This window comes from Chiloscyllium plagiosum, unplaced genomic scaffold, assembly GCF_037043375.1.
Source record: "Chiloscyllium plagiosum isolate Xiang-an unplaced genomic scaffold, Cpla_swu_hap1 HiC_scaffold_11, whole genome shotgun sequence".
In the NCBI taxonomy this organism is placed as follows: domain Eukaryota; kingdom Metazoa; phylum Chordata; class Chondrichthyes; order Orectolobiformes; family Hemiscylliidae; genus Chiloscyllium; species Chiloscyllium plagiosum.
The window spans coordinates 24632971-24765302 of NW_028270149.1; the positions used below are offsets into that span (position 1 = coordinate 24632971).

The following is a 132332-nucleotide window of genomic DNA, read 5'->3' on the forward strand; positions in this document are numbered from 1 at the left end:
GAATTGCAATTGACCTTTACTCATAACACAAAACATATTTTGTGATAAAATAGTCTTTGAAACTAATGTTATCTCCTTGTCTCTTTTAGATTTTTGTTTTACGTGTGGGAATCCATATTTCCAAAAATGACGATCAAATTTTTAAAATTAGTTTGCAAAAGCTGTCAGGCAGCGGAACTTCAAAAAACGAGTTCAACTTTTGTTGATTTTCGCACAGTCAGTTTGTGGCGATTGTGTTCTGCCTCCTATTTGCGTATGCATGCACAATTTCTGGTTCCTGGTTCCTCGCTCTCTCATTGCTCAGGCGCTCACATCACACCACCTTGTTGCTGGGCAGGAAAAAAAAGCAACAACACAGAGCCAAAAATAACTGCAGAAGAAACATTTCCTTTTTTCAAAAAAAAACGCATTTTTCACACTTCCACAAAGACAATATACAAATGTGTCTTGTCACCAACTCCAGTTACTATGATTTCTTCAATTCATCTTTTGAGCCTTCAATCATTCTGCATTCGGTAGCAGTAATTAGATCAGATCGGAAAAGACCTGACCTCGAAACCCCACCCCTGCAGTGCTCTGATTGGTCCTAAGGTGTCTTTGTGTTTTTACCTCTGCTGTTTCAGCTCTTTGGAGTCACACACAAACTGAACAGATTCACAATAGCTACCCTTCTACCTTGCATGATAAAAGCAAAAGTGAGAAAAGGTTCTTTCAGCAGGGGGCTGAACTGAAAACCAATGGTGTTAATCTGTCAAGGCACACAATGTACCAATTTAGCATCGAGGTGAACTTGCACCATATCTTCAAGACTTCATCCAACTGCTAAATTCGTCGGACCACTTTTTCTTAGGCATACCGGGGCAGATCCCTAAAATAGGCACTATATGCTCAGTGGCTCAGTGGTTAACACAGCTGCCTCACAGTACCAGGGACTGGGGTGTGATTCCACCTTCCAGCGACTGACTAACTGGAGTTTGCACATTCGCCCTGTGTCTGTATGGCTTTCCTCCCACAGTCCAAAGATGTGCAGATTAGGTGTCCATAGTGTCCAAGCATGTGTAGGCTGGGTGGATTAGCTGTGGGGAATACAGGGGTTACAGAGATTGTGTGTGGGTGGGGGGTGGAGCTGTCTAGGTGGTAGCTCTTCAATGGGTCACATAGCCTGCTTCCACAAGGTAGGGATTCTATAGTATTTTGCTATATGAATTAGAGGCACGGGTTGATGGTTCCCTTCTTTGTTGACAGTGGGGTCAGTCCCACTTAGAATTCTTCAGCACCCTTAAAGTCCTCACCTGCAGGGAGTTACTTTACTTCTGAAAAGTAAGTTCCTCGAAAGTCGGAAGGCTTAGCCACCTTCACAGGAATCACAATCACTTCCTGGCCTCTGTCTTCACCCTGACCTCCATTGTAACTCCCTTCCCTGCCAATCCCTTCCTTACCTGAGAGCTGCAGGAGTTGGAAGGGTAACCAACACAGGTACCCTCTGCAAGTTACTGATCAGGACCAAAGATCAATTTCTATCCAAAGTGCACTGGTTAGTGCAGCATCAAATCTGGGGTCAAAATAGGAGAAAGTGAGGTCTGCAGATGCTGGAGATCAAAGTTGAAACTTTATTGCTGGAACAGCACAGCAGGTCAGGCAGCATCCAGGGAACAGGAGATTCGACGTTTCGGGCACAGGCCCTTCTTCAGGAAGGGGTCAAAATAGGCCCATTCTAAAAGCTAACCCCAGAAGTTTGTTATATTTCATTTTTGTTTCATTAGTCACCATCACACAAAAAAGAAAATCCGAGGTAGTAATGACGTTAAGAAACCAATTGTATACCACCTTCTCAAGAACAGTTAAGTATTGACATTAAACACAGGCTACCCCCAGCAAAGCTCACATCCCAAGAAAGAATTAAAAAATCATTTGTCCGTATTGCATTTACATTGATTTTATGCAAACCTGCACTATGCCTGTGTATTGGTGATTAATGGATAGGATCCGATTGTAATCAAACTTCCATGCTAGGTTAGGACATGCTGTGAACTAGTTTATTCATAATGAGAAACTGAAAGACACTAAATAAATCCCATGTTTTAGAAAGACCTAATGCTTAAATTTGGAGAAAAACTGACCCCAAACCTCAGCAGTGTCTTGATGTAGTTGACACCATCCATCACCAACAAGTGGTTGCTTGATGCAGTGGATACTGCAAATACTAAGAATTTGCAAGAGCTGTCCAGAGGTCATACGATAATTTTGGGGATCATTCATTTTATGCTGTGAATCTCCCTGCAGTGAACTGATGACCAACTCAATCATGATATTCATGGTGACAGTCTTCCATTGTGTGACACTATGGTTTGTGTCATGGGTGTTTAACTCTGTGTAGCTAATTGGCCCCCACTCAGGTGCCCTACTCTGCCGTGGCAGTCTGCCATATTTGCTGCTGAGTCAGTCAGTAGGCTGAGAAGGTATACAGTGTACTGGTCTCTATTTTCTCTGACCCCTTTTCTTAGCCAGATGAGCTTTTTGCCTCATTTTTCCTCATCAGATGCCCTTCCATACAGTCAGATTCAACAGGTGATGGCCGATAGCATCAGTCTCCCAATTGGTAGTCTGCCAAGGTGTACCAGTTTATATCTTGCTTACAGTTATCTTTTCCCAGGAGGCCATGATCCAGTGGCCAAGTCATGTACAAAAGTCATGCGGCCATAAACAATGTGGATGAGTCAGTGCAGACACTATTAGCTTAGTCTCAATATTATGCTGATGGAATTAGCACTCCCCAGGACTCCTATTGTAGTGACCCTGTCCCACCAAGAGATACCAAGGCTCCAGAGAAAGTGGAAACTGCTCAGCTTTTACTCTCTCTGACATAGGTTGGCCAGATCTCACTACTGTGGAGGATTGCACTGAGGATACAAGTTTGATAGACTTGGAGTATTGTGTTCTCACTCAGCTTGTTGTTGTTCTACATTCACTCAGCTTGGACATAGCAGCTGCAACTGTGGTGATGCATGTGTTAATTTAAGCAGCAAGTTACAGATTGCTTGTGACCATGGTGCTTAGATATGTGAAGCTATCAATAACTTCCAGCATCACATTGTAAACCATGGCAACATTGTATCTTCCTGATGCTGATGATCAAACTAAACTGGTGAGAGATGACTAGCTTGTGGATCAGTTTAATACCAACAGCATGAGGTTTGATCTCCATCCTGGCTAAGGCAGACTTGAACCCTGCTTTCACATTAAGTGATTAATAACTGTCAAATGTACCACAATATGAGATCAGTAGCTTGCTGGTACGATAACTGTTATTCCTTGATGAGCAAATACAAATCCCCAAAGTCAAGTGATCACCTTCTCATTTCTTGAGCTAAAGGTGATTAGTCCACCACTTAATCTGTAGAAGGGGCACTTCTTGGGAATGTGCAGTGTTGTTTGTGCCTCTTTACAAGTCCATAAGTGTTTTGTATTGGGCACGAATGGTGGAAATTGGCTGCACAGGGGCCATGGCTGGTCCTGAACCCATTGAGCAAGGACCACCCTTAATGTGGTAATGGTACGCCTGCCATTCAATAGATGGGATTTATTACAAGGCACTGACTGTGTATCACATTCATTGATCCACAGGATACATGCTGGTGAATCATGTTCCAGACTATTGCTCCATGTGGAATACTGAGATGGGCCGTGGATAAGTCAATCAGGTCATCGTAGAGTATTAAATGTAATGCAGTTTGGAGTGGTTTAGGCCAGATGTGGGCTTTCATCAGTCTGCGAATGTGTGGGAGTGATGTTTGTGAGGACAGGAAGCCAGGGCAGTTGTGTTGAGCAGGGCCTCCCGTTATGATGCACAGTTTTGTATTCGATTGAAGATGTAAACAAGATGTGCACCTGCTGTCCTGTGTTGGATAGGTGCTTGGTACTCTGGTGCAGAATAGGTTAGTGCAAGTGATTACTGAATAATTCACAGATTCATTCTATTTAGTAAGTTGCCAATTAATTAATAGGAAAAGTATTTTAACGGTGCAGAGTAATAAATGTAGTGGAAAATAAAATGCTTTCACTTTTGAACAAGCAGCGGCAATGTCAAGTGGTCCCAATGGGTATTTGTGTGATGGCGAGTGGCATTGCTTCTAATGTCCAACAGGAGATTTGAGCCTAACCTCTATATATGCATCCCCAATGCCATGAGTGTGTAAGTGGTGGTAGGGAGGAGGGGGTGGGGGTGGGAGGGGTGGGGGGGTAGGGGATGTGGGTGGTTACTATCTTGTTAATCAGCCACTCCTCAAAAGAGTCTCCGAGTCAGATAACAAGTTTAATGCTGCTTTAGATGGCGATGATTAATATTTTGCAATGAACTCATCTCGATTGGGAGCTAGCTTTGGAATGCTCAATTTTATTTCATTTTATACTTTTAAAACTAATAGAGAGGAGGTTTGTCAGCCCATCAGTCAATGATATACATGAATGCAAGTCTTAAAAATCTAGTCTATTCTTCTGGTCTTTGCCTACTACTCAATTAATGCTCATCATCCTCATCTTCAGCAGCACCCAGGAAGGGAGAGGCAGAGAAAGCCATTAACAAACCTTACAACAGCTGTCAATGATCTGGTCTCTCACACTTCGATAATGCCCTAGGATCGAGTTCCTTGGCAGTTCTGTCAATCTCCCACCATAAATCCAGCTGGAAAGCAAGGACTGATTAGGGATAGTCAACATGGCTTTGTGCATGGGAAGTCATGTCTCACAAACTTGATTGAGTTTTTTGAAGGATTGATGAGGGCAGAACAGTAGATATGATCTATATGGACTTCAGTAAGGCATTTGACAAGGATGCCCATGGGAGACTGGTTAGCAAGGTTAGATCTCATGGAATACAGGGAGAACTAGCCATTTGGATACAAAACTGGCTCAAAGGTAGAAGACAGAGGGTGGTGGTGGAGGGTTGTTTTTCAGACTGGAGGCCTGTGCCACAAGGATTAGTGTTGGGTCCATTACTTTTCATCATTTATATAAATTATTTGGATGTGAGCATAAGCGGTATAGTTAGTAAGTTTGCAGAAGACACCAAAATTGGAGGTGTTGTGGCATCGAAGAAGGTTACCTCAGATTACAGCGGGATCTTGATCAGATGGGCCAATGGGCTGAGAAGTGGCAGATGGAGTTTAATTCAAATAAATGCGAGGTGCTGCATTTTGGGAAAGCAAATCTTAGCAGGACTTATACACTTAATGGTAAGGTCCTGGGGAGTGTTGCTGATCAAAGAGACCTTGGAGTGCAGGTTCTTAGCTCCTTGAAAGTGGAGTTGCTGGTAGATAGGATAGTGAACATAGAACATAGAACAATACAGCACAGAACAGGCCCTTCGGCCCACGATGTTGTGCCGAACATTTGTCCTAGCTTAAGCACCCATCCATGTACCTATCCAATTGCCGCTTAAAGGTCACCAATGATTCTGACTCTGCCACACCCACAGGCAGTGCATTCCATGCCCCCACCACTCTCTGGGTAAAGAACCTACCCCTGACATCCCCCCTATACCTTCCACCCTTCACCTTAAATTTATGTCCCCTTGTAACACTCTGTTGTACCCGGGGAAAAAGTTTCTGACTGTCTACTCTATCTATTCCTCTGATCATCTTATAAACCTCTATCAAGTCACCCCTCATCCTTCGCCGTTCCAATGAGAAAAGGCCTAGCAACCTCAACCTATCCTCGTATGACCTATTCTCCATTCCAGGCAACATCCTGGTAAATCTTCTCTGCACCCTCTCCAAAGCTTCCACACCTTTCCTAAAGTGAGGCGACCAGAACTGCACACAGTACTCCAAATGTGGTCGAACCAAGGTCCTGTGCAGCTGCAATATCACCTCACGACTCTTGAATTCAATCCCTCTGCTAATGAACGCTAATACACCATAGGCTTTCTTACAAGCTCTATCCACCTGAGTGGCAACTTTCAAAGAGCTATGCACATAGACCCCAAGAACCCTCTGTTCCTCCACCTTACTAAGAACCCTACCGTAAACCCTGTATTCCGCATTCTTATTTGTCCTTCCAAAATGGACAACCTCACACTTGACAGGGTTGAACTCCATCTGCCACTCCTCAGCCCAGCTCTGCATCATATCTAAGTCCCTTTGCAGCCGACAACAGCCCTCCTCACTATCCACAACTCTACCAATCTTCATATCATCTGCAAATTTACTGACCCACCCTTCGACTCCCTCTTCCAAGTCATTAATAAAAATTACAAACAGCAGAGGACCCAGAACTGATCCCTGCGGAACTCCACCTGTAACTGGGCTCCAGGCTGAATATTTACCATCTACCACCACTCTCTGACTTCGACCGGTTAGCCAGTTTTCTATCCAACTGGCCAAATCTCCCTCTATCCCATGCCTCCTGACTTTCCGCATAAGCCTACCATAGGGAACCTTATCAAATGCCTTACTAAAATCCATGTACACTACATCCACTGCTCTACCCTCATCCACATACTTGGTCACCTCCTCAAAGAATTCAATAAGACTTGTAAGGCAAGACCTACCCCTCACAAATCCGTGCTAGCTGTCCCTAATCAAGCAGCATCTTTCCAGATACTCATAAATCCTACCCCTCAGTACCCTTTCCATTACTTTGCCTACCACCGAAGTAAGACTAACTGGCCTGTAATTCCCGGGGTTATCCCTATTCCCTTTTTTGAACAGGGGCACAACATTCGCCACTCTCCAGTCCCCTGGTACCACCCCCGTTGACAGTGAAGATGAAAAGATCATTGCCAACGGCTCTGCAATTTACTCTCTTGCTTCCCACATAATCCTAGGATATATCCCGTCAGGCCTGGGGGACTTGTCTATCCTCAAGTTGTTCAAAATGCCCAACACATCTTCCTTCCTAACAAGTATCTCCTCTAGCTTACCAGTCCGTTTCATACTCTCCTCTTCAACAATACGGTCCCTCTCGTTTGTAAATACTCAAGAAAAGTACTCATTCAAGACCTCTCCTATCTCTTCCAACTCAATACACAGTCTCCCACTACTGTCCTTGATCGGACCTACCCTCGTTCTCGTCATTCTCATATTTCTCACATAAAATGCCTTTGGGTTATCCTTGATCCTATCCGCCAAAGATTTTTCATGCCCTCTCTTAGCTCTCCTAATTGCTCTCCTTTGTTCAGCTCCCTCCTGGCTATCCTGCATCCCTCCAACGCTGTGTCTGAATCTTGTTTCCTCAACCTTATGTAAGCCTCCTTCTTCCTCTTTACAAGACATTCAACCTCCCTCGTCAACCAAGGTTCCCTCACACGACCATTTCTTTCCTGCCTGACAGGTACAAACATATCAAGGACACGTCGTATCTGTTCCTTGAAAAAGTTCCACATTTCAACGACATCCTTCCCTGACAGCCTATGCTCCCAACTTATGCTCCTCAAATCCTGTCTTACAGCATCGTATTTACCCTTCCCCCAATTGTAAAACCTACCCTGTTGCACGCACCTATATCTCTCCATAACCAAGGTGAAAGTCACAGAATTGTGGTCGCCATCACCAAAATGTTCACCCACTAACAAGCCCATCACTTGTCCTGGTCCGTTACCAAGTACCAAATCCAATATGGCCTCCCCTCTGGTCGGACAATCTACATACTAAGTTAGAAAAGCTTCCTGGACACACTGCACAAACACCGCCCCATCCAATCTACTTGATCTAAAGAGCTTCCAATCAATATTTGGGAAGTTGAAATCGCCCATGACTACTACCCTGTGGCTTCTCCACCTTTCCAAAATCTGTTTCCCAATCTGTTTCTCCACATCTCTGCTGCTATTGGGGGGCCTATAGTAAACACCCAACAAGGTGACTGCTCCTTTCCTATTTCTGACTTCAGCCCATACTACCTCCAAAGGCAGATCCTCCTCGAACTGCCTTTCTGCAGCCATTATACCATTTCTAATTAGCAACGCCATCCCCCTCCTTTTTTACCACCCTCCCTAATCTTACTGAAACATCTGCAACCAGGATCCTCCAACAACCCTTCCTGTCCCTCTTCTATCCATGTTTCTGTGATGGCCACAACATCGTAGTCCCAAGTACCGATCCATGCCTTAAGTTCACCCACCTTATTTCTGATACTCCTTGCGTTGAAGTATACACACTTGAACCCATCTCTGTGTCCGCAAGAATTCCCTGTCAGTGCTACCTTCTCCACTGCCTCCTTACATTCTTGGACATCCTGAAAAACAGCTAACCTACTTGCTGGACTACAAGTCCAGATCCCATCCCCCTGCCAAATTAGTTTAAACCCCCCCGAAGAGTGCTAGCAAACCTACCTCCCAGGATATTGGTGCCCTTCTGGTTCAGGTGCAACCCGTCCTGCTTGTACAGGTCCCAACTTCCCCAGAATGCAGTCCAATTGTCCAAATACCTGAAGCCCTCCCTCCTACACCATCCTTGCAGCCATGTGTTCAACTGCACTCTCTCCCTATTCCTTGCCTCACTGTCATGTGGCACCGGCAACAACCCAGAGATGACGACTCTGTCTGTCCTAGCTTTTAGCTTCCAGCCTAACTCCCTGAGCTCCTGAATGACCTCCCCACCCCTCTTCCTAACTATGTCGGTGGTGCCAACATGCACCACGACTTCTGGCTGCACACCCTCCCCCTTAAGGATTCTGAAGACACGGTCCGAGACGTCTCGGACCCTGGAACCCGGGAGGCAACAAACCATCCGAGAGTCTCGCCCATGTCCACAGAAATGCCTGTCTGTCCCTCTAACTATAGAGTCTCCTATAACTAGCGCTCTCCTCCTCTCCCCCTTTCCCTTCTGAGCCTCAGAGCCAGACCTCGTGCCAGAGACCCGGTCACTGCAGCTTACCCCTGCTAGGCCGTCCCCCCCAACAGTATCCAAAATGGTATACTTATTGTTGAGGAGAATGACCACAGGGGATCCCTGCACTGCCTGCTTCCTCCCCTTCCCACCTCTAACTGTTACCCAGCTACCTCTGTTCTCTGGCGTAACTATGTCCCTGTCGCTTCTATCTATCACCCTCTCAGCCTCTCGAATAATCCTCAGTTCATCCAACTCCAGCTCCAGTTCCCTAACTCGTTCTGTGAGGAGCAGGATCTGACTGCATTTCCTGCAGATGAAGTCAGCAGGAGCATCGGTGGTCACCCCTACCTCAAACATCCTGCAGGAGGAACATTCCACTGCCTGCGCTGCCATTACTCTACACTTAGTCCCCAAAACAAGAATACTGAGTAGCTTACTTGTGGACTTTAAAGTTAGGTTAGAGGAGGAGGATGGGAGGGAGGCCCTACTTTGTAGACCCTGGGGTCTAGATCACACCCACTCAAATATCAATCACTTACCTTCCCGACCAGCTCTGCGCTCCAACTTCACTCCCGCCCAGCTCACGCCGCTCTCTGCTGTGAAGAAGGCGTTTGGCATGATTTCCTTTATTGGTCAGAGTATTGAGTACAGGAGTTGGGAGGTCATGTTGTGGCTGTACAGGACATTGGTTAGGCCATTGTTGGAATATTGCATGTAATTCTAGTCTCTTTCCTATTGAAAAGATGTTGTGAAACTTGAAAGGGTTCAGAAAAGATTTACAAGGATGTTGCCAGGTTTGGAGGATTTGAGCTATAGGGAGAGGTTGAATAGGCTAGGGCTGTTTTCTCTGGAGCGTCAGAGGCTGAGGGGTGACCTTATAGAGGTTTATAAAATCATGAGGTGCATTGATAGGATAAATAGACAAAGTCTTTTACCTGGGGTGGAGGTGTCCAGAACTAGAGGGCATAGGTTTAGGGTGAGGGTGAGAGGTGAAAGAGTTCAGGGAATGGTCAAGTACCAGCAATGTTGTCTATAGTAGTGTTTGCATCCACTGCTCCATCCAAAATAGGTGCTCACCCACTGACCCTGGAAACTGGTTGGACTATCACTGGAGTACAGCAGTGGATGCCATCCCCTGTAAGTAAGAAAGTAGGGATAATAGGTAGTTATTTAAGTTGACTGGACGTGACCATTGGTGTCTCACAATGATCTGTTGGTGCCTCAATTATGCACATTATTTTTTCTTATTCATTCATGGGATGTGGGCATCTCTAGCTAATCTGGTATTTATTGTCCAGGGGACAGTTGAGAATCAACCACATTGCTGTAGATCTGGAGTCATATGTAGGCCAGATCAGGTAAGGTTGTCAGATTTCCTACCCTCAAGGACATTAGAGAACCAGACAGATCTTTTTCCTGACAATCAGCAATGTTTCATAATCATCATTAGATGACTTATTTCCCAGATTATTATTGAATTCAAATTCTGCCATCTGCCATGGCAGGATTTAAACCTGGATCCCCAGGACATTACCTGGGTCTCTGAATTAATAGTCTACTGATAATATCACTAAGCCATTCACTATCCTGATTGATGACTTGAAAAATGGCATAAAGTCATATAGGAGAAAGTGAGGACTGCAGATGCTCGAGATCAGAGCTGAAAATGTGTTGCTGGAAAAGTGCAGTAGGTCAGGCAGCATCCAAGGAGCAGGAGAATCGATGTTTCGGGCATGAGCCCTTCTTCAGGAATGAGGAAAGTGTGTCCAGCAGGCTAAGATAAAAGGTAGGGAGGAGGGACTTGGGGGAGGGGTGTTGGAAGTGCGATAGGTGGAAGGAGGTTAAGGTGAGGGTGATAGGCCGGAGTGGGGGTGGGGGCGAAGAGGTCAGGAGGAAGATTGCAGGTAAGGAAGGTGGTGCTGAGTTCAAGGGTTGGGACTGAGACAAGGTGGGGGGAGGGGAAATGAGGAAACTGGAGAAGTCTGAGTTCATCCCTTGTGGTTGGAGGGTTCTTAGGCGGAAGATGAGGTGCTCTTCCTCCAGCCGTCATGTTGCTATGGTCTGGCGATGGAGGAGTCCAAGGACAGTGTAGATGATAGCTTAAAATGACAAAGAGATATTGATAAACTAAGTGAATGGACAAAACTGTGGCAGCTGGTGTCTAACATGAGCAAGTGTGAGGTTATCCATTCTGGACAGGAAAAGAACAGATCAGGTTTCTTTCTAACTAAATGAAGATAATTACAATGGATGTCCAAAGAGACTTGGGGTTCAGGTGCATAGATCTTCTAAATGTCACAAACAGGTGCAGAAAATAATCAAGAAAGCTAATGGGATGCTGGCCTTTATATCTAGAGGACCAGAATACAAGGTTGCAGAAGTTACGCTGCAGGTATACTCCACTCCTGTTTTCCAGAAATGGCATTGTCTGTAAAACCAGAGTCTTATTGTCACCAATGTTTATGCATGTTGATCTAGACATTGGATTGTGGCAGCACAAAAACAGTAGTGAGGTATCCAATATGGCATGTGACAAACACATTAGGGAAAACAGCACATGCTAAATTTGATGGGGTCCCTCACAGCTGTCTGTAACACATGCCTGAAACCAGGGCTTGTTCAATTTCCTGAGTAAATCTCGTACATAACCTCCTTTCTGGGACTGGGATTGCAGCTAACAACAGCATGCAAGCTGTGAAGAATTTCTTCAACGTAAAGCAACCCAACCTGCAACAGGAAGAATTTGCATTTATATAGCAACAACAAAATTCTGGTTAGATGCCACTTGGAGTACTGTGTGCAGATCTGGGCACCACCCCTTAGAAATGATGTAATGTAAAACATAGGTTTACAAGAATGATATCTGGACTTCAGGGATTAAGTTATGAGGAGAGATTATACAAGTTAGACTTATTATCTGTAGAATTTAGAAAGTTAAGCAGTGATTTTATCAAAGTCTTCAATATAGTAACAGGAAAAAACAGGATAGATAAACTATTTCCACCGGTTGGTAATTCTAGAACTTGGGGGCATTGTGTGAGAATTAGGGACAAACTGATCAGGAGAGAGGTTAGAAGGCACTTCTACACACAAAGAAAAAGTCATTTGGAATTCCCTTCCACAAATGGCAGTAGATAATGGATCAGTTGTTAACTTTAAATCTAAGATATCTAAGATATATATTTGTATTAAGAAAAGTATGAGTCAAAGACAGATGTATGGAATTAGGCCACAGGTCAGCCATGTTCTCATTGAATAGTAGAACAAGCTCAAGGGACTGAATGGCCTACACCTTTCCAATGTGATCATGGCTCAAGAAATATTAGTTCTCTTTAACCGTTATCATGGCTTAAGCGAAGAGCACACATCTTCTGGCAGAGAAGCTGGTCAAACTGACCCTGATCCAGACCTCTACTGTGGATTGTGCCCTTAATGTACTCAGGCGAGAAGTTCAGATCTGTCTCTTCTTCCAAATGTGTTCACTACACAGAGCAATCTCTTGCCAGGTAGCAACATAACCAAATCAAAAACTCACCATCAGAACTATTCGATATTGCATCCCTTACTGCGCATGTTACCTTTATGAACTAACGAATGGTCAATTTAATAAATCTGTCAAAGGATGATATCTAAGACTGGTGGTGAGATTTGATTACAATCTCTAATTGTTCAACTCGGCGAAGTTCTGCACAATAAAACTTGACTGATTCATGAAACTGTTGCTTATTTGATAAATTAACCCAGTGTTTCTGGAATTTTGTTTTCATTACTGCCAAAATTTAACGTAACAGTCTAATTAAAAAGGAATGGTCCTTCAGATTTCATGAAAAATTCTCCACAGAATATTCAAAATTTTCAACAGGCTTCTTTTCACCCTTTTCACCTTTCTGTCTGTCTGTCCGTCCGTCCGTCTGTCTGTTTTTGTCTCTCTCAAAGCATTTGAAAAAAACTCTACCAACTATTTAGTGACATATAGCTCTTTCCACACCTGGCTTCAGACTTGATGATGTTTCTTACCATAAGAGTGATTTGTTGCATTTAAAGGAACAGAAACACCTAACAGAAATAGCGCAGAGTAAAACTGCTATTTTCATTTTCTTTTCTTGTAACTTTCCATTTTAGCAGCATAGCAACATCTGAGGGGAAAAGGCAAAGAAAGTAAAGTCTGAGGAAATTTCATTTCATTGAGTGAGTCACCCACTTTGTGACCGAACCTCCACAAACAAAATGAAAATAAATGCCTTATTGAATCTTATTCGTGTTAATTGTGTCCTCACTAAGGCAATTTTCTTTTAATCAAAAACAGAGAAGTACTTAGTTCTAATGAAGGGTCTACAGTGTAAACATCATCTTTTTTTTTTCTTTTTAAGGTATTGATTGTCCCATTGTTCCTGTGTTTACTGTCTCTATTCCAGGTTTCCAACTATTTAATTGTTTTCTTCCCCTAGAGGAAAGCACCAATTTTTCTTCAAACAAAATTGCAGTCTTAAGAATCTCACATATAGGCTTGTCATTTATTATTATTTTAATTATAGAAAAATGTTCTTCCAGTTTCTGATAACAGGATAATTCTATCTGATTCTCCATCTCTATGAGATGCCAATTTCATTCCTCATATCTTTCTAGCTTAGAAGGCATTGATTTGTGTAAAGTTAAAATTCACACAACACCAGGTTATAGTCCAACACCGGCATCTCCAAATCTTGATTTGTGTAGGCTCTGTAGTCATTGACATCCTCACGGTTCTGCATGCTATACACCATGCTTATTTTCCAGAAGTACTAATATCTGCAAAAATAGTCCCTAATGTTTATGCATGTTGATCTAGACATTGGATTGTGGCAGTGCAAAAACAGCAGTGAGTTATCCAATATGACATGTGACAAACATGTCAGGGAAAGTAGCACATGATAAGTTTGTAGGATCCCTCATAGCTGTCTAGAACACATGCCTGAAACCAGTGCTAGTTCAATTTCCTGAGCAAATCTCATATCTAAGTTCCTTTCTGGTATCGGATCACAACTGACAACAGTGTGCAAGCTGTGAAGAATTTCTTCAATATAAAGCAACTGAATCTGCAACAAAGATAATTTGCACTTAGATAATAACAACAAAATTTCATAGGACCAATCATCAAACACAACCTGATAACAAGTGACTTTATATTGAATCAAGTGATCAATAATTTGGATAAAAAGTTAAGTTTCAGGGAACATTGTTAAAAAGGAGATAGAGAGGTAATGATTTAGAAAGGGAATTCCAGGATTTAAGAACGAAGTAGTAGACTGTTTAGGCGGAATTGGTGGAGTGAGGAAAATTGGGATGCGCCAGGTGGCCTGGACTGGAGAATTTCAAAAGGTTGTGGGGCTGGAAGTGATGACAGGAAAAGGGTCTGACCCATGAAGGGATTTGAACACCAGAATAAGAATTTTTAAATTGAGATGTTGCCAGACCAAGGGTGAGCGCAGAGGTCATGAGTGTGCAAGGTTTGCTGCAGTTTGGGCTGTGAAGAGTCTGTAAAATGTGAGATTGCAATATCAAGTCTAGAGGTAAGAAAGTTACGGATGAGGGTTTCAGCAACAGATGTACAGAGGCAAAAGAAGTATGGCAATGTAATGCAGATTGAAGTAGGCATTCCTTGTACTGTACCAAATATGCAGCATTGTGTGATTATGTGTCAGTGAATGACCACTACACAAAATAAAAGACATGGTCTATCAAATCTGACTTCAGTCTGGGATCTGACTGGTTTTGTAGTAGCATAAGCTCAGATCACAGCAGTTGTTGGAGTTGAAGGTGAAGGTGACAGGGTTAGACAAAGAAAATTTGTGGTGGAGAAGAGAAGCAGTCCTTAAAGGGACAACAAGAAGCTTTCGTAAGAAAGATATTAATTAATGAATACAAGGACCTAACGGAAATAGAATACATTGATAGGTTGAGGCTGAAAATTGGCTAGTGGAGGATACAATGTTTATATTCTCAGGCACCAGAGTCCAACATACCTACAGAGGCCAGCATCTGACATTCAATCTTCTGATTCAGGTGGTGGTGGGCCTGGAGGTGAAGTAGCAACTTAAGGCCTCCTTCTTGTCTTTGCCTGGATTAAACTGTAGCAGCAAGGCCTAAGCTGAACACTCCTGCCCTGCCTTCATGTGCTGTATTAATGACCATTGAAGCACCAACTATAGGCCTATTTCTAGCTGGATCTCAGATCCTAGATCCAGGCTATCTGAAAAAGAATGCAATGTGTACAACCAAGGGACTGCACATAGGTCGAGGAGGGAGAGTGGCAGGAGTCCCAACTGAGGGCCACCCATCTGCCTTTGCTTCTGACTCCAGAGTGTGAATGTCTTCCCAACAACAGTCATGGCCTTTATCAAGGCGAGCTGAGTTTGAAAGCTGCTGGCCATTGATTTCTCAGTCAGGATACTAGTCCTAGCCATAAGGCCAACAGAGACCAATTCGATGTCTGATTGCAGGAGGTTTGGGCAGGCCTTCAGAACCTAACAGACCATGATTGCTCCCAGCTAATCTCTCCCACTTTTGGATCTAGCCCATAATGCAAAAGAGAGGAGTGGCATAATGGAAGTCGGAAGATTTTGTAATTTACATAGGTGGTTGAATGAAAGGGGAAATGAAAAGATGTGGGAACAGATAAGGCTACTGAGATTCAGACAATTGCTTATCAGAAGAACAAAAATAAATATGGGCTGCAAAATTTTGTCTTTGTGTTGCAATTTCTATGCCTTGTACCAATGGTCCACTTTGTCACTACAAATTTTTAAATCACATCCACATTAAAGAAATCAAAGATTACAGACTCAGGTTGCAGTGACTATAGTAGAAAGATTAAAGTTTACTATTTGATATAATAATTTTCAGACCTGTACCACATACTTTGATTAAAAATATGATGCCACTAACTCAGCTTACTGAACAGATGAGTCCAAATGGCCAAAGAACATAATGGTACGGTCCTGGGAAGTCTGTTGAACAAAGATACCTTAGAGTGCAGGTTCATAGTTCCTTGAAAGTAGAGTCACAGGTAGATAGGATAGAGAAGAACGTGTCTGGTTATGATCAGTGCATTAAGTGTAGGAGTTGAGAGGACATGTTGTGACTGTACCGGACATTGGTTAGACTGGTCTCCCTGCTATAGGAAGGATGTTGTGAAACTTGAAAGTGTTCAGAAAAGATTTATAAGGGTGTTGCCAGGTTTGGAAGGTTTGAGCTATAGGGAGAGGCTGAATAGACTGGGGCTATTTTCCCTGGAACGTCAGAGGCTGAGGGGTGACTTTATAGAGGTTTATAAAATCATGAGGGGCATGGATAGGATAAATAGACAAGATCTTTTCCCTGGTGTTGGGGAGTCCAAAACTAGAGGGTATAGGTTTAAAGTGAGAGAGGAAAGATTTAAAAGGGACCTAAGGGACAACTGTTTCACAGTGAGGGTGGTGCATGCATGTAATGAACTGCCAGAGAAAGTGATAGAGGCTGGTATAATTACAACATTTAAAAGGCATCTGGATGGGTATATGAATAGGAGGGGTTTGGAGGGATATGGTCCAAGTACTGGCAAATGGGACTAGGTTCATGTGGCATATGTGGTCAGCATGGACGAGTTGGACCGAAGGGTCTGACTCTTTTACTCTAATGTGTGAACTTGAAGCCATTCTTCATTAAGAAAAAGAATATGTTATCTGCAGGAGTTCAGCATTATAAGTTAATGAGCAAGAATTGTAAAAAAAAATGCCTCTAGCATTTTTATCATTTAGGTCAATTGAACCATGTATCAGTTGCAATTTAAATGGAGGATAAGTATGGATACATGGATTTTAAATCCCATAAATTTAATAATTCCGAGCTTAATACAGACAAACAAATCTTACATTAAAAATTCAGCTTGTTAACAAAAGGTCACAGGACTTAGCTAGTGAGGGCAACCAGCTGTTATTTTGCAACCTAGTCTCAATGCAGAAACTCAATCCCTCAATCAGATACATGGCAACTTTATGCCAATCAACATGGATGAAGATATTAATGAAGACAGTTTGTTCTTGTACAACAGATATCTCCTACACAATTAAAACAAAATACTGAGGATGCTAGAAGTCTAAAGCAAACAAGAAACTGTTGGTGAAACTCAACAGGTCTTTGGAGAGCGAAGCACTGTTCATGTTGACTCTGTTCCACACTGGACATGAAATGTTAACTCTGTGGCCTCATTTGCATGAGGCTAATCATCTTATGTGATTCTATGATACCGACCATCAGAATACCTCTGCACAGTGCTGCTATATAAAATGCACATTGACCACAAGCCTGCAACACATTTAATAGTTATCCTACACTCCTTAATTATAATGTGGCAAAATTGTGGCTATTTTCAGTCAAATCAAAAAGAACTTTATAAATGTTTGCCCATTGGGAGGTTGGTTTGTTTCAGTATTTTCTTTCAGTATAGAATGACCTGATGCTATTCCAGTTGAATAAGAGAGCCGCATAGAGTCTACATTCCTACTAGCCACTAGATAGTGGGCAAAACTGGTCAAGGCGATTATTTTTTCTCCTCACTTTCATGAGAACTATCTAACATCCTCTTACACCTGCTCCAGAACAATACCATGAAGGCCACAAATTCACAGAACAAACTGGGTGTGCTATGTGCAATTTGCCGTCTGCAAATGCAGACTGAGGTGGGGACCATGCAGATTTTGCATATGCACCTTGTGTGTAACCTTGGCCTGAACAGTTCCAGTGTTACTCACTGTCCTCCAAGCTTCTGAAATGAGGGGCAGTATTATTTACTAATGTGTCAGTCTGCACTTCTTAAAGACAGGTTGTATCTGAAAGGGAAGTTGGACAAAAACTTTGCTATGAGGTAATTTACTATAAAAGGAACACCATGGTAGACAACTCATATACGATCAAATACAGCTTGACTAAAAACAGGTCATAGGACTTTGTTGGTAAAGATATCGTGCAGTTATTTTGCAACCAGGCCTCAAGACAGAAGACTAGACTCAGTCACATACATGGCAAGTAGACGCTCATCAAAACTGGATCAAACTTCACCAAAAGATTTGGTTTAATTGATGTCAGTTTTATTTTTTGACTCAGCAATTCATTTTGTTCTTGTCAATGTTTGTCAACCACTTAAGACAACTTGCTCTTGCTAGTTATTGAACCGCAAGCCAGTTTCAAAATGGACTTCTTTATAGCTGCCATCAAGAGATCTCTGTTCGATGAGATGCTCTCAAGAGAAGGGTAGGCAAATGGTTCCAAAGTGCACCGTTGATGCAGTCTTTGATAGTCTTGCAAGTGAGCATGGGGGTCAACACCTCACACCTCATCCAGAGAACCTGACAGCAGATCCACAAGAAATCTAATGATCTCACGTAGTTGATCAAGGTCATTAAATGTATCTTCAACCTAGTGCTTCATCCAAGTCCATATTCTGCTCAATGTTCAACACTCCCATCACTCAATATACAGCACTGTCTAGCTGCAGGTGTTATGACTCATCACATTCTGTTTACAATTCTATTCTAGACTCCAAGAGATGGTGTTGTACCCACATTTCAGATTGTGCCTGCAAATGTCAGGTCAAGTGATGCTGCACTATGCAACCCGTGTCAGTTAGGAGGAATGGCTGTATGTTCAGTAGAATTTTGTGGCTTTTGAACTGTGAGCTTGAGGGGAGGAACCAAAGCCACTTGTGAGCAAACACATAATTTGCTGTAATCTATATGATAATGAATTATCTTTGAATCTGAAGGATAGGAATGGGTTTGGGTGAGTTACTCTTCAGAGGGTCGGTGTGGACTTGTTGGGCTGAAGAGCCTGTTTCCACATTGTAGGGAATCTAATCTAATCTAATCATAATAAAAATCCACTGGAGACATAACTAGTGAAAGAGCTGTACATGTGTAGTTATATCTATCCAATAAGCCATTGTGGTAGTAGGTGGAAAAACCAACAAAAATCTTTGCTAAAGTAAACCAGCTGATTTTTGCAATTATAAGAAAAGATAAATTGATTATGTATAAAACGTTATCTGAAAAACACCAAAGTATTCAAAACAATTGTTTGGATACTAAACCTTCTACAGTAAATATATGATTGTATGATATTAGCATTAGATTGTGCACTTGTAAATTTTTTTTGACAAAATTGCTCAGCATCTTTAATTTAAATCAAGGTGTGATATGAAGTGTTAACTATTGCCAAGAGCTAGAGGGAGAACTTAAAGAAACAAAGAATAATTTCCAATCGCTAAAAAATAATAGCCTGACAAGGCTTGTTGCTGGTTACCCCAATCATTACTGAAAGTTTACATGTGTTTCAAAGTTATGACAGAAATGAGAATTTAGGATTCATTCAGGAAAATGATCCAAGATATAAATTGCAATGTTACAAATGAGAGATGAGGATGATGCCAGGGTTGGAGTGTTTGAGCTATAGGGAGGGGCTGAATAGGCTGTGACTGTTTTCCCAGGAGCATCAGAGGCTGAGGAGTGACTTTATAGAGGTCTATAAAATCGTGAGGGGCATGAATAGGGTAATGACAAGGTCTTTTCCCTGGGGTGAGGGAGTCCAGAACGAGAGGTCATAGGTTTAGAGTGAGGGGGAAAGATTTAAAAGGGACCTGAGGGACAACCTTTTCACATAGAGGGTGGTACATGAATGGAATGAGCTGCCAGAGGAAGTAGTGGAGGCTGGTACAATTGTAACATTTAAAAGGCATCTGGAAGGGTACATGAATAGAAAGGGTTTAGAGAGATATGGGCCAAGTGCTGGCAAATTGAACTAGATTAGGTTAGGATATCTGAGCGCGTTGACGAGTTGGACTGAAGTGTCTGTTTCCGTGCTATGCATCTCCATGACTCTATGACCCCATGAGTGTCTCTTGTAACTTAAACTAAGTCAGAATGTTAAAAATCACACAACACCAGGTTATAGTCCAACAGGTTTAATTGGAAGCACGCTAGCTTTCAGAGCGACACTCCTTCATCAGGTGATTGTGGAGGGCTCGATCGTAACACAGAATTTATAGCAAAAATTTGCAGTGTGATGTAACTGAAATACAGCTAACCCGAGAATGCAACTTTAAAAGAAAGGGTTTTGTGATTTACACATGAAAGAAGTGAAACTATCACTGTATTCTAACAGATGATAGGCTTAACAGACAATCAATTTTTCAATGTATAATTTCAGTTACATCACACTGCAAATTTTTGCTATAAATTCTGTGTTACGATCGAGCCCTCCACAATCACCTGATGAATGAGTGTTGCTCCGAAAGCTAGTGTGCTTCCAATTAAACCTGTTGGATTATAACCTGGTGTTGTGTGATTTTTAACTTTGTACACCCCAGTCCAACACCGGCATCTCCAAATCATAAGTCAGAATGGTTACAGACTTCCTCAAACAATTTCAAGAAAGTAGCCCATAGCCTAAGTTTTCAAGGTGTTTTAAGCAGGTGTAAAGTGAATATTCCAGAAGAGATACAGCTGGCCCAACCACTTAGTGTCAAACAAAACAGAGTTTATTTGCAAGATTACTGAATGAAACAAAAATAAAAGAAAACAGAATACAGAATAACTTAATTTATCCGAAAAACCACCAGATTATCCCAACTTAATGATGCTGATCCAAATACTTGCAACAATCCCCATAAATACCTCTTGGCAAAAAAAGATAAAATCAAAAACAGGGAGAGGGGGGAATCAGTATGGACCTGCTTCTTTGGTTTCAGCAGCTTCTCAACTCTGCTTGCTAAAACCAAATCAAACCAGAGAAAAGATGAGCTGGGAGAACTGGCCACTCCCCTTTCATTGTTTTTCAGTGTTTTCTTTTAAACTTAAAAGCTTCTTCATGTAGATCAAGTAGATCAAGTAGATCGAAACCTGTGTCTTTGCGACCTCGTGAAAAAAACAAGGACAACATAGACTTGTTAAAGGAGCAACACCATCACAATGAAAATAGGAGTTGGGGTAGGCCATTTGTCGAATTGGCTCTGGTCTGCCATTCAACATGTAGAGGCTGGTACAATTGCAACATTTAAAAGGCATCTGAATAGGAAGAGTTTGGAGGGATATGGGCCAGATATTGGCAGGTGGAACTAGATTGGGTTGGGATATCTTGTTGGCATGGACGAGTTGGACCGAAGAGTCTGTTTCCATGCTGTACATTTCTATGATACTATGACTCTGTGATCATGGCTGATCCACTACCTCAATGCCATACTCCTACTCTCTCCCCTTACTCTTAACATCTTTAGCCTCTCAAAATCCATTCTTTCCTTAAACATATCGAGGGGTTTCACCTCCACAGCATTCTCTGGTATAGGTTCACCATCCTCTAACTGAATATATTCCTCTTCATCTCAGTTCAAAACAGCCTATCACATTTTCCTGAGACCATGAACTCTTGTTCTAGATGTCCCTCCCACATCCAGGACAGGTGAAACATCATCTCTGCATTCAGTCTGCCCAGCCTTGTCAGAATGTCAATTTTTTCATTGAGATCTTTTCTTTTTTCTAGATTGCAGTTAATATAGGCCACATTGACCCAATCTCTCTTCATACGAGAAGCCTGGGAATTCAGTCTGGTCATACTTTGCTGCACTTCCTTTGAAATGTCGATTTTCTTGAATGAAGGCACAAAAAGTCAGACAATACACCAAATATGGTTTTACAAAGGCCCTGTACAATTTCTTATTCCTATACTCAAACCCTTCTTGCAATAAAGGCCAACATATCATTTGCCTTCCTTACTGCTTGATGCACCTACAAGCTTGCTTTCAGTGACTGGTGTAAAGCACCTCTTTGTATATCAACATTTTGCAGCCTATTACCATTTAAATAATATGAGAAGGACATGCTGTTTCCCTACTGAAATGGAAAACTTCAAATTATCCGCAATGTATTACACCTGCCATGCATTGCCCTTTCAGGGTAATATGTCAAACTCATCTTGAAGCCTCATCACCACTCACAATCCCAAATTTGTCATCAACAAACTTGAAAATATTACATTTGATTGCCTCGTGCAAATCATTGCTTTTTATAGTGAATACTGGGGCACAGGCACTGATCCTGGTCGCTCCCACTTTGTCACTACCTTCCACTCGAAAAAAGATCCATTTATTCTCAATTTGCTTCCTATCTGCTAACCACTTCTCAATCCATATCAGTATATAATCCACAATCACATGTATATTAACTTTGTGTACTAACATCTTATCTGGGAATCTATAAAACTCATGGGGAGGCAATGGCTTTGTGGTATTATCACTAGATTTATTAATCCAGAAACTCAGCTAATGCTCAAAAATTCCCAGTGGGAGTCCGAAACACAATTTCTCTTTAATAAATCCATGTCGACTTTATGTAACTTTTTTTTATTCACTTGTGGATTTGCGCATCACTGGCTGGGCCAACATTTATTGCCCATCTCTAGTTGCCCTTGAGAATGTGGTAAGTGCATTGCTGTCTTAAACTGCTGCAGTCCACATACAGTCGGTAGACTCACAATAATGCGAGGGAAGGAGTTCCAGGATTTTGACCCTGAAACAATGAAGGAACAGTGATATATTTCCAAGGCACGATGCTGAGTGGCTGGAGATTTCCCCTCAATCCTGATTGATTCTAATTTTGCTAGGGCACCCTGATATTTACACTCTCTCACATGAAGCCTGATGTCACTCTCACCTCATCTCTGGATTTCAGCTGTTTTGACCATGTTTGAATCAAGGTTGTAATGAGGTCAGGAACCAAGTGGCCCTGGTGGAACCCAAACTGGGCATCACTGAGTAGGTTATTGCTGAGCAGGTGTCGCTTGATAGCACTGATGATGACACCTTCCATCGCTTCACTGATGATTGAGAGTAAATTGATGGTGTGGTAATTTGCCAAGTTGGATTTGTTCTGCTTTTTGTCTTCAGGACATTCCTGGATAATTTTCCACATTTTCAGGGAGATGCCAGTGTTGTAGCTGCACTGGAACAGCTTGGCTAGAGGAGCGGCAAGGTCTGGAGCACAAAGCTTTAGCACTATTGCCATTGATATTTAAGTGTCCTGTTTTCACATCCTTTATAAAGGACTCCAGCATTTTCCTTACTACTGTTTAGGCTGACAGGTCAATAATTCCTAGTTTTCTCCCTCCCTCCCTCCCTCCCTCCTTTTTTAAATAGTGGGTCTACATTTGTTAGTCTATAATCTGCTGGACTTTTCCAGAATCTCAAAATATGAAAACCAATGCATCCACTGTTTCCATGGCCACCTCCTTTAGTACCCAAGGATATAAGTTGGAGATAATAAATGCTTTCTCCTGGATGGATGCAGGGAGAGTCAAATGACAACACCAGGAGTAAATCTGACATACAGGGGTGAGGGAATTACATGGGGGTGCAATAGTGATGGGTAATTCTGTCATAAGAAGAACAGTGCCCACAAACATGACACCAGGAAAGTACCTGCCAGGGTCAAGGAATTCATGGGATTGGCTGCTGAAGATGGATGGAGAGTCAGCTAAAGGTTGTGGTCCATGTAAGTCCAATGGCAAGGCTAAGAAAGGGAGATGATGTCCTACAAACAGGACATAGGAAACTAAGTAAACACGTGTTATTTATTTATACATTAAAATTCCACATTCAGAAAGGCAAACCCACAAACAGATCACCATATAAACTATCGAGGGTAGCATTGTTTGTGAGATGAATATCAGTAGGACACCTGGTGAAATCCGTGGTCTTCAGATAACAGAATATAATTAAACCATAAATGCAGGAGGCTTAATGTTTCATCTGAAAGATAACACCTAAGTGGAGGTAACACTTCCTCTGCTCTGAAGTATCAGCCCTCATTTGGTCCATAGGGACTGTGATGTCTTCCCTTTGAGGGCACTATCTGTTGAATCACATCGATACACAAGGACATATGAGTTGCCATCCAGGTAACTGACCAACATTTACTATTTTACACAGCCACACTCCACACCTCACTCCCTTCAAGGTCACACACTTCCCTTGCATCCCTCTCACATGACTCAGACTGAAAACTGAGAGGAGGTGGGAATCTTCACCATGAGCAGTAGTGGTTGGGTACTGAGCTACATTGTTTTTTAATGCCCTGATTACGTAATTGGAGTAGTTTCATGCTGCATTTATCGGATCATGTCCCAATTCCACTGGCAATCCCACTTAGACAATTGCTCACATCTGGTTGCTCAGAAGTCACAAAATACAACTTCCTAACCATGAACCTCTTTTGTTTAATGGACTGTTCACACAGACTGTTAATGTTGAAACCACAGACAGTTTGAAAACACAGCCTACCCATGCCAAGTGCAATTTGGAGATATCAAAGAGTGAGCTAATGATGTTTTTCCTTCCTTAGTTCACCAGGCTTGCACGAAGTATAAATCACCAGCAATGACCTGGTTGGAATAAATTTGATGTTATGACCCAGTTTAAGAGGTGGGAAAGAGTAGCAGCACTGACTTGTTTTTATTACTGTGCTCACACCAGAATTGGTAGCTAAACATAAATGCAGTCAAATTTGTTCCAACTTTTTCAGCTTGGGACCCTTTTCGATTCTCCTTTGTTAGAACTAATGCAATCAAATCAAAAGATTCTGAAACAGCGTAAGAAAGCTTTGAAATATTATATGCAAAAAAATTGGACACAAGCGTAATGTAACAACAGGAATGAATGAGTAAAGTACTTGTCTGGGTTCTGGCACAGCAGGTGGCCTTTTTAGTTCCAACCTTCATCTTATCCCAAAACAACCCATGCTGTGCTAAAAGCTTTCTCTTTCATTACTGTTGCATTACAAACCAGTGCAGTGTAATAAAAAGTTTCTGTCTTGCAAGACTAATATTCCTGCTCACAACAGACTGTTCTCAACTGTTATCATGGACACTCATCTCTCACTTGTAGGCAGAAGGATGGTGTTGCAACATCATACAATTTCACCTCCTAACTATATTAATGAGAGTCCACAAATATTTTAAAGAAAAGATTCAAATGTTTATAAGTTTTAGATGATTCTCAGGAGTTGAGGAATTTTATCACCACAGAAATAATATAAACTCACAAATAAAGCATTTACTTCTTCTTCTGAGACCTTTGTTTGTTCTGATACCTCAGTTCTGCGAAATTCATATTTGATTTTTACTTTAAGAGTAAGTACTTCTCTGATGTTGTCATTCTTTAACAGGTCAATGTCTAAATGGTCACACATCTCTTTCATTTTGGTATTTTCAATTTCAACTTAATTTTGGATTAAAAAAAAGACAATGATCTGAATGTATACATTTGCCAAGATCCATATAAATAACCTGCATTTTGTAAACTTTTGTTTCACAATCATAAAACATCTGTTTGATTTCTATATACCTTGCTTGGATTTTTCCAAGTGAGCAGTCTTCTTTTTCATCACTTGAGGAAGATGCTTGACACTATTGTGTTATTTTTGAGACAAACTTGTATTTCTCCTCTTTCATTTCTCAATCCAAGGCCATTTTGACCAACATGAGGTTCTGGCGTTCCTTCACCAATTTTAGAACTTATGTACCCATTACAATTATGACATCAGGTGATTTGAGTAGATTGCGACATGACAGCAAGTTAACTTCCATTCTGTACTCATTTTGTTATTGTGCTTGGGCAACTTGTACAACAACCAAATCAAAATGTTTGAAGAAGTAACAAAGAGGATTGATGAGGGCAGGGTGGTGGACGTGATCTATGTGATTTCAGTAAGGTGTTCGACAAGATTGCTCATGACAGATTGGTTAGCAAGGTTAAATCACATGGAATACAAGGAGAATTAGCCATTTGGATACAGAACTGGCTCAAAGGCAGAAGATAGAAGGTGGTGGAGAGTTGCTTTTCAGACTGGAGGTCTGTGACCAATGGTGTGCCACAAGAATCAATGCTTTTCGTCATTTATATAAAAGATTTGGATGAGAACAAAGGAGGTACAATGAGTAAGTTTGCATATGACACCAAAATTGGAGGTGTAGTGGACAGTGAGGAAGGTTACCTCACAGTACAATAGGATCTTGATCAGATGGGCCAATGGGCTGAGGAGTGGCAGATGGAGTTTAATTTAGATAAATCGGAGGTGCTGCATTTTGGAAAAGGAAATCAGAGCAGAACTTACACACTTAATGGTAAGATCCTGGGGAGTGTTGCTGAACAAAGAGACCTTGGAGTGCAGGTTCATAGCTCCTTGAAAATGGAGTCTCTTAGAATAGTGAAGAAGGCATTTGGTATGCTTCCTTTATTGATCAGAGCATTGAGTACAGGCGTCGGGAGGTCATGTTGCAGCTGTACAGGACATTGGTTAGGTCAATTTTGGAATATTGTGTGCAATTCTGGTCTCCCTCCTATGGGAAGGATTTTGTGAAACTTGAAAGGATTCAGAAAATATTTACAAAGATGCTGCCAAGATTGGAGGCTTTGGGTTATAGGGAGAGGCTGGATAAGATGGTGCTGTTTTCCCTGGAGTGTTGGATGGTGAGGGGTGACCTTATAGAGGTTGTAAAATTATGAGGGGCATAGATAGGATAAATAGAAAAGGTCTTTTTCCAGTGGTGGGGGAGCCCAGAATTAGAGAGCATAGGTTTAGGGTGAGAGGGGAAAGATTGAAAAGGGATCTAAGGGGCAATCTTTTCACACAGAAGATGGTACGTGTATGGAATGAGCTACCAGGGGAAGTGATGGAGGCTGGTACAATTACAACATTAAAAGGTGTCTGGATGGGTATATGAATAGGAAGGGTTTATGGGCTGGTTGTTGGCGGGTGGGACTAGATTAATTTAGGATATCTAGAACAAATTGAACTGAAGGGCTTATTTCCATGCTATACATCTGAATGACTCTCTGACTCTGTAAAAGACTTTTCCTTTAATCTTAAACATGCTAACTCTTCCTGATAGAACAAAGAACAAAGAATGTTACAACACAGGAACAGGCCCTTTGGCCCTCCAAGCCTGCACTGACCCAGATTCTCTATCTAAACCTGCTGCCTATTTTCTAAGGGTCTGTCTCCCTTTGCTCCCTGCCCATTCATGTGTCTTTCCAGATACAAATGAAATGATGCTATCGTGCCCGCTTCTACACCTTCGCTGGCAACGTGTTCCAGGTACCCACCACTCTCTGCGTAAAGAACTTTCCACACATATCTCCCCGAGACCTTTGCCCTCTCACCTTGAATTTGTGGCCCCCAGTAATTGGGTTCCGCACTCTGGGAAAAAGCTTCTTGCTATTTACCCTATCCATACCTCTCATGATTTTGTATGACCTCAACCTCTGTCTTTCTAATGAAAATAATCCTAATCTATTCAACCTCTCTTCATAGCTAGCACTCTCCATACCATGTAACATTCTGGTGAACCTCCTCTGCACCCTCTCCAAAGCAACCACATCCTTTTGATAATATGGTGACCAGAACTGTACACGGTATTCCAAATGCAGCCAAACCAAAGTCCTATATGACTGTAACATGACCTGCCAACTCTTTTACTCAATACCCCATCCAATGAAGGAAAACATGTTGTAAGCCTTCTTGACCACTTTACTGACCTGCGTTGCCACCTTTAGGGAACAAAGGACCTGAACACTCAGATCTCTCTGTACATGAATCTTCCCCAGGACTTTTCTATTTACTGTACAGTTCACTCTTGAATTGGATCTTCCAAAATGCATCACCTCACATTTGTCCAGGTTGAACTCCATCTGCCATTTTTCTGCCCAACTCTACAATTTATCTATATTCTGCTGTATTCTCTGACAGTCCCCATCACTATCTGCTACTCCACCAGTCTAGTTGTCATCTGCAAACTTGCTAATTCAGCAACCAATGCCTTCCTCCAAATCATTTACATATATCACAAACAACAGTGATCCCAGCACAGATCCCTGTGGAACACCACTGGTCACAGGGCTCCATTTTGAGAAACTCCCTTCCACTACTACTCTCTGTCTCCTGTTGCCAGCCAGTTCCCTATCCATCTAGCTAGAACACCCTAGACCCCGTGTGACTTCGCCTTCTCCATCAGCCTACTGTGGGGAACCTTATCAAATGCCTTACTAAAGTCATGTATATGAGATCTACAGCCCTTCCCTCATCAATCAACTTTGCCACCTCCTCAAATAATTCTATAAGGTTTGTAAGACATGACCTTCCCTGCACAAAACCATACTGCCCATTACTGATAAGCCCATTTTCTTCCAAATGGGAATAGATCCTATCCCTCAGAATCTTCTCTAGCAGCTTCCCTACCACTGACATCAGGCTCACCAGTCTATAATTATCTGGAATATCCCTGCTATCCTCCTTAAACAAGGGGCCAACATTAGCATTTCTCCAGGAACCTTGCATATCATTCTTGTATCTTGTATTTACTAGATTCCTACTCCATTCCTGTTTTTCCTACTTCCTGAGAAATAAAACACATAATTCTTCTTTTCGGTCTCACCTAAACCATTTTATTTCTGTATGTCTGAGCAAGTCAATGCAGTCTCAAGAAGCTCCTGTTCCCATTGAGTGCATTTAAGTCAACTTTTATCATAAATTTGTTAGTTATTTTGTTGTTCAAAGGATCCTCCATTCTTCCAGTTATTTACAACATCTTCTGCTCATCCTGTTCTTTGACCATAACTATGAGGCTTATCCCATATTCCTCAAGGGTGACTGGTCATATTGCCTTACTAAGTCTCACAACTGTGGCCTTAGATGCATCACTCACACATCTTGTTGATCTCCATCAGCTAAGCCATTGTCTTGTGAATCTGTTAGGATCTTTGTGTCTTCCAGCATTACCAGACCTTGTGCACTTTAGAAAGGGTAACCACACCAGCTGAAGATCAAAAAGTCCAAAGCAAGTGGAATAACATGAAAGAGAGTGTATAATATACTGTAAAAGATATTACTTGTTAACATCACAGTTGATGGCAATGCTGGACAAATCAGTTCTCATGATGATACCTGGCTTAATTGACCACGTTTTTTTCACGGTTTGATTACTGTGGAGATCAGTCACTGAACATATTCACATAAAACAACAACAATTCTTTAAACAAAGAACAAAATTTATTACACAAAAGAAAATATACATATGATAACTTAGAAAGATCTTAACATAATCAGCGACATAAAAAAACCTTTTTCCCAGCAATATCTTTTACAGTCGCTCAATTATAGTGAAACTTCAATCCTATCTTAACTGTAGATTTCTTACCCAACTGGTTGTTTCTAGTTCTGTTTTCCTGGAGATTTCTTTCTAGCTTTGGGTGGCCTCGATCTGTTCTCATTTCCTACAATGTCCAAAAACTATCCAACCAGGAGATTTCTGCATATCAAAAACTGCCCTGCTTCTAGGTGACTTCTCTTGTTCTTCCAGACAAAACGAACAAGTGGCTCCTGACCATTTATTTCCATGTGGGTCAAAAAAGCTCAACTCTGTAAACATTCAGCAATTAACTTTGGGTCGCTAATTAAGTCATTTAGCTTAAGTCAAATCCTTTCATGGAAAATCTCTTTTAGTTCGCTGTTCAAAAATGACTTCCTGTCCCTTTTATAAAAGAAAAAGGCTTTTTTCGCGAAACTAAAAACACAACCCATTTTCTTGTACTTTTAAATCAATTCCCAAATGATAATAATATGATATAAACCTTTATCACGTACATAAATGGTAAAGAATATGATAGATGAGATACTAGCAATGACGATAGAAAGAGGGAAACGGAAATGTGTGGATGTGATGAAATTGAAAAGAAACTAAAAGATACATGCAGACAAGCGTGGGATATGCAATGAAGAACTGGAATTGGAAGGTAAAAAAAAATCACAAAGTGAGAGTTATGCATCCAGGAGTGAAATCTTGGACAGACAGAAAGTAAGCAATAACAATAGATAATGGATATGTAAAAGAAAACAAAGATAGTAAAATATTATTTGCAAGGGATTCAAGAGCAAATGAATGGATAGAATATAGAAACGAGATGTACAGTCATCAAAATCGAGGGTGTCCTCAAGCTATCAAAGCAAACAATGGAAGAAACATTATGATATCAGAAGTATAGAATGTTTTTAAATGAGTGAGTGCAGGAAAAGCTCCAGGCATAGATAAGTAACAGGAGAATCCAAAACCCTTGAAGACACAGAATTAGAAAAGATAGCAGGAATTTGTGATCAAATACATAAAAACTATATAAAGGATACATTCCAAGTGACTTGCAACATTCATTATTCATTAACTTGTCTAAGAAATCTATTCTAATTGAGTACAATCATTTTAGATTTATGTGCTTCTTGAGTCATCTCATTAAAGTGATCTTGAAAGTCGTTATAGAAAGAAATAAAGGAAGAAACTGAATTGGTGAAACCAATTCTGGATTTAGACATGAAGCAGTAACCAGAAAGGGAGTATTTAACCTCAGCACAATGTTCAATAAATATCTAGAATAAGCAAGAATATTTGTATATGCTTCATAAACCAAGCAAAAAGCATTGATCAAGTTTATTATCAAAAGTTAATGGATGGGTGTTGAAATGCAGCATTGACAGTAAATGTGTGAAATTGATCCAGAACTGGTCTTGGGACCTGAGACTAGCATTAAGCAATAATTCGATGTTTCAAGAAAGTAGTAAAAAAAGAACTGTGCCAATATTATTCAATCTGTACACACAGCAAATACTCAGACAATTAGATTTACTTCTGTGGATAAAAATTTGAGGCAAGGGCATGGCAAACACATGCAACTTGCAGAATCAGAAGAGGCCCAGCAAAATATCATAGGTATCCAGTAACAATCACCAGGTTTAGAATACGCATTAGGTATGAATACAGGACAGTGGTGGTTGGAAGGAATACATTATCAGAATCTCAACAGTGAAGGTTGAAATGGATGATGTCACACTGGACCTGCTGTGCTTTTCAAGCTCCACATTCTCAACTCTGATCTGCAGTCCTCATGTTCTCCTCGCTAGGTTAATAGTCTAGTGATAATACCATATACCATCCTCTCCACTCTACACAATTTACTGTTTTTACACTTAATTGGCCTCAGAAATGGCCTAGCTAATCAGTTCAACTAGGGTCTGACAACAAATTCTGGCAGTGGCTCCCAAAGTGAACATCAGCAACTCTCCAGCAGCAGCCATGACGCAGCCACTAGAACAGTACTGCATAGGAGGACCAGTACTGCCAGAACAGTACTGCCAAGCAAAGACAATCCACAAGACAGGCACTATGGGAAAGGGTGAGGATGAATGGTTCACTTTAATATGTATTGTTGGAAGGTTATTGGACAAAGTTTTCATAGAATTATTTTTGTGGGATTTTGTTTTATTTCAGGAACTTGACCAAGAGGAATCTGTCAGGTCATACAGTCATAGAGCCATACAGATGTACAGCATAGAAGCAGACCCTTCGATCCAACTCGTCCATGCTGACCAGATATCCCAACCCAATCTAGTCCCACTTGCCAGCACCTGGCCCATATCCCTCCAAATCTTCCTAGTCATATACCCATTCAGATGCCTAATTTGGATGGAGCAGTGGATGTAAACACTACTATAGACAACATTGCTGGTACTTGACCATTCCCTGAACTCAGTGCCTCCCTACAATTAGAAAGCCGGCTATGTGGGCTTCACCAACCCTGAACATATGCTCATTTCCTCCCATGTGTAACAAGTTCAGTGCAGATGAACTTGTTTGGAGCATTGGCCTCTACAGATATGTTGAGTCCCTACTGAACCAATGGAATGGAAGTTTCACTCCTGGCCCCACAAAACAAATCAGACATATGAGGGAGCAAGAGTCTCAGTTTATAGAGTCATAGAGTTATAGTGATGTACAGCACGAAAACAGACCCTTCGGTCCAACTCATCCATGCCGACCAGATATCCCAACCCAATCTAGTCCCACCTGCCAGCACCCGGCCCACATCCCTCCAAACCCTTGCTATTCAGATGCCTTTTAAATGTTGCAATTGTACTAGCCTCCACCACATCCTCTGGCAGCTCATTCCATACACGTACCATCCTCTGTGTGAAAACGTTGCCCCTTAGGTCTCTTTTATATCTTTCCCCTCTCACCCTAAACCTATGCCCTGAGGTTCTGGACTCCCCAACCCCAGGGAAAAGACTTTGTCTATTAATCATATCCATGCCCCTCATAATTTTGTAAACCTCTATAAGGTCACCCCTCAGCCTCTGATGCTCCAGGGAAAACAGCCCCAGCCTGTTCAGCCTCTCCCTATAGCTCAAATCCTCCAACCCTGGCAACATCCTTGTAAATCTTTTCTGAACCCTTTCAAGTTTCACAACATCTTTCCGATAGGAAGGAGACCAGAATTGCACACAATATTCCAACTGTGGCCTCACTAATGTCCTGTACAGCCACAACATGACCTCCCAACTCCTGTACTCAATACTCTGACCAATAAAGGAAATCGTACCAAACACCTTCTTCATTATCCTACCTACCTGCGACTCCACTTTCAAGGAGCTATGAATCTGCACTCCAAGATCTCTTTGTTCAGCAACACTCCCTAGGACCTTACCATTAAGTGTATAAGTCCTGCTAAGATTTGCTTTCCCAAAATGCAGCATTGCATTTATCTGAATTAAACTCTATCTGCCACTTCTCAGCCCATTGGCCCATCTGGTCCAGATCCTGTTGTAATCTGAGGTAACCCTCTTCGCTGTCCACTACACCTCCAATTTTGGTGTCATCTAACTGTACCTCTTATGTTCGCATCCAAATCATTTATGTAAATGACAAAAAGTAGAGGATCCAGCACCGATCCTTGTGGCACTCCACTGGTCACAGGCCTCCAGTCTGAAAAACAACCCTCCACCACCACCCTCTGTCTTCTACCTTTGAGTCAGTTCTGTATCCAAATGGCTAGTTCTCCCTGTATTCCATGAGATCTAACCTTGCTAATCAGTCTCCCATGGGGAACCTTGTTGAACACCTTACTGAAGTCCACATAGATCACATCTACTGCTCTGCCCTCATCAATCTTCTTTGTTACTTCATCAAAAAACTCAATCAAGTTTGTGAGACATGATTTCCCACACACAAAGCTATGTTGACTATCCCTAATCAGTCCCTCAGCAAAAGATTGAAAGGTAAGAATTACTGGAACAACAATGGTCTGAGAATGTTTGCAAGGGAACCAACGTCTGATGAGCTGAATACAGACAGCTTATCCGAAGTAATGATGTAACCAATGTCTGTTTCTTTCTTCCTTCTCTTGTCCTCCTCCTCTTGCTGAAGGCCTGCTGCTTACGAATAGACCATCATAAACTGGGAATACCCTTTGACAATTATTTGGAGGTTTTTCCTTGCATGGTCCAGGCAGCAGAAACCTTTGCTTGAGAAGGCTAATGGTTTTCTTCATGAGATTCCAGCTGGCAGCTTGGGTTATGGTGTATAAGCGCTGCTCTTGTGTGGTCAATTATCGAAGGGATCTGCCATGTATGTTGTGGATAAACCTTATCACCAAGCAACAATTCTCTGGTTCATCGTCATGGCTCAAAGCCATGGGAACTACTGGCTGGCAAATGATAAAACCACTATGACAGTTGATTTTTGCCAAAGTAATAGTCTATAATGGTACCCCCCACACCACCACCACTTTAAACTCTGAGGCTGCATGGCAACAAGATGAGGTTTTACGTCTTCAGTCTGATCTTCCAATACAGACAGGGTTTGTTTTAGCCCCAGCTTTCATGGAAGTTGTGATATTGGCCCCTAGATGCAATATTGCAACTGATGCACAAGTATTGCCATGGAGTTGGCCACCATTTCCAAACTGGAATGCATGGACTCCAAGCTCTTAGGAAGCCCTACATTCAGCTGAAACTGTTTGATGTCTTATTAGGTGATAGTGACAGAAAGCTTCAGAGAAATATGCAAATACAGTAGGCGTTTGTCTATGCATACCCATCAGCCCTTTTGTGTATTTTATTGAAGTTTTCATCTGACTCCTCTGCAGGAGAATGTGTCTGCAAATGCACCCTGCAGCGAGTTGGCACAAATGCAATCTTTTGCCTGGCTGCAGTCAACGTAAACCCGGTGTATTGCCAAATGCTGATCACATTCTTATGCTACCTTCTAAAATGTCTGCAGTACCGGTGTCGAAACGAGTGTATATGAATGTCAGTCCAAATGTAGTTCTTTTTAATCAGATATCTGCTGTTGCTCCCATCCTTCAGAGGAAGGCTGCACTGCCTGGTCAGAAGGCAGGTCTTGTATCTCTGTTAGTAAACATACACAAATGTAGAACTGGGGGTGGGAAGGGTGTGGTTGGAAATTAGGAGGTACACATTACACTGTCTGCAGCTTGTACATCCAATTTGTCCAGCATGAGGGTTTAAGAAGATATATCAGGCAGGAACATACTGTCATCATGTGGATGTTTTCATTTATGCTTCCTACAGAGTTTGAGTCACTGCTTTTTGGATAATTTGGACCATGTCTTTGTCAACCGGTCTTAGAAAATGCATTACTGCCTGTTCCCCAGATAGTTCTCTGTGGGTTTTTTTCCATTATGTACTCGCTTGTCCTTCGACAGCCAGGGAAGAGTGTCAGTGAGTTTTTGGATGATGTGCCTGCTGTATTGAATATTTGGAGTTATGGGAATGTGAGGCTCACAGCCAAGCTAAACATGTGAGGCTGAGGTGCTTCACCTGAATGTTAGGCACAAGTCTGGACTCCTACAGCTTGCTATTGATTGGTGTGGATTAAACAAAATCAATAAAAATTACAATACATACAATATGTAGGAACAATAACAAAAACTGGTGGTTGCACAGTTTGCCAAATGGCAATAGAAAGTGCATTCACAGACCTTAACCACCCATGTGAGGTCATTACATTTCTGACAGCACTGCAAAAAGATCATCAGGAACAGACTACTTGCATTGGCCACCATTGGGCTACCTGTTCTTATTCCCTTGGCAATGGGTGCTTTAAATGTCTCCTGGTATTCTGCAGAAACATGACGTCTGTCCTCCAGCCCTGCAGTGAAGAACGTGGGAACCCCCTCTCTGGCCTGTTGTGCTATTTATCATCTTCTTTGTGACCAAAACTTTCTGATACAGTTGGAACATTAGTTACCCAAATGTACTTCCCCTTCAAGATATGCAAGCTGCTTTTAAGAATTGTAAGCTTGCTTTAATTCGGGCTAGCCATGAATGAACCTGGAAGAAAGTGCGGACTGCAGATGCTGGAGATCAGAGTCAGAAAGCGTGGTGCTGGAAATGCACAGCAGGTCAGGCAGCATCCGAGGAACAAGAGAGTCAACGTTTTGGGCAAAAGCCTTATATTAGGAATGATGAAGGCATTCCTGATGAAGAGATTATGCTCAAAACACCGACTCTCCAGCTTCTCGGAAGCTGCCTGACCTGTTGTGGTTTTCCAGCACCACATCTTTTGACTCTGAATGAACCTGGTCATTTGCATATTGTTAGGCAAATAACCAATCAGCAGTGTGTTTAAATTGGGTTGCACTCTGCAGTCATGGAGTTGAGGAGGTTACATGAAGTTTGCATGCTATCTGCATCATCTCTACCAGCTGCAGAGCTATCTTATAGTGTCAGTCTAGTGCACACAAACATGCATGTTGAAATTTTTTTAGCCCCAAGATTTTAAAGAAAATCAAATTGAAATGGTAACTGTGAATGGTACTCATGCTAACAGGAAAGAAAGAAATTTGTCCAACCCATTATATTTCTGTACAATTTTATTCTGATTTTTCAAGCCGCTAGGCATCAATAGACAGTGAAAATCTTTTTGTATCTAACATCAAGTGCACAAATCTATGCTGAATTGGACCGGAAAAATAGACCCAGTGACAATCAATAGAATCTTTTAAAAAATATACTGTCCCAGCTATTTGAGAGCAGCCTACAACCTTGGAGTGGATAAGAAAGGAGTAAAATTTCATTTTTCTCTAAGCGGTTATTATCAAGGGCTGGTTGTCCACAGAGGACCAACCCTGCACAACTTAAATTCTATTGAAATCGGTGAAATATAAACTGAGTAGGTCGTGTATAGAGCAAGAAGATATAGGCCCAAAAACTTGAGAAAGTTCCAGAAGAAGGGCTAACTCTTGCAAAACAGCATCAAAATATGACAGAAATGCCAGCTGGTCTCTTTATGCAAATGAACAATATATATGGTTTATGAATATTGGTATAAGTTAAATATGTCCATGATAAATTATATTAATTAGTTATAGTTATGGTAGACAATTTTATGAATTCATACCAGACAAATTAGTCCTCAAGCGGAAGCAAAGGCATATATTTCTGAAGTTGAAAGTGGAAATTGTTCTACGTTTATGCAATAAGCATTTTTCTAATAGAGAAATATTCAGGCAGATAGTATAATTTCAATTAATAGCTCAATGCAAATCACATCATATTTGCAGGAAAAGAGAAGTAATGGATTGATGGGAGTATTTTAAATCATAATATAAAGGTAATTGCTTAGGTTAAAGGTCAAACTCATATAGGAAACCATGGAGCAGTCCACCTTAACAGGAGAAGCTTCTAATTGTCCAATACCTGTGCACTGTAGGGAAGAGGAATTCTGGAAAGTTACAGTCTTTTAAAGATTGAAAGGATGAATGACTGCCTGGCTGATACATCACATTAATCCTCCATTTTACATCTTTACTGTTAACATAAGAAACAGAAGGAAGGGGAGGCCATTCAATCTTTCACATGTGCGCTGGATTTAATCTGACCATGGGGTGATCGACTTCAGATTCACCTTTCCACATAATCCCCATAATTCCCTTCATATCTGTAGCTCTCAAGGGTAGAGAATACCAAATAATTTATGAAGTAAGAATACAGTTATGTAGAATTTACAGAACACAAAAAGACCATTTGGAATCCCCAGATTTTAACCTGCTGATTGGCCATTTGTCAGTTCTCAGAATTCAGAGCTCAGTGAGTGTGTTTTTACAAGTCATGAACAGGTTTTCAGCCCCACATGCACGCCTGTACAGAGAAAGGATGACCTTTTTAGGATTGCAGTTTAATGTTGAGTGTGAAACAAGGCATGTTGAAATAGATCGGTCATGACCTGGAATGGGTACAGCAGATTGGTGAAGTTGTATGGTCTACTCCTGCTCCTATGTTCCTAAATTTGAATGTTCCAACAGTACACAGCAAAATATTACACAATGTAGTCACTGCATTCCACGACTGCTTCAGAGAATTGAAAGATCCAACATTTAAGAATCAATCAGGGTTTGACAAATAGTAATAGTACTTTTGACAAATAGTAATTCAGAAAACCATTGGAGATTCTTGAGGACCTCATGCAGGTTCCAGTGCTGAGATAAATTAGTGGCCATGTTAGGGTGATGTTCTCAGCAGTAGAAGACAAGAAAATGCTGAAGAACAGCTAAGTGGTAAATGTGTCACTTACAGCTTTTGGGCACCACTAGTCCTGTACAAGTGGCTTCAGACATTAGCTAATGATTGCATAGCAAGCTAAGAAATGTGCAGTAACAGCCTTAAAGTAAATGCATTACAATTAAATGAAGGTGCAAGTAGTGTACTGAATCACAGGCAACTTACTGCTTGCTCGGCAGTAATCAGTTTCAACAGGGGAAGCACTTAGGAGCAAGGCCCACACACAAGCAATTTGCACAGAACTACATGATTCACAGGGGCATAGCACAGTAAAGAAACACTTGGAAGAGTTAAACTACCAACATTTTTTGTTTTATAAAATAATTTTACTTTTGATGTACATTATAGTCTGATATTCTTCTTTAATGTAAAAACAAATGCTCTTCTTTGAAAACAAAGTGGCCCAAACATAGGCAAGCTGTAACTAAAGGAGCCAGCAGTTCCCTATCTGTAAATGTGTCCAAGGTAAAGTTATAATGACTTACTGTGGCTGCTGGTTGCAACAGGAAATGTATGCATGTGGGTGCATAATGAAATACGACGTGCGTTGTTACTGTTATGGTGCTGTGAACAGCAAATCAACTGGCTCCTTGAATGACCCTATGTGTACCAGAAAGGTGTTAGTGGTTTAAAATCCGAAGGTAGATGTGCCTTTTTTGCCACAGGAGTGTATCGGAGGTCATCATCAATCAAGTACCTTACTGAGTCACATCTTGCCTGCTGAACCTGAGCACTATGCCCTGTCGTCCTATGATGTTGATGTAAACAAAACTGACTTGGGTAGTTATGTTTCCTATAGTAATTTATGTAGTGTGTACCTCCTTTACTCTATCTGCTCCCAGATCATCCTTGATGCTCCTATGCTGAGATGTTTGGTAATGGTTGTCACAGCCCTGAGTTGGAAAGAAAACTTCACAGTTTCATTCTGCACTGCCAGCCCTTCAAACTTAACAGCCTTTCCTTTACTTGATAATCTGACATCTGAATTTGAGTTCAGAATTTCAACTTTGTCATATTCACCACACATCCCCTTGGGTGGAATAGAATAGAAAATAAAGCTAAATTAGCCAGGAAGCAGCTGTAGAGTGAAACACATTTAAAGAATCGCGTTGATCATCATTCAGCTATATATCCAGCATTTTCTGGTTTTATTTCAGATTTCCAGCATCTGGAGTATTTTGGTTTCATTACAACAAATGCCTCCACTGAAAAGGTTCAGATTGCTATAACCTTTTAAGTAGTTAAGTGGAGTTGAAAACGTGAAGATTATTCAAAGTGCAATTGAATGACAGAGTAGGTGAAATACTAGAAATATAAAATGCATTGTCATTTTTGACCTTGACATTTTTTTTATGCTTCTCAGGCATTAGCAATCTTTTCCAAGTATATTTGCTAATGTTTTCTTTAACACTGAAGCAAGATTTGATGCATTGATAAAGAAATTACTTAGACTATTTTCAAAAGTCTTCCAATAAATTTAACATACACATGCAAGCATAGACTTAAAGCAAAAATCCTAGTAAATTGAGTTTGTATGGCTAAAAGCAATTTTTGTCCTGTTATTAATGAAGCAAACCTAACACTGTTTTATAAATCCTAAGGAAAGATCTTACAGTACATCTTTCCCAGTCAGTTTATGCACTGTCTTGAAGCAATCTGTAAGAGATTTATAACAAAAACAGAAGCTGCTGGAAAAGCTCAGCAGGTCTGGCAGCATCTGTGAAGAGAAATCAGAATTAATGTTTCGGTTCCAGTGACCCTTCCTGAGAACAGTTCTGAGGAAGGGTCACCGGACCCAAAACGTTAATTCTGATTTCTCTTCACAGATGCTGCCAGACCTGCTGAGCTTTTCCAGCAGCTTCTGTTTTTATTGATAGAGACGGCATGGTGGCTCAGTGGTTAGCAATTACACAATTGTCTGTGTGGAGTTTACACATTCTCCCCGTGTCTGCGTGGGTTTCCTCCTGGTGCTCCGGTTTCCTCCCACAGTCCAAAGATGTGCAGGTTAGGTGAATTGGCCATGTGGAATTGCCCATTGTGTTAGGTGCATTAGTCAGGGGTAAATGTAGGGGAATGGGTCTGGGTGGGTTACTCTTTGGAGGGCCAGTGTGGACTTGTTGGGCCGAAGAGCCTGTTTCCACACTGTAAGGAATCTAATCTAATCTATTTCTGATTTACAGCATCCACAGTTCTTTCATTGGTTTCCGAAGAGGTTTGCATCGACTGGGGAGGTCTCCCGAGTCCTCCTTCAACAAAAGGAGCCAAACAGTCATGAAGGCTTTGTTCTTGAACTACACACCACAGTTCAGGCCCTCATTTCTGTGGAGAAAGTCTCCTGTCTACCAGCAGTTAAAGTGATATATGATCTGTCACAATTTGGAAGAAGCTAAATTATTTTGATATTGTTGAAAAAAAGACATATTTTGGCAAAGCATCTCATCTTTACATTCATCGGGACAATCTCAAGAATATCAATTTGAAGGGAAGAAAAAACAACATTTGTACTGCATGAGAGCAGCGTGCTGATTGATGGACAAGTGGATCCTGACTGCTAGAGACATTGCCATGGAGAATCCACGGTTAAAGGTGATTAATAATTAACTGCCAGAATTTTCTACCATTTTAAACCAGGCGGTTTGATTCTGATTGGTAACGGTATTGCCCTGAGAAATAATCCAGGAAATTACTGTCACCTATTTTGTTGAGTTGAAACAGACAATTTCCATCCACAAAGGAAAAGGGCCCATGTATTAACATATATAGCTTCCACAAGTGTGCCAGCCCTAAGGCCTAGATTGGGTTTCATAATCATAGAACCACAAAATAATTGTTTGCTCACTCAGGATTTGCCAGCAAATGTTCACCAATTACAGAATATTAGAACTAGGAGCAGAAGTAGGCAATTCAGCCCTTTGAGCCTACTTTGCCATTCAGTACGATCATGGCTAGCATCATCTCGGCCTCAACTCCACTTTCCTGCCCACTCTCCTAACCCTTCAACCTATTACTAATTAAAAATCTATCTATCTCCTCCTTGAATTTACTCAATGTCCCAGCATCCACCACACTCAGGAATAATGAATTCCACAGATTCTTGTCAAAAGTAATTTCTCCTCATTTCTGTTTCAAACCTGATGCTCCTTATCCTGAAATGATGACCTGAGAGTCAATGTTAGTCAGTGGGCGACTTTGCAATCCAGGCTCTATATTTCCAAATGCACAGACGCTGCCATTACATCATAGACATTAGAGGGATTCAGCCAATAGCCTGCATGACATGGTCAGGAGTCTCTGGGTCAAGGAGTTGGACTACACACAGTGGGCTAATGCCAAAGGGTCACAGCGGATGTTGTGCTTGCAAGTAAGTTTCACTTTCTCAGTCTGAGTATGGGTCCTGCTCTTCGAAGGGCCCCATATAGCTATACGTTGCACTCCCCCACTTCCCCTCACAGATGGCAGCACTGAATCTCCACACACCAGGCATGATCGCAGGTAGTTTCATTTCCATTGTGCACTTGTGACTTCCGGGACAACAGAAGGTAATGGCTACCATTCCTCATGCTATAAGTTCCAGACTCTGCCTCATTGTTGCCCCACAGTTATCAACATCTTCTTCCTAGTGGTCCACCCCATCATCCCACTGGCAACACACTTCCTCAAGTCCACAACAAATTAACCTATCTGAGTTTGCACCTACCAACCTTTCCATCCCAGCCCCAGGCACGTTAGGTCGATGTGTCAGGTCTGTTAGCTCATTGTTCAAGGCAAGGTGCTGCTAATTGTCCACAACCCTACTCCTGCATGATCCCTTACCCATGCACTGTCTTCTACCCTATTAGATATTGACTTGACTCCCTTTCACTATTCCCAGCATCCCAGCAATCTGCTTTACTCCCCAACATTAGATTCCCTGTCTTCCTTATCATAGCATCAGGCTCCTTGTTGCCCTTTCCCTTGAGGGTGGCACGGTGGCTCAAAGCTCGTACTGCTGCCTCACAGAACCAGGGTCCCAGGTTCAATTCCAGCCTCGGATGACTGTCTATGTGGAATTTGCACATTCTCCCTGTCCTTGTGATGGTTTCTTCCAGGTGCTCTGGTTTCCTCCCACAGTCCAAAGATGTGCAAGGCAGGTGAATTGGCCATGATAAATTGCCCATAGTGTTAGGTGCATTAGTCAGAAGGAAATGGGTCTGGGTGGGTTACTCTTCGGAGGGTCGGGTGTGGACTTGTTGGGCCAAAGGGCCTGTTTGCATACTGTAGGGAATCTAATCTAAAGTTTAGTGGATGGAACCCCTAAATGACTGTGGTTCACCTCCATGAACAATTTAGCAGGGCAACCAGGCAACTATCTTGCAGCTCTCAACTCTGTTCCTTTGAGATCCCCTAGGACTGGCAATTCTGGACCTACAAAACTGACCATGACCCATTCCCTGAACTGAAGAGATGGGGACCCCTTGACCACAACTGTCCTGAATGTATGGCCAAATGTTCAGCCCAAGGCCCAGGGCAGATATTAGAAGCTACTCTTGATTCAGAGAGCCAGGAGCTGCTGACTGATGAGTGTTTCTCTGGACATCAGTGTGGAGCACTCCACGAAGACTCTGTGACATGGCCATTTGCTTGAAGTACATGCAGTGTGGTTAAATGCATATGCAGCTGTGACAACGTAGCAATGTGCTATTCAGCAGCATATTCACCTTCTTAGGTTGTAGACTGATAACAACTAAGCTTCATGTTGGCACTAAACAGCAAGGCAATGTAGTAAAACTATGACCTTAAAACCACAAGATAGAGGAACAGAATTAGGCCATTTGGCCCATTTTGTGTCTGCTCTGCCTTTCAATCATGACTAATATATTTCTCAATCCCATTATCCTGCCTTCTCCCTGTGCCACTTAAACCCCTTCCTAATCAAGACCCGATCTATCTCAGTGTTAAAGACATTCAATGACTTGGCCTCCACAGATATGGCAAGGAGTTCCACAGAGTCACACCCTCTGGCTAAAGACATTCCTCCTCATCTCAGTTCTAAAGGGTCATCCCTTCACTCTGAGGCTTTGCCCTCAGGTTCTAGTCTCTCCTATTAGTGGAAACAGCTACTCCAAAAACAGTCTATCCAGGTCTCTCAGTATTCTGTAAATTTCAATCAAATCCCCCCCTCACCCTTCTAAATTCAAGGGTACAGACTCAAAGTCCTCAATCACTCCTCATAATTTAAGCCCATCATCACTTATTTGTATGAAGGGATCATTTTTGTAAACCTCCTCTGGATTCCCTCCAAAACCAGCACAATCTCCCTTAAATGTGGCCCAAAACTGCTCACAACATTCCAAATGCAGTCTGACCAGAGCCTCATACAGCTTCAGCAGTGCATCCCTGCTGTTGTATTCTAGCCATTCTTGACATGAATGCTAACATTGCATTTGCCTTCCTAAGTGCCAACTGAACCTGCATGTTAACCTTAAAAGAGTTCTGAACTAGGACTCCCTTTATGCTTCAGATTTCTGAAGCCTATTCCATTTACAAAATATCTCTATTCTACCTGCCAAAAAGCATAACCTCACACTTTCCCACATTTTAGTTTACCTGCCACATCCTTCCCCACACTACAAGCCTTCTGCAGCCTCCCCACTTCCTCAACACAACCTTTCCCTCCAGCTACCTTTGTGTCTTCTGAAAACTTAGCAATAATGCCCTTCGTTCCTTTGTCCAGATCGTTAATGTATGATGTCAATAGTTGTGGTCCCAATACGACCCCTGCGAAAATCCACTAGTTACTGGCTGGCATCCTGAAAAAGACTCCTTCATCGCTACTCTCAGCCTTCTGCCAATTGGCCAATCTTTCATTCATGCCAGTACCTAGACCCTAACACCATGGTCTCTTGTCTTATTTAGCAGCCTCCTGCGTAGTACCTTGCCAAAGGCATTGTGAAGATCCAAAGAGATCACATCTATTGGCTCTCTGTTATCTCTCTTGCCCATTATTTGGGTACTGTTTTGTAAATGCAGGCCATTTTGATGTGCCCTATATTATCATTGAGCTTGCATGGTGAACAAATATCTCAGGCCCTATTGACAATATTACTGATAAGGCTAATGTTAGAGCACATAGGACTGTAGGAATCCCAACCTGTATACTGACCAGTAAAGGTAAGTGTGTAGCAGGCAATAGTAGAGAAATCCTGGCCAATTTCACAAATGATTTGCCAACCAATAAGCATTCTCCTTTCATACACTATAAATGATGGCTTTTCCCTTAAATTGGCACTCTTGTGAATTGTCCTGATGATTGAAAGATGAAAAGCTTTGACAAAATGTGTGTTTTTCTACCAAATGACTATACTGATATTGTTAGACCAAGGATAATTGAAACAAGCGTGTTTTTCTAACACTGTATCCCTTCCAATGATTAAAACATTTGAAGAAGGAGTGGCAGACAGAGTTTAGTTTGGATAAATGTGAGGTATTGCATTTTGGTAAAACAAACAAGGACAGGACTTATAAAATTAATGTTTGGGCCCTGGAGAATATTGTGGAACTGAGAGAACTAGGGGTTCAAGTACATAATTCTTTGCAATTTGTATCACAGGTAGACAGGGTGGTTAGGAAGGTGTTTAGTATGCTTGTCTTCATTGCTCAGACCTTTGTGTATAGGAATTAGAGCATCATGTTGAGGTTATGCAGGACATTGATAAGGCCTCTTCAGGAGTACTGTCAGCAGTTCTGGTCATCCTGTTATAGGAAAGATATTAAGGATTATTAAACTGGAGAGGGTTCAGACGCGATTTACCAGGATGTTGCCGGGAATGGAGGGGTTGTGACATAAAAACAAACTGGAAAGATTGGGACTGTGTTGGAGCATAAAAGGTTGAGCAGTGACCTTATTGAGGTTTAAAAAATCATGAGGGGCATAGATAAGGTGAATGACAAGGGTCATTCCTTAGAGTGAGGGAGTTCAAAGCCAGGGACTATATTTTTAAGGGGAAAGGAAAAAGGTTTAAAAAGGACATGAGGGGCAACGTTTTTACACAGAGATTGGTTCATGTGCAAAATGAACTGCCAGAGAAAGTGCTGGATACAGGTACAGTTACAACATTTAAAAGACATTTGGATAAGTACATGAATAGGAAAGGTTTGGAGGCAGGTGGGACAAGTTTAGTTTGGGAACATGGTCAACATGGACTAGTTGGACCACGCTATACAGCTCTATGACTCTCTCAGTGATGGCTGTAAATGTATCATGGCAGATTCATATTAAGAGAAAACTATACAAAATTGTGAGAAGCGTACTTGCACATACACATACTTTCAATCTGACTCAGTGAGTGTTAACTGTGGAATTAAAGATAGGATGTTAGTCCGGTAAAAAGACGGATTGAGTGGTCATTAAATCAGACTAGTGAAGGTAATTCCTATCAGTAGCAACTTAGCACAATCAGACTTGATGACATAGTTCGTGTTTAGAACTGATCACACAATATTAATTATAATATCTGAATCAACATTTTAAAAAGGCACAATGATGCACCATACTATCATCAAGTGATTACCATTGTGTTAAAATTTATTGTCTATTATATCTTTTGAAAAAAAAAACAAGATCAGTGACAATGGTTTTGCTTCAGGAATAGTCGAGGGAAATATAGCAGCAGTGAGCACAATCGGGGAGGATTTATATCCCTCCATTTTGTTCAGCAATATTTGAAATTGAGTTTTACAAATTGGCATTTGCTTGATGAGATACTGTAGCTTTGATTTTAAGGAATGTAAAAGGACATTTCTTCCTCACGTGCTGACCAAAGTGAATGGAGAGTTGGGCAGATGTGCGACTGTTCCTGGCGAATGTGTCTTCATGTAAGATTGAATTGGTTTGCTGCCGGCTGGCAGAAAGCACAAGTACTGATATTAGCTGACTAATGCCCAACAGGCACACTACCGTGACTCATCGCTAAAGCTTTCATTGTGGTCATACTGTACTTCAGTGGTTGAAGAAGCACTTTCTACCCCCTCGTCGTTTTTATAGGTCACACAGAGTAATGCTTTTTTCCCCAGAATCATACCTCAGCTCCTATTCAGATGAGCCAGCATTTCAACAACAGTAAAATCCACTTTTTTTTTCTCTCCACACCGAGGATCTATATGACATATTTGAATATATTAACCAATTGTACAATAGAGCATTGTTTAGTGTTGAGACCCAAGCACAACAGGAACTATTACTCCTGCAACGAGGATGGCTACATCTAACAAAGAAAACAGACATATCCATTTTATAATGTTTAAGTTAAATCAAGTGTTTTTTTGAACAAGCATTTGCTGCTTTTCAAATTTTTCTGCCATTACTCCTGACATAATATCAGAAATTGGACAGCCTCAAATTAAATTTGTGACTTGTGCTGTAGAAACTTTTTCTCTTTTTTTTGTTTATTCTGGTCCCCAGTTTTCATCTCCTCTCCTCTCACCAATGTTCTCATCTTTTCTCTTTCACTTCCCTTTTTTTTCTCTCATTTTGTTTCATGTCCTCTTTCATTCTCTCCTTTCATCTCTCCACTCATTTCTCATGTCAGTGTTTCAATATTGCTGATATTGTATGGCTTCTAATAAAATTATGGTTATGAAAGCCTTTGATAATAGAGCCTGAATTTTAACTCAAGGTGAATGGTTGGAAACTTCTATGAGAGGGTTCAGTGTGAGGCCCAGGTCACTCTATCCTCTGGGATTTGATTGGAATATGAAGCAGTGTTTCTCTCACAAAATCTACTGGTTTACAGTTACAACTGATGGATTGGAATGTGAAAGTAGGTATGAGGCCAGTGACGTCACTGGGAACCTAATAGTGTTTCGAAGCCTAAGGAAGGCCTGAGCTGGAAAGGCCCAGCATCTCTTGTGAGACCCTGAGGAATTCACAACTAAATCTTTTAAAGGAAACTCATTTGGAACTATACTTACCACTGTTGTAAATGTGTCTGAAAGGTTTAATACTGAGGAGTGCCAAAACCACTAACTCCCAAAATGGCAAACAAAAAGAGAAATTGCTGGAAAAGCTCAGCAGATCCTACAGCGCCTGTGGAGGAAAATCAGAGTTAACATTTTGGGTCAAGTGACCCTTCTTCAGAATGGGTCACTGGATCTGAAATGTTAACTCTGATTTCTCTCCACATTGCAGCTGGATTTGCTGAGCTTTCCCAGCAATTTTTCTTTTTGTTTCTGATTTACAGCACCCACAGTTCTTTTGGTTCTTATCCCACTATGACAATGTGGACATAATAGCTTATCATCTCAAAAGTTTGTTTAGAGATGTTATTCCAAACCTCTGGAGCAGGTAGGACTTGAATATGGGCCTCATAGTCATGGGACACTATCACTGTGCCAATAGAGCCTTTCAAACACTCTAACACTGTGTATCATATCAATTTAACCTGTGACTATTTGCTAGAGTAGAATAAATTAAATTTCACTAACTACAAGAGAGTTTTTATGCAAGACCAGGAAGTAGTTTTCCTTTACCACAGTAAATCAAGCAGGTCCTGTAGTAGTGATAACAATGTTCAACATAAGCAGCAGCTCATACAGTGTTGTGAGCTAGCCTGCCCACACTACAGCTACAACCTCTGCAGTCACACACAGCTCTCTCCCAAGAGGCAACCTGGTTTCAGCAAGAAAATTTGCTTTATGGTACCTATCACATCACTGGGCTATAGTTTCTGAATCTAAAATAAACACATGCCTGGTTGGGACAGATTGCTGCCAAATAAATAAGGTGTTGGATATCAATGCATTGTTAACAGGATGTCAAATCCCTGTCAGCAATTTAAACTGCCTACACACCTCATCTGTCTGTTTATAACAGTGTGGCGAGCTTTCCCCATCACCTTCACCGTGATCTTCGGGAGCAACCTCTAATGTAGATTGTTTCTGAAGAAGAGTCAGATCAGTCTCAAAGTGTTGGAGGTACTGAGGACTGAAGGTGCTGGAAAGTCAGAGTCGTTAAAATGTGGAGCTGGAAAAAGCCCAGCAGGTCAAGCAACATCAGAAGAGCAAAAGAGTCGGTGTTTCAGTCAGGACCCTTCATTAGGACTGATGAAGGATCCTGCCCGAAACATCTACTTTTCTGGTCCTGCTTGACCTGCTCTGCTTTCTCCAGCTCCACGTTTTATCAACTCTATCTCAAAGCGTTAACTCTGTTTTTTTCTCCACAAATGATGGTGAGTTTCTCTTTATTTTCAGATTTCCAGCACCTGCAGATTTTGTTGCGATATATCTTATGATGATTGGTATATTTTAAAATTCTCATGTACTTTTTCCTGGGAAAACTCCAATACATAAATGAGACACAGAGAGTTTGGAGTTAATCTAAAGGTGCTCATACTTTTTTTTAATAGATGAAGAACTGGTCTTGCGAGAATAATAGTTGTCGAGAGTGGGGTGCTGGTAAAGTACAGTAAGTCAGGCAGCATCCAAGGAGCAGGAGAATTGACGTTTCAGGCAAAAGCCCTTAATCTGGAATCATGCCTGAAATGTCAATTCTCATGCTCCTCAGATGCTGCCTAACCTGCTGTGCTTTTCCAGCACCACACTCTCGACTCTGATCTCCAGCATCTGCAGTCCTTGCTTTCTCCTGAATAACAGTTGTTTCAATGCAAGTTCTTAAAAAGGAGATTGAGCCAGCAAATTTTACTGGACTGAGACAAATGGATGTCAAGAGCATTTAAATGATTACAGCACACACTCATACCTTGTGTGTTGAAATAATTACCTTGCTTGTGATCTTAGCAGGAGTTAATGTAATGTAGTAGCTGGCTTAATTGGCAACACTATTAAAACATTCAAATGAAGATTGAGTTCTAATTTTTTATTTCCTACCAACAATGGAATGACATTGGAAACAAGTGGATCAGGAGCCATTGGCAAATCTACTGTGAGATGTATATCATAGCCAATGAACTTCAAGAAGAGAGGAAGTCTAGCCCAGATTGAGACTTGTTCTGATCTAGAGAAAGCATTAACCAAAATAATATATTAATTGTCTTACCAATAATGACTGCGTGGCATGTTTTAATATTTTTGTTATATTAAGGAGAAAGTCAAATTAGGTTTAAAATGTTTGATTTGTTTGACTGGTAGTAAACTAAAACAGTTTAATAATCTAATCTCATCTTGTTTTATGATTAGTGTTAATCAATCTGTTTTTGGAAGATGAGTGAATTGCACATCTGGGATGTTTGTGAATTAGAATAGAAGAGAATCCCTATAGTGTGGAAGCAGTCCTCCGAACCCTCGGAAGAGCATCCCATCCAGACCCATCCCCTATACTATGCGAGTAACCCTGAACTTCCCATGGCTAATCCACCTAGCTTGCAGATCCCTGGACAGAATTGGGCAATGTAGCATGGCCAATCCATCTAACCTGCACATCTTTGACTGTGGGAGGAAACCAGAGCACCCCAAGGACTCCCATGCAAATGTGGGGAGAATGCGCAAACTTCACACAGACAGCAGCCCAAGGATGGAATTGAACCCAGGTCCCTCGCACTATGAGGCAGCCGTGCTAACCACTGAGTCCATCATGCCATCCAAAGAGAAATAGAGTCAGCATCTCATAGAATTCCCACAGAGTGAAAAGAGTACCACCTAGGAACCAATGTTGCAGACCCAAAAAGACTCAAAGCAACAATGAGGCGCGATACTCAGGGCACCAATTAGAGAGCGAAGAGTGATTCTTGACTTGGATCAGAGGTAAATACATGTAAAAAGTTTCCTCTGAGTAGGATCAGAAAAACTACTCAGATACTTCAAGGTAAACACTACAAGTAGAGGACAACCCAGAAAATCTAGTAGCATAAACTTGCAGCACCAACAACAAAACAGACCATTACCATCAGTTGGAAAAGAATGGAGCAGAACTAATCTCCATTGGAGAGGACTACTTTGCTACACACTGGAGAGTTCCAGGTCACACAAAAAAATTCAACATCTTACTAATCATCTCTCCCATTAACTCACCCAGGTTGTGGTACATTCACTGTGCATTTCAATCTTAGCTGAGTTGATCCAACCAGTCTTTCAAAAACTCCAATCTAGCAAGGTTCCACGGCTGACTTTTTATTTGGTTCAATTTCTAATGTCTCTCCAACTGCAATTCTTTTGTGACATTTTCAAGGTTCAGCACAATAATTTACAAGATTACTTTTTAGCGATTAAAACTCCATTGTTGATCAAGAAGGCATTTTTTTCAAGACTTCAATCTTTTAAAAAATAATTTATGGGATTTGGTTGTTGCCCATCCTGGTTGTCCTGAGATGGTGGTGTTGAGCTTCTTTCACCACTGCTGTCCATGTGCTGTAGGTAGACAATACTATTAGGGAGGAAGTTGCAAGAATTTAACGTGACACTGAAGGAAAAGTAATACTTTTTCCAGTCAGGATGGTGAGTGGCTTGGAAGGGAATGTGAAGGCTGTTGTGTTGCCATATATCTGCTATCCATATCTATCCATATCTAGCCATATATCTAGATGCTAGTGGTCGTGAGTTTGGAAGGTGCTGTCTAAGAAGCCTGAGATCTTTTCTGCAGTCTGTGTTGTAGATGTTACACACTACTGTTCCTAAGTGTCAATGATGAAGGGATGTTTGTGGATGTGGAGTCAATCAAGTGGGTTGCTTTGTCCTGATCCATGTCAAACTTCTTGAGTATTGTTGGAAAGGCACTCAACCAGACAAGTGGAGAGTATTCCATCACAGTCCTGACTTATACCTTGTAGTTGGTGGACAGGCATAGGAGAAACAGGAGGTGAGTTACTTGCTGTAGGATTTCTGGCCTCTCACCTGCTTGTGACTACAGTATTTGTATGGCTGGTCCAGTTTAGTTTCTGGTCAATGGTAACCCCCAAGATGTTGATAATGGAGATTTCAGTAGTGTTAATGCAATTCAATGCCACGGGGCAATGGTCATATTCTCTCTTGTTGTTGATGGTCATTATCTGACACTTGTGTGGCATGAATGTTGCTTGCCACTTTCCAGCCAAGCCTGTATTATTGTCTAGTTCCTGTTGTATTTGGACATAGACTGCATCAGTATCTGAGGAGTTGTGAATGGTGCTATACATTGTGCAATCATTGGTGGACATCCCTACTTCTCACCTCAGGATGGATGGAAGGTCATTGATGAAGCAGCGGAAGCTGATTTTACCTAGGACACCACCCTGAGGAATTCCTGCAAAAATGTCCTAGAGCTGAGATGACTACCTCAACCCTCTTCCTATCTGCCAAGTCTGACTCCAAACAGCGGAGAGATTTTCCTAATACACGTTGACTTCAATTTTGCTAGGGTTCTTTGATGCCTTAATGTCAATGACAATCACTCTTATGTCACCTTTGAAATCCAGGTCTCTGTCCAAGCTTGAACTAGGCTTGTAATGAGGTCAGAAGCCAAATGGGCAGGGCAGAACCCAAACTGTGCATCACTGTGCAAGTTATTGCTAAGCAAATGCTGTTTGAATTCACTATTGATGATTCCTTCCATCATTTTACTGATCATTGAGAGTAGACTGATGGGGCAGTAATTGGCTGGATTGTATTTGTCCTGCTTTCTGTGTACAAGGCATACTTGGGCAATTCTCTACATTGTCAGGTAAATGTCAGCATTGTAAATGTACTGCAGCAGCTTGGCTAGGGACATGGCAAGTTCTGGAGCACAATTCTTCAGTACTATTGCTAGCATGTTGTCAGGTCCCCATAGCCTTTGCAGTATCCAGTGCCTCCAATTGTTTCTTGATATCACATGTGTGTACGAAATTGGCTGAAGACTGGTATCTGTAATGTTGGGAACCATTGGAGGAGGCAGAAATAAATCATCCACCCAAAACTCTTAACTGATGATTGCTGCAAATGCTTCAGCCTTATCTTTTGTACTGATGTGGTTGCCTCCTCCAACATTAAGGATGGGGATATTTCTGGAGCCTCCTCATCCAGTGAGTTGATTAATTGTCTACCACCATTTATGACTGGATATGGCAGGACTGCAGAGCTTAACTCTGATCCATTGCCTTAGCTCTGTCTATCACATGCTGCTTATGGCATGCAAGTAGTTCTGCTTTATAGCTTCAACAGATTGACACCTCATTTTTAAGTATGCCTAGTGCTGCGGTTGGCATGCTCTCCTGCACTCTCCATTGAACCAGGGTTGATCTCCTGGGTTGATGGCAATAGTTGAATGGGAAATATGCTGGGTAATAAAGTTGCAGATTGTGCTGATGTACAATTCTGCTGCTGTCCATGGCCCACAGTGCCTCATAAATGCCTAATCTTGAGTTGCCAAATCTGTTCAAAGTCTGTCCCATTTAGCTTGGTGATGGAGGATATTCTCAATGTGAAGACACAATGGAGAATATTCTCAATGTAAAGACAGGACTCTTCTCCCAAGGACTGAGCAGTGGTGACTACCAATACTGCCATGGACAGACACACTTTGAGCAGGCAGATTAGTAAGGATGAGGTTAAGTATGTTTTTCCCTCTTGTTTGTTCCCTCATCACTTGTCTCAGACCTTGCCTTGCAGTTATATTCTTAGGACCAACCTGCACAATCACTAATGGTGAGGCCAGGCCATTCTTGATAGGGAACATAGAAGTCTCCCACTTTTAATTCCAGAATTTTATTGGATTCATATTGCACAATATGCAATAGTGGGATTTCTAGGTTATCTGTGTTTCAGGATTACTAACGCAGAGACAAGACCACCAGATTGTCACCTTTCCCATGTGCAACCCTGAAAAGGCAGCATATCATGGTAAATCAAGTTTTTAAGGGGACTATTTAGTGTAAATATTACTGGATTAATGAACTTTCTAGTATGTATGTTAATGATTTCTTCACTGTTTAAGAGACATTAAATGTTCACTGTGGTAGAAGTTTGGGGTACTTATGTTCACAGGAAGCATACATACCTACAATTTCATTAACATAGTGACAATAACAAAGTCCAATGAGTTTTACTATTCTTTTTCCAGTGAAATTATTCAAATGAATGGACATAGTCAGAAATCTGTAGCCCAAAAGTAGAAGATCATGTAGAAGGACAAATTGACTTGCGTATCTCCAAGTCCTGATATGGTGATGCCTCATCCCCAATACATCTGACACATTACAGTGAACACACAGTGAGCACAGGGCTTTATATTATAAGTTAACAAAATAAGAGTGAAGAATAATACCTTGAAACTCTTGTTCTCATATTCTATGTGACCGGTGGTTGTATCTTCTAAATGATTTCGACATAGTCTGAAATAAGACCTTCTTTAAACTTTTTATTTACAGCTAGTACACACAACCAAGACCACACTGTAATCAACACATCTACTCCATTCTAAGTGACACCCCTTCTATCCAACCTGCTCTGTTTTTATCACCTCTTACATTCATTAGCATAAACAATAATCCTAATTTCTGTACATAAAACTCCGCCCATCAACAATCTCCAATGAAACAATATTGAAAGTAAGATGTGAGGGTGGGGCATATTTCATCTAAACACAAGCATTTTCTGAAATCATCAATTTGGAAAGTTTAAAATTATATTGAAGGCTTTTTATTGATCAAGATTAATTCAAGTGATAGTGACTGCTGTTGACATCAACACAGCACTTGACTGAGTCTGGTATCAGCCTGAGCAAAAAACGAAAATTCTCTCTGGATAGAATCAAATCTGGCACAAAAGAAGATGGTTCTGATTGTTGGAATTCATCATTTCAGCCTTACGCTATCACTCCAGGAGTTCCTCAGGATAATGTACTAGGCTCAATCATCTTCGGTTGCTTCATCAGTGACTTTCCCTCCATCATAAGGTCAGAAATGGAAATACTCATTGATGACTGCACAACATTCAACATCGTTCACAACACAATGCTGAAACGGTCCATGTCTACAGAGCAACTTCGATTATCCAAACAACATGGGCTGGGAGATCTTGGATAATTTGGATAATTGAATGTCCTGATAACACAGTTTAGCCAAGCATTGGGACCTTGCGATCTTGTCCGGATAATCCAAAATTCAGATAATCGAATGCCAGATAATTGAGGTTCCTCTCTATATGCAGCAAGACCTGGACTACATCCAGGTTTAGACTGATAGTTGGCAAGTAACAATTGTCCCACACACGTTCCACACAGTGACCATGTTCAACAAGAGAGAACCTAATTATCGTCACTTGACATTCAATGGCATTACCATCACTGAATCCCCCACTACCAGCAGCCTGGGATTACCATTGACAAGAAGCTGAACTGAACCTATCATATAAATACTATGGCTACAAGACAAGGACAGAGACTAGGCGTTCTGGAATGTATACCTCACTTTCCACCAGTCATATACCTGCCTACCATCTACAAAGCAGAAATCAGGTGTGTGAGGTAATAATCTCCACTTGCCTGGAGAAGTGCAGCTCCAAAAGCACTCAAGAAGCTTGACTACTATCAAGACAAGTCAGCCTGAATGATTCCTACTCTATCCATCGCCTTCAATGTTCAATCCCTTCATCTCTGACGTATATGGCAGCAGAGTGTACTATCTACAAGTGCACTGCAGTAACTTTTTAAGGCTCTTCCAACAGCACCTTTCAAACCTGTAATTTTGACCACTTTAAAAGGTCAAGGCCAACAGATGCATGGGAACTCCAACAAATGAAAGTTCCCCTCCAAGTCACAAATTATCCTGACTTGGATCTATGTTATCATGTTACTGTAAAACTCACTCCTCCTTTCTACCATTTTTTTGCCTCTTTCAATACTGAAGAATGTTGGACTTGAAACATTAACTTTGTCTCTCTCTCTCTCTCTCGACAGATGCTGCCAGACCTGCTGAGATTCTCCAGCATTTTCTGTTTTTATTTATACTTCCAGCAGTCATAGTCTTTTATTTTAATTTTGCTGAAACTTTCTCACAGCTCCTTTGCCACCACTTGGTCAAATTCCTGGAACTCCCTTTCTAACATGTTTCTATGACCAAGGACTACAGTCAAAAAGACAGCTTACCATCATCTTCTCCAGAACAATTAGGGGTGGACATTAAATACCTGGCAAGCAACTCTCACATCCCATGAACAAATAAAACAAAAATTTGTGCCTAAATGGAAATCATTGTATCTCCAGTTCAAGTCCAGAGATTTCTCCTTTGTAAAATATCCGACTTTTGATCTCAGTGAACATAATTAAACCCCTGTCAAGGATCTTTCAGCAAATCTATGGTAAATCTACCTCCCCCTGCCAAATCCTGACAACATACATGATCGCTCTTTTGGTTAATTTTAAGTTCAGCATTTACACATCTTTCAAAATGTGATGAGTCAGGGAAACAATTACCAATAATGGTCAAATGCTCGTGTAATCATTCACAGCATCATCTCATAGAACCCTTACAGTGTGGAAACTGGCCATTTGGCCCAACACGTCCACACCGGCCCTCTGAAAAGCAACCCACCCAGACCCATTACCCTATCCTATATTTAGCCATGGCTAATGCACCTAACCTACTCATCTCTGAACATAGGGACAATTTAGCATGGCCATTTTATCAAACCTGCATATCTTTGAAATGTGGGTGAAAACCAGAGAACTCGGAGGAAACCAAAGCAGACAAGGGGAGAATACGCAAACTCCACACAGACAGTCACCCGAGGCTGGAATCGAACCCAGGTCCCTAGCACTGTGAGGCAGAAGTGCTAACCAGTGATTCACCATGCTGCCCCCTAAAAGGCAGAACCAAAACACAAAATTATCATCTGTCATAATGATGGTACTAAACCCAACAAGTGGCTCTAAGTCAAATGTTCTCCCTGTTCTTGCGTATTTCCGTAAGTCCTTTGTTAGGCTGGTTGTACAAGAATAAAGGAACATTTAATTTAAAATACAGCCTACTAATCCCCATTCTATTATCTCCACAGAATATCATCATTTTACAGGTTTTTCAGTGGAAGAATGAATAATTGATTTCTGTGATCCCCAGGATTACCAGTTTCTGAAAATGTGAAAACAGACACTACGATTCTCAGAAGAATATACAGAAGAGAATTTTTTCTTTGCATTTGCACATTGTCTTGGTGGCTGGAGATTTGCACAACTGAAAAGGATCTGTAGGAAAAGAATCGCAAAAGAACTGAGCAAATGAAGGAATTTGACATTAGACCTAATAGGAAAAGTATAAAAACATATTGGATAAATTTCAGTGACCCTACATTTTTAACTTTAATGAATTCAGTGATTTTTCTTTATGTAGGAGAAAAGAAAGGCAAAAAATCTAATATAGTACAGAAAAGCAATGAAGGCTTTTGATCTGTTTATGATGAATGATTCACAAATTTGTTCTACTTTAAAAGTGTTGACTAGCTTACTATATAATTTCATCATTTATATGTTTTAAATATTTGGTCTAGTAATTCTGTTCCTCAGCACAATACATTAAACATTGAATTCAGCAATGTCAAACTTTCATTGTCTTCTATATTTTCCTACTGGTATTATCCCATTGTTCTTCGTGCTCTGTTGTTTTTTCCAGTAACTATTGAGCTATTTCTGACTGTACATTTCCAACGCTGTTGTCTTTCAATTGTTTGCATGTCCAGTCCTTGTTGGGAAGTTTACTTTGTACAGTTTACACACGGTTAGAAATTATTAACAAGATATTTTAAAAAGCTGGATTTTTTTTAAAGTAGGCAGTAGATTTGAATTTACTAGCCTTTTCACTTTTTAATTCATTGGACATGCCCAGGCCTGCTTGTCAGCCCTATCTCAGGAGCCTCTACAACCTGACTGCTGGTTTTGATAAAGGCTTACAGCGAAAATGTTAGGAAAACAACTTGCCTCATTTTGTACAGCTGCTGGCCCTGGCTCAGAAGATATAGTTTTAAGTCCACTCCAGGCAGGACTTAAGCATGTAATCTAGGTTGACACCTCAGTGCAGCACTCAGGGAGTTTTTCAGTGTGAGAGTTTGTTTTCTTTACATGAAATGACAATCCTAATTCTGGTTGTGCCAATAGTTAATGCAGGTGTGAAAGATCTCACCATCATCATTATGGTACAAGCAGAAGTTCTCCTGCTGAGGCATTTTCCCCTCAACCAATCACAAATGAATTAGTCCTTCATCTCATTACAGTTTATGGGATCTTTTTGAGCGCAAGATGATTGTCACATTTGTCTGCCAAATGAGAAACACAATGTTTCAAATGATTTAATTGCATCCAAAGTTAGTTTATGTGTTTCTTTATAAGACTGACTTTCAGCAGCTGAGGAATTAGTTTCTGCCTTAATGAAATTGCATAAAATAATATCATAAAGGTAATCTTGACTTCAGACAAGAACATAAAATGCAAGCTGCTGGCTTAGCCACCTTTAAAAATCTCTGCTGACTTTCACTTCCACTACAGTTTTTACCAAGGTAATTTTTTTGTTGTTACTTTCTCAATCTTTTTGCTGTTCCTTTTCAATTTTTCTGAAGCTGTTGACTTCTTACAATCCAGAGTTGGTGCCCAGCTTGCTTTGACCATTTCTCATGATCTATCTCAGTTAAGTGTACACCATTCATCTATAAAAACAGTTAACCCATTCCTATTCTAAAGTAGTACCTCCACAGGGAGCAAGGGGGCCATGTTCATGCCCTGAGTCAGAAAGTTGTGCATTTAAGTTTCACTCAGGAGGCTTACACTTTTATCTATGCTGATGCCTCAGTGCAGTGCAGAAGGGCTGTCTTTCAGTTTTTCAGGAAGATATGATTGATCCCATGACCATCAATCTGGCTTGTTTGAGATAGACTTCAGTAAAGCCTTTGACAAGGTCTTACATGGCACTCTGATTGCATAGTTCATGGAATTTGGAACAATTTGGCAAACTGCATCCAGAATTGGCTTAATGGTGGGAAGCAGAGGGTAATGGTCAAATGGTGTTTTTGTAACTGGAAGCCTGCGTCCAATACTTTCGGTGACCACAGTGTTTGGTATTGGATCCCAAGCTGTTTGTTGTTACATTAATGATCTAGGTATGAACGTGGGAGATGTAAGACCATGAGACATAACAGCAGAGTAGACCTTTCAACAATCAATTCTGCTCCGCCATTCAGTGAGATCAATTCTACTCTCCTGCCTTTTTTCCGTAACCCTTGCTTCTCTTATTGATTAAAAATCTGTCTGTGTCAGCCTTGAATGTATTTAATGACCCAACCTTGACAGTCCGCTGCAATTAAATATTCCACAGATTCAGAAGATGTTCCTCCTCATCTCTGTATTAAATGTGCAATCCCTTGTACTGAAATTGCGCTCTCTGATCCTAGCCTCTCCCACATGAGGAAACAAGCTCTTTGCATCTACCCTGTCAAGTCCCTCAAGTATCTTGCGTGTTTCAATTAAGTCACCTCCCCATCTGCCAAATTCTAATGAGTACAGGTTCAATCTACTCAATCTCTCCTCAAAGGCAGTCCCTCCATAACTGGTAAGAGCCTTTCTCTGGACTGCCTCGAATGTTAATATGCCTTTCCTTACTTAATGATTCTAAAACTATTCACAGTATAGTATGAACAAGGCCTTGCTACCTTTATACTCAATTCCCTTCAAAATAAAGTCCATTTCCATTCCTTATTACCCAATGAACTTGGATGCTTGCTTTCTGCATGAGGATTCCCAAATCCCTGTTCTGTAGCTTTCTGCAGTCTTTCTCAATTTAAGTCATATTCAGCTCCTATATTCTTCCTGCCAAAGCTCATAACCTCACATTTTCCCACATTATATTCTTTCTGCCAAGTTTTTGCCTACTTGCTTAAACTGTCTACATCTCTCTGATGACTCTTTGTATCATCCTCACCATTGCCTTAACACCTACTTTTCATGTCACCTACAAACTATGCTATTGTTCAATCACATTCCTCATCCAAGTCATTAATATTAATATAAATAATTTTGACCTCAGCACTGATCCCTGTGACACTCTCCTAAATATGGTTGTCATCTTGAAACTGTACCCCATATCCCAATTCCCTCTGACAGTCAGTAAATTTGCAGATGACACAAAAATTGGTGGTGTAGTAAATATCAAGAAGGAAAGATTTGTACAACATAATGATATAGATAGGCTGGTCAAATGGGTTGAAAGATGGTAAATTTAATTTAATCTTGAAAAATGTGAGGTGATGCATTTTGGGAGGATTAACAAGGCAAGGGAAGTACACGACTGGTAAACCCTAGGATGTACAGAGGATCAGGGGACGTTAGTGGTGCATATCTTTATATATCCTTGAAGACAGCAGGACAGGTAGCTAGGATAGTTAAGAATGCATATGGGATACTTGCCTTTATTAGTCAAGGCATTGAATACAAGAGCAAGGAGGTTATGATGAAATTGTGTGTAACTTTAGTTAGGTCATGTGTGGAGGGCTGTTTGTAGTTCTGGTCACAACACTATAGATGTGATTGCACTAGAGAGAATTCAGAGGAGCTTCACCAGGATGTTGCTTCTACTGGAGAAATTCAGTTATGAAGAAACACTAGATAGGCTGGGGTTGTTTTTCACAGAGCAGAGAATTTTGAGGTGGGACCCAATCAAGTTGCACAGAGTTATGTGGTGCATAGATAGAGTAGATAGGGAGAAATGTTTCCCCTTTAAGATTCTGTCTTTATGTCAGAGAAAGTGGATCAAACATTGTGGGGAGAAAGCAGGGCAATGGGGTTGAGAAACATATCAGACATGAACGAATGGCAAAGTGGATTTGATGAGCTAAATAGCCTAATTCTGCTCCAATATCTTGTGGTTTATGGTCTATAGTCTTTGGAGGCGTAGATTTATGATAAAGGGCAAGAAATTTAGCAAGGATTTGAGGATTTGTTTTCACTAAGTGGGTGATGAGTATCTGAAACTCACTTCCTAAAAGAGTAGTAGAGGCGGGAACCCTCAAGATACTTAAGAAGTATTTAGTTGAGCACTTGAAATGCCACAGCAAATGAGGCATATGCCAAGTGCTGGAAAATGTTATTAGGAAGGAAGATACTAGATGTACCAAATGATTGGAAAACTGCAATCATTGAGCCTTCATTAGTTCTGGAGAAAAGTTCTGTTTAGTCAAAATGTTAACTCTGCTTTTTCTCCACCGATGCTGCCAAATCCTTTGAGTTTCCCCATCAATTTCTGGTTCTGAGTGGAGATAAGGGATTCTTTTTCAAGTTGGCAATCTGTGACCAGTAGGGTTTGAATAGGATCTGTTTACAACTGTTTGCAATATACGTTCATAACTTGAAGGAAGGTAGGGAATTCTATAGACAAATTTGCAGATGACACAAAACTAGGTGGAAAGACAGATTGTGAGATGGATGCAAACAGGTTAGAGAGAGAAATCGATGGGTTAAGTAAGTGAGCAGAAAGCTGGCAAATGGAGTTGGATAATGTGGAAAAGTGAGAAGTTGTTTGTTTTGGAAGATGGAACTAAAGAAAATATTATGTAAAGGGAGAAATAATGCAATAAGTTGTAACACAAAGGGGCATGGGGGTACTTGTGCACAAAACAGAAAGCTAGCACACAAGTGCAGCAGGTAATTAGGAAAGCCACGGAGTGTTTGCTCTCAATTGAAGGTGAATTGTGTACAGAGTAGCAAAATCTTGCTGCAACTGTACAAAGTGCTGGTGAGATTACATCTGGAGCAGTTTTCGTCCCCTTATTTAATAAAATATATTATTTAATGGGAGGCAGTTCAGAGAATATTCACTAGGATGGTCCTTGGTATGAAGGTATTGTCGTATGAGAATAAGTTAAGCATGTTGGAACTCATTGGAATTTAGCAGAATGTGTGGTGATCTCATTAAAACATAATGAAAGGATTCTCAAGGGGTTTGACAAGATAAATTTGATTTTTTTTCTCTCATTGGAGAGCCTAGGATTAGAGAGAATCGTCTGAGAATAAAGGGGTGTCAATGTTAGAAGGAGATGTGGAGGAATTTCTTCTCCAGCAGGGTTGTGAATCTTTGGAACTCCTTGCCACAAGGAGTGGTGGGGGCAGAGATCTGTATATTTAAGGCTGTGATAGATTATTGATCGGTAGGGAAATCTAGGGGTACGGGAAAGGGCAGTAAAGTGAACGTGAAGAGAGTTAGATCAGACATGATCCTATTGAATGGGCGAGCATGCTCGCAGGGCTGAGTATCCTGCGGCTGCTACTGTTTCTTATACTTATTGACCCTTGTGGACATGATCAATCGAAGGATCTCTTACGCTGCTGTTATAACTTCATGACATCGTGAAAGATGCTCTGCAAATGCAAGCCTTTCTCTCAAACCTGCACTTCAAAATTGCTGGGATGCTTTAAACACGAATTTATTTTTTTGCAGCAGTTCTTTGTTGCATCATATAGTCACACATCGGCGAACAAGTAAGCTTTGCAAACTATGCTTTAGAGCAGGTACTGCCTCTTCTAGCAGCTTGGCGTATCGAGAGGTACAAGAGCAAGGCTCTTCGCCCCACCATGATAAATATGTTTTTTCTCTCTCTTTTCCCCCTCGATCCTGCTGCAACTTGATCACAGCCATTCGATTCTCATGAAACCCCCATCGCTGATTGGGCCGCCGGTCTCCAGCTGCCTGCGCCCCCATTGGACGGCCGTCCGCCTTCCTCTTGGATACAGAGGCGACCCCGCTGATTGGCCGTCGGTGACGCGCGCGGAGCCGGGCCTGCTCTGATTGGTCGCGGTGGGCGGGGCCGGGCGACGCAGGCCACACCCGCGAGGGGGTGGGAGTGGGCGGTGATTGGCTCGCGGCCGCTTTGAGTGACAGCTCGGTGCCTCCACCCCCTCCAAGGAGATTGTGTCCTGACTTGTTGGGGAGGAAGAGACCGGCTTTGCGGGACAAAGCCCCGTCTGCAGCCAGAGGGAGGGAGAGAGGGAGGCGGGGGGGGAGGGAAGGAAGGAAGGAAGGAGAGAGAAACAGAGTGAGGAGATCAGCAACGTCGGGAAAAGCTCAATGCAAAGAAAATGATCATCAGCATCAGTGAAGAAAACGACAGGAACCCAGAGAACATGGCAGCGGGGGAATATTTAAACCGCTGTCAGAGGATCTCCAGACAGGTAACCGTGCAAAAAAGACCCCTATATAGATGTGAACAAAAGGAATAGAGGAGACAGAGAGAGAAATGACTCCCTGTACATTTAAATAACCCAATATCTTTCAGATTAGGGTCAGTGACAGGCTGGCGACTAGCCACCTCTCACATTCCAGTCTGATCTATTTTATTACATTTTTAAAATAAAAAATCTCGTCTGTTCTTGCAGATCTTTCATTTGCACTGTCGAGTCCGGCGACTTGCAGATAGGGTTCATTGAAACTTATTTTGTCCAGTTGCATTGGCGTTAGTTTTCGTTTTTCTTCTTTTCTTGCTCCTTAATTCCCAAGTTAGACATTTGTCTTCCTCGTAATGCAGTGTTTCTTATTACCGACCTTCCTCCCCCTCCCCTTTCTCTAAAAAAAAATCGTGTTTGTGAATCTCAGTCGTAACGATACAATGAAAAAATGTTGCAATTTCATCTGAGTCGGTAATTCCATTGAATTATGAGATGAAGGTTTGTTGGAGGAGATTGAAAACTTTGCAAGAAAATGATTTTCTTAACAAGGTATTGTAACTGTTTTTTTTCTCTTACCTCTTCCAACTCTTCCCACCTCTTCCCCCCCCCCCCCCCCCAACACACACCTTCTGGTCGGTATTGTTAGAAATTTGCAAAATCTTTCCTCGATTGCATTTCACCAATTAAAGGTGTGATTGCAAAACGTAAAAATAGTCATTCTAAAATTACAGCACTGCAAATTCCACTGCATCGAAGTGTTAACTACTCCTCCGAGATAGCAAACATGTCTAATGTGTTGCTTATTTTAAACGTTCCAATTCCATTTTAGTTCATGGATACGATCCCTGTTGTATTGCAGTCGTCCTATATGAATCGATTAAAAGACAATCTGTTTGCATCATCTTCCCGTTTTTTTTCTCTCCTTTTACATCTTTTTTGTCTTGCTGTAAAGAAAGCATTTGGCCAACATCGATGCCAATCAAAGTTGTTTTTCTCTTTCAGCCTTGCCCGCAGTTTGCGTTCATCCAAGGCAGGGGGAGCTCTGGGAGAGATTTGCTTGTTTACATCATTGCTGGAATTATTCCAGACCCTTTTGTGATTTCATTTAAAGCTGCAGATCTCCCCTTTCAACCTGCCAAATTCTGCAGTTCACCCACTAACATGCTTGTGCATTCAGATTGATGTGTTAAGACAGACAAATAGATTTATTGTTGCAATACAATTGCATTTTTTTTTGCAAAGAGGAAAAATTCCTGGAATGAAATTTAGGCTGGAGAGCAGTGACATCAGTGAGACAATGCCTTTTTTTTTGCTCTATTTGTAATCAGACTGGGGAGGAAACAAAATCACCAGTGGCAATTTAACTTAAATGCATTGGTGTCTGTAGTGTTTTATCAATACTTGGCATTCTGCAATTGCTTCTCCCTATTTCTTGTTTATTTTCTCATCCTTTGTGCTCTCTCTTTTGATTTATCTGTAATTTTTCCTGTCCATTGAATCCAGAGTTTAAGAAATTGATTGGACTGGTTTCTTATTGAGTTAGAACTCTGACATTTGGTATTGAATCCATTACATTTTTTTGAGTTACTGTTTCTGTGTTTTAATTAATGGCCTGGTGCATAAATATTAGGAATTTGGGCTGGAACAAAGCTGTTGTAGAGTGCTGAAGTCTTGTTGCCTGTTTACCAACTGATGCTGATTACCATTGCCACCAGCCTTGCTTTAGTCTGGACAGTCCAGTTTATGAGCTGACTAGTCCAATTTCTAAACTGGAAACAGGATGTCTAAGAACCTCTTCCTTATAAAAACTTCAATTTCCCACTTATTTATTTTTCTTAGAACTTGGAAATATTAATTATTAAGGTCACTAAAGTTTCAAAGGAAGTTTCATCATAATAGCCACCCACCATACTACCCCTCAACCAGTTCTGGACTGCAGGCTTTTCATAATCATAGCAGTGCTTTCAGGTTTCTAGATTTTGATAATTTCAAAACGACGAAAAGACCAGAGGGGAAATCAGACTCTATAATGATGGGTGGGCATTACAGACCTGGACCCATTGCAATAAGACTGGGGTTTGAACAGTGTTGATTCTGTTTGGAGATCAGGTTGTGAAATCGATAGGAATGTGACGTTCTCTGGATTAACTGTTGTAATTAATGGAAGCAGCTTATGCATACCTTAGCCATCAACAGAACAGCATCACTCTTGTTTCTGACTGTCCTTTCAGAAAAACTTCATCATTCTCCACTGACCTATACCAGTAAGTATCTTTTAGGGAACAAATTCAGTGCCCCGTTTTCTTTTAAAGGTGCTGACTCATTCTGGCCTATATTTTATGGGCTCTTGAACTATCCAGTACCTCATGCAAATTAGTATTCTTCGTGTGTGAGTTTTGATACTATTAACAGGGTATTTACACAATGGATCTCATCATAAGCAACTCCAGTCTAGTCCTTGTCCTGCATTCACATACTCTGTGTAAACAATCCAGCAGCATACCTGTGAATGTGAATGGGGAGCATGAAATCCGGATAATTTCTCACTATGCCTAGCTTAACGGCACTCCCTGAGAACTCTTACAGCCATGCCAACTGAGATCATCTAACTCAATACAAGAAGAGAACCAAATCTTGTGGAATTCACAGACTTATGTGGCTTAGCTGTACAATTGGCAGTACGTTTGTACACCAAGCTATTGTGAGGCCTTTGGCACTAGCATCATCATCATCACTATGACCATGATCTGAGGGATTACATCACAGAACCCTTTTGTATTCAAGGCTATGCCTATAGTCAATATGATTTTCAAATCTAAATAATTTAATTATGCATTATTATTTGTCAAATGGGAATATGAATAGGTTTTTTAAATGTTTTGGTTGGGCTCTTCCAGGTCTTCTGGCATTAATCTTGCCAAAGTAGTAAGGAAATACTGATCAAATATAGCTAACACCAAACTGTTAGCGTGGAGCAACACGTTACTTAATCATAATTACCACTTATGTTCAAGACAATGCATTAGAAATGTACAAAGTGGAGGGTAGATTCTGTACTCTGAGATTTAGAGGACTATAGTGTCAAAAGTTAGTGGGATGAATGGCCTATTCTTATTCAGTACTTTTCTTACTCATTCTAATATAAAACATGCATTTGACAGTTATTAAAATAATTTAAACAACTCAATGACTAGGGGTGACCCATGAAAGTCAGAAATTGATCCCCATCGAAGGTCAATGTTGGAAACTGCTATGGGAAAGCAAATGTGCAGCCATGTTGTGTGGGAGAGAAGCTTCTGTGTATGAGTAATGGAATAAAAAGGGAAAAACAGCTTTTTTTAAAACAATACCCAGTCAAAGTAGATCAAATCAAATTAATTCAAAGCAAGATGTATGAATACAAAGTCATCTCAATGACCTTCAAAACAGCCTTTCATAAAGGTTTATGAAAAATGGTGGAAATACTTCATGAGTGCTTGAGTGGAGTGTTGGGAAGAACTGATTCCGGTGAAGAAAGATGAGGCAGTAATGAGCAAGAGAACACAACTTAACCAGTACAGCTTCCAATTCTGGTAAGTTTTCTTACAAATTATTCTACCATGTAGTTCACTATCCAAAATATGCAATTATGTGTAGTCCAGGTTACCATGATTTGAGAAATAGTCAGGATAGGATGTAAATATATTTATAATAGTTGTCAACATTTGTCTCTCTTTCATGACATTTGATTATGTAAAAAAGAGAGGTGTGCAAGATTTCAAACTTTTTAAAAAATTAACTTGACCCTTAAATCCCAATCAGATTGCATTTCATTAGTCATAAATTCATATCAACAGAGGTCATCTACATTACAGAACTCATTCACTCAGAGTACTGTGAACGTTTTGACTGTTGTGTGGAGTCTGTGCTAACCCCATTGCTGCATTACCTAATTACATTACTTTATAAATGCTTGCAAATTGGCAAGCAGACAACTAACTGAACAGAACGAGCTTTGGATGGTCTCTTGACAGCGCCAGCCTGCATTAGGTGGCCTAATTTGTCCAGCTGACAAATACCATCATTCAGAACCCCTTGAAGTCCACTGATGTTCAGTGTACCTGGACTGTAGAGGAACCTCTGAATTCAATTTTGGATGATGTACAACTCCACGTAAGCCATCTTTGTATTCACATCCCTCCTTCCAGTGTTGTTTATCATGTAATTTACAACAATGATTACTCATGACAAAGTTGGCCACCAACTTCTTAATGTTACATAAAGTATCCTTTTCTAGCTGACTTATATTGTTCATTGAAGTCATTAAATAAATTATTGTCGCTCTTAGGTTTGGCCTACTTAGTAAGAAAACTATATATCAAACCAAACTGGAAATGCACTGTTGGGATGAAGGATGCAAAGCAGAAAATAAGTACTCTAGGGATTTCCTTTCAGCTATATTATCTGTTGGAAAAGATTATCAATTCTCTATTTTCCAGCTCCCTCAAAGGCATAACAGATAAATGCATTTCTAGGTGGAGTTGTCAGTAACTTAGCTCAGAGTAGAAAAGTGTGGCGGCTGGAAAAGCACAGCAGGTCAGGCAGCATCCAAGGAGCAGGAGAATTGACATTTCGGGCATATGTCCAAAACATAGAATCTCCTGCTCCTTGGATGCTGCTTGACCTGCTGTGCTTTTCCAACGCCACGCTTCTCGAATCTGAGTCTCCAGCATCTGCAGCCCTCACTTTCTCCTAGTGACATAGCTCAGCAAGTCCCAGGCCAAATTCTCAGTCTCTGTTCATGATAGGCAGGGAAATGATCCTCCATACCTCAGTGTTGGTGAAGAAAATAGATGTCATTCATTGGCCCCTGATGAATTGTGATGCAACATCCTCCAATAATCTGACAGCGTCCTAATGTTGAGTCTAAACCCAGGTGTGAAGAATTGCCATTTTGGGTGATAGCCAAGAAGGCAGTTAAAAGAATTAGCACCTTCAGGACAGCGGAGAAGGGGTGCAGATGCCAGGGAAGGAATCTTTCTCCAGCAAGGAAGTCCTTGTATTGTAACTGACCAAAAGAAAACTTGTACAAGGTAATTGTTGAAAAGAGAGCCATATTACAAAAGTAGAAATCAGTATGCTCCATCAGTACAAATTCAATAATGTCAAATTTCATAACAATCACAGTGATATATACGACAGGAGAAAAAGGGGTGTTGAAATGCCTCCTGTTAGATATTCTTCTGTGATTTGGCTGTACTTACTAAATAACCCTGAGTGTGCTAATCATTACACTGACAACTAATTTAAGATAATCAGTTGAGCCCATTGTGTCACTTATTTACACTTGCTAGAAGCAACATAGTGTAATCTACTGAGTCTGATTCTTTATGATTAAAAGGAATATATTCAAACACTGCACCTTTTTGGAATTACATGGAAATGCGGAGAGCTTGTATTTCCCTGTTGATTTCTTCTTAACTTGCCAACCGATCAGTAAAGCTTTTTCTCCTGCAGTATAATCCATTGGGATTGTTTGAAATTTGCCATTTTTACATTTGTCCTCGCGAGTGCAAGTGGAAATGCTTGAGCAATATATATTTATTTTCAGCAATGTGTGGAGTATTATTTGGTTGATTATCCCAAATCCTTTGGCTGATTTTGAGAAAACTCTGTTTTGACATGTTCCTGTCTCCTTTACGTTGGTGTTAAAATACAAGTCTAATTGGGACTGTTTTTCAGCTGGTTATTGAGCATGTATCTGGATGAGGAAGAATGGCCATTTTGGCAGTATCACCCCAGTTGGGTAGTCATTGGTCAAATTGCTCATCAAATTACATAAAAGATTTTGAATCCAGATGGACATCTTCGGGGTCATTACAAGTATTTTTTCCCTTACCTTGCCTTGCTTAGTCTCGTCAAAATCACGACATTTTAAAAGAAAAATTTATGATTTATGAAGTTCTGATTTTGGTTTCTGAAGTGTTTTCACTAATGTGTTGTGCCTTTGATGTGGTTCTTCGTTTCCTGACTATACATCCTAAATTGTCTCACTGGAATGGTGAGTTTATATGGGAAAACTGAGCAAGTCTGGCAGCATTTGTGTAGAGAAAATATTTTGGGTCCAATGACCCTTCTTCAGACCCATTCTGAAGAAAGGTCACTGGACCTGAAACACTAGCTATGCTTTCTCTCCACTGGTGCTTCCAGATCTGGTGAGTTCTGTCAGCAATTTTTTTTTTGTTTTGGATTTCCAGTATCTGCAGTTCTTTAGTTTATTTTTGATTAGTTTAAATGTTTGGCCATGTACAGTGCACATCTTAATTATATAGTATTTCATAAAGTCCTATGATGACCCTTCCACAATAGGTTTTGAAATGTTTATCTCTATTCTACTTTCAGATAGCTTTTATAGTTGTATTATTGTTTGTCAGTGAATCCAAATCATTTTGTATATCTCAGCCATTTTATAGACATTGAATATATTAAGTCTGGTTTATCTAATGTTGGTCTGATGAGGGGAATATTACATCCAAACGTTGTGCTGAGTACTTCCAGTTCCACTTCTGCCTGTTAACTCATGGGGTTAAAAAAAAGCAAACAGAAATGGCAGTTTGCCTTATCTTCAGTAAAATCTGCTGCTTAATCACTGACCTAGCCACTGTTCAGGAATCTGTTAACTGCTTAATTCAGTGCATGCTGTCAGTAGTGTGCACCAAAATAGCAGTATTGGCACTGAAGCAAATTGAATGCATCGTTAGGGTTTTGAAACACTGTAATTAACCCGTGTTTCCGAATTCTCAGAAATCGGTTAGTGGAAATAATTTGATGTAGTGACAAATTTTCACTCCCAAGATGCGTTTTGTAAATGGGGACTATCACAGTCTCCCACTTTAAGTCTACCAAGAGACTTTGTTAGCAGAGACCCTCAGTAGTTCAGAACAGGTACTTCCCATACTCCCTTCTCTGACTATTTGTCATGCTATAAATGCAGATCTATTGCTCCTCGGAAGCTGCCTGACCTGCTGTGCTTTTCCAGCACCACTCTGATCTAAACTCTGGTTTCCACCATCTGCAGTCCTCACTTTTGCCTGAAATAAATGCAGATCTGTCAACCTCACAAATATAAACGAACACCCCTGATATGTTTGGATGATTATCCTGGTAAATTTGCAGGGATGGTTTGTCATTTGCACAGCACACAAGTGTACCTTTGACTGCCGTTCTGCCTTGACCCACGCTGCTGGAAATTCCAAAGCCAGTCTGCAAGCTGGAGAGTTACTCAGGCCCCTTAACCTCAGCAGGAGAATCAAAAATAAAATACTGCAGCCTCCGGCTGTCTGACATTAAAGAAACATATACTCAGCAGGCCAGGCAGCATCTATAGAGAAAATGTTTCTGGCTTATGACATTTCATCAGAATCCCTTAACCTGGGCTCTTTTACATTCAGCCAGCTGCCTGGTCTTCAAAATATTCTTCAGGGATCCTTCCTGCTTGCAGCAAGTCCCACCTAAAGCTCAATCATAGAATTGATACAGCGTGGAAAGAGGCCATTCAGCCCAGCAAGTCCACAGCACTCCTCCAACGAGCATTGCACCCAGACCCAGTTCCCCACCCAATCCAAATAACCCCACATTAACCATGGCTAATCCACCTAACTTGCACATACCAGTGCACTTTAGCATGGTCAATTCACCTGACCTGCACATCTCTGGACTGTGGGAGGAAACCAGAGCACCCAGAGGAAACCCACACAGGCATAGGGAGAATGTGCATACTCCACACAGATAGTTGCCTGAAAGTAGAATTGAACCCAGGTACCTGGCACTAGAACTGAAAATGTGTTGCTGGAAAAGCGCAGCAGGTCAGGAAGTATCCAAGGAACAGGAGAATCAACGTTTCGGGCATAAGCCCTTCTTCAGGAATCTTCAGGAATCTGGCACTAGAAGGCAGCAGTGCTAACCATTGAGCCACCATGCCACCCACTGCACCTTTCCTGGCATAATTGCATCTGCCCTGTATAAGAAAATGCATATATCAGGGTAGTAAATTACTAAGTCAGGAGCTCTGTTATATTTAATAACTGAACTGCCTCAAGCCTCAGGTTCCAGAATGACATTAGTGAGCCAGTTATGATTTTGACAGCATTTCTTCAGTTTCCATTGTCCTGTTTCTTCATACCACTTTTGCACTTTAACTGGATTTGTTAAACTTAATTTCACAATTTGTTGCGGTAAGATTTGAACTCACAGCCTCTAGATTGTCAGTCTATACCCAATTACTACACTCTTGTTAAACTCCTGAAAGCCAGTTGGTGAAGGACAAAACCAGTACCAATCTTTACTTGATTTGATTTATTCAGATAATGGTTCAAGGAAAAATTCTCCGAGCTTGACTAATACTCACTCTTAGTAAGTGTTTCTCCAAGGACCTTGAATAAAACTATGGAAGACTGGTCTGTATAAACCCTTCATTGCTTGCTGCCTAGACTCGTTAGTAGAAGAGTCTCTTTATGATCTTTTGAAATAACTAATAAAACAAAAGAACCAAATTGGACTAATATATTCAAGTTAAAAGATGAACATGTTTTAAAGGTATACTATGACAAGAATCAACTGTTGAAAGGAAATTTAAAGTTAATTGGTGTTTTGGGTGCAGGTAATGCACTCTAGCACTGTGCGCCCTCCCCTCAGTGGTCACAATGTCCCAATTGAGTCAGTGGGAATCACACTCCCTGTCTAAGGATATCCAGTTAGAGAAATAACCATGGAGAAGGAGTGGAGAATTGGATATAATGACCTTTATATGTGCTCAAGCAACCATCTAATCATTGTGCTCTATCTGCATGTTCTTAACCTCGATTGATACGATTAACAACTCTCATTGCTAAATGACTAAATGATTTGACTTATGTTTATCTAAATGTTATGTTAGTTCACCACTTGATAATTAGATGAAATAAGAATGTTTTCATGAATTTTGTAATGGGAAACAATTGAAATATGTAAACAAAGTGCAATGGTGTACAGATTCCATGTCATGGGGAGATTGGACTTGATGGTGTTGGATCTGGCTCTAGACTGACATGATCAAAGTTGGGTTTCAGATCTTTTAGCTGGAGGTTACTAAATAAGGACATAAAAATAGGAACTGAACACGCCTTTAACTTTACCCCCTTTAAAGTTGTAGAGAAGTTTTAAAATGAGGCAATAGTTGGAGAGAACAAAATATTCGCAGGTGAGGAAGGGAGTGATGACAGTAATTCTGAAAGATTGGAAGTTTAGATTACGTACAGTGTGGAAACAGGCCCTTCGGCCCAACAAGTCCACACCGCCCCGCCAAAGCGCAACCCACCCATACCCCTACATTTACCCCTTACCTAACACTACGGGCAATTTAGCATGGCCAATTCACCTGACCTGCACATCTTTGGACTGTGGGAGGAAACCGGAGCACCCGGAGGAAACCCACGCAGACACGGGGAGAACGTGCAAACTCCACACAGTCAGTCGCCTAAGGCGGGAATCGAACCTGGGTCTCCAGCGCTGTGAGGCAGCAGTGCTAACCACTGTGCCACCGTGCCGCCCACGGCGGTACAGAAGTGGTACGACATAAGAGAAAGACAGTTCATAGTATTGAAAAATTTGAGGATGAGGAATTGAGCGGATATTGGGATACATGGACCAAGTCATTCAGTTGGTTTGGTCTTTTCGTGTAAGGAAGAATATATTTGTTTAGGCTGGAGTGCCGTTGGGATGGCGAGTCGAGCAAAATGTAGACAGACAGAAGGCTCTGTATGTGAAAGAATGTAAAGAAAAGCTTGGAGAAACCATGATAGTAGCCTGATCATGTGAAAGGTGCAATTAGAGAGTTGAAATGTGTGCGTAACCTGATGCAGGGATGAAATTGAGGGAGACGAGCACGTCAGTGAGAAATTAAAGGATAGATCCAAGTGAGGATTGAAATAATCATGGTTGAGGAACCAATTGGTTAAAAAGATGGTTGAACAAGTCAGTGCAATTTCAGGGCAGTGCTAGGAGCCCAAAGCGAAGTAATTGAAATGGATGAGCAGAATCTAGCAGGAAATGTATCATGTGCAGGACATGAAGAGGCATTAGACTGAGTCATCAAAATGGTTGGCATGTCAGAGCAGACCATTACAGATCCTTCCACTCTTCTGTAAACTGGTACCTGAAAAGTAACGAGAAATCTGAGGTTCTGGATGAAGCTACTGGAAAATAGCAAGGCTAATGCCACTTTATTTTGGTCAAGAGGACAGTGCAATACATTACCATAATTTGTAGTGAATCACTTTCCAGATCATTTAAGAAGAACTGCTTTTGCACGTTGATCATGTATATAAAAGCTCAAATACCAGTTGTCTCGCAATCAACCAATTGCAGTCCTTTGGAATGTGAGGGTGATTGACAGGGTCCAGTTGATTATAAGGTGGCAAATTTAACACTGGAAAGAAGGAATTAATGTGGGTTTGTGTGGCAGACTTGGTCTGAGCAATACCTGGACATTATCCAAGATTTCATTAATGATTGATACCTAGTCTAATCCATTGTCTTGTCCTGGAGGGGTAATGATACCTCCAAGTCACCTGCAGGTAACTTGAAAGTCAATGTCTTAATGGGTAATGTTGTTTAAATGGATGAGCACCGTGAAGCTTACTGGTTTTCTGTGCTAGATTTAGCTAAGTAAACCAGAAAAATCCCTAAATTCATTACAACTTGAACCAACCTGCACTTGAGTACTCTACTGTACCTTTTCCAACAGTATTTGCATTTCTCTGCTTGGAAAGCACTTTAAGATTGCTGACGATTGTGAGAAGTGCTATATTTTTTTTCTCTTTGACCCTGTACTTGGGTTAATAGGATGTTTCTGGGCCATAAGTGCATTCTAAATTAGGCAAGTAGGATCTAGTTGTAGCTGCCTTTCTCTCCTTCTCTCTCTTGGTAAAAAGTTTTAATAGCCTCGATTTTCACGTGTAGCGGAGACCTGCAGGACAAAAAAAAATCTCACCAGAGAAATCTCAGTCAATCAACCAGAAAAAGAAAGTTAAGCGTAAGGCGTGAAATCAAAAGTGAAGCCATTTGACCAGTGAAGTCCATTCTCTTGAAACCACATATAATCAAACTATCCAACCATTTAATCTGTTACAGGAGAAATTTCTGTATAAATGCAATGCAGAGTAGCACTGTAGCAAAGGCTTAGATAACATTGCTTGAATGTTTTACAGTCTTGTGAAATATGTATAATGTTTCCCGATATTACAACTGTGTCTACATTTCAAAAGTAATTCATTGGCTGCAAATTACTTTCGGATGTCCAAAGGTCATGAATGATACTCTATAAATGCCAGAACTTTCTTGTGTTATTCTGCATGTAAGCCCTGATCGTCAGTACAGCAATCTCCATGCAGTGTACAGTATACACAGGGCAGAATGTAATTCTCTTCCCCCATGCCATGTTTGGTGGTGTGTAGGGCTTTTGACCAGGTGGAAGGTGATGGTTGTTGTCCCCACCACCCTCCTGCTTCCACCTCAGTGACGTTTGTGGAAGGAAGGTCATGTACAGCTAATTGAATTCCTTCAGTAGTCAGTTAATGTCCACAGAGTCCTCAGCCTTAATAATTGGGTAAGCTCAGTGTATAGGAGAACCCAACAAGCAGACACATACAAATGCACATCCCCTTCAAGTATTCAATGAATGCTATATATTTTAAAGAAATTGCAATGTTTCAGTCTGAATAACATTTATGACCCACTTGGTCTTTGATTTTGTACATTTTTGGACTTCTTCAACACATTTTGTCAAACTGCCATCTTCGTCAAGTTTAATGGAAGGTTTCTCACTGCGAGGCTTTGTGAATTTTCTAGTATCATTCCCGACACACCCTATGGCACCCCTCTTATCCCGCGCTCATTCAGTCTCCCCCACTCTCCATTGCTGGAAGCTCTTACCACTGCCAGCATATACCAGGAGACACCATTATCCCTTATGTGGATGCCATCTTGGAACTCTAGTCATACACCCAGTCAAGTTTTGGCAATCGGGAATTTGCCTTTCACTGTCAACATAGCGACTCAGCAGCTGCACACCAATGCTGCTCATGTACAGAGGTAGCGTAGCTTACACTTCCTTGCATTTTTATAAATACACATTCCTATACTTATTGCTGTTTAAGCACCAAGCCATACAACTTAACCTGCCATTACCCATAACCCATCTGACATACTTCTCTAAGTCACTGTTACTCTCTCTGTAAATCCCCGCTGTCTGAGTTCTCTCAGTGTGGGCCCATCACTGTCAGACATCTTGAATTGCTTCAAAACTTTCATTTTTGTTAACAAAATCAAACAAACAGGAGTTATGCTTGCCTCTTGGAACAAAAAGCTGCTTGCATGTATGTCAAGCACCAACAGTTTTACAGACAATGAGTAATCCTTGCACTCAGCTGTTATCCACAAGAGTCGGATGTGATTGAAGTTCTGATTGGCTTGGAGCACCTGATGTTGCTGCGCTGTGAATGAACAAGGTGATGTTTCCCCTGGTGAAAAGCCTCATCCTCCGAAGACTGTTCCCGCTCTCATGGTTTGTCAGTGTCCATTACTCATCTGTACTCTGCTTGCTCCAGCTGTTTAGAACACACCCTGCTAGGTTTATGCTAATCCTCACCTTTCAGCAGGCCTATCATCTGCTCCACCAGCATGTTGCATGTTGCTGGTATATTGATGCAATGACACCTTTTTGTTGTTGCACCGAGAAGGCCATTTCACAACACGTGGTATAGTCTATCAGAGCCTTCACCTGGAGGGGATGCAGCAATGTTACTGAATCCCATTGCTTCAGGCTGCAGCACTAACCCCATCACAGGGAAATGAGAGGAAGCGGTTTGATCTGACATGAATGACATTGGTCACTTGATGCATTTGTGGATGGGCAATCGAGAGATCCCACACAGGGCACCTTGGAAGGAGGCAGTCACATACATATTCAATGTAGCTGCCACCAGGATAGGATGACTACCATTCCCACTCCTTCAGGTCACAGTTCCTGTGGTATAGTTCTGTAACAGCATCACAAAACGTCCAAAGCCAGTGCTGTCACTGAGCCTTTTTCATCTGGAGGAAAAGGGATCAAGGGTGAAAAACTCTGGCCCTTCTGTGTACATCCTGAGGTCTCTTTCAGCAGTGTCCTCTGCACGTGGATGCACTGGAGGCTGCTACTGGTCCTGAGCTTGCTGATTCATCGATTTCTCCTCCATTTCTTGCACCACAGCAACAGCGATGACAACTTATAATGAACCTGTGTGGGGAGAAAAAGAAGCAGAATAGGTGACTATTAACTTGAGGAGTCAGCATTCACATCAAATACAAAAGAAAGCTTTACCTACTCTATAGAATGGGACATGGACCATTCAGACAAAGGATCAATGGAATGACTCATCGTGGCATTTTGCAGGTTGAGAGGGAATCATTTCTGTGCCCCTGCTCACTAGGGAGGTTTTGCATTTGCTTTATGCTTTGTGGCCACAGGTGCCCCTTTTAAGATCGTCTGAGATTATGTCTGCTTCCCTGTGATGTCTGCCTTCAGTTTGCAATGACCAGTAAGACAGTCAACATTGCACGTGCTGGTTGCAAGCACCTCGCACACAATTGTACACTAACTGTATTTCACATGCACAATAATATCATTCCAAACAATGACAACTTGCAGTCTGTAAGTGTTTGATTGAAACAATTGCCCACTGAGGGGCTTGCCACCAGTCAAAAGTGGAACCTGTAGTTTTCATCAACAAGCAGCCACTGACTCTGCCAATTCCAGGCAAGGTCACAGCTAATTTCCATTGGTAGGTCACAGCAGATGGTGAAAGGCACTGCAGGTCACTCTTGACAACATGAGGACTAAGTTCGGTCTGGTCATCGGCACCTCAGGCCCTGAATCTCTATGTCCCTTCCAACTAACACTGCCTGAGCAATTCATCTCTACTGAATGCCTACATGTTCCCACACCCCAACCTCGAACTGCGACTTTAATGCTCAGCATTATCCCCAAGGCCCATTCACTCCTAGTGTCAAGCTGCACTGCACTACCCCACTCTTCCTCCATTGAGGCAATGATGATGGTGACTCGCAGCACCCCCATTCCCCCCCCACCAAGGGTCCTAAGAGCTCTGATGCACTACCTGATTTCACCCCCTCCCCCAACCCAAACACCTACACTGCATTTACACATTCCATATCTCAGGTTGCTGCCTTCAATTCCAGATTTGAGTCCCACACCTTGCTACAGTGACCTCCGATACCAATACCGAAATCTATTCTGCTGACCACCAGACAGTGCTCCAACTCCTAGACTGATGATTGTGCAGACCCCTGACTGATCTCCATGCATATCCCCTGTTGATGATGGACTAACCCCCTGACCAGTTGCACTAAACTATGGTTCATTCCATGGGTTGTAGTGAAGTGGAACCTCCAATTCTCCGAGTGAATGTCTGAGTGTGCCCAAGCCTCAGGACTGGTCAAGGATGCTGATTGGGTGTGCAGACACTGCACCTGGAGAACTCCCTGAGACCTTGGTGTTGGGTATCCGTAATGGAAATTCAGATGAGCAAACAGCGAGCTGGAGTTGCCAGCTACCTGCACTGGGAATTCTCAGGATCTTGTTTCTCTCTAGCAAGGTGTAGAAAGGAGAGTGCATATTAGCAGAGATACATATTGTCACATGTACTTATGTATAGGAATAGAGTGAAAAGTTTTACAGTATCACCTGTTATGGCACCATCTTAGGTGCAAGTTGCTAGGTACAAATCTTAGATACAAAAGAGGAGTAAAAAAGGAAAGCAGTTGCATTACTTTATAGTGTTGAAAGAATAAGTTCAAAATAAGGCATAGTTAAAGGATTGAAATTACAGTCAATTCTTTTAAAATTCAAGTAAATGTTACAGTAGCTGTGCAGGAGCTTCCACACATGGTCTGACCACCGGCACCAGAGCTTAGTCCAACAACTGTCCCCGCTCCTCTCCAAGCCTCCAGTCTGCTCCAAGCTAAGTTTTCTCCGGGCCCGTTCACCACCCCCACCTCACCAAGCACTGTTCCAAGAACAGGTGGAGCAAAGGAGCTGCAGCTGGAGCCTCTTTATCTGCCGCCATCTTGGCAAAATGAGGCAAGAAACGAGAATATTAGTGAGGCAATATTGAATGGTAGCCAGAGTCATAATGATAATTGCCTGCAATGGGCTTTTCACTGCTCACTTGCAAGAATCTCTTCTCGACATCCTGAACAGAATTGCAAAATCGACTTGTAGCTCACAACATTGGGGAAGGCTTCTCTTGATTTCTAACAGGATTTCTCCCAAATTTCATACCGTTCCCCATGCTGTTCAGGGTCTGTGAACATTCTGCCTATTGTTATTTTAACATTTTTGTACCATTTGCACCATATGAAAACTTGGACTTTGTGTGACAGTCTGAATTTATTATCTCAAAATGCTTCCAGCCTCGTCACTACAACTGATAACCCTGTAACCATCAATAATTTACCTGGTGTTTCATAGCCTAACATATGTACTCTTCAGACATAATCCAAACTGGAAGAACACTAGGGGTGCAGAGAAAGTACAGAGTTAACTAATGAAGGCGTTGGCTTCAGGGTCAGTAAACACATCCCATGTAATATCTGGATACTCTGGTATTCACATGGACAGTGTAAGATTTCAGTCAGCAGATCACACTGAATATAGCATCGAAGTGAGTAGACTGTGTCTGGTGCAATTCTTAAAACCAGGCATGTTTCCTTGTTGTGCTATCGCTGATCTTGCATTTTTGAGTATCAACGAGGGGATGAGTTCATTTTCCACAGCCACGGATGGCAGTGAAATGTTTCTGTGCACCAGAAGTGTGTTTCTGAGCTATATTTCTTTCTCAAGTTTCAGTTTGGAACAGGTAGCAATAAAACAAAAGTGTAGATAAATTATTCACAGAACTTCTGTTTGCGGAAGAAATGTGGGCAGGTGCTGGAGAAAGGCTTGAGTAGTAAAGGAAATCTGCCCTGAATTGGTGCTTTCTTCTGATGACACTGCTTTGTTGCCAGATGACTGTGTTGCTCGGGGGAATTGTGAGCTGGAAAATGCCACGCTAGTTAAACCCTTCAGTGCTCACATTGGTTGGAATCCCTGAGTGCCTGAACAGCAATGAGGAGAAAAGGTGCAGCTCAAACATACAACTACTCAGACTTCAGAATGCCTATTGTTATTTGTCCGTTGTGTAGTCCATTGTAGACTGGCTAAGAGAGATTAAACAAACAATCGAAACAAAAGAAGTTGGGGTATTTTGCAAACATAAGACTTCTTTTGGATAGAAGAGGAAAGAGCTGCTTGAGTTAAAGTCATGTTGGTTCCACTTAACGTACAGTATCCTCTGTAATGATCTCTGTCCAGTCCATTTAATTTCCTGAGGGAAGGCAATTCCTCCAGATATCTATTTAAAATTACACTCTACATTGTTCCTTAAAGGGTAATATATGTGTAACTTGAGCAGCTGGTAATGTATCATGTCCCATGTACAGAGGAATCTCGATTATCTGAAGGACACGGGCGGGGAGTGTTTCGTGTTTCGATCGGTTAATCAAATGCTGGATAATCGAATGCCGGATAACATAGTTTAGCCGAACATCCGTATCTTGTGACCTTGCTGGATCATCCGAAATTTGGATAATCAAATGCTGGATAATCAAGGTTCCTCTGTAATCTTTGATCATTTCTGTCTGCATTGATCCTGTCAACTGTTAGATGTATTCTGAAACAATCTTTATCAGATGACATTCAAATAAACTAATCAACGTAGTATCAGCTGTATTAACTGAGATCCTGTGCAATGATCATTCTTCTGTGGGCAAGAACATTTCTCTCTCGCTTTAGTTGAGGATTTTTAATTTTATGTTGATGTATTTGAATTCAGTGCTCAGCATTCAGATGTTTACTGCTCTGAACTACATGGAATCTGGTGTAAATCATGAGAGGTTGTATCTCACCAAAGGAATGACTTCAGTTGAACTGAAAACGAGCAAGTCTATCCTAAAATATCATCATTAAAGTGGAAATATTTGACTTCAATGTCTATATTGTTGTAATTGCAGGAAGTTAGTTCATTCAGATCTTGGATCAAACTATTCCTGAGCCATCATTATTAGCAACTGGGGAAAAGAGGGAACATTTCTGTTCCATAGTTGCTCCAGTATAGTTTATTACAATGTGTTCATGAATGGAACTTTTTAACTTACTTTTATTTACCCCTAAAATGTTGCCAATGATGTTTAAATGTCTTAAAGATAGAAGAGGAAAGACTGTTTGTGTAATCTTTTTAATGACTATGGACATTGCAAAGCACTTCAAATAGATTAAGCATTATTTAAAGAAATCACTGTTGTAGTGGATGGAACATAGCAGCCAGTTCATGCACAGCAACCTCCCACAATCAGTGTGAGAGTGATTTGAGAACCTGTATTTTGGATGTTGGTTGAGAGATAAATAATAGCTAAAAGACTGGGAATAATTATCCTGCTCCTTTTCAAAGTGGTGCCTTAGAATCTCTCTTTTTATCTATTCTGAGATGTCAGATGGTCCTTGGTTTATCACCTTAACCCTTTAGTACTCTGGCACTTCTGTCTAAGACTCTTATCTCTGAGTCAGAAGCATAGGATAGAGGAACAGGCTACTTGGCCTTTCAAGGCTACTTCATCATTCAATACGATCGTGGCTGATCATCCAATTCAGGACTCTATTCCCACTTTCTCCTTCCATCCTTTAATCCCTGTAGTCCCAAGAACTATATCAACGTCTTTCTTGAAAGTCTTCAGTGTTTTGGCTTCAATGGTTTCCTGTGGTGGAGAATTCCACAGGCTCACCATTCTCGGGTAAAGACGTTTCTCGTCATCTCTGTCTCCTTATCATTAGAACGTATCTCCTGGATCTGGACTCCCTGGTCATCAGGAGTATCCTTCCTGCATCTGTCCTGTCTAATTCAGTTAGAATTCTATAGGTTTCTTTGAAATCCCCCCAGCCCCTCATAATTCTTTTAAACTCTAACAAATACAATCCTGACTGATATAGTATTTCCCTGTATGTTGGTCCCGCCGTCTCAGGATTCAGTCTGGTAAACCTTCTTTGGGCTCTCTTCATAGCCAGAACATCCTTCCTCTGATAAGGAGACCAAAACTGCACGTAATTCGCTGGTGTGGTCTTACCAAGGCCCTGTACAGTTGCAGCAGGAAACCCTGCTCTTGGACTCGAATCCTCTCAAGGCCAACATACGAGTTTACCTCATGACTGCCTACTGCATCTGCAGGCATACTTTCAGTGACTGGTGCATGAGTTACCAACAGAGCCATGGCCTCAATCAGATTGCCTTTGATGGTTGCAGGCTATTCATTATCGTGTAGAATAGCTGAGCATATTCTTGTTCTCCCAGTTCTACATGGACATCACCCAGGGGAGTTGCTAGACTGGTTGCAGCTTGAATGCTGAACTGTGTACCGGGGGGGGGGGGGGGGGTTGGTCAGTAACATACTAGCCTCCAAATCCCCAAATTTACAGGGCTTTAGCATAAAATCAAGGCTTATGCTATTGCGCCATGCTGAGGGAGCACTCTACTGCAGGAAGCTCTATTCGTCAGACAAGACTTAAACTGAGGCCTCATTGGCTCGCTCGGGTGAATATAATATGGCACTATTTCAGAGAAGAGCAGCTGTGTTGTCCCTGGTATCATTGCCAATATTAATGCCTCAATCAACATCACACAAAAAAATCTGGCTATATTTGTTATTCATGGGAGTTTGCTCAGTCCATAATGGCTGCCACTATTTCTGTGTGCTTACACCTCAAAAAGTATTTCATGGACTATAAAGTGCTTTGATACACCCAATGATCATTTAAAAAACTCAAATCTTCCTTTTATTTCTTTGCCTGGCTGATCTTCTGCCATACGCTGTTCAAGCGCATTGAAACCAATTGTAGCCCCGGGAGGAGGCACAAATCTCTGGGATTTTCTGGACAGTGAACTTATTCGTCAGGCCATTGGGGAGCCTGACTTCATAGTCTTCAAGAAACTCCAGGGAAGTGATGGTTTACAACAAGAATGATTGAACAATTTAACTGATTTACAGCAGAAATTGACAGCAGTATTCTCACACCAATGCAGCCCTTTGGCAATGTAACATTACAGTCTCTGGAGCAAGGATTTTGTGGGGGTGCAGAGCACAGGCAGTGCACATATAAACAGTACGCCTGAGATGCAGACCTCTTGACACCATCACTCAAAAATTTGGTTCTGTTGCAAGTCAGTCTCAGCCATTCAGATGAAATACCACACGTAGATCTTTGTACGTGACTCCTGCACATGGAGTAATATAGCCTGGTAGTATGTCCCTTTAGGAAATCCCTTGCTGAACCATCCTTGCCACAGCACACAGCTTGTGGAAGGGTGCAATTTATTGCTATACCATTTCTCTGGGTCATTTTGTGCTCCTAATAGTCCACAAAGGAAACAGTTCCCCTAGTTGCAGCTGTTTTTCTGTCTATCAATGACACTCTGAGCTGAGTTTCCCGATGATTCAGGACTCTACTTCACTGTAAATAATACCATTCAATCAGCCAAGATAGAATCAGGAGAATTTAAATTCTAATGCTTTCTAGTAAAATTGGTGCCAAGCAAACAACTCTCAAACAGGAAAAAAAACTTCCCACCTCATTTTCTTTATTGATTCTTGGTCCAATCATTCCCCTTCCCTTGAGTGGCATGGTGTCTCAGTGGTTAGCGCTGCTGCCTCACAGTGCCTTGGTTGATTCCACTCTCGGGTGACTGTCTGTCTGTGTGGAGTTTGCATGTGCTTCCTATATCTTCATGAGTTTCCTCCAGATGCTTTGGTTTCTTGGCACAGTCGAAGGAGGTGCAGGTGGATTAGCCATGCTAAATTGCCCATAGTGTCCAGGCTAGGTGGATTAGTCATGGGAAAACCTTACAGGGATAGTGTAGGGCATTGGGTCAGGGTGGGATGCTCTTCGGAGGGTCGGTGTAAAATTGACGGTCCGAATGGCCTGCTTCCACGCTGTAGGGATTCTATGATTCTTCCACACTTTGCAGTTTGCACCCTTGGCATCTCCTTGAAGTGGGCCTTGTACTCCTTGTCCCTCCCATTACCTAGTTCTTTCTCCGTCCATGTACAGTACAAAGAATTCTTGACAGTTGTTGGGAGGGGAACTGTGACCTTCTAGAGAGCTCAGTAGCTGATTACAGCCCATCCCATTGAAACCATCTCTTGATAGGAGTCACAGAAGGCTTCCTGTTCTGTAATCGGTGCCAACTTTTAAAGGGTTTTTCCTTTTGTACAAAAGCATTTGCTTGTTTTTTTTTGTTGGGATCTGCAATCGCACTACAATACTATTGAGAATTAACTTTTTTTTGCCTTATTTTAATTAATTGTGTCCCCATGGGAACTGCACCATAGCACTGCTAGTTATGACTTGTAATCAGAAATCTGCATTTAATGGAAAGTAAATACTGTAGAAGGATTAAAGGCACATTATTACCCCCAACCTACAAGTGCCTGTGGGATAGCTCTGGGAGAGTTGGTGAAAAACCAGCACTAAAACCCAGTCTGAAGTCATCCTCTAACCAAATCCTTCAAATCCACCTGTTTGGATTTGAAAATGATCTGTTTGTTTACTTTTTTTTTGTTTTGCAAATGAATTTGTTTGGAAATAGGCCAGTTTCCACACCCGAGAGAACATGTTCACTTTTCAGCAGGGACTGAATGGAACAGGAACTTTCTTGCAATGCTTTTCCTTTTGCCATCCCTTGCACATCAGATAAAGGCATCTTTTTCCCAATGTGATTCCTGATTGTGTGGACTCTGATTCCACTGACTGCAAAATGATATCTGCATATTTCTCATTCATGAGTCCTGTGGCAGATGACAGACTGACTGTGGAACGTGTTGTAGCAAAGCCAAATATTGTCCACAGTGTGAGGTGTTGCATTTTGGTAAGGCAATCCAGGGCAGGACTTATACAGTTAAATGGAGAGCCTTGGGAGTGTTGCCAAAGAAAGGGACTGAGGGTGCAAGTGCATGGTTCCTTGAAAGTGGAGTCGCAGGTAGACAGGGTGGTGAAGAAGGTGTTTGGCACGCTTGCCTTCACTGGTCATGACTTTGAGTGTAGGAGTTCGGATGTCATGTTACGGCTGTACAGGACATTGTTGAGACCACTTCTAGAATATTGTGTTTAGTTCTGGTCTCCCTGCTTTAGGAAAGATGGCATTAAACTTGAAAAGTTTTTAGGAAAGGACTTACAAGGATGTGGCTGGGATTGGAGGGTTTGAACCATAGGGAGAGGCTGAATATGCTGGGGCTTCTCTCCCTGGAGTGCCGGAGGCTGAGTGGTGACCTCAGAGGTTTATAAAATCATGTCGGGCATGGATAGGTTGAATAGCCAAGATCTTTTCCCCAGGGTCAAGGAGTCCAAAACTGGAGGGCATAGGTGAGCGGTGAAAGATTTAAAAAGAACCAGAGAGCAGGTTTTTCCCAAGAGGGTGGTGGTGTTGAACAAGCTGCCAGTGGAGGTGGTGGGGCTGCTACAATTACAACATTTAAAAGGCACCTGGGTAGGTATATGAATAGGAAGGGTTTAGAGGGATGTGGGCCAAATGCTGGCAAATGGGACTAGATTAATTTAAGATATCTGGTCAGATTGTACAAGTTGGACCACAGGGTCTGTTTCCATGCTGTGTGACTCTCTGTGCATTCAGGTACACGCATGTTCTGTCTCTCTAGCTAGAGTAAGTGAAACGGGAAGCTACGCTGATTTTTCTCATCCTTAGCCCATTAGCACCAAAGCTACGAACTATTTGGCTGAGGTCACCCAGCTCATCTCAGACACGAATTGAAGGCGACTTGAATGCCATAAATTACTGAGTAAATTGGAAATTTGGTTAAAAATGCAGGTGGCTGATGACCTTTGTAAGGACTTATCAAGAAGAAAGCACCTGCAATTTCCTGGCTCAGGATTTATCATAGAAAGGACAACGTTTTAGGAGACGCTTGTGGTGCACTGAAAATGTCCCTCCCTGTGGTCCAAACGTTCTAGGTTCAAATCCTACCTGTGTCATAATATGTCTTTGGACATTGTATTGTCCATCTTACTAGACTGTTATTCCAGCAACATAGGTAATGTTCTGGAGACCCGGGTTCACATTCTGCCATGGCAGATGGTGGAATTTGAATTCAGTAAAAATCTGGAATTAAAAACCTATCTGGTTCACCATACCTATCAGGGAAGGAAACTGCGAATCCAGACCTGCTACAACATGGTTGACTCTTAACTGTCCTCTGGGCAATTAGGGATGGGTAATACATGCTGGCCTAGCCAGTGATACCCTCATCCCGTGAATGAATAAAAAAAAATGCTGAACACATCATTTTAAAAATACAAAGAAGGGGCAGTACTGAAGTGGAGCAATGCCAACAGGTAATATAGTTTGTCACTTTTATCCTTTTAAAAGCAATACAATAGGATATGGATGTTACTAATGAAGCCATTTCTCATTCCTAAGTTTCCTTGAGAAACTCGAATCTCTGCTGTCCATCTGGTGAAGACAATCTTGGGTATTCCCTGCAAGAATGATTCCCACTGGGAATGCAACTTGTGGAAGTACCTGATTATTCCTGAACCTCTGCTTTTTTACACTGCCTCAGTTATAAATTGCAGTTGCCTATCACATTATGAATGGATAACCATGAGGTTTCCTTTATGAATGACAATGAGGAGGATAGTACAAGACTTCAAGAGAATGCCAGCAGACTGGTGAAATGGGAGGATGAATGCTGTGGTTCTGTTCGCCGAGCTGGAAGTTTTTGTTGCAAACGTTTCGTCCCCTGTCTAGGTGACATCCTCAGTGCTTGGGAGCCTCCTGTGAAGCGCTTCTGTGGTGTTTCCTCTGGCATTTATAGTGGCCTGTCCCTGCCGCTTCCGGTTGTCAGTTTCAGCTGTCCGCTGTAGTGGCCGGTATATTGGGTCCAAGTCCATGTGTTTGATGATGGAGTTTGTGGATGAATGCCAAGCCTCTAGGAATTCCCTGGCTGTTCTTTGTTTCGCTTGCCCTATAATGGTAGTGTTGTCCCGACAGAACCACAGCAACGAGCACCCGAGCTACAAATCTTCTCACAAACCTTGCGAGGATGAATTTTTAACACAAAAGTGTCAGCTGGTTTATTTGGACAAAGAGAATGAAAAGGAGGACATGTAAAATAAATGGGACAGTTGTAAAGAGGGGGAGGCAATGGTATAATCACTGGACTGTTGATCCAGAGTCCCAGATAATGTTCCAGGGACCAGGGTTCGAATCCCACCACAGCAGATGGTGGAATTTGAATTCAATAAATATCTGGAATTGGGGATCTAGTAACTACAATCAATCCATTGGTAATAGTCGGAAAACCCATCTGGTTCACTAATATCATTTAGGGAAGGAAGTCTGCCGACCTTATCTGGTCTGGCCTACATGCGACTCCAGACCCACAGCAATGTGGTTGACTCTGAGCTGCCCTCTGGGCAATTAGTGATGGGCAATAAATGCTGCCTAGCCATCGACTCCCTCATCCTGTTACAAAATAAAGAAAAAAAAGAGGATGCAAGAACAGTGACTTGAGATGCAAGTACACAAATCTTTGACAGTCTGAAAAGGCTTGTGAAGGCATATGGGATCCTTAGCTTTACAAATAGAAACGAATTCAGCAGCTGCTGACTCTTTTATAAGGTCTCAGTGGAGTACTATACAGTGTTCAATTCTGGGCACTACAATTAAGGAAGGATGTCAAAGCCTTGGAGAGTGTGCAGTGGACATTTGCTGGAATGGGCCTTGGAACATGTCATTATAGTTATATGAAATTAAGATTGTTTTCTTTATCATAAGGGTTTTACAGCATGGAAACAGACCCTTTGGTCCAACTCATCCATTGCCAATCATGCCAATCAATTAATCTAGTCTCCTTTGCCAGCATTTGGTCCATATCTCTCAAAACCCTTCCAATTCATCTACTCATCCAGATGCCTTTTAAAGAATGTAAAAGTTAATAGAGGATTTGGTAGAGGAATTCAAACTCATTGAAAGTTTTGATGGGGCAAACAGGGAGGAATTGTTTCCAGTGGTGGCAAGGTCAGTAAGCTGATGGGTTTACTGACAGAAGAATAAGACCTGATTTTGTCAGAGAGGAGGAGGCATGATCATACGGTGTGTTTCTTCTGGCCTGTCATGAGCTGCCTGAAAGCATACACGAAGCAGACTTACTCCCTGTCAAAAGGAAATTGGATAAATACTACATTCAAAAAGGAAATAAAGTGACAATTTGTGTGGAAAGCACAAAGAACTAATGGGATAGTTATTGTTAAAGAACTGGTATAGCCACAATGGGACCAATGGGGGTTCCTTGTTCGTGGCATTGGTCGGAAAGGTACTCCACATGCCCTCCTGGTGGTCAGAAACTGAAATTACATTGTGATTAGAAAATAGCAAAGTTGTGTAGATAGTGCAGCTTTCCTTGTTTCATTCTAAATAATCCTCTTTCCTTCTCCCTCATATCCCTGTCTAACTTCTCCTTAAATGCATCTATACTATTCACTTCAGTCACCTCATGAGGAAATAAGTTTTACATTCTCATCACTCTTTGTGTAAAGACATTTCTTGTGAATTCGCTTTTGGGTTTCTTGATGGTCCCCCATAACAGAAAACATTCTTCCTCTGCCCACTCTATAAGAACTTCTCATAATTTAAAATCTACTTCTTAGATCACCCCTTATCATTTTTTTTCCAAGGCACTTTTTAAAAAGAACCTGTCTAACAGTTCTTTCCTGAAAAGGATACTCATGAATTTCTTATATCACTCTTGTCTCTGCACCCTCTCCAGTATGTTATATCCTTCTTATAATATTGTGATCAGCATTGCAGTCTTAGGTGCAGCTAGCCAAGATACGATAAATGTTTAGCACAACTGCCTCTTTTCAATTCTATCTCTCTGGAAATTATTTCTCATTGAACTGCATCTGCCACATATCTGCCAAGACCTGCAGTATTTCACCAATATTGAATCAAAATGTCAACATTCTAATCTGAAGTACAAATATTTATGTATACTGTATGAAATAAATACAATCTGCCTTAATATGGATCCACCTCAACTCAATCCAACTTTCCAGTGCAAGAATTTTCTTTTTATCCCTACTCATTTAGTTCTGTTTTTGAACCACCTCTATATAAATCTGGCTACATCTCCTTTAATGTTGTATCACACTGCCGTACTTGGTTACTGTCTATTGGAGGGACATGGGCACTGGGCTAAGTGCCCACACGACACTACTCTGTGTCATTCATCAGTTAGGTGCTTGAATAAACTGTGGTTTTAAGACAGGTGATGACCCAACAATCTGATAGTATGACAGAATCAAAGCCATTGTCTAAAATGCTGAACCTCTGATCATCTCACAATGCAGAAACCACTTGAAAAAGAATTTAGCACTCTTCCTAGTCATTACCAAGAACAATTGAATTTGTGAAACATTAAAGTAGGAAATCCAGATTTTATGGAACTGCTGTGGAAAAGGTTAATTTTCCCCTAGCTTTCACTTTGTTTTCATGATCCTAGTGAAGGCTGGGGGGATTCAGTTAAGTCGGACCTAATGTGTGAGGCATTCTGGTACTGTCCATATCTCTGGAAAGAGGCCTAAGTTCAAGTCCCAACTCTGCTGCTCTACCATCTCTGATTAAAAAAACTATAAAAACGTGTACAGGCCCTTTTATTATGATCCAAGGCTACAAGTTTTATTTTTTAATCCATTTGAGGTTGGAATCTACAAGTAAAGAAATAACAACAAGCTCCTTTAAGAGAATTGAGAAAAAAGTTATTTATCTACTAGTTATCTCCAGATATTGGTTAAAAGTTATTGATGACCAGTGGGAGTTTCATTTGGGGCCACTCTGAAGGATAGGATGGTTGGGTAATCCAATACATTATCAGCCCAAGTCAGTGACAGACGAGGCTTCCCATGGGTGAGCAGCTGTTATGTCTGTCAGTGGTAGTCACTAGGTGGAGGTGGTCACATTTCAGTGCTGACAAGGATTGGCAATCGTTGAATAAGATATCATGAGTCTGTTAACCCACTCTTCTTTGCATTTATGCATTTTTATCACCGTAAACAATCAGCAGCTCATTAAACGTGCTGACCTTCTATCAGGTAGTGTCCCAAATCAGTAACACATATGTTTGAAAGTAAGAGTTAAATTTGGTCATACATAGAACATAGAACAATACAGCGCAGTACAGGCCCTTCGGCCCTCGATGTTGCGCCGATCCAAGCCCACCTAACCTACACTAGCCCACTATCCTCCATATGCCTATCCAATGCCCGCTTAAATGCCCATAATGAGGGAGAGTCCACCACTGCTACTGGCAGGGCATTCCATGAACTCACGACTCGCTGAGTAAAGAACCTACCCCTAACATCTGTCCTATACCTACCCCCCCTTAATTTAAAGCTATGCCCCCTTGTAATAGCTGACTCCATACGTGGAAAAAGATTCTCACTGTCGACCCTATCTAAACCCCTAATCATCTGGAGATACAGTCACTTCAAAACTGCATTCAAGCAGTTCATGCTGCCTAAGGTTTACTGAATCAAATTTATTGACCAAACAGAAACTATCACAAAACAATTTTGAAGATTCGGTCCAACAATGTTTATCTTAAGCCCTCTGCCGTCCTACTTGTGAGAATTCTGCCAGTTGTTTGAAGAAACAGTGCTTTTCATTCTCCTGAGGTCAAAGGTCTTTGAGCCAGGCACACCTCAGTGAGACCGTGTCCAAGCCTTGATCTCTGCTGAGTTATCTTTTCTCATTCTCCTCACAAAGGAGGCTCCACCACCAGCTACAGTTTCGTGAGATTGGGTTCAGATGGCCATGGTTTCTGCATGGTAACCCTACTGGAAGATGCCTCCTTACAGATGCCAGCTGAGAATACAAACAGGCTCAGCAATGCGCCGGCACCTAACCTCTCTACAGTCATCCCTGCCTCAGCTGAGGGCCACACTCTCTCAGAATTGCAAAGGACCCACTTTGTACTACATCCTCAGGAGAATTCATACTCTAAACAAACAGTATTTCAATTCCATCTCAAACATCAAAAACTGTAAGTACAACAAACTTTTATCTACCCACCTCCATAACCAGCGCTCCTCAAACATTCCAGAAGATTCCCCTGGCCTCGGAATCTACTCAGACGCCATTAGCCATACGGCTGATGCAGCTGCCACCCCCACACTGATTCATGATGTCACTTCCGCACCCATCATGGCCACTCCCACAACCACTTCCACCCCTCACAATTCCTCATGCATCACACGTGACATGACTTCCGCCCCTCACATCATCGCTGATGCCACATGCTCAGTGACTTCCGCCACTCCTACTGCCGTGGTCACCACTACTTCCGCCCCCACCAGCGCCACTCACCTGCATTCTGCTGACATGCCCCCCCCACAGACCCCACTGTCACTATCCCCACCCCCCAGAACCCCGAGGGGAACACTACCCCTGCTCATGACTCCACCCCCATTCCCCCCACCATCACACCCACTCCAGTTACAGATTCCGCCCCCACTCCCAGCTCTACACCCACACCAGATCCCAGCTCTGCCGAGTTTTCACCATCCCCCCAGACCTCCCCCTCACTGAGGACGAACGATCAGTCCTCAGCAAAGGACTTACTTCATCCCCCTCTGTCCACACATCAATGAATTTAATACACGCCGTGATGTCGAACAATTCTTCCGCTGCCTCCGAATTTGCTTTTACAATCAGAACTCCCGCCCACCTTCCGAGGACCCCTTCGCCCACCTCCAACACACTGCATCCACCTGGACACCCCGCGCTGGCCTATTACCTGCCCTCGACCTCTTCATTTCCAACTGCCGCCGGGACATTAACCACCTCAACCTGTCTACTCCCCTCCCCCACTCCAACCTCTCACCCTCACAACGCGCAGCCCTCCAATCCCTCTGCTCCAATCCCAACCTCACCATCAAGCCAGCGGATAAAGGGGGCGCAGTGGTAGTCTGGCGCACTGACCTCTACACCGCTGAAGCCAAACGCCAACTCGAGGACACCTCTTCCTACTGCACCCTTGACCATGACCCCACCCCCCATCACCAAACCATTATCTCCCAGACCATACAGAACCTCATCACCTCAAGAGATCTCCCACCCACAGCTTCCAACCTCATAGTCCGGGAACCCCGCACTGCCCGGTTCTACCCCCTTCCCAAGATCCACAAGCTGACCACCCTGGCCGACCCATTGTCTCAGCATGCTCCTGCCCCACTGAACTCATCTCTACCTACCTCGACACTGTCCTATCCCTCCTAGTCCAGGAACTCCCCACATATGTTCGAGACACCACCCACGCCCTCCACCTCCTCCCAAGACTTCCGTTTCCCCGGCCCCCAACGCCTCATCTTCACCATGGATATCCAATCCCTCTACACCTCCATCCACCAAGACCAGGGCCTCCAAGTCCTCCGTTTTTTTCCTCTCCAAACATCCCCAACAGTACCCCTCCACTGATACTCTCATTCGTTTGGCCGAACTGGTCCTCACCCTTAACAATTTCTCCTTTGAATCCTCCCACTTCCTCCAGACCAAAGGGGTAGCCGTGGGCACACGTATGGGCCCCAGCTATGCCTGTCTATTTGTTGGCTACGTAGAGCAGTTGATCTTCCGTTATTACACTGGCACCGCTCCCCACCTGTTCCTCCGCTACATTGATGACTGCATTGGCGCCACCTCATGCTCCCACGAGGAGGTTGAGCAATTCATCAACTTCACCAACACATTCCACCCTGACCTTAAATTTACCTGGACCATCTTTGACACCTCCCTCCCCTTCCTGGACCTCTCCATCTCTATTAATGACGACCGACTTGACACTGACATTTTTTACAAACCCACCAACTCCCACAGCTACCTGGATTACACCTCTTCCCATCCTACCTCTTGCAAAAATGCTATCCCATATTCCCAATTTCTCCACCTCTGCCATATCTGCTCCCAGGAGGACCAGTTCCACCACAGAACACACCAGATGGCCTCCTTCTTTACAGACCGCAATTTCCCTTCCCATGTGGTTAAAGATGCCCTCCAAAGCATCTCGTCCACATCCCGCACCTCTGCCCTCAGACCCCTCCCCTCCAACCGTAACAAGGACAGAACGCCCATGGTGCTCACCTTCCACCCTACCAACCTTCGCATAAATCAAATCATACGCCGACATTTCCGCCACCTACATAAAGACCCCACCACCAGGGATATATTTCCCTCCCCACCCCTTTCTGCCTTCCGCAAAGACCATTCCCTTCATGACTACCTGGTCAGGTCCACGCCCCCCTACAACCCACCCTCCCATCCTGGCACTTTCCCCTGCCACTGAAGGAACTGTAAAACCTGCGCCCACACCCCCTCCCTCACCTCTATCCAAGGCCTCTACATTGGGGAGACTGGGCGACTTCTAGCAGAGCGCTTTAGGGAACATCTCTGGGACACCCGCACCAATCAACTCCCCCTCCCACTCTGCCAAGGACATGGAGGTCCTGGGCCTCCTTCACCGCCGCTCCCTCACCACCAGACGCCTGGAGGAAGAACGCCTCATCTTCCGCCTCGGAACACTTCAACCCCAGGGAATCAATGTGGACTTCAACAGTTTCCTCATTTCCCCTTCCCCCATCTCACCCTAGTTCCAAACTTCCAGCTCAGCACTGTCCCCATGACTTGTCTGGACTTGTCCTACCTGCCTATCTCCTTTTTCACCTATCCACTCCACCCTCTCCTCCCTGACCTATCACCTTCATCCCCTCCCCCACTCACCCACTGTACTCTATGCTACTTTCTCCCCACCCCCACCCTCCTCTAGCTTATCTCTCCACACTTCAGGCTTACTGCCTTTATTCCTGATGAAGGGCTTTTGCCCAAAACGTCGATTTCGCTGCTCCTTGGATGCTGCCTGAACTGCTGTGCTCTTCCAGCACCACTAATCCAGAATCAAACGTGACTGGTATACTCTCAGGGTTTGCTGACAAAGTTCACCCATGACTTCTCTTTATTACCAGAATTCTTCATATTCACACTGTATTGTGTGTAGGGAAAAATAAGTAGAATGCTCTGCGAGAAGATCAAATAAGAAGTAAGTAGAAAAGGTGATTGAATTGAAAGCACCACTGAGGAGGGGTTGTTTTAATAGCCTCTGAAGGAAACAAGAACAATAGCAAGTTTTGGAGGCTTAGGCAAACTTTTGCTCCCTGAATGTGTTTTTTTGTGTAGCATTTAGTTCCATGAAGTGACGAATATCTGTAAAAAGATTTACCTCCTGAGATCCAACCTAGTTCTGTGTTTGCGTAATTTATATTCACATGTTGAAGTCCTCTCTCATCAAACTAACTCAAATAGCATGTCCGCCTAGACCAAATCAAATCATTTCACTACGTAAAGACCCCAATCAAAGACCTTTGAGGCTGGCTGATCCTTTTCTACATTGCCTACACATGAACAGGATGTAGATGCTGACTGAGATCTAACCACAGCTTTATGTACAGCAAAGGGTACATTCACTTCTGTTGGTCTTACTTTCAAAAATGTATCACTTCGTTCTCCTCCACGTTCAACTTTATACAAATGAACTTCAAACCATATACCAGCTTATCAGACTAGTCTACCTGTGATCTCCCACAATATTGCATTATTTTGATACTCTGTTCTTAAGTCCACGTCATTTTGCTTCATCAAACTGTGTTCATATTACAACATTATATCTCTAAATGCGAATTCTTTCCTTCCATCTTCACAATCACACTGGGGAGGACAAAATGACCTGAAATGGGCCCCAGCCACTCAGTAGCACTGCTGTCAACTTGATCCACCTTATGGCATTCTGGGCCCATTGTTGTAGGAGTTTGTTCTTTATAGCCTGCACATATTGTTTTATTTTGCCTTTCTGTGCGATTGTGTGTTGTTGCAGCTTAGTTTCTGATGAATTATCACGTGTATAAACTGGGTAAGGTCATGCATTTCTTTGTGGAGATGGTTTCAGTCTTGTTTTACCTTGAGCTGGATTTCACTCACCTTCTAGGGAAGGGATAAGAGGTCTGGGTTGGGAAGCAGAAAGTAAGAGGAAGGTAAATAAAGATAAATCAGTGAGGAAAGTGGTGGACTGCTCTCTCTTCAGAGGCCAATCAAGCCACGTAAGTGGCCATTTAAGAGCCTTTTGTGGCCACTAATAGTATTCTACCATGGTGGGTCGGCCCTGTGCCAATGAGGAGACTGCCTGATAAATTCTTGGTCCTAATTGGGCATTCAGGGCAATGGCTGCTGCCTTGGCAACCCTCCTACCCCTTGCTGGGGGCTGCATGACTGGCTCTGGTGCCCCAAGACCCAACTTAGCTAGTTGGGAGCAATGACCTGCTCCCATTGTGTCCTGTCTATTATGTGCATTCCCAACAGTGGCCTCTGGTCACTATGGCGCTGTTAAACGGAAAGCCCTCTTGATAGGTCTTGGAGATTGGCTCTGGCTCTTTAAAGGGACGGAAGCTCCATTGGCAACTAATTAATTCCTGGATAGTTTTGAAAAATATGGCAACAGATCCCACCCACAACCAAAATAGTTGCCTAACCTTTGCTTTTGCACTTGCTGCCCTAACAGAAGTTCAGCCTTCATGTCTGTTTTAAAGCTAGGAACTTATGAAAAAAAGTGATTTAAATATAACGTAAGTGTTGCTGCAAAGTTATCAAGAAAAGCAAAAGCCAAAATAGAAACTGCAGTAGGGAGAAATGGCTGCTTTCATAGATAAAGGAACGAAAGAACATTTTCAAATTCAGAAAAAAAGTCTTCTGGTGGTTACAGCAAGAAAAATGTAAAGTTTTATCATCATTTTCACAATTGAAAACGTTGGAGTATTAAAATAGGTTAACATTGATGTGGATAAGAGGAGGACATCAAGCTTTGGTTTAACTTCAGAATCTAACATAGGAGTGTCCCCTCTTCTATAGCAGCCACTCATTTAAACGTGACAGAGAATATGTCACGTTTACATCCTCTAATACTTTCCCTCTCATTTTTTTCGTGTGATAATATCAGTGTTGTACCAAAACAGCATATCCTCCAAGTTGCTATCAGTAATGTCACACAAAATCTCTTGCAATTCAAACACATCTGTCACACTCCAGACACTGTCTCAAATGGTACACACTGTTATTTTCTTTAAAAGATGTCGATCACCCGCAAAGAGGGAGAAGCTGGGTGTTTCAAAATGGCAGTTCTGGTCTTGAGATGGACACAACAAGTGGCTGCAGTTCTTCTTTCAGATAAGAGCTTAAGCTGAGGTCCACTATGTCAGATGAGTGCAGAAGATCTTATGACACTGTTTTGAAGAGCAGGCACATTATCACTGTATCCAGGCCAAACCCAATTCTTTAATCGGCCTCATTAAATAGATTATCTAGTAATTAAAACACTGCTGTTTGTGGAATTTGCTGTGCACAAATTAGCTGCTGTGTTTCCTACATTACAGCAGTGACTCCCTGTCAGAAGTGCTTCATTGGTTGCAAACCATTTTTGGGGTGACCTGAGGCCTATCTAAAGGTGCTATCTAAATTCAGGTCTTTTCATGTTAGCAAGGTCATTGCAGAAAAAGAGAATTATGTTTAAACCGTGCTGGTTTAACCACTGGACATCACTTTATAGACAGCAGAGTACTTTCGAAATGTAGTCACTCCTGGAATGTAGGAAATAGGGCAGGAAGTATAAAGCAAGATTCCACAAATAGCCATATGGTAATAACCAGATAATCTCATCTTTTTGTATGTGTGAGACATTGATTGAGGGATGAATATTGGCCAGGGCACCAGAGATAACTTAACTGTTCTTTAAAACAGGGCCATGTTATTTTTAATGGCCACATTAAACAGGCAAATATGGCCTCACTTTAATGTCTTATGCAAAATTCAGTACTTTCTCACTACATTGTTATGGATTGCCAGCCATGTTTCTTGTTTGCATTCAAGGAGCCTAGAACCAAGACCTTCATGATTCAGAGGCAAAATCTCTACCAAATATAACCACAGCAGGTACTCTCAAGGAGCCATTGATCAGTCATGCAAAGAGGTCAGGCTAGCTTATCAGCTAAAAATATCTCAACTGTCGACTAGTGAGCAATGCCATGGAAAACATTCATGTGAAGAATCGATTATAACCCGGATAGGTTTCTGCTGTAATTTGATTTGAAGAATTTAGATGACATAAATATCAGATGATGCATTCCTAAGAGTAAATGATGTTTCCTCATTTGGGTCGGTCCAGAACTAAGGAGCATTGGTTTAAAATTAGGAGTCGTCCTTCCAGGACAGAGACAAGGAAATTTTTCTGAGGGCTGTGTGACTTTGGAACTGTGCCTTAGAAGGCAATGGAGGTAAGGTCATTGAATACTTTGAAGACAGAGACATATTCTTGTCAGGCAAGCTAATCAAGGGATAGAATTTGAAACACTAAATAAAATCAGCCATAATCTTATCGAATGGCAGAACAGCATCGAGGGGATGAATGGTCTGCTGTTGCTCATATTTTGTATATTTGTATGAAATACAAACCAGAATCTAATCAAGGTGTTTTGATGCTTTTTTAAATTAAAGCTTGATGTTATGTTTTGTGGGAAGCTAATGAAAGGAATATGGGGAAAAGTAGCCCTGAAGCTTGAGTTACCTAGTTTGTACGGCTGCAGTTTCTGAAACCTAGCCACTTCTTTATGCCCTGGTCTGGGGTTGGGATTCCTGAGTGGAAATTAGCTTCCTATTTCTGGTGAACCCATTCACATGAATAAAGATTTTATGCAACCTGGTGCTGCCCCTGACATAACTGGAGGAAACATCCATTCACTCCATTACAGCAGTACATGTACCGATATGGAAGATGCTCTGCAAAAGTTCACCAAGTCTCCTTCGACTGCACCTTCCAACCCATGACCACTCCCACTTAATAGGACAAGGGCAGTAGATACTTGGGAACACCACCACCACCTGCAATTTGCCCTCCATGCCACACACCATCCCGGCTTGGAAGTATATCGCTGTTCCTTCAGTATCACTGGTTCAACATCTTGGAACTGTCTCCTTGACAGCACTGAAGGTGTCCCTATGTGGGATTATGACTAAACGCCTCTAAGTCAGAATCCCACCGCTGCCACCAAATGTTAGGTTATTTTCCTGAGGTTTCGCACACGAGATGCAGTTCTCACACACTAACTTCTGCGAACAGTTAAAGTTTATTAAAGCTTGTCCAAGCTAGATGACCCCCTTTGGAACTCTTTGCAGGCAGGTGAAGTCGGGTCAACGTGAGGCCCTGAACAACGAAAAAACATCCCTTTTATACAGGTCAGTTAGCCATGTCTACAGATGCTCTGGCCACTCCCCCACAGTCACATGCCACTCAAGACAATTCCCAATTACTCATAGTCACATGTTGGTAAAAACAATGACTGCAGATGCTGGAAACCAGATTCTGGATTAGTGCTGGAAGAGCACAGCAGTTCAGGCAGCATCCGAGGAGCAGCATAGTCACATGTTACCCACGGTACAGTGGCAGGATGAGATCATCCTCAAAGATAATACTAATGCCCTAATCCTGGGGAATTGTTATGCAGATGATTTTCTGACTCAGTGATTCCTCAAGAAAATGCATGTGCGACATACCTCTAACCAGAAAGCATTTCTGGATGCAAGAGATTGAATTAGGGTTTAACTTGACAATAGCAGGGGAGTAATAGCAAATGACTGTCTAGATGAAGTATAAATTACAATGGATAGTCATCCACATTCTTTCATGATTGTCGTACCCACCCAAAGACAGTGCAGTTTAACCCTTTAATATTACATTGATGTCCAAAGAGATATTTCCATTTAATCTTTTAACATCAAACCTCCACTAAATGGCCATCAGTGGTTGAAGAAGGCAGCTCAAAACCACCGTCTCCATTGGGGATAAGCACTAACTGCTAGTATAGCCAGTGGTGGCCATGTCCCTGAATGAATACAAACAATGGACACTGAGCAGAACCGAACTCCCCCATTATCCTTGGGTGGCACCCATTACTCTGTGCTTTTCATTAATGTAGCTGCAGGAATAGGAAAGAAAAACAAATTAATCTCAAAATTCTGCTGAAGGATAACACCTTCATCAGAAGTACATTTTTACACATGTTGAAGTGTGTGATGTGAGTCTGTCCTTCACCAATGAGGTATATTTGCACAGACAAAATCTGGGATGATGGTCCAGAGTAGAACCTTACCTTTAAGGAAACTTAAGGAGCCGTGAGAACTGAAAGGATGACTAAGACCTGTCCCTGGTGGTGTGAACAAGTTTGGCTAGTGCTTCTACAAATAGAAATGTCTTGCAAAAACTAAACAAGGTACTAATCAGAGCACAACTGGAATACAGTGAATAGTCTTGGTGTTCTTATCTAAGGAAAGATATATTGGTATTGACCCAGTTCAGGCAAGATACGCCGGATTTATTTCCAGGTATGGAAGGATTTTGTAACGAAGGGAGGTTAAGTAGGTTGACCTTGCTACTTTTGGAATTTAGAAGAATGAGGGTGATCTTAATGAAACATGCAAGATTCTAGGGGACATGCTTCTCCTTGTGGGAGAGGGTAGGACTAGAGGGCATAATCTCAAAGTGAGGTTTCACCAGCCAAGCCAGATAAGGAGGAATTTCTTCTTGGACAGTAGTGAGTCAGTGAAATTCTTTATCACAGAGGCTGGTCATTAAGTATGTTCAAGGCTAAAATAGGCAAATTTTTAATCACTGAGGGAATCGAGAGCTATGAAGAAAAGGCAGGAAAGTTTAACTGAGAATTATTAGATCAGCCACAGTCTCATTGAATAGTGGAGCAGACTCAATGGGCTGAATCTGTTCATATGTCTTAGGACCTCTTTGTGTTCTATTGACTGGGCACAGAGACCACCTTCTAGAAAGTTTGTGATCTGAATTTAAATTGTACCTGTTGGGCTTTCTTCAAGAGGGACTATATATATATATGTTTCATTAAGTGTTGCATCAGAAAATGACGTTGTGATTCCAGCAAAATCTAACGCGTGTGAAATTTTCATACTGTGCCACTGAACTGTAACAATAGCATCTGCTTGCGATTTGGATCAGCCATTAATGTCTTTTTGCATGTGTTGAATAAACCTCCTTGGCAGATTGAGTTTGCCAGTAGGTGAGAGAAGGTTTTAGTTAAGATGCTAAGCTGCTTTCATTTTGCAGAATATTGAACATACAGAGAAACAGTTAATTACACAATTTAATTCGTAAAACTTTATACAATAAATAGAAATAATAAATGTGCGCCACAACTTCACTTTTCCAGCTTGTTTGACTTGAAGCTGGCTTTCTAAGTCACCTCTCCTACGTTTAGCACTTCACTGTATGTTTTCCAATAAAACTTTCTCAGGCTGCTCCCATCTGGGCTTTTTTATTATAGAATCCATATTTAGCCCATTTAGTCAATACCCTCTCTATCTCGACAACCTACATAGCTAAGCCACCAATCCTGCATATACTTGGACAATAAGAGGCAATTGAGCATGGCCAATCCATTTGACCTGCAAATCTTTGGATTGTTGGAGGAAACAGGAGCACCTGGTGGAAGCCCACACAGATACTGAGAGAACATAGAAATAGTCACCCAAGGCTGGAATCGAACCCAGGTCTGGTAGCAATGCTAACCACTGTGCCACCTATGTCCCTGTAGAAAGTTGGGACTTGGTTCATGACCTCTGGGACTGGCCAGAACGACTGCTAATCAAGATTATTACCACACCTCTTTTTGTGTAAAGCTCAGTCAGGGTTAACTGGCTCAGTAACTATCATCCTGCTTCTTGATTCAGAAGATGCAAGGGATCAGTCCTACAGCAGGAACATAAGTAACATCATCAAGGCTCACATTTGAGCATGACATGACAATGAGTGAAGGTCTTGCTGTTAGGAATACTGTCTTTCACCTGAGCCAGAATCCCAGAACTGATACAGTGCAGAAGGAAGCCATTGTGCCTGCACTGGATCTCGCATGTTGTAACTGTGTGCCAATCGCTTGGCCTTTCCCTGTAACCTTGCTCATTGCTTCTATTTAAATAATTATCTGATGCCCTCTTGTCTGCCTTAGCTGAACCTGCCTCCATCACAGTTACAGGCAGTGCATTCTGGACCCTAACCACTCACTGCTTGAAAGAAGTTTTTTTGCCTTGCCTCGCCTCTGTTTCATTTGCATATCGCTTGAAAATTGTGCCTTCTGGTCCTTGCTCTGTTAATGAGAGGGAACAATTTCTCCTGATCCACTCTGTCCATACCCCTCGTAGTTTTGAAAACATCAATCAAATCTCCTCTTGGCCTTCTCCTCAGCAAGAAAAGTAGTCCCAATTTTTCCAATCACTCCTCATAATTAAAGTGTTTCATCATGGAACCATTAGTGTAAGGCTCCATATGCTGTCTCAGGTTGATGAAAATTATCCCATAGAACTATTCAGAGAAGAACAGGGAGTTCTCCTTGCAAATATTTCTCCCTCAGCTGGGATAATTTAAAAGAAGTAAATTAATCTGCCATTTTTCATATAACAATCTCTATATGGGACCGTGTTATGTACAAGATTACAACATTGTGTGTTCTTCAATAGTGATTGTAAAGTACTTTGAGACATCCTAAGGTTGTAAAAGGTACTTATAGATGCAAGTTCTTTATTTGACAAGCAATAACATTCCATTCGCCTTTCTGTTCGCCCACAGTATGAATATTTATTGGGAGCCCTTGGGATGAGATAACAATTTCCCTATTGTTTCCGTTAGTCCTTGATAATGCTGTTAGTGTCCAACTTCAGTACACATCTGGAAAGTTTCTGTGGCCCTCCTTAAACAGTGGAAATCCACTTTTGTTTTGCAAAACCCAATTTTTTTTTAGCCTATCCTTTGAATGGGATGATGCTTTGAAAAGAAACAAATTGTGAAATTAGACCGTGTGTTTCAAGCGTGGGAGAGTGTGTTCCACATCTTGCAGCCAGATCGAAATATCGGGGTGGGGGAGGTCAGAAGGAAGCACTGCATAAGAATTTACTTTGTAGAGGAAGGAGTTTGAAAACAGTGTCTGGTTTTCTATGTTCTTGGTGGGAAAGAAGGAGTTAACTTTTCTTCCTCTATGACAGGAGAAAGTTTTAATATTTAAAGAAAACTCCTCTATAGAGGAACCCGAGACCAGCTTCCTCTCAAACTGTTAAAGGAGTGTAAGGAAACTGCCAGCTGCAGTCTGAAAACTTGGTTCCAGGCCAAGTTGATGAACTGTTTAATGCTGACATGGGCTATATTTCATCATCCAGCATTGCTCTTTGTGAAGTACCTTATTGTACTGTAGCATTAAGTAAACATTGCTTCAGTGAGACTAGACCACCATAACATTATGACGTTGGTATCAGCTTTTCAACCAGTTGCATTGGATTGGACACTTGTGAAAGAAGTTTTGCAGCGGAATTTTGAACAACGCTTTTCTAAATTTATTCTCTGTAGAAAGTTTCCGTGCTTATTAAGTAGGGGATGTCAGTGCTGGGGAAATGGAACACTTTGCCATTTCATGCACCTTAGAACTTAGGCAACTGCCTGTGTCAGTTATAGTACACCTCAGATGTAGCAGGAACGAAGCATTCAACCTCAGAAGAGTAACTCCTACTCAAGCTTCTGCCATGAGATTGCTAATGTGTCAAAGTACAGATTGTTTTATTCTGAAGTCTTGTTGGCTTGGACTGCTGGGATAAAGGTCTGCACTTCACACTGAGGAAAGGCCTCTAATGGAACCTGAAGTGCACATGGGCATGAGCCCACAGCACAAAGCTATCTGCCAAATGATACAAAATTAACAGCTTTACTTTGACTTCAGAGATGGTTGGTGTGGGAAGATGAAAAACTAGTCACAGTGCTGTCGTGTGATTTACATTTCTGCAGCTAGAAATAAGGTACTGTATTTTGGGTCAGAGATTTGAACCTGACCTGAATTAGACCACATTTTTCAGACTGTACATAGGTACCAGTTTGGTGGGTGGGCAGGCAGGGTGTGCACATACAGCTGGAAATGTGATGCATACCACATTGGTAAGGACAAAGGAGAGGTGTTCTTTATCCATTTTCTAACTTTATTGCCATCATTTTCCACAACATTGAGACATCTTGTTGAAGGTACTTCTGCATCTAACTGTGATGAAACTGACTGGAAAGTCAGTGTTGCTGAAGTTGGGTTCTTGAAATTGGAAATTGTTCCATTACTCAACAATTTATTGGGGAATATGGTTGGGAGTTTGTGTAAGGAGGGTGAGTTAAAAGCTAGTTTAAGATATATTGGAGTGGAATAGGGATTCTGGCTACATTAAGTGTTGTTTCAGTCAGGCCAGGTGTCAATAGTTTTTGTGCTAAATGGTCATTTATGTAAGTTTGCAATACGAACCAGGGACTTCAGAGTCTGAAGTCATGCATTAACATGGTGGATCTTGTAGCATTTATAGACATAAACAAGTACGGTATATTTGATTGAAAATAATTTACAGTATGAATCTAATAAAGTGTTCTTCTTGTGGCCAACTTGTTAGAGCAGTGCTTTCCAAACTTGTTCCCACTGTGACTCCATTTCAAGGCTCAAGAACTGCTGTGACCTCTGTGAGAGCAAAGGCCTGTTAGAGTGGGAATGTGGCTGTTGTAACTTTATCCAAACTCCACAGCAACTATTACTGCCTCTCATGAGCACAACTCTCTGAACCATAACCCCAATTGGTGAACCTCTGTTTGGGAAGCCCTGCCTTCCAGCCTTCACTGGAGTTTATCAAAACTGTGTAGATACTTTTGAGGCAGTTGTTGTGCATGCTTTCAGTGGATATAATACAGGCAGCAAGAACTTGAAAACTACACCAAACTTCTTCAAAATGTTGCCCTGATGTTTTGCAATGTGTGTTGATATTTGACCTTTGACCATTAATAATCAACTTGTGACCATCATTTCTTGTCACTTTCTTTGACTTCATTTTATTGTTTGATTTCCCTCTTTCCCTGTAACACTACTTGCATATTTACAACTGTTTTTCCATTTTTCTCTCTACCTTTCATTTTTCTTTTTCTAGCCGTGAATATCAACCCCTCATTCCGTTGTTTCCTGCCTTCCTAAGAGACCATAAGACTGCAAGGTATGGGTACAGGAGAAGACTATTCTGCACCTTGAGCCTGTTCTGCCATTCAATAGGGACGTGGCTTATCCAATATTCCCTCAGATCCACTTGCCTGCCCTTTCCTGTAGCCCTTGATTTCCCATACTGATCAGAATCTATCTCATCCCATGTTCTGTTTGCCTTCTTTCTCTTCATGTTTTTCTACACTGATACTTATTTCTCTCTAACTCTGTCTCTCTGCTTCTCAGTGTTTTGTTTTCCCCTGTTCTCTGCCTTTGTTTCTCCCTCTGCTACTAAAGTTTGCTCTCTCGGCTTGTATGTTTTTTTTTCTGACTTTTGTCCTTCTCTGCCCAGCCACACCATCATGTAATGTGATAAATGAAATTCAGAATACACAGATTATCACTTCAGTGTTGTATTGACACGACCTAGATACGAGCAGTACTGCTGTTCCACATTTCACTTCACAGGCACATATTTGAAGAACCTTACACTCTGAGATGGACGTGCATTTCTGTGTTCTGGGTTATATGAAACCCCCTCGTCAGTCTTGTGTTTACTGTATAGCTTCTTGGTGCCAGAATTTTTGCAGCTTTGCCTGCTGCACAGTTGTTAGACTGATTGATTTGTTTATAGGCGCTGCCTCCTATAGGGGGTAAGGTTCCAGAGTAGTTGACCACCCATCAGTACATCATTCTTATTGTTAATTAAAACTGACCTTCGTGATTTGGCAATGGTTTATTTTGTCATGAAAGGTATTATTGTAGAACCTGATCCTGTCATCATGAATCTAACAAACTGCATTTATATAGCATCTTTAATGTAGTGAAATGTCCTAAGTTACTTCACAGCAGTGTAATGAATCAAACCACAAAAATATATTAGGACAGGTGGCCAAACGTTTGGTGGAAGAGGTAGGTTTTAAGGATGACTTTTCTTTGTTTTTGAATTCTCACATCTCTCCTGGTTTTGTCCCTGTTTTATCTTAAGTTTGTGTGGTGGAAAAGTATAAGTTAAATTTCTGTAATAAGAAGCCCCTTTAAACCCATTCTCATTGAAAGCAAACGATTCAAAATCCATCTACAAGCAGTAAGGTCCCAGTCAGTGTTTTCAGAGATATCGATTCCATGCAACGTCTCCTGGGACCTTTTTGTGTCTCTTGCAAAATTCCTACTTTTTAAAAAATGTTTAATGTTTGCGAGTTAGTGCTGAATTGGACTTACCTTTCTCTTGCTTCAAAGTCTCCCCATCTCATCACGGTGAGTTCCCCACTTCACTACAGCCACACGCTGCTAAAATCATATCTGCCTGGTGCTTTAACTAAACCAGCCCCAGCATCTACAAACCTTTCAACTCTCATTTGTCCCTCTTTCCTCCCAGAGTTTCGAAGGGGTTTAAAGCCAAACTTGGCTTTGTGATGGTTACTTGCTAACTTACCTCCCCCGTTCCTTGTTCTTTACACCACATTAATGTTGTGTCCATTGGACCTTGAAGTTTCAACCAAGTCTGTAAATATACTACAATAAGATGCAAGAGTGAATCAACCGAGACTTCCCTGGCTGTAAGAGGCACTTTAAAAGGTAATTGAATCATACATCAATCCAGTGTAGCCTTTAGTAACGTGTCTTCTTCTGATTCTCTTCCAGGAGCGGGCAGGCAGGGTCGCTAGACCTTGTACCAATGGACAAAATCCATTGATACCAGAGCATGAGGTATTGTTCAAATTAATTGTTTGCTGGAAATAAGTTTTGGAAATGAGTCAGTTGAATGTAAAAAAAGGTTGCATGGGTTCATTTAAAGTCATAGAGATGTACAGCATGGAAACAGACCCTTCGGTCCAACCCGTCCATGCCGACCAGATATCCCAACCCAATCTAGTCCCACCTGCCAGCACCCGGCCCATATCCCTCCAAACCCTTCCTATTCATATACCCATCCAAATTCCTCTTAAATGTTGCAATTGTATCAACCTCCACCACTTCCTCTAGCAGTTCATTCCATAAACGTATCACCCTCTGTGAAAAAGTTGCCCCTTAGGTCTCTTTTATATCTTTCCCCTCTCACCCTAAACCTATGCCCTCTGGTTCTGGACTCCCCCACCCCAGGGAAAACACTTTGCCTATTTACCCTATCCATGCCCCTTGTGATTTTATAAACCTCTATAAGGTCACCCCTCAGCCTCCGACATGCCAGAGAAAACAGCCCCAGCCTGTTCAGCCTCTCCCTATAGCTCAAATTCTCCAACTCTGGCAACATGCTTGTAAATCTTTTCTGAATCCTTTCATGTTTCACAACATCTTTCCGATGGGAAGACGACCAGAATAGCACATAATATTCCAACAGTGGCCTAACCAATGTCCTGTACACCTGCAACATGACCTCCCAACCTCTGTACTCAATACTCTGACCAATAAAAGAAAGCATACCAAACACCTTCTTCACTATCCTATCTACCTGCGACTCCACTTTCAAGGAGCTATGAACCTGCACTCCAAGGTCTCTTTGTTCAGCAACACTCCCTTGGACCTTACCATTAAGTGTATATTTAAGGATGCACGCAATACCTCACTGACTAGAGTGTATAATGGAGAAACCTTGTGGGCCTGTAATGTTCCTTTACTCTTACACTGTCACATACCCACTGATTAGACTGTGATTATAACATTGAGTCCATAACAATGTACCTGTTTCATTCCTTCCAGTTACCTCTGATTCCCTTCCACAAAGGCAGCTTAATACGGAGGGACCGTTCCACAGAGAACATCTGCCCACCCAAATCTTGACCACTGTCATATTGCACATGTGAATTGAGATGAACTGCACTGTGTGCTCAAACATAGGGACACAGTGGCAACCCCTGTCAACCCAGTTCTATCATCCTGAGGTCCAGTAGGTCACCAGTTAAAAATCAGCAATAGGATCCTGCCTGATTAATTTTCCAACTCCCAAGATCAATTGCAAATACAATGACCCATATTGCTATCCCAGCCTAGAAACAACCTGGGGCTTTTATAGTTTGCTTAGCTCAGTTTACTCTTGAGAAGTTTTGAAAAGAGGTTTCTAGAGCAGTCAGTTATTTGCAAGATTTTAAATTTCTTCTCCGAGCGCTTCTTTGATTGTAGGCGTTTTTTATTTATTTTTCAGCGGGACCTAACATGGACATTAACCAAGAGTAAATGCATGGTCTTCCTCTTAGATAATTTTGCCTGTGCTACTTTACAACTAGTTGTCAGGATAGTGACAACAAAATAAGTGACTGTTCTTTCCAACTCCTCCCAGCCCTGGGGAAGTAACTGTTTCTCCACTTGGTGCTTTCCACCAGTGTTGGTACCTATTCTCGCTCAGCAGGCAAAACTAACCAGTCATCTGTGACATGGGGATGATGGCAGAGTAGGGGTGGGGTACTTAAAAAGCTGAATTCACACGTGTTTCCACACTTGAGAGCAGGATGGTGTACATGGAGCTACAGGAGGATCCTTTTAGTTTAATAAACTTAATAGCTAGCCAACCTCTTTTGAGCTAAATGGATTTTAAGGAATTTGACTGACTTTTCTGTTTTGTGTTGCTTTTAATATCAGATCAACAAGATGGGTGCAGACAATGAGCGGACTCACCTGCTGTTTGTGAAAGCGCTGGGCAGTAGGAGCTGTCTGGACGGAGTCGTGCAACTCATGGGATGCCACCCTCAGTACTTGGAGTCATTCCTGAAAACCCAACACTACCTGCTGCATATGGACGGACCTCTTCCCTTCCACTACAGACACTACATCGCCATTATGGTAATGTCACTGTGCCTTTTCTGCCAGCCTTTAGAAATGTGGCTTTAATCCAAGGGGTGCAGCACATCAAGTTTCAGATTTTGACCTTGCCACGCAGGAGAGAAAGGTGTTCAGGAAAGCTGCCATTAGTGAGGCATGTCTCCCCACCATAACTGTTTGGTAAAACAAACAAGGACAGGACTTGTACATTTAATGGTAAGGCCCTGGCTGGTATTGTAAAACAGAGACTTAAGGGTTCAGGTACATAATTCTTTGAAATTTGCGTACAGGTAGACAGGATAGTTAAGAAGTGTTTAGATTAGAGTGGCGCTGGAAAAGCACAGCAGGTCAGGCAGCATCCGAGGATGGTTAAGAAGGCAGTTAGCTTGCCTTCGTTGCTCAGACTTTTTGAGTAAAATAGTTGAAATGTCATGTTGAGGTGTACAGGATGTTGGTGAGGCCTGTGCAAGAGTCTGAATAGAGTTCAGTTTAATAATATCCTTCCTATAACAGGAGAGGGTTCAGAAAATATTTACCAGGATGGAGAGTTTGAGTTATAAGGAGAGACTGGATAGGCTGGGACTTTTTGCACTGGAGTGTATGAGGTTGAAGGGTGACTTTGTGGAGGTTTATAAAATCATGAGTGGCATAGATAAGGTGACTAGCAAAGGTCTTTTCCCTGCGGTGGGGGAGTTCAAAACTAGGGGCATGTTTTTAAGTTGAGAGGAGAAAGATTTGAAAAGGACATGAGGGGTAACGTTTTTTTACACATTGGTTGGAGTGAACTGCCAGTGATAGTGATGGATACAGGTACAGTTACACCATTTAAAAGGTATTTGGATAAGTGCATGAATAGGAATGATTTGGATGGATATGAGCCAAACGCAGGCAGGTGGGTGAGATAGTTTAGTTTGGGAACATGGTCAGGTCAGTGTGGACTAGTTGAACGGAAGGGTCTATTTGCATACTGTATGAGTCTGACCCTATAGCTACTGTTGGAGCAAATTGTCTGTTCAGCTTGATGTCACTGACGCTTATGGACACTTGGAAAGGCAGCATACCACCCTTTGTTGGAAGCGAACCTATCTTAAGGAGGATAAGACTGAGGATTTATGATTTGCTTTCACCTTTTTTGACATTTCGCTACATTATATCTGCATATATTCAACCTGTAATACTCAGCAGGAACAGCTCATGCATTTATACAACTATCCCTAATATAGTTAAACATCTCTGGACATTTCACAGAATTATTTCCAAACATAGTTTCACTCTAAGATCTTTAGTCAGGTGAGTAAAAAACAGGTTGTTGTTCCTGGATTTCCAGACGGGAGAGAGGGGGAGGCTTAGTGATGTGCTTCAAAAGCCTGTGACAGCTGGCATTTGTCACTGATGGTGTAATTGAAACTGAGGATAAGCAAGAGACCAATTTTGGAGGAACACCAATTTCTAAGAGGGTAATAGGACTGGAAGAGATAATGGAAATTGGGAAGGGGCAAGGACAAGATTAGATTAGATTAAATTCCCTACAGTGTGGAAACAAGCCCTTCGGCCCAACTGTCCACACCGACCATCTGAAGAGTAACCCACCCAGATCCATTTCCCTCTGACTAATGTACCTAACACTGTGGGCAATTTAACATGCCAGTTCACCTGACCTGCACATCTTTGGACTGTGGAAGAAAACTGGAGCACCTGGAGGAAACCCACGCAGACACTGGGAGAATGTGCAAACTCCACACAGATAGTCACCCAAGGCTGGAATTGAACCTGGGACCCTGGTGCTGTGAAGCAGCAGTGCTAACCACTGTGCCACCATGCTGCCCCCAAAGGAAGTATCTGAACACAAAAATGAGAATTTTGAGGTTTAGGCATCCTCTACAGCAAGTGTTTGTTGCGCTATAGCAGACAATTCTCTCAATCATCTCCAGGACAAAAATGAACATTTCAAAACAGGATGCTCACTGAAGCAGCAACGTGCCCTTGTGATTATCTAGTCATGACATGCATCAGCTACTGTCTGAGCTGGAATAGAACAATAATCCAGTGCAGCAAGGTGCACTCACACTTGCTTAATCAAATCAAGACCACCACTCACTATCTTTGTCACAGACCTTTCATTGAACTCTTGTGTCCATGTCTCTCTGTCTGAACTCCCTGAAAAGTGGAACTGCTAGATGTTAGCTGCACTACTCATTGCAGACTGAACACCACACTAAAGTGACAATATCTTCTTGTAGCCTTTATTTTTGCCTTAAGGGGTTTAAGGGAATTTTTGTCTGTGCTATTTCCTTCTATCCTGCACATCGCACTCATGCAACTTCCAGGCTAAGAGGGGCTTTTTTCTTCATTTGGGGAAACCTTTGTCACTTCTAATTAATATTTTGATTATTTTCATTAAAGTGTGCTTATGGACTGCAGTGGATCATAGTAACAGTTTGCCGGAGCTAAATGAATGAGAGACATTACAACCATCTCCATGATAATGATCATGAGGGAGGATTGAACACCACTAAAAATGGGGGATGTCTTCCCCCATTTTTTGTGCCAGCTCCCTTTTTATGTTCACTTCAGTTGCTTAACCCAGCCAGCTTTGTGTTGATAACTGAAATGACAAGTAATCTCTGCTGATGACTACACTTACACCACCATCAACTCCTTTGTGAAGTTAGCCTCACTTCAGTCGGCCTCAACAAAAATCTCCATGGATATTAATCCAGCTCCTGCATTCTCCATTTTTACAAAATGCTCATAGATTGAATACAAAAAAAAATACTAATTATTTAAAAGGCTTGGTTTGAATGCCTCTCGTCATTCATTTTTAAATTAATTTTGTCTTTGCTTTAAAGACAGAAAACTTGACTAAATTCCAGGAGTTACATTATCTCAAACTAAATGCTGTCTGTTCCATTGCGTAGAGTCGTAGACATGTACAGCATGGAAACAGACCCTTCGGTCCAACCCATCCATGCCGTGTAAAGAAGTTGTTGAGTATAGTATCTGTTACAACTTTGTTCTTTCATTCTTCTGTGACATGGTCAGTTTGAGAATCGGATTTCCTCAAGATTTAATCTCATCCTATCCTGAGTTCAGTTACTCTTGCTGGAGTTCCATTTGGTGATGCCAGCAACCTTCAGATAGTTCACACAAGTGGTTGGGGAACCAAATGAAGTTCAAATATCTTTTGATCAAAAGGTCAACTACAATGCCATTGAACAATCAAGCAGACTAGAGGGGCTAAATGGCCTATTCCTGCTCCTATTCATTGCGCTTCTTTTGCCTTAGTAGCGCCTAATGTAGTCCAATAACCCAAAGAGGAATGTTGTTCAGTTTGACTTCAGAGTCTAATTTTGAATTTTTTTTTTGTTAAACCTTTCTCTCTCTCTCTCTCTCTCTCACACGCACACCATTCTAGGCGGCAGCTCGACACCAGTCCTCTTACTTGGTGGAAGTTCACATTAATCAGTTTTTGCAGGTGGGTGGTGACCCACAGTGGTTGCAGGGGCTTGACTGTATCCCTCAGAGACTGAGGAACCTCAATGAGATCAACAAGATCCTGGCACACAGGCCCTGGCTCATCACCAAGCAACACATTGAGGTGAGGTACATCCTTCTGTGAACCCTACATACCATCTGGCTGAATTACCGTTCAACCACATCCTAAATGTTTGGATTTCCCCAGTGACATGCTAATTTTGACACGAATAAAGTGGTAAACTTAAAACAGCAAAGACATTTTGATCGGTTTTTACTTTGATTATTTCAGTTCTGTTGTGTTTTGTTTTCACTGAGTCATTCAATGCAGAAAAGAGACTGTTCAGCCCATTGAGTCTGTGCTAGCTCTTTGAAAGAGCTGTCCAATCAGACCCACAACACCGCTCTTTTCCGATACCTTGCTCGTTTGTTGTTATTTTCAAGTTTAGTTTCCTTTTAAAAGTTATGATTGAATCTGCATCTACCCTGCTTTCAAGCAGTGCATTCAATACCAAACGTACAACTCTATAAGAAACAAAACACCTCATTTCCCTGATTTTTGTTTTTCCCAGTTATTATTTGAGATTGTGTCCTCTGGTTGCTGAATCTCATACTCGTGAAAACTGTTTCTTCTTTCTCACTCTGTCAAAACCCCCCTCATGTAGGGAGGACCAACCAAACGTTTCGGTCCAAAGCAGATCTGATCAAAAATCTATGCCGAAATGTCTCTTACCCAGCCTTTTTGGGTCGGTTCAGAATAATGTTAGCATAGGGCTGGGAGTTGATCCCTCCAAAGGCACGAAGGAACAGAAGAAGTATGCAATGAAATACATAAAGCAAGGGAAGCAATCAAATCAAAATATTATTATTCACCAACTTCTTTTTAAAACTTTACATTTTCTATCCACCTAGAATTTGCTGAAAACTGGAGAGCATTGCTGGTCACTGGCAGAGCTGGTGCATGGCGTTGTGCTGCTGGCTCATTACCACTCGCTGGCGAGTTTTGTATTTGGCTGTGGAATAAGTGCTGAGGGAGGACATGAGGGTGGCCATGTCTTAAGGCCTTCATCAATTAACAACCAAGGAGACACAACGAATGGAAATGGTAACATCCCGGACCCATCACTGGCGCATCGCAGGCGAAGGGTAAGCAGTGTCTTGCTGGTGAGGAAATGTGTGTTTGGCGGGCCGGTAGAATGGTAGTGTTAGGTTGCATAGTGAACTACCATACTGTTACAGAGAGCCCTGGTTAACTTCATACAAGAAGATACTCTGAGACAATAGTGAATTGCAGTTATATCCCTTTATAGGAGAGGACCATTTCAGAAGCACTTTTTTTTTTTAAAAGTGGACTTTGATTAAACCATGAGCTTTGTGCAGGGAGTGGTTGTATGCATAATATTTTACAAAGCCATTGAGCTCCTTCTGGCTTAAGTGGATGGGGCCACCTTCATTCACTGCTAGTGCAGTAGCTAATTGTCAGTGCATGCTCGAACCATTTTGAAAAACTGAGTTACGTTCATTGGTGTATGCATATCTGGATGGAAAGCAGCAATAATCCTAAACAGAACAATTATGTTGTTGTTCTCTGGATACTGACTTTTGCTGGAGTAAATTTCTAATGGTATCACATCCAAATGATCAACAGTCCATGTAAAAAGGGCTGTTACATTAATGTTGAGTGACTTTAATCTTCATGTGGAGGGGGAAAGTCAAATTGGCAGAGGAAGCCATGAGAAATAATTCATAATGTATTCAAGATAGTTTCCTAGGCCAACCAGGGATCAAATCTTTTGGATTTGGCAATGTTTAGAGGCAGGTTTAATAAATTATCTCAGAGTAAAAGAGAAAATGGTGATTTTCAAATTGAATGTTAAATTCTACTTTGTTACAGAGACAAACTTGGGTCAAAGACAACTGAGAAACTTAAATTAGGGTAATTACAATGGAATGACAGCGGAGCTAATTAGAATGGATCGAGAAAGGGGTTAGCAGTGAAGACAGTTGAGGAGCAACCACAGATGATTAAGTAAATAGTTCACGGCTCAGAATAGATATTTTCCACAGAGAAAGAAAGAAGGGGATAAACCAGCCAGGAAGTTAAAACTAGTGTCCTGCTGAAAGAAAAACATACAATGCAACAAAGATTGGTGGCAAGCCAGATGACTGGGCAAGTTTTAAAACCAACAACAGTTGACGAAAAAAAACTAATACAGAGAGAGTAAATAAATTCTGAGGATAAACTTGTAAGTAATACCAAGACAGTCAGTAAGAGCTTCTTTAAATATATAAAAAGGAAGAGAAAAGCCAAAGTGAAATAGGTCCCTTGGAGAACAAGGGTAGGGAAATCATAATGGGGAATCTGGAAATGGCAGTGGAGTTCAGGAAATACTTTGCATCAGTCCTCATGATAAAAGACACTAATAGCGATCCAAAAATACTAAGTAATCAAGGGGCCACAAAAAAAGGTGAGGAATTAAGGACCATTACTATCACAAGAGAAAAAGTACTGGGGCAATAAATGGGGTTAAGAGCTATTAAGTCCCCTAGACCTGATGAGATGCAACAGACTGGTAATAATCTTGCAAGAATCCTTAGATTCTGGAGAAGTCCCGAAGGATTGGAAAATTGCTGAAATCTCCTGGTTCAAAGGTAGAGACACTATGATGGTGCCGCAAGCATCCTGCCCCATTCATTATGTATATAAACTCATTTATTCTCCACACTTGGAAGATTAAACCCAGATTAGTGCTTTGGATTGAATCTACATAAATGAATGATTCAGTTCAAGGGAGAAATGTAAATATTGGTTAGTTTGTGGGAATTGGGAAGTAGGAAAATAAAAGATTTTGTTTCCTGGCTTTGGTAGCTGGACTTGCTGCATGTCTAGTGGGGTTTTGTAGCTCAGTACCATATGAGTTGAGAGGGATTTGAAAATTTTGGTTTCTCTTTTGTCAAGTTGTTAGGGGAGAGTTGGATTGAGTGTCTTAATCTCACTGTGTAAGGAGAACTTATTCAGATAGGTGTGAATCAAGTGGGATATTCTTGGGGGAGGGCCAATGAAAGACCAAGACCAATAAAAACCCAAGATACTCAGCCGATCTGGTAGCATCTGTGGAGAACGAAACAGAATTAACATTTCAGAGCGATGACCTTCTATCCAGTGCTAAGCCACTTTTTTTTTTATTTCTTCAGTCAGTGGATTATTCCAGTGATTCCGAATATTTGGCAGACAGGATTCAGAAATTTCAAGCTGAGAAAGAGAATGAAGAAGAGATGCTGCGGGATGAAATATGGATGGGAGTAGAGACAGAAAAAGACACAAGTCCACCAACCAGAGGTAAGCAGGATTTCCTTCAACTGGCTTTTTAGTTGTATAATTAAAGGATCAGTTTAGCTCAGTTGGTTGGTCGGTTGGTTCGCAAAGCAGCGTGATACCGATAAGTGGGTTCATTTCCCATCACCGGCTGAGATGACCATGAAAGATTCTCCTTCTCAACTTATGTGTTTGTGTATACAGTACAAAATTTCAAATTAATTATTTAATTCACTCTGGTTTATATTTCATTCAGACAATAGTTTCCTACCTCAAAGTATGTGTACCTGCCAAATGTTGTCTCCATAAGGATGAGGCTTTCCTTTTTGACATGTGCATTCCTTACATGATGTGGAATAATTGGTGTGGAATGCAAAAATGACTTGAAAAGCCAGAGTACAGGATCACAAAATGGTGGTATCTACAAGCACTCTCTGTGAATGGACTTCATACCTCAACCCCGCTGAAGCTGTTATAACAGAAGGGTTAAAAATCACACAACACCAGGTTGGAAACACACTAGCTTTGGAGCACTGCTCCTTCATCAGGTGGTTGTGGAGGACAAAATTGTAAGGCACAGAATTTATAGCAAAGGTTTACAGTCTGATGTAACTGAAATTATACATTGAAAAATACCTTGATTGTCTGTTCGAATACCATGATAGTTTCACTTCTTTCATGTGTAAATCACAAAACCTTTTTTTAAAAGTTGCATTCTCAGGTTAACTGTAACAATTGGTGTTAGCCCCCTGTGTTCTCTGTCTCTGCCATGATGTTTAGATTGATTCTAATCTAAAAAGTGAGGTAACTGAGTTTTACATGAATGCATGCAGTTTTTGAGCAAAGTACAATGTAACTCTGCAAGTACAAATTCACCCCACAAACATGTATGTATGTGTGTGTGTGTGTGTGTTGGGGAGTTGTGAGTGTGCGAGAGATATGTGTGTGCGTGACTGTAAAGTGGTCTAAGTCTCAGAGGGTGTGTGTGTGTGTGTGTGTGTGTGTATGTATAGTGCAATGGTGGTCACCTAAGTGTGCCATGAATCCAAGGTCCTACACATACACGCAGGCACTCCTGTGGATACACGCAGGCACCCCTGTGGACACACACATAAACACGGACATACATAAACACAGACACTCACACACACCCTTACAGGCACACACAATCACACATGCATCCTCTCAGAGACTTAGACCACTCTACATTCACGCGCACACACATATACACTCCTCTCACAGACACACACAACCCCCCCCCCCACCCCAGACACATGCACCCACTCATAGATTTAAGACACTCTACACTCACATACACACACATATACACTCTCACACTCTCAACCTCCCAAGACAGACAGACAGACACACACACAAAGACCCACATGGACACATATACATATACGTTTGTGGGGTGAATTTGTACTTCCCGAGTTACATTGTACCTCGCTCAAACTACGTGAATTCATATAAAACTCAGTTACCTCACTTTTTAGATTAGAATCAATCTAAACATCATGGCAGAGACAGAGAACACAGGGGGCTAACACCTTCAACATATTGTCTAGCTATCACCAATTGTTACAGTTAACCTGAGAATGCAACTTTTGAAAAAAGGTTTTGTGATTTACACATGAAAGAAGTGAAACTATCATGGTATTCGAATAGATGAAAGACTCAACAGACAATCAAGGTATTTTTCAATGTATAATTTCAGTTACATCAGACTGTAAACCCTTGCTATAAATTCTGTGTCTTACAATTGTGTCCTCCACAATCACCTGATGAAGAAGCGATGCTCCGAAAGCTAGTGCTTCCAATTAAACCTGTTGGATTATAACCTGATGTTGTGTGATTTTTAACTTTTGTACATCCCAGTCCAACACTGGCATCTCTAAATCATAACGGAAGGGGGAAATCCATGGGAGAAATGTGATGGAGCAGCCCAGCAATGTCACATAAGCATTCAATAGAAGAGTAGGGATGGCAAAAGCCTTGGAACAAGTGACACTGTTACTCATTTCCAGAATTAGTGGAAAACCAAAATGTAACGAAAGGGAGCAGTTGTTCCTTTATGATGAGTTTTAATCTCCTCTCTCTGACATTTTAACCTTTGATTACACAGCTCTGGAGGATAAACCTGTCACAATGCCTGACTTGTCTTGTTATGTAGAAGACCCTGAGTTTGGTTACCCTGAGTTCGCCAGAAGAAGTGGAGAGCAGCTACCTGTTTTCCGGGCTCAGGTACAATCTCTTCAGTAGAATGTGGCAAAAGGATGTGTGTATGTTCGGATGTGGGTACCCATGTGGGAAACCTGAAATTAAAGCAACCTGCACCATGGGGAGATAGAGGCATTCTTAAAATTAAGGTGGTAGGAGGAGAAATTCTCCTGTCCAGCCTTAACATTGAGGCTGCCTTAGTCAACCTCTGCTGCAGAATTGCAATTATGTCTGAATTACAAAGTTGAGAGGGAGAGATGTCAGAGAGATCTGACACTGAAGTTAGCTCAGTTCATTTCTGTGCTTGCTTATATTTTGTTCTTCACTTGTTATTCTTCCCCAATGATCAACATGAGCTGGTAGAATGGGATAGTCTCAGGGACTGATTAACATAATAATTTGGTTACTAGATCTGATGGTCAAAACTAAAACCAAGATCATGGCAGCAGGAGGAGGCAACCTTAACCCTGACCTTGTCACCAGTTGGAGTCATACCTGGTATTTAGGAAGATGGTTGTTGGAGTTCAATCATCTTAGCTCCGGGATATCTCTGCAGGAGTTCCTCAGGGTCATGTCCTAGGACCAATCATCTTCAGCTGCTTCACCAACAACCTTCCCTCCATATGATTGCACAACGTTCAGCACCATTTGCGACGACTCAGATATTGAGTGCAGTGGGAGCTGGACAATACCCAGGCTTGGTGGCGATGTTACAGGTGGCGAGTAACATCTGTGTGCACAAATGCCAAGCGATGACCATCTCCAATAAGAGAAAATCTAACCACCTCACCATGAAATTCAGTGGTTTTAGCATCACTGAATCCCCCACTATCAACATCCTCTGGCTTGCCATTGGCCAGAATCTAAACTGGCCTCACCATATAAACACAGTGGCAACAAGAGCAGTTCAGAGGTTAGGAATACTGTGACAGATAACTGAATCCCCAAAATGTCCATACGGAGAAAAGCACAAGTCAGGAGTGAGTTGGAAGACTGTCCACTTGCCTGGATGTGTGCAACTCCAATAACTCTCAAGAAGTTTAACACCATACAGGACAAAGCAGTCTGCTTGATTGGCACCACATCCACAGGCATCCATTCCCTCCACCACGGATGCTTAACAGTAGCTGTGTATACTATCTACAAGATGCACTGTAGAAATTCAGACTTTGCATCCTGCTCGCTTTCCCATCTTTATTTCAATGGCATTATCTACTTAGTTGGCCAATCCTAGTTAAAGTAATTAAAGTCTCAGCACTGATCCTTCCATCAGTCCATGTGTTCGATTTTTTTCAGCATGAGGGAGATCCATTTATCTTGATCCTCTGCTTCCTGCTTGAGAGCCAATCCTTGATCCGCCCCAGTATATCTCACCTAACACCCTGACCTCTTGTGTAGTGAACTTTTATGTGACTAACTTTAACTAAAGCCATCTATTTCAAGCATAGGATTCAGATTTGCTAAAATTGTCAATGTCAATGACCTGGTTTGATGATAATGTGTTGCATAATTAAAGAAGGAACCAGTGTTCTAGCTATGACTTTAGTTGCTTATGAAAGAAAACAAATTCCGACGTTGGTGTAGAGCTGACATTGACAATGAGGGAAGGATATCTCAAAATAAGACTCAGCTAGGTGTTGACGCATAACAGCCATGGTGTAGCACTGAATGCTCATGACTTGAGTTTATCATGGAGATATTATACTGAGGGCATTTCATGCAATGAGAAAGCCTGTTTAAAAGCTCGGTGATGAAAAGTAACCAATCTCACTCCCTTTGTCCCTCTCCTTAGCCCCCCTTTTTGTCAGCTAGGCTCAATGAACTGTTAAAAAGACTAGCTGTATTTCCTGTTCCCTGTATAGGACTATTCCTGGGAAGACCATGGCTTCTCACTTGTGAACCGGCTGTATTCAGACATTGGTCACCTTCTGGACGAAAAGTTCCGCACTGTGTACAGCCTGAAGAACGGCAACATGGCCAAACAGCGGGGCTGCGACTTCTCAGCACTCAAAAGGGGCATTTGGAACTACATCCATTGCATGTTTGGTATTAGGTAACTCTGACTCATTTGTACAACACTTTTCAATAAAAAGGTGTACGTTTATCAGGAAAGTTTAAAATCTCTCAGTGAAACTAAAGAATGAATTCCTTTTGGTGCATTTGAAAAATAAGCCAGAACATTTTCTTAATATTGACTTTAAAATCACAGTAGATTTCTTTGATCACAGGTGGCACAATGGCCTAGTGGTTAGGGGGTGGCATGGTGGCTCAGTGCTTAGCACTGTTGCCTCACAGCGCCAGGGACCCAGGTTTGCTTCCAGCCTTGGGTGATTGTCTGTGTGGAGTTTACTCTGTGTCTGTATAGGTTTCCTCCCATAGTCCAATGATGTGCAGGTTTAATGCATTGACCATGCTATAATTACCCTGTACTGTCCAGGGATGTTCAGATTAAAATTGATTAGCCATGCTAAATGCAGGGTTAGTGTAGTGGTTGGATCTGGGTAGATTTGCTCCTTGGAGATTTTGTGCAGACTTGAATGCTGAATGGTCTTTTTTTTACACTGTAGGGATTCTATGATTCATTCTCTTTTTGTGATCATAATTCATAAAACAGTGTAATTAGCTGAAATATTTTCTCTTTTCAAAATACTGATCCACAGTGGAATACATTTCACAAGTGTTAGCCCCTTTCCCACCAGCCATTCTTTGCAAGTAATTTTCAGCATCCACATGATTATTACAGTTGCATAGTGATAGTCACTCAATTCTTAGCAAAGTCAAGAATCATGTTTGATTACCCACTTTGCCATCTGTGTATCATAGTTCTACAGATTTGAGACCACCCTTCAAAATAGAGAAAGGACCAAACTCAAAACTTTCATGCCTAGGCTTAGTACCACACCCAGGGTGGGAATTTATCCCTAGTCCACTATGGACCTTGTCTATGCTGTCACTGTTTAAACTCCATTGATAAACTCCTGCAAAGGAGTTGAGAGCACTATAATGGTTACAGCACAGGGGGTCGTCATTTGGCCTTCTGTATTTGTACTGGCATTCTCATTGTCTTGCCTTCTCCCCAGTATCCTGCATATTTTTCCCTTCACAGAATAATCAAATTCCTTAGAGCGCCTTGATTAAACCTGTACCCATTACACATTTTCAGGCAGAACACTTCAGATTCTAACTGTTCATTACATGAAACCTTTTTCCTTGTCCGCCATTCCTTCTTTTGCCAATTACCATAAATCTGTACCATCTTTTTCTTTCATGAATAGGAGCGCAGTTCTTCCTTACCTGCTCTACCCAGGCCCCATATGAATTTAAATATTTCTATCAAATCTAACAAAACTAATAAAACATTATAGTGCAGCAGAAAAACAACTGTGAGTCAGTATAAATCCAGAAATTCAGATGCATTGGAGATTATTGACTGTAATCACTGAAAAGGTTTTCTCTTCCAACTAATAGGTACGATGATTATGATTACAGTGAGGTGAATCTTTTCTTGGAGAGGAACCTGAAGGTTTACTTAAAGACTGTGACTTGCTACCCAGAAAAAACAAAGCCTCAGATGTTTGAGAGATACTGGAGGCAGTTTAAATATTCAGAAAAGGTAAGTATGAATGCAGAAAAGCAGTGTGTAACACATACTCAACAGGATAACAAAAAGAATGGAACCTCTAATTAATTAGTAATTTAGTAATTAATTGTTAAATCCCATAGCTACACATATCACTGCATTCATTCAGATTTCAATATTAGTGCAGCACATTTCAGCTTCAGATCATTACGCTCTTTATATGTGACTGAAGATATAATATATGTACTCACATGGACTATGATTGGACACTATTCTGCTGGTGTGGGGAGATGTATATATTTTCCAGTTCATTCTCAGGATATGGGTTTTGCTGGTAAGGTCACTTTTAATGCCCATTCATGGTTGCCCTCAGAAGGTGGTGCTGGACCTTTTTGTTTTGAACCTTGGTTATGGAGTTTATATAACTGCAAGGCTTGCTAGACTATTTTGGTTTTTATGGCTGCTAGCCTTCTATTTCCAGATTTTCCCTTTAATTCAAGTTTTCAGAAAATTGTGCTGGGAGTTAAAATCACACCCACTATTCAACTATAACCATTTCTATTCACATATGTGCCTGTAAAACATAGAAAGATTTACGTCACATCAAACTTACAGTTAGGATACAGGCCATTAGGCTCAGCTGGTTTCTGCCAACATTTATGCTTCAAATGAGATTCCTTTAACTTCTTTTTATCTCAGCATATCTTATTCCTATGTACTTATCCATATTCTCCCCTAAAATGCATCCACTCTATCTGCAACATCTACTCGTTGTAATAGCAAACTGTTTGGGGAATAAAGTTTCAAATGAATTCCTTGCGTCTTATACTTTCAGACTTGAGTTTTGATTTCACCCACAAGTTGAAATATTTTCTCAATGTCTACCCTATCAAACCCTTTCATAATAAAAAAAAAACCTCTATCAAATTTCACCTTAGCTTTCTCTTTGCTCGGCCGAAGAGCTGCAACCTGATCAGTCTTTTCATATTCATGTTTTTGTCAGAAATTTGTAATAGTAAATTGAATGCAAGTTATGAATCACATGGATCAGTACCAATCCCTCTGGATGACTACTGCCTGCTTTTTACAGTCTTGGACAAGCATTACTCATTAATTGTTGGATGCAACATGCAATGATTTTACTAATGTACAAATCCGGCAAGTTCTGAAAGATAATAGATTAGCTAAGGGTGAGATGTTGTTCGGGTAAATCAAGTTCTAGAGATTCACAAGTCATAGCATAGCTCTTAATCCACTGAATCTGCTGGCTGATTGCAGAGGGTGTTTTTACGATATCATTTTATCAATGTTTTCTAGTCCAATAACTATACAATAGTTACAACAGCAAACCATACTCAACACCAGGAAGGGAAGAAAGGTTTATGATTGGAGTTGGGATTGGGAGAAAGTCAACAGAACCCCACCAGTTCTACTGAGCAGTTTATACTTTTTGTAGTGTTTTTTTTTTAGCTGCTGACTACCCTGCTGTGCTTTTCCAACGTCTTGTATGCTGCAAATTGAAAGTAAAATCCAAGTGTGGTTGTACTTTTCAATTCAGTGACCAACTGTTTTTGACTTGAGACTCTCTTTGCCTCAAGTGAGAAGCTATTGCATTGCTACTTAGACTTGTTTGTCTCTCTCTCTCTCTCTCTTTCTAGGTTCGTGTGAATCTGTTGATCCTGGAAGCTCGGATGCAGGCAGAGCTTCTCTATGCACTGCATGCAATAACCCACTATATGATCTCTTAAGAAGATCATAAAGAAGGATCTCCTCACCTGCAGAGGACTTTTTTTAAAAGTAAAGACTGAACATAAGCTTAAAGACTTGAACGTCTTCTTGGATGGAGGCATCGTAGGGCAGCTGGTACCATGCCGTAGTGTCTGCGGCAGTTAATGTGCAATTATTGACAGTGACACAATCGAGCATTGTGACTGTGTGTACAGAGAATGATGTAATTTCACAAAAGTGTTTCATGCCTCAACACCAAGTATTCACTTGAGGATTTTCAACCTCTCGACAAGTTTTCAGAAGTCAAAAGGCTATCACATCAGTGGTTTGCGTAACTACCATCAACGTACAGAATATTTTCAAGCCTTGATGTTGGGACAGATGCGCCCCCTTTTTTTTGGAAAAGAAAGACTTATTTTTGCTATGAATAGTAATAACAGATACTATGTTTGACACGTGTTGAGTCTGTTTCATATTGGAATGGCGTTTCCAAATCCTTGCCATATTACTTTTGGTTTTATGACTTATCCAAAGCCTTGTGTGCGTGTGTGTGTGTGGGTGGGGAGGGGGGAGATTAACTGTGCCAATGAGCTGTGAATTTCGTAAGTCTTGGGTGACTGAATAGGCAAGGAGAGGAAGGACAGTGAGCCAAAAAGACTCAACATTTCTTGAGCTTGCCCAAAAAAGGCACAAATGAATCATGTGAATTTTCTTCCCTATCCTAGTGAGTGGTTACAGAAGGATACACTGCAGTAATGCAGTGTGCCAACTAAGCATGGTTGACTTACCTAATCCTACTGAACATTCAGTGACAGGATCCTGAATATGTTGGCCAATGGTTGGGGACGAAAATGCACCTCTTATGGGTCTCAGACAGGTCTCAAACTTGGCAAGCATGGAAGCTGTTGGATTGGTCACCCTAACTTAACTGGAGTTGGATCACTGTTGAACTGTATTTTATTTAATTATTTTTAACATGTTATCCAGTAACAGTGTTACATTTGCAGGAAGGAGAACAAAATGAGAAAACAAAGTATATCATTTGTAATTGGCTTGTACAATTCCAACTGTAGCTGGTGCTCACTCTGCATGTAATGTGGTCCTTGCCACTACAAGCGACAGCAGGAAAACCATTATTTTCCATTTACTGTCAGATGGAGAAACATGGGATATGCCAGCATCTTGTGGGAGTAGTCGCTGTGTCAAACTACAATTTGATGTTAGGCTCCAGATGAAATCTGGTTTCTCTGCTTGTTATCATGCAACCAAACACACCCCTCCCCAATTTAAAAAAAAAGAAAAAAAATTGTTGATGCTGGTCTATCATTAGGTATAACCAGTTTAAAAATACTAAAATAACACTTTCTTTCTTCCTTTTTAGCAGTATAAATGTGACTGTGTTTAAAAAAAAGAGGAATATATTGTAAATGGACACCATTTTGGAACAAATGGTCCTGTGGCGGATGATGTATGGAACAAGACAGTCCTGTTATAATCACGATCTAGATCATCACCTTCATCGTGATTAGAATTCTTTTACATGGTGTGTTCTAATTGTGCAATATGTTTACGTGGGAACTATGGTTTAGCGATTGACTCTCGTTCCAAAATGGAGTGGCATCCAGTCATCAATCTCACAAGCCTCATGTGCTTTTCTGTTCTTTTTAAAGGATTTACTTAGGAATCCAAGAATAAAGAAAAGCTCTGAGCATTTGCAACATATCTGTCGCTGCTGTCATTGTCTTTGATGTAACCTGAGAGTTTCAAAGCTCTGCAGTAGCATTTTATTTGCACCAAAATAAAAAGAAACTTTTTTAAGCTGTGAGGAGAAGGGCTGTCAGTTATGCAATTCTCTCAAGCTTTTCAGATTTCTGAGTTCATACATTAATTTTCTAACTCCTATACACTCTCCAGCAACAACCTCTGAACACAGATATTCTACCCTAAGTGAAAGATGCTTTCAGAGATCTCAGAATTTTATACTTCTGTTTTAAAGTGAGGTGGTTCAATCTGGTGCAGCATGTTACATTTGAAAATGGTAAATTATGAAAGCATGAGGCACAAGTTGGCTGAATTGGGTTTGGGAAAATATAGTATGAGTGTATGTCGGCAAGGGACATCTTTAAAGACCTGCCACATCACTTGCAATATCTATATATTTCTTCAAGGTACAAACATTTTTTTTTCCAAAGTCAGTCAACTGAAATTGATGAAGGTGATTGGATAGGATTAAAAGCAAAAGTTTAGAAAATGGTCAAAAATAGTAAAAAGAAAAGTGGGAAGTTTATAGAATACAGCGCAGGAAAGGAAAAATTGAACTTTAATGCAATCTAGCAAATATGGACTGTATAAGTTCCTACAGGCATAGGAAGTTTCCAAAAGAAACATTTAACTAAAATGAATGTGGATCCATTAAAACTAGTCATGGCGAATAGAGAAATAGGAGCGATGCTAAATGTGTCTGCTTTCATTGAGGAAGGTGCAAGAAATCTAGATTTACAGATCCAAGTGACTAGGAAGAATGAGGATTTGAAGGAAATTAGTACTGTATATGTAAGCAGGTTATCCTGGAGAAATTATTGGGGCTGAAAGTTGATAAGTCCCCAGAATTTAATCATCTACATCCCACAGTGTTGAAGGAGCTGAATATAGAGATAATGGATGCAATGATAATCATATTCCAAAATACCATTGATCCTGGAATGATTCCTGCATTTTGGAAACTTACAAATGCCACCCCACTATTTAAGGAAGGAGCAAGAGAGAAAACAGACCTGTCAGCTTAATATCAGTAGTGGGGGAAAATGCTGGAATTTATCAAGGATGGGATAAATGAACAGTTGGATTTTTAAAAAAAATATTCTGACAGGGTAGAATCAGCATGGTTTTGTGAAGGGAAAATCATCTTTGACAAACTTGAGATTACTAGCAAAATTGATAGAGAAATTTGATGGATACGGTATATTCTGATTCTTGACAGGGTCTTGTAGGGTCTCCCACAAGAATCAATAAAATTAAAACATGTAGCTAGTGGCTTACCACTAGGATTAATAATTGGGCCTCAACTGTTCACAATATATATCAATGATTTGGATATGAGCTCCAAATGTAAAATTTCCAAATTTGCAGTAACACAAAAGCTCAGCAGAAAGGTGGTATGGGGAAAATAAAGCATTTTCAGGAGGATTTGGACAAACGTAGGAATTGAGCAAAATATAGTAGATGGAATATAATAGAAAATTGCGATGTTATCCATCTGGTAAGAAGAACAGATTTTCAGAGTATTTCAGAAAAGTGTAGTTGGAAAGTGTAGATGTACAAAAGAGTCTTAATTGTCCTTGTCAATAAGTCACTAAAGGCTAACATAAGGTCCAGCAAGCTATTAGGAAGGTTATAGAACGTTAGCCTTCCATGCAAGAGGATTTAAGTTCAGGAGTAGTGAAACCTTGCTTCCATTGTATATGAGCTTGCTTAAACTAATCCCGGAGTACTGTGGCAGTTTTGGTTTCCCTATCTCAGGAAAGATATTATTGACATCAAGGAAGTGCAACAGAAGTTCATCAGACTAGTTCCTCTGATGGCAAGACTGTCCTATGAAGAGAGATTGGGTAAAACTGGGCATGTCTAGAGTTTTGAAAAATGAGAGGTGATCTCATTGAAACCTACCCTTAAAAGAATAGACGGGGTTAGTGCAGGTAAGATGCATTAAGGAGACTACAATCGGGGGCACAATTTTAAAATAAGGATGATGCTAATTAGGACCAAAGCGAGGAGAATTATCTTTACTCCGTGTTGAGCCTTAGAATTTTCTACTCCAGAAGCTCAGTCTTTGAGTACATTTCAAACAGAAGTTGATAAATGTTTGGTTATCAATGGCACAAAGGGTATTGAGATAAGGGTCAAAAGCATTAGTGTTCAGTCAGCCATGCCCCATATTGAATGGTAGAGCAGGCACAATGGACTGAATAGCCAACTCCTGTACCTGTGCTGGGATAGGATTGTAGGCCATTCAACCCATTGACTTTGCTGTCATTCAATACAACCATCACTGATCATTCTCGAGTACCTTTTCCCTCACTCACCCCGTTCCCTTTTGTTACTGGTGTTACAAGATCTTGCAGTGTCTCTAACTATATTCAATGACTGACCTTCCATAGCTATATGGGATAGAGAATTCCAAAAGTTCACAATCCTCTAAGTAAAAGAATTGCTCCACATCAAAGTTCTAAGTGGCTTCCTGTTATTTTGAAATACGTATCTTGTTTCTGCAATCCCCAGCCAGGAGAAATCACTTACCTGCATCTGCCTTGTCTATCCCGAAGTATTTAAATGCATTGAAGGTTTCCACCGACAAAGTCAAGGTGTATTCTGGACATGCATTACACTGGGAACAAAAACATTTTCCTTGTGTCCCCTCTAATCCTTTTACCAATCATCGTAAATCTGTGCCCCCAGAAATTGACCTCTCCACGAGGGGACTACTCTATCCAAGCCCTTCATTAGTTTGTACACCTCAATTTAGTTACTCCTCTACCTTCTAAAGAAAACCTCCTTTGGCTATCTAATCTTGCCTCATAACTGCAACTCTCACATTCCACCAAAATTGTTGTAAGTCTCCTCTGTACTTTCTTAACAGTAATTATATCCTTCCAGTAAACGTAGCAACCAACTGTATACAATGCTCCAACTGTGCCCTAAGTGGTACCTTTCATTTTTCCAGTATTGTACCCTCCTTTTGTAGTCAAATGAAGGAAAGCACCCCATAGGCTTCATCTTTTAGCAACTGCCTTGCCATCTTCAGGGATCTGTGAACATACATTTCAAACTCTCTCACTTCCTCTACTTCATTAACCACCTCATTTAAAACCCTTGGATGAAGCTCATCAGGACCCAGAGACTTGGCTCAACAGTTTGTTCAGTAATGCTTTTCCAGTGATTACAATTTCATGAAATTTCTCTCTTCCTTCAACCTCCTGATTTATAGTTAATACTGGGATTTGTTTTGTATCCTCTAGCATTTATTCATTGCATCTGCCATTTCTCTATTATCAAATATTAACTCCAGTTATTACCCTCTAGAGAATCTACATTCACCTCACCTCTTTTCCTTTTTAAATACCTATAGAAACTCTTGCTATCTGATTTTAACAGTTCTAGCTGGGCTGCTCTCGTACAGTAATTTATTTATTCTGATGGACCTTTTAGTCATTCTGTTATTCTTTATATTCTGACCAATCATCTGACCTGCCAATTGTTTTTGAACAATTCTATATGATTTCTCTAAGGTAGATGTTCCTTTAAGCTCTTCAGTCCAATTTGCATGGTTGATCCCCCCCTTTAGAATTTTTGTTTACAGTACAAATGTACTTATTCTGAGTATTTTAAAATATCCTGTTAGATCAGTCTACAAGCAGTGGCAGACATCTATCTCTACACTCTATTTCCAAGTCTACGTCATCTAATTCAGCTTTCATGCCCACATACTTGTCATGATTTAAATTCAAAATACATGTCCTAGACCTCCTCTTCTCCCTTCCAAATGTAATGTAGAATTCAAAGGTATTACTGCTACTATTGCGTAGAGGTGTCTTTACTCTAAGGTCATTTATTAAGCCTGCCACATCATGCAATAACATGTCTAATATGACATATCTCTGGAATGTTCCAGAAAATAGCTCTCTAAAAACTACTTTGAAAACTCTGAGGCTACTGGTACGGATTATGATTTTTCCACTTTACATGTAGATTAAAATTACCTATGATTATTGCCACCCATTTATCACAAACACACAGTATTTCTTTGGCTATACTTATTCCTACACCATGGTTATTGTTCAAGCACCTGTTGATTATTGCATGTGTGACTTCTTCGCCAACTATTCCTGATCTCCATACAAAGCAATTCCACAACCAGATCTCCTGAACTATGGTCACCTCTAACGACTACAACAAAACCTTTTGATTAGGAGTGCAGTGGTACACCTTTACCAAGTTTCCTATTCTTTCTGAACACCATTAGTCCTTCAATATTCAGAACTGAATGCTTGTCATCTTCGCCACGTGCCTTCCATGTGCACAATTGATTTGTTTGTTTTGTTATGAATGTTACCTCCAATCAAGTACAGAGGAGCTTAATTTTTTTTTTTTTGTTTTCTTCGTAAAACCTAGTCTTGAATGCTGGTACATTCTTAGGTTTCTCTTCTCTGACCTTTATTTTCCATGTGAGTATTTTCTTCTTCTGCTTCCATTCTATCCCTTGAGTCATTACATTTAACTCCCACCCCACCCCATTTAGTTTAACACAATATTTACTTCCTTAGGTATGCAGCACATGAGAATATTAGGTGCAGTATAGTTCAGGAATTAACCTATCCCATTAGTACAGATCCCTCTTTTACTAGTATTGGTGTCAGTACTCCATGAACAAGAACACACTGCTATGCCCACGCTTTCAGCTACGCATTCATCTCTCTAATCTTATTCATTCAATGTAAATTTGCACATGGCATGGTTAGTAATCCAGAGGTTATTACCTTTGAGGTTCTGATTTTTAATTTAGCACCTAAAAAGGGTCATACTTCCTCAACAGAACCTCTTTCCTAGTCCTAACGCGGTTAATGCTGACTTACATCCTTCTCCTGAACAGGTGTTCCAAACCCTGGCACAGGGCAGACATATAGCTATCTGGAGGCACCCTCTTTGCTGCACAGTCCCCTACTACCACATCCCCATCTTACTCCTCCCCTCTTAGATGGCTCTGTGTACCATAGTCTTTTTGCTCATCCATCTTGCAGCCCTCACTCTCATCCCATTCAAACAACCTGTGAAAACCTCAAACCTTTATGACAACTGCAAAGGCTCCTGCCCTCTGGGTCCCCTCACCTGCAGTCAAATCCTGCAGTACCTGACCACTGACTAAATCAGAAGACTCTACCCTAAGAAGTGGGACTGCCTCCTTAGACAATATTCCACTTCCCTATTGTACAACAGTGTTTGCACCTCCAGCTTAATCATTTTGAGCCAATGTTTCTGCAGCTGCAAACACTTACTGCAGAGAGAACAAGCTAATATTTCAAGTCTAGATGACTCTTCAACAGAGCCGAAGTGAAGTGTGGAGGAGATAGCATTGATGCTATAGTTTGGGGTTGGGAAAGGAATGGGGTGTGGGTGTACTGGGTATAGAGTGCTGGTGGAGAAAAGATGTTGATAGTTCAGATTAAGTGATCGGAATGTGAGAATGGCAGAAAAGTGGTGTGTCTAAACTGCCAGACTGGAAAGGACAGTACTGGAAGTGGGGAGGGGAGGACACGGTGACAAGTTAAAATAAAGGGAAGGAATCTGATGGGCACGGATGAGTTGGACTGAAGGGTCTGTTTCTGCGCTGTACATCACTATGAATCTATGACTAATAGTTCACAATTTAAAGGTGTTGGACTCAATATTAAGACCAGAAGGCTGTGAAGTGCTTCGTCTGAAGATAAGATGTTGTTCCTCCAGTTTGCACTGTGTTTCACTGCAACATGCCAAGGAAAAACATGTGGGGATGCAAGCAGTACGCTGTACTAAAACAACCAGTTACAGGAAGGTCAGGGACTTGCACGCAGACCAGGTGGTGTTCCGCAAAGCAGTCATCCAATCTGCATTTGGTTTCTCCAATGTAGAGTAGATCACATTGGGTGCAGCGAATACAGTACACAAGATTGGAGGAAATGCTACTTCACCTGGAAAGCGTGTTTCGGCCCTTGGATGGTGAACGGGGAGGTGAAGGGATAGGTGTTGCACCTTCTGTAATTACATGGGAAGGTGCCATGGAGAGGGGAGGGTGGTGTTGGTGGTTGTGGAATGGACTAGGGTGTCCCGGAGGGAACAATCCCTGTGAAAAGCAGATGGGGGAGTAAGGGGGGGGGTTGGGAAATGTGTTTAGTGGTGGCATTTTGCTGGAGTTGTCTGAAATGGTAGAAAATTATCCTTTGAAAGCAGAGGCCGGTGGGATGAAAAATGAGGACATGGAAACCCGATCACACTGTTGTGAGGAATGGGAAGGGGCAAGAGCAGAAGCACGATGATTTGTTCTTAATTACTGCTGAGGTGTTTTCCCTAGATCACACTGGTATCTAGAAGTTCCCACATTCTGCAATCATCTACATTACCTGCCCTGCCATTTCTAATATGAATGAATTAATTAATCAATCACTGTTTCTACAGGTTCAAATAATAAGTTACTGATTTCACTATCTTCAGTGCTGTGCAACATTGAAAATCAATTGCTTGAAGCTTAAAAAAAAGCACATTTTTTGTCCTTCTTGAACTCGCCACTCAGCACATTTTACTTCTTCTTGTACATTTTTTTTAAAGCAGCTTTCCTCATTGCCTGAATTCCCCCATGAACCAAGTTCCCAAATGTACTCACCCAGTCATGGTTTCATTCAAATGAAGTCTCCTTAACACTGACTGTGCGCCCTTTAAAAGCCTATTTCATTGCTCATGGGTACTGCGAATTGGCCATATGGGGTCTAATTGCATCATTTCTTATTGAGATCAATAGGAATACAAGTATGGCCATAATAGTCCTTTTGCATGTTAAATTACTTCCACAGGATATTAATATATGCGAGTTCCCATTGTGCAGAGTCTGTTCGCTTGCATTATAGAGTAAACTTGGCAACAAAAAGGAACTGTTCATGTCTGCTGTTCTACCAGGTCAGACAATAACTGTTGATGTTTACTGTCTATATGACTTTTCCACATTGAACAGGGAACTCACTGGGTAAACCTGTGCAATAGGTTTGTCTTTGATGGAGTTCTCCAGTCCATACCACACAAGATGTTGCAGTACTGTTTGCATGAACCATACTGAATCTTTCTTTCTTCATCCCCTTGACTCCCACTTTTATTACCATTGCAAAATACACACAGGGGTGTGTGTTTCTTTTTCATGAAGATTTTAATTGCCATGTTGTATTATTGCATAGATCCCAAACCAGACAGGCACTGTACCTTTAAGACAATTTGAAATATAACATTGTGATGCCTTCTTAGTTTAAAAATAAGGGGGCAGCATCTAAAACAGAGATAAGGCATCATATTATCTCTCAGAAGGTTGAATATCTTTGGAATCCCCTTTCTCAAAATGCAGTGGATGCATAATTTTTAAACATTTTTAAGGCAGGGGTAGATAGATTCTTGATAACCAAGGGGATGAAAGATGATTGGGGAAATGCAGGACTGTACAATTGAGGTTAAAATCAAATCAGCTTTGATATTGTTGAATGGTTGAGCAGACTGTAAGGGCCATGTGACTTACCCCTATTCCTTGTTTGTATATTCAATAATCTGCAACATTCCAGTACCCACTTCTCATTCAGTTGCTGTAGAAGTCGTAATATCGCAACCTGCTCCAGTTACTGCATCTTGATTCGATGTAGCCATTAGGCACAGCACTCAGACTATATGTAAACCTGCAATCTTACAACGGTGTAAATAGCTAATGTAGTTAATAAACTTCAAGACATCTGTCTCAACGGAAATGTAGTTTGTGGTGTGTGCTACATAGGGAACACTCAAATTGGCAAAGTAGTTTTACCTAGAAATAATCAAGAAATACTTACAATTGTTTTGTTCTCTCTTATAAATTAGCAACAACTTTAATTCTTCAGTTGTCATCTAATTTTATTTTTAAACTGAGCAGTATTATTCAATATTATTGATCATCGTTGATTAATTGCTTTATGGAAGGGGGCATAAGACAATGCATACAAAATGCAACAGCACCCTTCACTGGCGAAAGGTATGTATTACATCCCTGGTCAGTTCTCCATCCAAAAATGGCACCATACAATACTTGGTATGGAGACTGAGCTTCATCTCCACAATCTACCAACTGTCATGTTGATTAGGAGTAAAATAGGTCATAAATTGTTTTTAAAAATCTATACTTTCTTGCTTAATTTTAAAATGAGCTCACTGGACTAAAGTGGTTGTTGCAGATCACATACCTAACAAATTGGTTTCTACTCCAGAAACAAAGCTAAACAGATTAATCCCAGTGACGTTTCTGGTAACCACATGGATACTAGAAACAGAGAGATAGAGAGAGAGTGAGCATCAGATAATCTATCTCCAAACCTGGACTGATAACAAAGGAGATATATCAAAACTCATTATGATGGCAAAGGTATAAACAACTATGACCTGACTCTTCAAGTGTTCAATGGATTTTAACCAGAGAGACAGATAATTTGTTAAGCAAAATGACTCAACAATGAAAATCACATCAACTTTTGAACTTCTACATTTCTGAACACACGAGTCAGCTTTTAAATGTTGGAATAGGGAATAAAGAAGCATCATGAACGACAACAGCTAAATCTTCAAGTCCAAGCCTTTTTGAAACTTACTCAGAAAGGGGAACAAGATGGACTCTATTTGGAATTTGATTCTTATGACAAGTACTTTCCTAGTTAAACATAGATTGAGAATCAGAACTCTCTTTTTATTTCCACTGATGTTGCCAGATTTGCTGAGTTTCTCCAGCATGTTTTGTTCTAATTCAACATGTGACAACAATCTTCAAGTGAGTTAAATAGCCTTGTTGAACAGGGAGTTGCCTGGTACTGACACTTATCCAGCCATAAACTGAAAGTAGGTAGTTCAATTTAGTGTTGATCATGATAGAAGGAATTTAAACTAGCTACTAACTCAGCCATTCGCTATAAGAGATAATCCTGTATAATCATGGTTAGGATTAGCAAGGCGTAGGTGGATTGCAGCATTAGAAAATGTTCATGGGAGGTTGGTGCAGGAGTCAAAGATGATTCATCTTGAATTTTGTTTATTTATTTCCAGTGATTGGTGAGTTTTTCTTTCACACAAAACTGAAGAACTAGCAGCAGGAGTACGGTGTCCAGTTATGGTTTCCTATCTTTTATCTCCCCTTCTATAATATTAATTGGATAAAACCCCCAATTAAGATTTACCAAAAATTCAAGTTTTCAAAACCAGCTGTCGAATCTTCTATTTGATCTTCCTGTGCATCTTCTTTTCTTCTTCGGGATTATGCTTCACAGGTCACTGATCAATAATGGTACCATTAAGGGAGCTATTTTGTGGGTAATCTTTACATGCTGGTGGTGTGGCAGTTCTCCTCCCAATTGTTCAACTTGCCCCAGACTTATACCCTCAAAGCATCAAATTATGTAATTGGCTTTTGAGATTGCCAATATACTAAATTCAACCTTGATTGGAATTTAGTATTTTTCGAGGCATAATTTAAACTGATTGGCCTAGTTCGAACCTGTTTTTATCTTCAGGCAACCCTAACTGTGGTACAGAGCTAGAGAGAGAGCGAGAGAGAGCGAGAGAGAGCGAGAGAGAGCGAGAGCGAGAGAGCGAGAGAGCGAGAGAGCGGGAGAGAGCGGGAGAGAGCGAGAGAGAGCGAGAGAGAGCGAGAGAGAGCGAGAGAGAGCGAGAGAGAGCGAGAGAGCGGGAGAGAGAGCGAGAGAGCGGGAGAGAGCGAGAGAGAGCGGGAGAGAGCGAGAGAGAGCGAGAGAGCGAGAGAGAGCGAGAGAGAGCGAGAGAGAGCGAGAGAGCGGGAGAGAGAGCGAGAGAGCGGGAGAGAGCGAGAGAGAGCGGGAGAGAGCGGGAGAGAGCGGGAGAGAGCGGGAGAGAGCGGGAGAGAGCGGGAGAGAGCGGGAGAGAGCGGGAGAGAGCGGGAGAGAGCGGGAGAGAGCGGGAGAGAGCGGGAGAGAGCGGGAGAGAGCGGGAGAGAGCGGGAGAGAGCGGGAGAGAGCGGGAGAGAGCGGGAGAGAGCGGGAGAGAGCGAGAGAGAGCGAGAGAGAGCGAGAGAGAGCGAGAGAGAGCGAGAGAGCGAGAGAGCGAGAGAGCGAGAGAGAGCGAGAGCGAGAGAGAGCGAGAGAGAGCGAGAGAGAGCGAGAGCGGGAGAGAGCGAGAGCGGGAGAGAGCGAGAGCGGGAGAGAGCGAGAGCGGGAGAGAGCGAGAGCGGGAGAGAGCGAGAGCGGGAGAGAGCGAGAGCGGGAGAGAGCGAGAGCGGGAGAGAGCGAGAGCGGGAGAGAGCGAGAGCGGGAGAGAGCGAGAGCGGGAGAGAGCGAGAGCGGGAGAGAGCGAGAGCGGGAGAGAGCGAGAGCGGGAGAGAGCGAGAGCGGGAGAGAGCGAGAGAGCGAGAGAGCGAGAGAGCGGGAGAGCGGGAGAGCGGGAGAGCGGGAGAGCGGGAGAGCGGGAGAGAGCAAGAGAGCGGGAGAGAGCAAGAGAGCGAGAGAGCGGGAGAGAGCGAGAGAGCGGGAGAGAGCGGGAGAGAGCGGGAGAGAGCGGGAGAGAGCGGGAGAGAGCGAGAGAGCGGGAGAGAGCGAGAGAGCGGGAGAGAGCAAGAGAGCGAGAGAGCGGGAGAGCGGGAGAGAGCGAGAGAGCGGGAGAGAGCGAGAGAGCGGGAGAGAGCAAGAGAGCGAGAGAGCGGGAGAGAGCGAGAGAGCGAGAGAGCGAGAGAGCGAGAGAGCGGGAGAGCGGGAGAGAGCGAGAGAGCGAGAGAGCGAGAGAGCGAGAGAGCGAGAGAGCGAGAGA

At 41.6% G+C, this 132332-nt stretch overlaps 1 protein-coding gene across 3 annotated transcripts; it reads left to right on the plus strand.

Annotated features, from left to right (window-relative positions):
* The first annotated feature begins 61214 nt into the window (after positions 1-61214).
* Positions 61215-121581, plus strand: LOC122557370 (sestrin-1-like). 3 transcript variants are annotated; one of them, XM_043705012.2, is made up of 11 exons: positions 61236-61370; positions 101639-101701; positions 103330-103395; positions 105262-105462; positions 108857-109039; positions 109828-110061; positions 112111-112255; positions 114357-114475; positions 116314-116504; positions 117920-118064; positions 119690-121581. In XM_043705012.2, the coding sequence occupies exons 4-11, from the start codon at positions 105271-105273 to the stop codon at positions 119777-119779; spliced, it is 1299 nt and encodes a 432-aa protein (XP_043560947.1). In that variant the 5' UTR covers positions 61236-61370; positions 101639-101701; positions 103330-103395; positions 105262-105270; the 3' UTR covers positions 119780-121581. The 3 variants fall into 3 exon arrangements, with proteins under 3 accessions (XP_043560944.1, XP_043560946.1, XP_043560947.1); XM_043705009.2 differs by lacking the exon at positions 101639-101701 and having other exon boundaries at positions 61215-61370; XM_043705011.2 differs by lacking the exon at positions 101639-101701 and having other exon boundaries at positions 61215-61370; positions 117941-118064.
* The last annotated feature ends 10751 nt before the right edge of the window (positions 121582-132332 follow it).

Bases quoted from the DNA above. Each gene is read 5' to 3' on its own strand.
- LOC122557370 (XM_043705009.2), top strand. From the start codon at position 61,278: ATGATCATCAGCATCAGTGAAGAAAACGACAGGAACCCAGAGAACATG. The intron at 103,396-105,261 runs GTATTGTTCAAA...TTTTAATATCAG, and splicing joins CATTGATACCAGAGCATGAG to ATCAACAAGATGGGTGCAGA. The intron at 109,040-109,827 runs GTGAGGTACATC...CTATCCACCTAG, and splicing joins TCACCAAGCAACACATTGAG to AATTTGCTGAAAACTGGAGA.